The 144,179-nt window shown below is 44.0% G+C and overlaps 4 protein-coding genes and 1 long non-coding RNA gene across 5 annotated transcripts; 3 read left to right on the forward strand and 2 right to left on the reverse strand.

Moving 5' to 3' along the window:
- Window positions 1-2,255: 2,255 nt before the first annotated feature.
- kcnk6 (potassium channel, subfamily K, member 6) lies at window positions 2,256-12,694 on the forward strand. The gene is made up of 3 exons (XM_079272700.1): window positions 2,256-2,650; window positions 6,032-6,424; window positions 11,609-12,694. Exons 1-3 carry the CDS (start codon window positions 2,335-2,337, stop codon window positions 11,854-11,856), a joined length of 957 nt encoding a protein of 318 aa, XP_079128826.1. The 5' UTR covers window positions 2,256-2,334; the 3' UTR covers window positions 11,857-12,694.
- Window positions 12,695-14,577: 1,883 nt separating this feature from the next.
- Window positions 14,578-16,423, reverse strand: sertad3 (SERTA domain containing 3). The gene is made up of 2 exons (XM_079271292.1): window positions 16,293-16,423; window positions 14,578-15,480 (listed from the first exon to the last, which is right to left on the reverse strand). Exon 2 carries the CDS (start codon window positions 15,471-15,473, stop codon window positions 14,706-14,708), a length of 768 nt encoding a protein of 255 aa, XP_079127418.1. The 5' UTR covers window positions 15,474-15,480; window positions 16,293-16,423; the 3' UTR covers window positions 14,578-14,705.
- Window positions 16,424-18,975: 2,552 nt separating this feature from the next.
- blvrb (biliverdin reductase B) lies at window positions 18,976-23,086 on the reverse strand. Its single transcript, XM_079272701.1, has 5 exons — window positions 22,959-23,086; window positions 21,719-21,880; window positions 20,391-20,480; window positions 20,169-20,300; window positions 18,976-19,796 (listed from the first exon to the last, which is right to left on the reverse strand). Exons 1-5 carry the CDS (start codon window positions 23,050-23,052, stop codon window positions 19,642-19,644), a joined length of 633 nt encoding a protein of 210 aa, XP_079128827.1. The 5' UTR covers window positions 23,053-23,086; the 3' UTR covers window positions 18,976-19,641.
- On the forward strand, window positions 21,892-23,092 carry LOC306780354. The gene is made up of 3 exons (XR_013772150.1): window positions 21,892-22,138; window positions 22,280-22,467; window positions 22,965-23,092. It is a non-coding gene; the product is annotated as an uncharacterized lncRNA (long non-coding RNA).
- A 2,159-nt stretch (window positions 23,093-25,251) lies between these two features.
- On the forward strand, window positions 25,252-105,475 carry sptbn4b (spectrin, beta, non-erythrocytic 4b). Its single transcript, XM_079272546.1, has 43 exons — window positions 25,252-25,373; window positions 33,385-33,542; window positions 33,843-33,994; window positions 34,148-34,321; window positions 37,526-37,617; window positions 37,755-37,835; window positions 37,969-38,084; window positions 38,266-38,378; window positions 38,962-39,149; window positions 39,578-39,695; window positions 39,899-40,057; window positions 40,777-41,079; window positions 41,198-41,348; window positions 42,611-42,747; window positions 47,071-47,220; window positions 48,322-48,690; window positions 48,815-49,029; window positions 49,151-49,288; window positions 54,658-54,898; window positions 55,114-55,272; window positions 56,119-56,249; window positions 56,353-56,578; window positions 61,036-61,238; window positions 62,544-62,634; window positions 67,411-67,557; window positions 88,714-88,977; window positions 89,648-89,872; window positions 90,071-90,160; window positions 90,437-90,715; window positions 90,819-90,949; window positions 91,974-92,178; window positions 92,372-92,617; window positions 94,452-94,586; window positions 94,930-95,174; window positions 95,573-95,711; window positions 95,987-96,071; window positions 96,928-97,124; window positions 97,370-98,382; window positions 98,701-98,761; window positions 99,823-100,079; window positions 104,043-104,213; window positions 104,659-104,701; window positions 104,851-105,475. Exons 2-43 carry the CDS (start codon window positions 33,398-33,400, stop codon window positions 105,148-105,150), a joined length of 8,085 nt encoding a protein of 2,694 aa, XP_079128672.1. The 5' UTR covers window positions 25,252-25,373; window positions 33,385-33,397; the 3' UTR covers window positions 105,151-105,475.
- The last annotated feature ends 38,704 nt before the right edge of the window (window positions 105,476-144,179 follow it).

Consider the following 144,179-nt stretch of genomic DNA (forward strand, 5'->3'; position numbering starts at 1 on the left):
TCATGATGAACATCATGGGAGCTCTGCACTGACCCAGACTGACCAGGGTTCCTTAATAAGGTCAATTTGAGGCTCAGTGACAGAAGAAACTCTGGCACACACTGGGACTTAACATACTTAACATACATACACATAAACGTCCCACATATATACCTATCTGCATCTCAAACAAAGACAGAGGCCCGGAGTCACACATCTCCTTTCTTGTTTTGGATGATGGCCGAGAAAATAAGAGCCTCATTCAAATATGAAAATAATGTAAAATGAGATTCGTATTTTGGTAAATTAACCCGATATAACCTACATAACCTGCTAATGGATATAAGAGTAAGGAAATGCGTCTCGTCCTGGTTATCTTCGGCCAAAAGAAGAAAAGGCAAGATCCTCATCATTTGGGGGAATATTGTGAAAGAGATCTTGATCAGTTGAAGGATTATTTTTTATTTCTGTAGGATCGAAAATGTCTTTAAAACAGGTGAGATGAGACTCTACAGCCCCAAATTTAGTTTTTCATGGACTGGTCAATTTTGAGATTTGGCGCTCATTTGCTTCCATAACATGTCGTCTTTCGAAAGAAAACATCCAAAATACACATTTAGGTGTTTATTTCCCTGCTTTGTCTATTTGCATCTGTAGATTTCTTCTTAATTTTACCAAAAGTTTCCTTATGACAATGCCTAATTTATATATTTAAATATACATTTCAGAAAACTTGTAATACAAGAAAGTACCTGTCTTAATGTAATTAATAGATTAGGGACGTTTCATGGTGAAATCTATTCGTTGTTTTTTTCATCCTATTCACCTGAAATGTCTTGCAAAATGTATGTAATTGAACAAAACATATCTTTAAATGCCGTTTTGTTCATATATCATTCATAGCCTGACTTTCAAAATATTTTATCAAAAATTGATTCAACTTCAAGACCACTGTAGGCTGTAGTTTGTGCTTGTTGTCAAGTTGTAGTGCATTATACTGAGGTGCTTCTAATGTTGTGTCCACCCTATTTATATAGACTGAGTATAGGAAACTCCTCAGTACTACACAATACCAGTTCAACATCACCTTCCTCCAAAATAATGGTCACGTTCGATCAACATCACTTGGAAACTGCAATATGTTATCTCGGTGGACCCAATAAACTAACAATTTAGCCTCAACAAGTGTGTGAATATCCAGGCCTTCATTCCAGCTAGTTTGAGAAGTATATTTTTAGATACCTCAAAAGTTTTCATCATCAATTATTTTGGGGTAACACAAAGCCATGTGTGTCTCAGAACGTCGGCATCTGATTTACCCACCAAGTGTTCTATTTAAAGATTCACCTCCTTTTCTCAGAGACAGACCACCGGGCAATGGATGGCGGCCTCTCCTCTCCTCTCAATCATCCTGTGAAGGAAACAAAACAAAACATTTCTCCATAAGGACGTGTTTTTATGCCTCCATGCCGACAAGAAATGGAGAGCTTTGTCTTATACTACGTATGCAGACAGCAATGGCAAACTAAACTGACATAACAACTAAAACCTTTCAAACTGCAATGTTGTCATCATCTGACAGTATGTCTTTTTTCAGATAAAACAGATTATAAACTACTTTTAGATTTGTATGTATGTATGTAATCTAAATGTTAGTAAAATGGTTGTCTCAGCCTGTTATTGCCCAATGAAAATATAAGTCTTCTAAACAACACACGTCTGAGGGAAACCTTTCGAACTGAATAAAATATCCCAGTATATTTCTATATGTAATGTGATTAAAATACGTATAGTTACACTCACTTATTATTGCCCAATTGTTAAGTGAACGCATGAATATTAATTCAAAATGAATATATTTCTAAGTTAAGACAATGTGGTTCTTTTTCATTTTGACCAACTTCCTAAAAACTAGTACATGTAACAAACGTCCTTTGTTATGCTGAAAAACCGTCTTTAATTTAAGCCTTATCCACTAACCCCACATGTTGCCCCATTCACCTTAAAGTAAGTTTTGTCAAACAACTTACAACTTTAATAAAGTTGATCTTGGCTGTATTCTGATTGAGAACGTACAGACACAGTCCTGAGTGACAGTGTGATGATGCCTGCATTTAGCAGACTTTTTCCAGGATGCAGGACTTCCAGGACTCCGAGCTGACCACACCCCGGCTGTGTCTCCGGTGGGAGGAGGAGGCGTTAAACAGGAGGGGTTAACGTTTAATTGGGACAGCCCCCAACAAATAAGATCAGTTCCCACACAGAGAGGAAAGAAGGAGAGGAGAGCAGTCACAGACGGAGGCCCCGGTGAGCACCTCCACGCATGTTAATCCCGGAATCAAACACAAACAAGACATGCATTCCGTAGGTAGGTCGTGGCTGCTGGTTACCGGCTTCGTGCTGTTCTATATCATCTACCTGCTATTCGGAGCGCTCGTTTTCTCCAGCATCGAGCGGCCGGTGGAGGACAAGATGCGCGAGGACGTGGAAGCCCTGAAGCACGAGTTCCTGAACCAGAGCTGCGTCAACGCCGCGTCGCTCGAGCGCTTTCTGCTCAAAGTGCTGACGGCCAACAAGTACGGCGTCTCCGTCCTCAAGAACTCCTCCGCCGCCTCGAACTGGGACCTGGCGTCCTCCATGTTCTTCGCCAACACTCTGGTCACCACCGTCGGTGAGTTGTTTGGACACAAACTATAAAGAAACTCTCTCAAAAAGTTTGGTTGTTTTAAGAAAAGTCACTCGGTGGCGTTTTATCCGCAAAACAAATGAATACACGACTTAAATGAATGATGTTCCAATATAATATAACGCATTATAGTGACGCAATGCCATACAGTCTGAACGAAACACCAGTCCAGTACAGCGACTTTTACTTTTGGGAGATAAAACTCCACAAACGTCGAATTCCGGTAATGCCGGTCTTTTAATTTCCTTTGCCACGTGTCATGGATGTGACAGACGAGTTGTAGCTGAGGGACTTTCTAAGATCAAAACACGGACGGGTACTTCAGAAACTCTCCTCAACCCGAGGGAAAATAGGTTTCCTCTTTACTTATACACGAAGACACTGTTTACTGTTTAATCAAACGTGGAAAACTCATTTATTTCTCCCGATCAGAGGAAATGTCCAGGTTGTATTGTGGAATTTATAGGAGGTCAGATGATTATAATTGTCCTTGCCGGTTAACCAGAATACTGCAGGGTCTGCTTCAATGTCACTCAGTGGTCTGAACACCCCACAGTGCATGTATAGATGCCTGGACTCCAGAGGAAGTAAAGGGTGCAGGTGGGCTGTCACACATGGAAAGGTTTTTGTGGGCTCAGCTGGGGTCACCTACAGCAGTAATGTCGCATTGTCCCTGAACTCGTCACACACCTGCAGGGCCACCTACTTATACTGCCACATCATCAGTTTGTTTGTTGAGCTCCAGAAGAAAAGAAGTGACATGCTTTACAAGATCACATCAAAGCCTGAAGCAGTTTAATCCGTTACTCCAGCATTCTACAATATCCCAAAGAAGCCCAGGATATGTATCTCTTAATCCCATCTCATTGTTTAGCACGTGCAGCTATGCAACTGGTAGAAGAGCTGTCTGCACACTTCGACTCATGCAGAGTACACTTTATCAAGCATGCAAAGCTTGACAGTCCTGCAGAGGAATGATTATTTTTACTCATCACTTTCTGTTTGCTCACCTGGCGCACTACTCGCATCAGTTGTAAAATGTCTGCCTGTGGCTTTCTGAAGTCTGAGACAATAAACCCGACTGTCGCCGGGGTTTTTTCTCGACTCGGGGCTCGGAGGCTTAGAATTTGTGACGCGACAGCAGTCTTTACAAGCAGTAGAGTGTGAAAGTTGTGGGTGTTTATCCAGGCAAGGCGAGCATAGTGAAAGATGATATCAAGTTGCACCATGGGACATGTTCTCCCAAGACGCCTAACATTGAAAGTCCCATACTAAGTCCCCTTTTGTGTGGTTGAGTTCATTAGTACGTAACCTGGTGCCACTTTAAAAACCAACCCGCCATGGAATCTGGTCTTTGGCTTCCAAACCTTAATGCGTAGTAATACTGTTTGCCTGCGACAACCACTGTCTGCAGTCATCCAGCTGAAGGCCTGAGGCTCCAGTGGGATGGTCCAAAGATGACAAGTTTATTCATTTAGAAAGAATTGCTTATCTGTTTTGGAAACCTTTTTTTATTTTACTAAGTTAAACAGGACTTTCATTGTCAAGTTTATATTTCCAAATGTTATCCATACAACATAGGTTCTCCCATTCTGTGACCCTGATTAAGTGTCTTAAAGCTCCACCCTGCTTCACGTTTCACTACACACTAACTTGTGGGAAACACCCAGGGCAGCAACCCAGGGCAGCAACAGAGGCACTAACTTTACCTTCTCCTTGCAGAATTTCCCAGCTGGTCTGATTATTCAGATGATGTTATGACAAAAAAATACTTTCTTTTGTCGTCTTAAATGTCAGAATGAACCGATTCTCTGTGACCTTAAGTCAACGCGTTTCCTGTTGAAACAGGATGTTGGGGCAAAACATAGTGACTCAGGGAAGGCCTGCCAGAGCAGCATGTTTGAAAAGTTAGAAACGGTTGTTTTTTTCTTCATGTCATAACATTGCTTTAAGTTGAGGTTTTAATTTAATGTTAGACTTGCAATATTAGTCTGGTAAAGTAGAAACAGTAATTCAGTAAAATAATGCTCTCTCACTCACTCACTCACTCAGAATTTACATGAAAAAATAGATTAAAAAACATATTTCTGAAGTTATTTAACAGACAGAATTTATAGTTTTAGAAATGATTGGACCTTGTTTGTTTTAATAAATGCTGTCATTATAATAGTCAGCATTCAGAGCCCGGTGAGACATGACTTGCAATTTGCCTGCGAAGTTTTGCGAACGCCACACGGAGAAGCTCCTGGAGCCGTTTTATTGCAAGCTTCTCTGCTATATAGGCAAAGTACCATGAAAACACTCCGTCACATTCCCAGGCACGCTGACACTCACATGGGGACATGCAAACTCATGCATGAAGCGGAACATAAATGACGTTTGTGTTCAGGGGAAATGAGTTTGCTCGATGTGTTTCTTTCACAATGCTGCATGAGTTTCTTTCTGTGACACTTCCTTACTTGTCATGTTAAACATGTTGATGTTTGGTTGGCAAGAGAAAGAACACAAGCAGTCAGATGATCGCACAGGTTGTAAAACCAGAAGTGAGCGGTGAAGTGTGCTCTGCTCACCACTACAATATGGACAGTAAGTTAAAGTGGAACGAGAAGGTTCTGCTTAATCAGTGTGTGAAGTTTAATGTGGACAGACTGGGAAGTCGTTTCAACTTTTAATTGTTTGAAACTGAGTTTGTGTACAGTCTGTCTGATCATTTCAGGGGTGGGACACCAAACAAGAACGGCTACAACAAGACATTACAAAATCACTACAGCGAGACACAAAACGACTACGAGACATTACAAAATCACTACAGCGAGACACAAAACGACTACGGGACATTACAAAATCACTACAAAAAGAGGCAGAGCGGCTACAAAGACACACAGGACGGCTACCAGTTACTGTGACAAACCAGGTGAAAGCTTTGCGAGCAGAGGAGCAGCGACAGAAGTTGCTCCCCAACAATCAAATGTATTTACACTGTGTTTAAAGTTATTTGTTTTGTGAGTTGGAGGCCTCTGAAATGGTTGCTTTAAGCCGACTGCTCTCCACACATCTAGACTGAACTTTATGTACTTAAGTCTTTAAAAGGCTAATCACGCCCACTGAGCTAACAAAAGTTAAACACTTCATGTTATGGTCTATTTTACCTTATCGTGTGTGTGTGTGTGTGTGTGTGTGTAATTTTTTATTTTTTATTTTTTGGTTGCCAATGCCAGGAAATAAAGGATGAAAGTCTGTGGGGATGCTCAGGGATTTAATAATAGTAAATGTATATGTTCAGGTAGTAGCTGATGTGTCACCACTTTAACGGTCCCCTTTTTTTGTGCCCCCCTCATCCTCCTCCATACCTGTCCTCTTCTCCAGGTTACGGTCACACCACTCCCCTGTCTGACACTGGAAAGGCCTTCTCCATCCTCTACGCCCTGATAGGAGTCCCCTTCACCATGCTGGTGCTCACCGCCTGCGTCCAGAGGATCACGCACCCTCTGGTCCTCGCCCCCGTCGGCCTCCTGCAGCGCTGCGGCGTGCAGCCTCGGCCGGCCACCACCGTCCACTTCGTGCTGCTGCTGGTCCTGGTGGTGCTGTGCTTCTTCTTGACGCCGGCGGCCATCTTCAGCTCGATAGAGCCGTCCTGGTCCTTCTTGGACGGCATCTACTTCTGCTTCATCTCGCTGTGCACCATCGGACTGGGCGACTTCGTTCCGGGGACGCAGCCCCGGCAGAAGTACAGGTCGCTGTACCAGGTCTCCGTCATGGGTGAGTGCAGTTGTCAAGTCCCTCGTATAGATCACAAAAGCGTTTGTCCTGTCGTGTAGCCAAACTTTATTTGTTATGACTAAGTAGAATAACGTCAGACTAAAACATCCACATTGTTGGCGTCTAGAGTCATGTTTGTCCTTTTTAAAGTTTAGATACTAAATCTTTCACACTGTACCCTCGTACTACCGGAGTCTGTTTACTTCAAGTGTGTCTTTATTCGCATCTTCGCCGGCATGTTTTCGGGTTGACCGTCTGGCCGTCCCATTCTCCAACACAATATCTCAAATTCGGCCCACCTGGACTCAAAGATGAACTCATCAGATATTGGTGGTCAAAGGTCACTGTGACCTCACAAAACATGTAAACTTGATGATGAAGTGATGACATTTTTGACTCCACTGGTTGGCGGAAGCGTACAGCTGTGAGATGGTGATTCTAGTTGTATTTTAAACTTGTTTTTTCTGATCACACCGGGGTACAGAGGGTTGTCCTTCAACCAGAAGATCGGCAGTTTGATCCCCGGCTCCTCCAGTCCATTTTGAGAACGCTTGACCCCCAAACTTCCTCCTGTAGGCTGCGGCGTATGAATGGGCGACTGACATGTAGTGTTTGGTGTAGTTTCTACAGTCGTGGTGCCAGGCTCACACACTTCCTCTTCTTAAGGCTCGGTCATCTTCAGTGCGTGTTTGATAAGAAGGTGTTGTCTCATCAAGATCCGGCACACGATGACTCACAGACTAGTGCACAGTTTACTGAGCAAACAAACACGTTTCAAATGCCCTTACATTAATGCAGATGAATTAGTACTCTCACATGAAGTTTACCTGACATGTGGAAACATACTGACGAATGCCAGATGTTGCTCACCGTCGCCACCCTCCCAGTTATGATCAGCACACACTTGGTTGTCAGCAGTGGCGGCTGGTGGAAAATGTTCTAGGTAGGGCCATCTTATCAATTTCAGCAAACATCCCAGTATGATTTAATGCAAAAAAAATTAAGTATCAAACGCACATTATTACTTGGCAGTTAAATATTTAACATGTATTCCAACACGAAAACAATCCGTGAATAACACTTATATAATACAATATAACATGTTTATTTATTGAGATGCCCCTATGGACCTTGTTATAGGAGGTAAAGATCAGGAGAAGTAAACATGAAGTGTAATTATGAATACTGATGTTAAATTAAGCGATGATGAGTTTTCACTGTTAATTTAACATCTCTGTTACATGTTGATGCCTCCATGACCAAGTTAAGCAGATGAGACTGTGGACAACTATGTAGAAGAATAGATGTTCACTTTGTCTAATATGTAGCTTGACAGAGTTCTCATGTGTGTCCTGGTGTTCTCATGTTTCCTTACCTCCTCATCCCTCACTCCCTACCCTGGTGTTCTCATGTTTCCTTACCTCCTCACTCCTGTAACTGTCCGTGCTGGATCCGTCCCCGTTTTAAAAAGCTAAATGAATGATTAGCATGACGTCATCCAGGCAGCCAAACCTGTCTGGTGTACAGCTGGTACAGAAGCTTCGCATGTACTGCTTCCCTTTCCCGCGAGTCTGCTGTCTGATTGTGAGGTCAGGCTGATCTGATATCAGCTCTTTAGCTGCAGAATCTCCGCCAAAGTTCTCCTCTCAAACGGGTCTTGGAGGAGGAGTGCTCGCGCGGGCGCCAGTAGAGACTTCTCCTGACGAGAACGCGCAGCGAGGGGGGCCTGATCGTTCTGGCCCACAGCTGAATCTATTTGAGGGCGCTGATTGGCTAAATTGTATGTCACTCATTTATATCTTGAATCAGCAATTGGCTAAACTGCTTCATAGACCCGCCTCTTTTGGGCCAAAACGATCAGCCCCCCAAGCTGCGCGTTCTCAGAGTGTCGTGCACACAGACAGAGAGCACGAGCAGAGAGCACACAGGCGGAGAGGACGAGCAGGAAAAGCATATATTTTGCGCAGATATCATATTTTACACACATTACTGGGTACATTCCATAGTTCAAAAACACAAATATTGACAATTTGTACAATTTATGATTATTATAATTTTATTTTATTTGTTTGTGTGGCTCATGGTGGGGCCATGCCCCATGGCCCTCTATTGACCAGCCGCCACTGGTTGTCAGTTATAAGTTGTGTGATATCTTATACACAGATCTACTCAGCAGCTGTGGATCGTCTTATTGATCACAGGGTTGTGAGTTTGAAACCGCAGCGCCTCGTGTCGAAGTGGCAGCGGCGCCGTGATTTTATGATGGCGAGACTGATTCAATAAGTTTATTATGGCCACAACCATGCGCACAATGTGGTGAAGTTTAACTCATCAGCTAAGCAAACACCCAGGAGCTAACATGATCTTAACTGACCCATCTGTAACCTGAACACACAGATCAGCAATACAAATTTAGCTTTTTATGGCGCAAGAAGCAACATTTAGATTTTTCTGGATGAAATCTAAATCTTGCAGTCGGGTTGGTTCATTAGAACCAACCACGTGTTTCTGTTTCTACTCTCTAAAAACATCCCGTCATTTAAAAGCCAGTTTTCAACAGTCCGTTATTGTTGTTCACTTCAATGATTTCTAAGAATATTAAAAAGCCACTGCACTTGCGGGTACGTTGAAATGAGAACTAACTGGGCCCTCATTGGGTCCTGTGAGGGTCACACAGAGCTGCTACATGCCTGCAGGTCTGACCCAGCAGCATGGTGGCCTCCAGAGACACAGAGCCAGAGGTGACAGCCTCAGCTCTCTCTGCTGCAAAGATTTCCTCGTCTTCCACTTTGGACAGAAAAGATGAGGCAGCATTTGTTTCGGTCAGCAAGGAAGGCAGGTCTTTTTCAAACGGCATAAACATGACAGGAAGAACATTGAAGGAGTCACGACATATTTCCCCTCTGAGGGGAGAAGCTGACCGTGCATGCAGTCTTCATTCTCACCTCCGATGTGAGAAGTAGCACCTCTCGCTGCTTCTCTTTTCACGGTAGAGGGGTCGAGAAGTGGCTTCAGAAGTGAAACTGCTCTCGGGGTCTGTTGGCTACCTGGAAAATGTAAGTAGGCTACACTTATGTGCGGATCAGTGTCAGTCCACCGACTCTGTGGAGTTTTAATGGAACTGAAATGATCTCTGAAGCGTCAGTGGCGTTTGAGTTTTTTTGTTTTTGTTTTTTCTTCAGCACAGTTCAATGCTAGCAACAGAATAAGTGTCCGGATGAAAGGCTTGGGACAGGAAAACGTTCAGTGTGGAAACCACTTGTGCACATTCACAATGACCCCATTGAGATGTTATCTGTAGATGTTGTTCTTGAGAAAAGGTTCTACTGGATCCCAGTTGTTGTTTTAGAGTGAGCCCTCACTGTCACATGGTGGTTTTCTTGTTGTTCAGCCTCTGTGCCGGGTGTTTGCTCTTTAATTGAATTGGGGTTGGAATGACATTTTTGACCAAAAGTAGCCACGCTGTTGTTTTTCTCCTCTGTGGTCTCAGTCAGAGCTCTACAGGGAATACCCAACAAACGCATTCAGGACAACCCATTGAGATGAATGCGGTCTTTTGTAGTGATTTGACTAACTAAACAAAACTCCACCATGAAATGCCTTCTTACTGAGACTGTTGATTTAGGACATGGACATTTAGTTTGACTGAGCATCGTTCAGCTGATAAACACCTTTGCCTTGGAGTGAGGGGGATTTTAATGGTCAGAGGGACCCGGGTGGACATGCACTGGAAGTTGCTTTTCCTCCTCGGTTATTCCCTTCACTTGAGTTTGGAAGGAGGCCCGGCAGTTCACACGGAGCAGCCGTGTTGTTTCCTCGTCCCCCAGGCTGCATTGTATAATAACGATGTAGGTCGAGTCGCATTAACCCACGAGGTCCCTTGCAGGTTTCTGAGGGAGGACTAGAGAGAGACTGCAAGATGTGGCCTGACGTCTCTTATACAGAAAGGATTCCCTTATGAGCAGCCGTCACTTTGGCAACTTTGACAGAGGAGGCAGTGGAGGTCTCTAATCTTATATCGTTATTGTGACGTTGGGCCATGCAAAGCCCCAAACACGTGGAGACTCCCTCAACATATTGGCCGCGCAAAGTTATTTTTCGACGATGGCACGGAATTGTCAGTATTGCTGAAGAGCAAATATTTTGAGGCGGTAGTTTGGACAGTCAAAGTCCTTTAAGCCATCATGTTCTGATTGCTTCACAGGTGGAAAATAATGCAAGAGCAGCATAAGATGACAAGCTGGCAGGTTTCATACTGTCTGGTTCATTAAAGGAGATGATGAGGTGCTATTATCTGTGCTTCCTAAAGTCCGAACGGTAGACCGAAGCTAATGCCATGTTTCCCTGTGACTTCCCCTGCACAGCTTACAGTACACTGTGAAGTTGCTGAGCTGAGGCCTCTGTAATCCTATACTGTTTTTCCTGAAGAGTTGTCATACGGCTGTAGTGAGAGACCGTTGTCCAGGACCTGAGCTGTGTGGGTATGTGGGGCAGTAGAGGACCGCGTTGGAGAATCGGCGCAGGAATAACAATCCTGGATTAGATTGTGTCCTCTCCTTTGCCTCCCACTCGAGGACCCTTTTTGTCCTCTCGGGTGAGACTGGATTTACTGAAATAGACTTCGCTGTCCAAGCTCCTGTGTGAGACTTTGACATAAATTCCTCGGCTCCTAACTGGCCACATTTTCCGAGTTTGCGTAGTCATGGGACAATGGCACAGTTTGACATGGTAGTTTCCTGGTATTCTTTATAAATGTTTGTTTTTATTGGGACAATCGTAGAGAAAAGACACTATCATTTCATATCGGGTTTGCTTATATTTTACATTAAAAGGGGCCCAAGCTTTGTCACTGGACTCCTGTGGTTGAGGCCTTCACATCAGTGTGGTGGTGCCCTGAAGCCTGCCCTGATCTACGTTGTACACACACTGGCACATGCTGCTTATACCTTGAAACAGCAGCTCTGTGGAAAATACCACATGTCCCAACGTAACTAATTTAGACTAAACGCATTCGACACGTAGAGTCCAACTGGTGAAGCTCTAAGATAGGATCAGATCACCCCCCCCCCCCCACACACACACACCACCTGATGCGTCCAATATTTCCTTCAGGTAAAGACTCTTTGGCAAAAAAAATGGCTTGTTCTGTTGAATGAATGACCGCCTGTCTCTCTGCCCTCCAAGTCTACCTGTTCATGGGCCTGATGATGATGTTCCTCCTGCTGCGCACCATCCACATAATGGCCGACCTGCACGGCCTGACCACCTTCCTGCAGCTGCCGCACTGCGAGGATTCCGACCTGGAAGACCGCAAGCCCATCGTGGAGGACGGACCCGAGGCTCAGACGCCCCCTTCCCCGACGGAGAAAGAAGCCCGCAAGCCCCTGAAGCCGGGATCGCAGCCCTCGTACAACACCATCAACACCGGCTGAGCTGGGGGGTGGGTGGGTAGAGAGAGAGAGGGAAGACGCTCTACCTCTGACGTCCAGACCGGTTGGCTGAATCTGAATTCTTGTCTTTATTTGTTCATTTTGTCTTCTTCAGTCTCCCCGTGAAAACGACCCAGGTCCTTTTTATATTTCACGTCTGCACATCATGGGGAAAGCACTGATACACTATGGACCAGACCGGCCGCTCGTATGTAGAGCCACGGTTGTCCTCAAACACTTTAATGCGCCTTCAGAAGCATGAATGATCACAACTGCAGCGACATGACACAAGAATCTGTAAAAGCTTTGGATGGCGGCGTCAGAGTGAGGTCGTATGTGGACCTCCGCTGAGCATTTTAAACACGGGTGATGTTAGCTGGAACGTGTCTGGAACTTGTCTGATGGGCTTTCCTACAGAAACCTCAGACCAGCACTGGGTTTGCCTCAGGACACGGGCTGCGCTCCTTTTACAGTGCTGCCCCCTAGTGTTACTACATGTTACTACACCTCCAGAAGAGGGTCAAAGGGTTGGAACAGAGGGATGGAGGAAGAGACAAAACATTTGAATGACTGTTAATAAGGGTTTCATTGTGGTGAGTGAGGAAGTGATTAATTTCAATGGAAAAAGCTCATGTTGTCAAGCACGGCATGTTATGTGTGATTTAGAGATCGTGAACACTTGAAATGCACTTTAACGTTCACATCAGTAGTTATACCATCTTAAGTTGTAGTTGAATGAGTCGCTTGTTATGTCCTGATACTGTAAACAGAAGTCTGTTCGTGTTTGTAGTTTAGTCATGTCAGTTTTGATTGTTTAACTGTAAATTAAAATAACTTTTCCCAGTAATAGTAGTATTATGTCATGTTTGTTCTCGTAAGCATGGCATCCTTCGTTTTGAGAATTTCATATGCAAATGCTGAGCCAGCAAATGTTCCGTGTGTTGTGATGATATCTGCCTCCAAAGAGTCTGAGCATGGCCGTCCCCAAATTAGAACGTCTGAAGTGTTTCACGCGGTAGCAGGTCGGCCTGAACCCTTTCCGTCTGTTATGTAATGCTCTTTCACTTTCATGGTTCTCTAAATGCACTGCTGCTGTTCTTCTGGGTAATAAATGAAACTCTGCATTGTAATGAGTTATAATGAAAAACATATTTGGCCATGACTTAATTTTCACATTTTTATTAAGAAACTTCAGTATAAATAAAGACTAAACAGTGTCCAGGCATTCTGCCCTCAAACAACCATGTAAATAAAATAACTGCAGAGACAGTATTGGTATACCATTAGAGAACTTTCAAACATGGTATGACATTACATCTTAACAAATATATGCCATTCATAAATATAGTGAGACTGCAGTCCAGCTATTCACAAAGGACCATTGCATAGAAAGCAACTCTGCTTCACAGACCGTGGATCAGTAAGAACCAAAACCTGACAAACGGGCATCATGTGCTTCCTTTGCTGCACATGTCGGCCATGTTTCAATGCTGGACCAACATGTATAGCTGGTTACGTCAGTTTCCTTAAGTGTTTTTTCTTTTAAACAAACATTAACGGGGACACGTAACAGGACTCCACTTTATGGGTTCGGAAGGAATAATTTGAGCAGCAGTATTAACACTGCTAACGAATAAAAGACTAACGACGCAAGCCAGACAAGAAATGCATATTAACAAAAGTGCAATAATTCCAAAACCAGACATAACATGCGGACCCCACTAGAACGAGCGGACCTACTGATGAGTGAGCAGCTGCTCACAGCACCATGTGGACGCTAAGCACCCACCAGGACTGATCACAAACATCACATCGGTACAGCAGTAGCTGTCCCGTAGTGACTAGCTAATGTACAGTGACTCTGTACTATCTCATTAAAAACCCACGAGAACTGTTACCGCTCAACACATTGCAGAACAGCTGTTTCCTGAACTACAGCTGCACTGAGGGAAACATTTCGGACTAAACTAATTTGTTTCACTCTTCTCGGCCTTCAGATGGGACGTGGCTTAACCTGGTTGAGTGGCATTAAGAGTTGTGTGCTTTCAAATATTACTGTTTAATAATACAGGATACATTAGTGACATGGCATCGTACTGTACCGCCAACTACTAGTTACTGATTAACTAATGATAAACTGATTAAATTGGAAGAAAATACCGGTTCTTGTGGATTTTTTTTTTTCAGACTAAAAAAGCACCTTCCTGGTGCTCCTGTTTGAAATCATGACCCGATCTCTTAACACCTGATCTCATGTTCTAACTCGCTGATAAATATGAGGTTAAAAGATTTCTTCACAGAAGTTTGACTTATATTAGTCTTTCAAACAGCCAATTCATGTTCTAGCAGAACTCAGGTTAACATTTTCCACTTGTTTTAAGTGATGCATCGCCCAACTTTCAGTTTTACTTCATGGATCAACATTCATACATAACTGGTTGTTTTTTTTCTTTTCTTACTCCAGATAAACTGGGATGTTCAATGTGAACACAGGATTACTTGAAGCTGTGGGGCCTTTGATGCATTTTAGGGCCACGCTGCAGCAGATTAACGTCTCATGAATCCTGTTTTCTAATCACACCTCCCTTCCCTTGTTCCAATTAGCTGAGTCACATGAAACTAGTAAAATGCTTCTCAACAGTTCATTATGCTCTGACTCATCGCCATTAAAAAAAGAAACTGCCTTATCTGGTTTCCTACACATAGTTTTCACAGTGACCTCCATTTTTGCTGGAGAAACAAACTGCACGTGGCACAAAAAGTCCCACGTCCTCGATTCTGACTGGAGATTGAAGGTGAAGAAGTGGACGAGGAAGACAATGGGCTGAATGAGAAGAACGAAGGCAGACACTTCAGATCCTGGTTGAAGCGATGTGAGGGGAGGAGGAGAAAGCGGGCAGATACTGGTAAAAGTCCTCCCCAGCCTGGTATCCACCTCCACTGCCTCTGAGCCCGAGCACACCCATGTCCCTCTCCAGCAGGGAGGTGTCTATATCCTGGAACAGATCGCTAGACTCTACCTGCTGCTCCCAGCTTCCCGAATAACCTCTGACTCCCTGTTTCACCCACGCCACGCCTCCATCGCAGGGGCCCGACAGGTTCTCCAAGGACCTGAGAGGCGTCCGGGGAGCTGCCTGCGGGCTCCCGTCGATAATGGAGTCTAGCGCAGTGAGGATGGAGGAGATGGCGGCTGAGAGGGAGTAATCGGAATCCGTGGACATCGATCCCCAGTCCTCATCTTCGTCTCTAACAGACAGAGGGACATTTGATGCAGAGTGAGCTGAGTGGCTGTCAGAAAACATCAGTGCAGAGTGATGTCTTGCTGCAGTGCCTGCGGTGAAAATACCCTCCTGGAGGGCAGATGGAGAGCCACAAGGCGGTGGTGACACCTCCATGTCTACAGAGGGCGCCACACCATCCTCTAGGCTGATCAGCCGCAGCGTGTTTGCTATGAGGACTGACCGCCGCAGGCTGGGTTCAGGCAGCACCTGGCCGCACTGGTACTTGTTCAGGGAGACCGAGAAGACGAACTGCCGCTGGCTCTCCCAGACGGGGCTGCTGCGGTCGGAGACCTCCACGTTCTCCGGGGTGTGTTTGCGCTTCTGCCCTTTAATGATCATCTTTGAACTGAGGAGGAAGCAGTAGACCATTAAGTTGACTTCTATTGCTGCTTTAAAATCATCTCGAGTTAACATTTTTAAAAATACTACAGGAGAATATATAAAGATCGAAATGCTCATGAGACAAGAAACACATAATTTAGATAGTCTGCGCTGAATCATAAAATAATCAATAGTAAATTAATCAATAGAAATATAATATATTAAACATTAAACGTCACTTTGGCTCTGACAGCCTGTGATAAACATTTGTCATATTCTTCACTTATGGCCTTTAATCAGTAATAAATATATAATATAAAAGTAGCAGCCATAGACTGAGTCAGTAGATAGATACTCTTAACAGTTCACATGTTTATACATTAAAATACATCAGCAACAACCATATTAAATTAATAAGGTACCATCACCGGTGTGTTTAAATGGTTTTGCTGATTTTTTGTTTGTTCAAATCTGGCCGAGTGACTATTTAACTGATTGTTTAGTTTGAATTTACGCATAGGGCTGAAAACACGAAATCAAATAACCATGAAATTGATAATATAGTTCATTCAGCGATGCTTTCTGTGAAAACGAATGCTGACTAGCTCAGTTAGCGTTAGCTAAACTTAAATGTGTGTTGGGGGTTGTGACGTTAGGAGGGAAACGGAGACCTCGACAGATAATAACGTTATAACGTTAACTTATAACAATATAGCAACGTACTGGACCGACTGGAATCATCTCGATTGAAGACACGGAAACGATTAACGGAGTTAAAACACGAACGTGTTCAACTTTAAACATAAACTTTAAAGTTAGACTTCTTTAAGAACAGACCTGTTGAATGTCTTCTCGACTCTCCTCGGTACTCACTCGTTAATGGTGGTTGCCTCCTCTTCGAGCTAAAAAGTAAACATGTAACGTTTAACTGTAATTCCGAGGATTAAAAATAGATTTCAACTATTTATTTCAACTAACTGTTTTAAACTCTACACGCTCCAGCGGCTCGAGCGGACCGCCTCGGTCTTCTCCCGCCCGTGATTTGAGTTTCCTCCAAAAGTTTTACAGTTGGGGGCTGGATGTATCGAAAGGCATTATGGGTAGTGAAGTTTATGTACGTTTCACAATCTGGATAATATGATGTTACATATCACACTTTTAACTAAATTTATATGGCAAATATAATAATGAAATTACGATTCGTATAGTATGTAAACCTGTACATTCGTTCCCGTCCTGATTATTTTCCACAGACCGGATTGTCAAACTTGATAGTAATTTGCATCGTTCGAATTCCTGAAGCATTACGTCACCGACAGAGGAGGGATCGGCATCTGCATATTGGTTTTAAATACAAAGTACGGAAATGTGAGTGTAAAACATGAGTAATTACCAATTGCAGGTTCCGGTCAGTATGTCTTATTTCATGTTTAAATTACTGTAAGAAAATGTAGCATTTCTGAGAGGATATTAGGCTATTAGACCAATATTAAAGCAAATCAATCACGTTTTCACTGACGTCTCCAAATACACATAACGACAGAAGCAGAATCAGTCAAAAGGTCTAGATCCTGCACATGAAACGATAAATATTGGTTTTAAACTGTCGGTGATAAAAGTCGCAGCTGTCCGAATCTTATTTCAGACGCCGTGTCATTTACCTGAGAGAGCAGCGGTCGTCAGGGAAGAAAACGCTCAGTGGACGAAACTTCTGCTGAGAGAAACTAGCGACATGTCAAAGTTCACTGTTTCGAAGAACCGGTGAGTCAACTTTAAAACCAGCAGCTCCTCCTCTGCCTGCGTATTGGACGGCAGAGAAAAACATGTCGCCACAACTTCCTGTACTCTGTCAAAATAAAATTCAGCAAACATCTGCCGCACCTTTTGTGAAATAATATAATGTAACATTAGAATCATATTATGATATACTATAATACATTTTAATGTAATGAAGCATATAATGTAATGTGCTGTTAACATTAATATAATTATTATATGAATCATAATATAATATAATATTGTATTATATAACATGGAGTGTTGCTCCAACACACACCCAGTCCTGACATGTTTAATATCGAGAAATACTCAGCTTGAAACAATATAAATGTCCAACATGCTGTATTACACTATAATGTTGTACTATATTATTATTAGCACCTCATACTAGATATTATATCCCATACTATAGGCTACAATAATGTAATATATCATAGTATGTTAAGTTAATATGGTATGCTGTGTTGCTACATCATATATTATTTCTATTATGTTGCTATACTAATACAGATGACACTAAGTGTCATTATTTAATCACATTATGGTGTACGCTGTTTACATGAACAGACTTACTTAGTGTCTGTCTTTTATTGCTCTTATATAGTTGCTACTTTTACGTTTTTTTCTTATTCGGGTCATCTATACCTCTTATTATCCATTTGTTTTTACTTTGCTATTTATCTCTACTTACATCTGTCTTTGTGCTGCTACAACAATTGAATTTCTCCTCTGGGGATCAATGAAGTCACATTTTATCTTGTAGTCTTAGTACAAAAAGTACAGTTGCCTCCTTAAATTAGATCTACGTCTCCCTCGTTCAAAAGTCCAGAATATTTGAAAATACAAATATTTAGTAGTATTGGACAGAAGATATCCCCGACTTTAACGTTAAGTCCATTCTCACTGTATTAGTGTTTAAGTTTCCACATCACACTTGTGTAAATTGCATGTTGGACCAGCTGCGATGTCATAAATCCTTTGAGTGCTTGCACGTTTGAAACTCTGACTTTGGATGAACAAAGACAAAAATGAGAAAACAGTCATCTGGTGTCAAACTCTGTTTACCAGGGAGTAGCTGTATTTAACTGATATACCGAGCAATCATATATGTTAAAGTGGTAGCAACCTATAATAGGATACATCCTGACATGATCTCTGTCCTTTAAAAAAAACAAAATCCTGGTTTTATTCTGAAGGACAAAATTGCCTTTTTCCGGTATTATGCTACCTGCCCTTGGCCCACTTGACATATTTTCTGTCAGCGGGAGTTGCACAACAATCATGTGGAACGCATGCCACTCATCTGACTGCCCGGCTGTCCAGGGAGGACAGACTCACATGAGGTGAACTTCGGGAGTCAGTCAGTCAGTCAGTCAGTCAGTCAGTCAGTCAGGCAGAAAGAAACATTACTCAACAAAGGCATATTTATTAACACTGATCCAACCCAGTTAGATAAATGTACAGTTTGAACAGCTACAGCACAAACTGTCATCTATATATAGATTTACATCTGTGGACATGCATGCGTCCAATAGTATTTCATTGTTGTTAGCTGGAAAACAAATGAAAGGTACTCCTATTAATATAACTGCTGTAACAGAGGTTTATTGATGTCCTTTTCTTTCATTCTGGAATAACCTTTCATCACAGAGATTATTTTTCAAATAAGTGCTCATTTAACGTTTTGCTCTTCTGGCTCAATCTAATGAATTTAAGATTTTCGCTCACAGCCCCTTTGCAGGGATCTAATCTACCTCTGGTAGAGCTTTTTACCTGTAGTTTAAAACACAAGCAGCCATCTTTTAACCAATATTAACAAATCGGTACTTTGAGGATATATCCGAGGAGGCCTACACTATCCTATAATCTACTCTGTCACTCATATCCTCTTGTAGTTTTCACAAAGCGTAATGTAAACGATGTAGATGATAGAATGCTAATACACAGTTTATTACTACTATCCTGTTCGCTCCAGCAACAGACAGCCTGCAGCTCCGCTCATTCACACGACACTTTACTCTTTCAGCATGTTTTGCACGATAAAGTCTTTTATTTTTTAAACAGCTATTAAAAAAAAAAAAAGTACATCAGAGCGGCGACAGGAGGCATCACATGATCAAATGTTCAATGATGGCAATACGAAAAGACAAGAAAAGCCGTGAAGCAATGTTAAGAGCTAAAGCAGAAGCAGCAGTGTATCCTCGGTGCGGCTGGTGATAAAATCAGTATAAAAATACAGGGACACAGGGAAGCATTCGTGGCTTATCACAACACACTGGGAATTTGAATCTGCACATATATTACTCTTTTATTTTCAAAATTCTCAGCATAAACATGGATTCTCTCCTCAGAATGCTGATCTGGAAGAGATCTAAATCTCTTTCCTTGTCCGGACGATTGAGCCGGGTCATTTATACTCTCCCCACACTCCGACGGTCTTACCGTCCCACTCCGAGGTGGACAGACACTTGACGAAGAAGTGTCCCAGGTCGTGTTTAGAGATGGCTCTTCCTTTTAGCATGCCCTCCGCCACCATGTAGCTCTCAGTCAGAGGGAGGTCGTCTGGAGGGAGCGAGATAGAAACAAAAACCTAGATTTAAAAATGATGCTCTCTTTGTCTGCACTTGCAGAGTTTACAATTATGCCGTGCACAAAAAATGAACTAAAAAGGTTTGATTTAGATTTTTAATGTTATTGTTTAGCTGTGCTTTGGAGCAAATTCATGCATGTCTCGAGTAATTCCTTTTTAATTATTATTATTAAATGAAATGTAATTGTGTGTAGAACTTAAAAAAAAAGTTTTTAAAAAATCCATCCTCAAATGAATTGAATCAGATTGGCTGACTGCAGCACTTTTACAGCAGCAACAAGTTTTAAAAGTTGTCTTCCACTTTTTTTTGTTTTTAAATAAAGCTTCACTTTCTACTTCCTGACCAGCAATGTGAGGGGGCATGACGGCCACGTAGTCCAGCCCCGATGATTTCAGCACCTCGTGCATCCGTTCATGGTCCTCTGTCACAGGAAGCATACGGGGCGGGACTTTGGAGCGATCCCACAGCAGAAAGGCTGGGAGGGATACAAACACACTTATTCCTAATTGTCTTCACTGTACCGCTCATCTGAAGTTCATCACGTTCTGTAAACAGTGAGTCGTACCCGACATGCAGCCGACCACTTTGCAGATCCCACGAGCCTTCATGGCTTCAATGATGTTCTTCGTGCCTTCGGACATCATGGTGGTCGGGCCTGGCGAGCACAGGTCAGATCACAGGTCAGATCACAGGTCAGATCACAGGTCAGATCACAGGTCAGATCACAGGTCAGATCACAGATCAGATCACAGGTCAGATCACAGATCAGATCACAGGTCAGAACACAGGTCAGATCACAGGTCAGAACACAGGTCAGATCACAGGTCAGAACACAGGTCAGATCACAGGTCAGATCACAGGTCAGATCACAGGTCAGATCACAGGTCAGATCACAGGTCAGAACACAGGTCAGAACACAGGTCAGATCACAGGTCAGATCACAGGTCAGAACACAGGTCAGATCACAGGTCAGAACACAGGTCAGATCACAGGTCAGAACACAGGTCAGAACACAGGTCAGATCACAGGTCAGATCACAGGTCAGATCACAGGTCAGATCACAGGTCAGATCACAGACTCGTACCGACGTGGAGAGTCACTGAATATTCAAAAACTTGTACTTGAGTATAGTTTGAGACGCTGACATTCTTCCACATATTTGCTCCACTGGATTTCAGAGAGCTATTCTCATCAATACACAGTGAAGTGCATACAAGGAAACAGAAGATTAAAGACTTCAAATGTGTTCATTTTTAGTAAATGGATCAGAGCAACACTAACAGACCTTTTACAAGGTAATGCATGAATAATGAACTCTATTACCAGATTCTGCATTCCTGTGACAGCCGATGGGTTGCAAGACCGTCAATAATGTAGAAGTGAATGGAGGTGTTCTGTTGTTTAAATTTGAATCAAGGACTTTTACTTTAAATTGAGCATTTGCTATTCTTGTTTTCCTACTTTTGATTACTACGGTCCACCTTTTTTAATCGACTGTGTTTCAGATTGTGTCACACTGATACAATGACATAGGGCTGTGTGTGGTAAAGCTCGTATGGCGACCTCTAGTGAATATTTGCCACTATTACACCATTCAAAACTAGAATCCTTGTGTAAGGTGAACATGGTCAGTTGTGTAAGGATCGACATGAGCCTTAACAATGCAAAGAGACCTTCTAATCTAAGACAGAGGTGTGAACATGTGAGAAGAGCCGCAAGCATACAAAGTATACAAACTATATTGTACTTCAAATTAAAGCTTACTTTCAGAATAAAACATCTTTCAGAAAAGACAGGGAAACAATCAGTTTGTCTTTGCCTCGACAGGACATGTATTCTCTTGTGTTGTGATGTTGTGCCTACTGTAAGGAAGTTGATGTTGTGGTGACTTACTCAGGTTGTTCCTGGTGCCCAGGATGATGACAGCGGCGTCTTGGCCCTCCATGGTCTTCTTCACGTCCTCTTTGTTGAGCACATCTCCCACCACCACTCTGGCGGCCTTGTGGTCGGCGGGCAGCTTGGCGGGGTCCCGCAGCAGCACCGTCACGTTGTATCCTGATGGAGGAGACATGGGAACACACCAAACATCAACGCCGGGATGTTCTGAAACATCTAATACTTGTCATACAAAACTACATTTTGTCTGACTGATAGCCTGATGCCGTTTAGAGGTTTCTGTGGTTATGTTTTCTTAAATTCATATGATTTCTCCTTTACGTCTTGCAGGATCTCATGACGACTTCATCAAGCTCATGAAAGAGTGTCAGGAGAAGTGGACCAATGAGAATCACGACCATGGAGGAGCAGCCGGGGGTTAGTGACACGTCGACAACTGACCATTTCACCTGGTTGGCAGCCCTCATGCTGAAGCTGTCACTTTCAGCTGATTGGTTGGTGTGCAGTGACTGTCGCGTGTGTTGTAATCATAGAAAGTGTGGTGTTTAATTCCAACAGGACGGACATGATCACAACTTCTTCAAACCGGAGTTGGACTTAAACAGAAGCTCCTGTAACAACTTCACCCACTGCGTGAAGGAGATCCACCCTCTCTGTACCGGCGAGATAGTGAGCAGCTTCCGCTATCAGCTCTCTGTGACTCAGCAATATGCTGCTGACCGCGTAACGCCGAACATGACTCGACGGTTTGTTTTCTTTTGCTCCATGGTGAGGAGGGAGACAGGGAATGAAAATGCTGCTAAATGAAATGACATAATCATGTCATGTGACATACTGTGAGTGTGTCTGTAGTTTATGTTTGTCTGGAGTTTAATTCCGACTCCCAATGTGCGTTTAGAAATAAAGAATATATTCAAGTTTACATGTAATGAAGAAAATAGTTTAACCTCTTAAAATGTGTTAATGGTATTAAATCAGATTGCATTATCAGCGATCTGTAAAAGTGTACCTTTAAGTTTTAGTTTTTAGATTTAGTGGACACAATCCAAAATTCCCATAGTTTTGACCAAATACATTGATATGGATCCATGTAACAATAGTCCGACTGTACGGCAGAGTAAAGTTACTAAAGGGAGCCTTGTGGCCAATCAAGAGCCGCTGATACATCATATGTTGTATTCTGATCTATTATATTCTGATCTATTGTATTATGTTTTATTCTATTCTCACTCCTCACCTGCAGCCACCGCGAGCGGGAGGGTCGCCAGCCCGGTCATTCCCGTGGCTCCAAATATCGCGACGTTTTTGATGGAGTCCGACATCATTTGCATCAAGCGAGTTCCACAACACAGCGACAACAACAACTTGACCGGTTCAAACTGAGTCCGAGGTGGACTTTACTTTCAATTCAAAACAATCCCCATTGGACATGTGTAGAAACCGCCTCTGTCATGTGACAGACAAGAGGCGCTTCCGCTACTCAGACTCCTCCCACTCCACGAGATCGCTCTGACAGTCCTGCTCCAGTCTTACTGTTACTACTGTACAGTTATACAACAATTTAAAAACACACTGTTGCAAGTTAAAGTCCTGCATTCATAAGTGCCTAAAGTATCCCTTAAAGTATTGTCATCAAAACATAATGGCCCTTTTCAGAAGGGTATGTCATTGGACTATATGACATCACTTCAATGTTGCAGCTGGTAAAGGTGGGGCTTATGTCAAATACTTGTAAATTGAACTATAATTGAACTGTGCAATACTGTACATTTCAAGAGAAAATCATATTTAATTCTGATTTGTACTATTCTTGCATTTATATTTTACACACTTAATGGATCGCTTGTTTGCACAATGCTTGTTTGTGTTTTATGCATATATTTCTTATTTTTCATTCCATATATTGTGCTATATATTGTAGCATTATGTACACTATTTACATTTCACATGGACTTTTGTTTCCATTTTATTTTATTTGTGCTTATAAAATACTCAGACAAAGTACCTGAAAATGTTACTGCAGTAAATGACCGGTTACTTTCTACAGCTGCTCCCCAGTCGAGTCTACTTTGCAGATTTCAACTCCAGTCTCAGTATTACTTGTAAGTCATTAAAGGCTTTCTGACTCAAAGCAGGTCTTATTGAAAAGTTGGCAATTTGCTTGAATCTAAATATTAGATTCAAGTTCTGCCTCATCTTTCTCACATTAAATGCATTTGATTATATTGTCTATGGGCATCTAAATCATAAATACTGTAATACTTACACATAATTACTGCAAAGAAACCCTGTTAATCAAGTTTTAAAACTGTGAACATGTGTCCAGGCCTGGACATCATTGCTGAATGTTAAAGAGATGATTCACAGTGTGGCAGAGGGCTCTTCAGCAGCCAATGTTGAGAAAAGGTCAAAACTAATTCTTTGATGTACAAAGTTGTGCTTTTAATGTGGTGAATACAGGAGGCTGAGCTGCTTTTTTGCTTCTATTTGTATTTAAATCCTCTCCTCAGGGCTTCCAAATCAGACTCACTTTGAAAGTGAATTCAGGTGCACTTACAGCTCTTCTGCTTGTCTTTGTAGTGGAACAGGGGCGTTAAATCCTTCTGCACGAGTGTTTCTAATGTAGAAAAGAGGATTTATAACGTTCCAAGCTCATTATAGCTGATTCATGTCGAAGCAAACAACAACCGACCAGCGATTCCAGTATTCTGTGATGTTAGAACCGCAAGAAGAAGTTCATATCATCAGATGTCTTGATAGGAACAGATGTGTATGTTTAGGCCTATCACATGAATAATTCATAAGTCGCTAACGCACAGCTAAATACATTGGTGTAATTATGATCGATTTAATTATTTTCCAATTAAATGCAGCACAACAATTAGTATGTGGCCTGAGTTGCCCAAAAGATGCACTTGAGAAAAATGTTGTTTGCTTTGGACATTCGTCAGCGTTTAATCTACGTCTGACTAGCAGTTGGATCAAAGTGATTACAAACACAGTTAAATTGTACATTATTAAAACAACATCTTTTTCTTTTTTTAAAACCGTTTGAACCGCGTCTACCGCTGTAAAATGATTAAAGCACGGCCTCTTGTGGCTTCTTGCTCAAATTAGACACTGCCAGTCTCTCTCTCTCTCTCTCTCTCTCTCTCTCTCCCCCCCCCCCAGCTCCCTCTCTCTCTGCTCGCCGCACTAATGCTGATATTTCTCTCCAGCATCACCAGCGGAGAGGAAGAGGAGGAGGAGGAAAGGAGGAGGAGGAGGAGGAGGAGGAGGAGGAGGGAGAGGTTGTGTCAGGTGGAAACGTGGACCTCTATGGATATCATCATCACCCTCCACCGGCTCGCATCCTCAGCACCGACAGCATCTCCCGGTCCGCGGTCACCGCTGCAGGCACGCAGCGCCCTTTTTATGCGCCAAGTCATTCGGTGGAGCCTCTGCGGGCTGCTTGCTTCAGTAATTACCCGAAACAAACCGCTTCGTCCTTGTAATAATACGGACTAATCGAGGGAAGACCCAGCCGGAATAAAAGCGGAGCGTCAGATTCCTCCATTGATAAACCGCTCTCCTCATCGATTCAGCCAAACGGTGGTCTTGGGTATAAGAGGCGGACCAAAGCGATCCAAAAAGACTGACGCTGAAGCTGAAGGTAAGGCCGATAGAAGGACGAGAGGATGATTCCGTTCTCCACGGGATGTCGTTCTATTCCATCGCTCCCTGTGTGAGAGCAAGGATCGAGGTGCACGGTGTTTTTTCCCTCTTTTTGTTGTTGTTGCAGGGACGCTGGCCTGCAGTTTGGGTGCAGGGTACCGCAGTGAGGTTACATGTCTTTCTTACAACTACATGTGTTACATGATGCATGCCTGGAAAAGTTACGATGCCTCTCTGCCAGAGCTGCTCGTCTGTCATTTGAAAGGGTAAATGGGTCAAGAAGAAGCCGAATAGCGGCCTCGTGTACGGGCTTCGCAATGGTGTTGCATGTTACACCGGACCAGTTTAGATCAATGTGCATTAGAACCGACAACTTTCAATTGTAGATGGTTATGTTGGGTTCTGTGGCATTTTGGAAAACTGTACCCCCAATGCAAATAGCAACTTCCCAAGCGACACATCTCCACAGCAATCATATATATCCCTGCAGGAAAGTGTCTCTGTTCACTGTGTGGCCTGACATTCTGCCCTGTGGTATCAGTTATTCCCCTGATGTAGCTGCTTTATATATATATAAATATGTATATATGTATAGGGGGATGAATTGATTCAGATTATTCTTGTGCTTGTAGTGAGACCAGGCCAACAGCAGCAGCATAGCTCGCTGTAGCAACACAAGAAGAAGCAGATGCACTGTAGCCTGTCCACACTTAACGTGGTGAGTTGTGGTCGCATCTGCAGCGAGATGTGACCACTACCTCGCTGTGCATTGACACGATCTGGTGGCTGTTTTATTGTGGGCGCTATTTGCGGCAAAACATCTATGCTGGCTAAGTGGGGAGCTAATGCAGAGGTGTGCAGGCAGGTGTGGGTCAGCTGGCTGCCTTTGGTTTGTTGGTGCAAGGTGTGTGTGTGTGTGTGTGTGTGTGTGTGTGTGTGTGTGTGTGTGTGTGTGTGTGTGTGTGTGTGTGTGTGTGTGTGTGTGTGTGTGTGTGTGTGTGTGTGTGTGTGTGTGTGTGTGTGTGTGTGTGTGTGTGTGTGGTGTTGGAGGGAGGGTTAATAGCAATAAAAAGATTAAAACAGGCAAATGTTTCAATTTAAAGGCAGTCCCAGATGAGCAGTAGTCATTCATTTAATACAGTCATTTTATTAAATATGACAGCAAACCACCAGCTGTCCTGCTGGTAACTTTAGTGACATTAATAGAGCCAGTTTGATCCCCTCACTCTGCTATTCTTCTGTTGTTCTTTTTCTTGTAGTCTTATACATAATACATAACAGAAAAGTGCTTTTTGACCTTATTGTATTATGTGGAAGTTAAAATCCTGCGGTGTCAATGTTCAACTTGTGTAATACAGATGGTTTGGTCTGTGCTACCCAGTTTACCATACAGTCAATTTAGTACACTTTATGGTATTACATCTTGTTTAGTACCTCTATATAATACCAAAATAATCTGATATCCACATTGACCCCTTGTCCTTAAAAGTGTTATGAATCCCTTTATATTGCTACTGTATCATATGTTCGTACATCTGGATCTAGTGCTTAGAATTACAAATGTGTGTGTGTGTGTGTGTGTGTGTGTGTACATGTATATATATGGCACAGCTCTGTTACGGGATAGAGTTCTTTTTGACACCCTTCGCCCTGTGGTGTCTGGATGACAGACATGTCTGTCATCCAGACCTCTCTGCAGCCTCTCTGAGGCACTGAAGCCCTCTGCTGCTGCTCCGCTGTTCATCGGACCACAAGGTGACAGTTTTGAGTGAGACTGGAGGTCTTTCTCGCTGACTCAGGACTGGGCGTCGGCTGCTGCTCTCTCTCTCTCTCTCTCTCTCTCTCTCTCTCTCTCTCTCTCTCGCTCTCTCTCGCTCTCACAGATGTTGTTTCACTTTGCTGAGGTGAAGTGACTCGGTGCTGTTTGTACAGTGCGTATCGTGTGACGTCACGATGAAGCACCCGGTGCATTTGTGTGAGAGAGAGAGAGAGAGAGAGAGAGAGAGAGAGAGAGAGAGAGAGAGAGAGAGCGAGAGAGAGAGAGAGAGAGAGAGAGAGAGAGAGAGAGCGAGAGAAGAACAATCTAGGTTTCAGATGTTTTTGCAAAGTGAGATCATTCTGTAAAAAGTTATGGATAAGGTTAGGTTTGGGTCGGAATAATTGTTGAATTTAAGTTTGAGGTTGAATGTTTCATCGGGGTGCTCATGACCTCAGACTGAATACAAATGATGGCCCGAGGCTTCATCAAAATGTGTCTTTTTCAATCAGCAAAACATATTCACAGAAGAAACAAACTTCACCAATGCTCTGATACAATACAGCAGAGCAGAAAACCTACAGTCAGAGCAGTAACATAGAGGCACGGCAGAACTCTAAATAACAGTGTTCGGTGGTTTTACACGAGTATATCAACATCACTACACACGGCGGAGTAACACCCACCCTTAATAAGTACTATTCTCTTCACCATAACCGCCAGAAACTGGCTGTCGGTTTCGGTAAAAGTATCGCAGAGAAAAACAAACTATTACACATTTAAGATGTCATCTATCACAGTGTTTTGCTGCTGAGGCTGCACAGTATTCACTTGTTGTGGCCTGTTGTTGATCATCAGTCATCAAACGGATTAACAGGCCATGTTTTATACGCATATGACATGTTGTAATCTGTTTCTCAATACATTTACATCTGGAGAAGGAGGTTTCGTTAACTTTCCAAACTGAAATGAATTGATGCCCGATCTTTACATCAATCAATAGAAATCCTCCCACATGTCGATGGGCAGATGACATGTGTGTGTGTGTGTGTGTGTGTGTGTGTGTGTGTGTGTGTGCGTGTGTGTGTGTGTGTGTGTGTGTGTGTGTGTGTGGTAAAAAGGGTCTGGTCCCCATTAAGTGTTTAGAGACACAGAGCTGCTGCCTCTGACTGATTAACAGTGGCAGCTGTCTCTCTCTCTCTCTCTCTCTCTCTCTCTCTCTCTCTCTCTCTCTCTCTCTCTCCATCTTTTCGGGTGATATGCCCCACCGGCTCTTTCTTGCTCCTTCAATTTCTGTCCTTTTCCCTGATTCTCACTATTTCACCTCTCCTCTTCCACGTCAGCCTTTCTGGTTCTCTGTAACATCTCTCTTCTATAAAATCACTCCCTCTTGATTACGACCGCCTCTCTCACTCAAATCTAACCCAACCTCAAAAAGAGATGGACGGTCAGAAAGTATTCATGGGAACTTGATTGCCAGCTTAATCAATCAACTTACTTTTTAGGCTACGTGTCTGCTACACAGCTGTCATCATTATGTAAAAATCCACTGTATAGATACCCTCACCGACTAGTGGTTGCTTGCAGTCTAAATGAATCCTGTACAGTGTACACCATCTGTTTCAGTCTCAAGTTGGTGTTTGGTCAGTCGGTGACATCCAGTAGAATCCACCCTGATAATTGCTGGGCTAAGGAAACGTGACCTCTGGAGGAGGGAGGAAAGGTCACGAGGGGTTCCTAAAGAGGGGATCTGGGCCCACTTGTTTGCTGTTTGTTTACTCTTCAGAGGTTAGTACAAGATCAAAAGAATACAATGACACACGTGTAATTCTGGATCAAGTCACATTATTCTGCTGACTAATCAAACCACAGGCGTTTCTAAAACCTCAGATGGGCTGATGGTTGAATTCTTCTTCCAGTTCCTCGAGTGCATCTAGTAGGCAGTGCTTGACCTGGCGTGATGGGACCTCTGAGACGAAAACTATGCAAATTCGAACAAATATAACTCAATAAATAACAATCCAAAAGAAGCCAACAACCTCCTTTTTTTCAGCACCGTCCGGCACAAGCGTAAGCCGCTCCGGACCGGCAGCTTTCAGCCGCTGAACTCGCTAGTGCTGGCGACCGAGCTGCCTCACTGCAGCGTTCACGGGTTAGGTGCTTGTTTCAGCGGCGCCTGACGTTTGGCATCTCGTGTACCGGAAAGAGTATTGTCACTCTTTGGTAATAATGGGCGGCACCGTGCCAAATGCTAATAACCCAAAACACCAGTTGTGTCGGCCAGAGACGGGACTGGAGGTTAGGACACTGCAGGGACGGGTGGGAATAGAGGGACAGGGCGGGAGAAGAAGTGTGGAGGATAATAACAGGAGAGAGCACTGCAGGGGGGGTCTGCACTTTCATTACACCATTGGTGTTATGGTGATTTAGTGTGGTTACCAACGGCGACAGCATAGCTGGGGAGAGAGGGCAATAATAACACTGCGTGATTTAGAGGAGCAAGCACAACAACTGACAGTTCTGCACACACACACACAGGTTATATACACATACTATATCGCATATAATCGACTGAGTGGTAGATCAATTTTCAACTATGGCAAAGATGGCCGCTCTGAATATAGAACATTTCTTTTTCGATGCTGTCCTATAAAACGTGTTGAGGTTGGGTTTGGGTCGGTCCACCAGAATAAAAACAGGGATGCCTCAGAAGATCTGCATGGTGAAGAGCGAGGGACGAGAAGACGTCTCTGGTGCCCGTTATTGTTTTTACTTCTATGTCAATCAAACATCGTGGGAGGGACATGACAACTCGACGATCCTCCTCCTCATCTGTTTCACGGCTGCAACCAACAATTATTCATGAATTATTCTCTCGGTTAATGAAATATTTGTTTTGTTCTTTTTGAAGAAAAAATAAATAAAGTTACAGTTTCCCGGGTGACTTATTCAAATCGCTTGTTCTGTTTGATGAATAGACCAAAACCCAAATACGTTTTAGGTCAATAAACACCAGCAAATCCTGACATTAGAGAACCTTGAACCCTGGCTGGATGTTTGCTATTTATGCTTAAAAATGGTCGCTGATTCGTTTTGTTGCTCCAGTAAATGATGAATTGACATATCTATTCAGCCCGACTCTGTTTTCTCCTCACAAAGAGAAGGCCCGTTCTGCAAAGGATTGATTTTCAGTAAAAACGATATTCATCATTGTCATATTTTGTGTAGGTAAAAAGGCATGCGTTTGACTTCAATGTATGTGTGTGATTTTTCCACTGAGGTTTTACAATGAATGTGGGATCACACACACACACACACACACAGCGGTGATTCCTCCTCTTTCTTCCAGCTCCATGGAGAGATCAGAGAGGCTGCTGCTGTTGAAACATTTGATCCTTCAGTGTTGCAACAGTAGACTCATGTGTCCCGGACAGACTTAAACATATGAACCCTGTAACCCTGTGGAGTCCATCAGAACCAGAACCCGATCCCTCTCCAGTCTGGGAAAGCACAAAAAGATCCAGAAACATCTTTTATCTGATCCTGTGTTCGTGGTGTCGTTTCTCTTCTCTGCTGCAGATTTCGTGTTCGATTCGTCTGAGTTTACACAATATCAATACAACACAACTAATGCACCTCAGCCGCTTTAACCAACGCAGAGAATCTACTCCATCACTTGCGTTTTAGTGCAGCTTTGTGGTTTTAGGTGTTGATGACTGATCAACTTTCCATCCCGGCCGGCTGTGAGAGCAGCAGCATTACTCAGCACTTTGTTTTTGACGCTGCAGTCAGGTCGGATAACACTGTGTGTTTACAGCCTGTTTCGCAACCTTCATGGATGGGAATTTGCCTCCAGTGTGTTTGTGTGTGATGATAAATGAGGAAACACAACTCAAGAGGCGCACTTTACTGATTTTTACACAGGAAGCTGAGTTTACTCGTGACGAGGAATGAACCCATGTGAAGTTATCGGTTTATCTTCGTTTGGGATGTGCAGGATCCATTCTTTTTGACCAGGACGTCTCAGACTCCGCTCTTTCGAATTTGACCATTTATTTGGGGAATGTGTGTGTGATTGTCGCTCTTGCCTGGGGCCGGCTGATTCCTCAACAGCTGAGTCCGATTATTAGAAAAACAGTGACAACACACACACACACACACAAATATAAATTAGAGCAGCGTGACTCTGATTGATTGAGCGACAGCAGGTGGTTGAGGTTATGCGAGGATCACGGCAAGGAGAACAGAGTTGAACAGAATTGTTTTCCAGTGGGTTTAGGTTTGGTGACAGCAGCGAGGACTATTGTTGCAGTGGCGAGGGAGGGAGAGGCCAGGGGGGTGAGGGATGAGGGGGGAGACAAAGAGACTTACAGCAAAAAGGTTGAGTCAGAAAACGACCGAGGAATGAATCAATTAGTCATGAATCATAAACCTCCCTGGATACAATTTGTATTAATGCAAAACTGTAATGTAAGCACACAACATGCAGACACACATGTATTCCCCTCAGCAGCCTGGGAGAAGAGCACCAAATGTTGTATCTTGTGTCTTGTGGGCACGTGTGCTCTTCAGGAGAAACCAATGCATATATGTATGTGTGTAACACAAAGAGGAACGGGGCAGGAACAGGTTAAAACGAATGTAACAGTGTAACCGTCACCACCACTCGCATACGTGGCTATTTTTAGGATTCGAAACTCATAGTGGCTTGAAAAGTCTTTGAAATTGTCGTCGCTGTTAGAGAGCAGTGTCTGTAGTCAGCTTGAAATGCATGTGTGTTACAGTGGATTCTTATTCTGATGGGCTTTTACAGTGGGTGGAAAAAAAGGATCAAAACGTCCTCAGTCTTTCCTGCTGCCCATCTTTATGTTAATGTTTCATGAACGTCCCAAAACATGCCTGCATAACTTTAAAAAGAAATATGCAGATTGCGGTATAAAATGCTTTGTACATTGTTTTTAGTTTTTGACGACATACACTGACAGAGATTATAAATATGCAGGTTTTCTGTGAAATATCATGAAGAAAGTATAAAAAACTGCATAATGTCTGCATAAGAGCGAGAACGTGTCCTGTCACAGAGTTTGCTGATCTTTATGTACTCTGGATGTCCGGAGCTTGAAGCATATTGTTTACATATTCACAAAGGATCTTATCTTCACCACATGGCGTCATAGGATCTCTCTGTATTCACAAAGCTGCTGAGAGCAACCTTTAGTAAGGATCAAATTAAATTCATTTATAGAATGAATAGATTCATCAATATGAGTTTTTATCAGTCCTAAAGTTGGGACTGAGATTCCCTTCTTTTAGTTTTCTTCTCATCAGTTACTGTTGGACGGACTTTTAGCTTCAGGATGTGTTGTGAATACGTTCCCAGGAGAACATCTAGTGCTTTTTGTTAAGATTGGATGGAAATCAATTATTGATGTAAAATAAGACTGAAACTAATAAATATATGAAAGTTGAACTGATTCTTTCGTTATGATTTTGACGTCTTGAACATTTCCAGTTAAGTTCGGGAGCTATTTTTATCCTCCGGTTGTCAGCTGTCAGAGAGACGAGCCAGATCATCTTTACTCTCTGTCTCCCACCTTCTGAGGGATTTTATTTCCAGCGTATCTTTTGTAGAAAATAAAAGGACAGGTGCTGCATCTTTCATGAATGGGAAGGAAATGTTTTTCATGGACTCTACATGAATAGCAGTTGCTGTGAGCCGTGTCCTTTGTGCATTTTGAATTAAATCGGGAATATTGCAGCGAATGTTTCATATCTTTCCCCGTGAGAATCTCAATTTGTTTGGGTGAGCCTGTGTGGCTCAATAAAGGTCAAACGGTGTCAGTCAGAGTTTAATAATGAAGTGTGAGCTGCCTCTCCGCACTGCTGCCCTTTGCATGTATGAGTGTGTGTGTCTGTAGAGCATGTGTGTTAATATCTTAACATGAGGGCAAAGACATTCCTAGTTGACTAACACTTCTACAATTTTGTCGACAAATAGATCAGTTGATTTTAATTGGCAGATCTGTATAACTGAGTTTCTCCTTGATGAATAACACAAAAGCACCACTTTAAACCTTTTACATTTACCAGATATATGTTCATCATTTTTTTGGAAATGCAAAAAGCAAATGCAAAAAGCATAAAAACAACTAATCAACGAAAGAACTATTATTGGACTAAGACCAAAACAACTGTGAAGTGGACTAATCGACTAATGGACTCAGGTATCGTCCTGTATCTGTGTGTGCTGCAGGGCGTCGGGCGCGATGGCTAATGCCTCCACAGACCTGGACAACGCCGAAGCCCAGCGCCAGCTCAACAACAACAACCGACCAAGCAGCTCAGGATTCTGGGAGACGGAGTGCACCAGCTCCAAGCTGTTCGAGTGCTCCCGCATCAGGGCCCTGGCAGGTCAGAGGTCACGCACGTGCTAACTCACACACACACATACATCTGCATGGAGGCATGGTGTGTTAACCATTGGCTGTTTTGAATTTTAGTTTCTTTTTTCTGTTCAATAGTTTTATCAAGACTGATCTGTGGCTTGACTTTTAAATTAAAACGTATCAAATCAGGTACAGCATCTCACTAGATTAGGCTGTAAGCACAATATGTTTGAATGCTAATATAGCAAATTTTATTTCGGTGAATATTTGACTCCTAGCATTGTTCCTCCCTTCGATGTGACGCTGATTCATTCGTTTCCCTCAGACGAGCGAGATGCAGTGCAGAAGAAGACTTTTACCAAGTGGGTTAACTCCCATCTGGCCCGAGTGTCGTGTCGCATAGCGGACCTCTACAACGACCTGAGGGATGGATACATGCTCACCAGACTGCTGGAGGTCCTCAGTGGAGAGCTGCTGGTGAGAACACACATGCACATAACAGCAAATTACAAGGGGCTTCGTGTCTGTTTTGTAGTCTCTCGTCATTGATCTGTCTCAGCACGTGAAGTGTTAACTGTTAAAGGTGCTGTATGCGGTCTCTGTTTATAATCCCTGTGATTTCCCCCCCAGCCAAGGCCTACACGGGGTCGCATGCGGATCCACTGCCTGGAGAACGTGGACAAAGCCCTGCAGTTCCTTAAAGAACAGAGGGTTCACCTGGAAAATGTGGGTTCCCATGACATCGTGGATGGCAACCACCGTCTCACCCTGGGCCTTATGTGGACCATCATCCTACGCTTCCAGGTAAACACAAAGCCATATACAGCACCCGTGTCCTGTTAGGATTCTGACATGTTATCACAGCTCGTGATGTCACAGCTCGTGATGTCACAGCTCGTGATGTCGTGGTTATGTTTGAGAGACTTCTTATGGCCATGAGAAAAACACGATTTGGGGTTTTCTCTGATATCTGAAGTGTTATATATGACTTTTGGTACCAGTTTTCAATATAAACAGTGAGGAAGCTGTGATTTTAGTAACGGTTAAAATAAGATTTCTCGCTGGTTGATTTGGCAATATGCTGGCTGTGATGAAGATCTGTGATGCTGGCGTTCCAGTGCTCACTGAAGCACAAGGATGCTGTCATCGGCAGTGGCTTCATTTAGGACGAGCTGCCAGCGGTTCTGTTTTGGGGGGGGGGGGGGGGGGGGCTGGTCACAACTGCCGCATCATCAGTGTGCGACAGCGGTGTTTAGTGGCTAAAGCCTGAATGTCACTCAGGGCTTAGAGGCCTCGAAGGTACCAGTCACCTTCCAGTCTGCTCTTCAACAAGGACACACTCACTCACTCACACACACACACACACACACACACACACACGCACACACACACACACACACACACACACACACACACACACACACTACATCACATCTTAACTTGACATGCACATTGTATCACACATCCCACACACACACACGCACACACACACACACACACACGCACACACACACAGGTTTCCAGACAATAGCAGCAGTGATACAGGATCAGTTCCTGCCATGTAAGTACAGCAGAAGTCTCTTTTTTACGCTTCAGCGCTACAGCGTGGCTTTGGCACAAAATGCTTGTTTAGCATTATTCAGACCCTCCTGTAACATTCATGGTGCACCGCCGCCAAGCAGCTGTCTGCTGGGACTCAGTATTGTCATGCTAGGCCCGGCGACCGACCACAAAACACATTTAACTGCACCGCCAGCAGACAGTCTTAGTGTGTTCAGTGATCCTCTTCAAGATGTTCTGTGTGTGCAATATGAGCGGACTCGTAATTTCAGTGTAAATGTTGAAATGAATGTTGTATGACGTTCACTGTTTAAGCCTGTTTAAGTTCCTTGATTGCATAATTGATATGGAAGTGTGCGTGTCAGATCACAAAGCCGCACCTTATACAGACGTGTGTTGTAGTTCTTTTTTTTGTCCTTGATAACAACATCTTTTAAAACAGCTTTGTTCAAAGTCAAGTTTCAGTGTTTAATCTGAATGACATGTTAGGTCATCAGTTAAAGGTCCACTCCATCGTCGTTCTTTTCCGTTTTTTCCGAATGGGAAAGAAATCAAAATCAAATGTCAGTGTACGCTATATTTAGAATACTTTCACCTCTTTACCGTGCCGCCAGACAGCCCTTTATGGACCACTTTGTCTCTCCTCATCTCCACCTTTTTTTCCCCTTTCCTCCCTTCCTCTGTGGCGAAAGTGAGAGTTTGCTTTGTCCAGTCAGCAGGTACGGCCGAACCACTGCAGTAACTGCACGCAGGCGGAAAGAGTGAGCGAGACAGAAAGGGAGGGGGGGAGAGAGAGAGAGGGAGAGAGGGAGAGAGGGAGAGAGGGAGAGGGAGAGAGGGAGAGGGAGAGAGAGAGAGGGGGAGAGGGAGAGAGGGAGAGGGAGAGGGAGAGAGGGGAAAGAAGGGAGAGGATTGACAGGCAAAGGAAGAGGTAATCCTAAAGTATTTACAGAACCATTCACAAATAATAACGGGATGTTATTATTTGCAGTGACTTCAATTATAGTGTTATATATGTTTGACCGAATGTCCTTGTGTTGCAGTGTGTGTGTGTGTGTGTGTGTGTGTGTGTGTGTGTGTGTGTGTGAGAGCGTTTGCTTACCGAACACACTGCCGGCTCACTTGCTGTTTACAATGAGCCACACAGATGCAGCTTCACTGTATATTTGACCGGCTGTATAGATTGAGGTTCAAACTGAATGCAGATACTAATTTAGTCTTGGAGAGATGGTTCATGTGTAGATGTTGTGTGCTGGTTATTGGTGAGATGCTAGCAACATTTTAAACATGTCCTCTGGGTTTATCTGGCACAAGTCGACAGCAAAGAAAGAAGAGACGAGTTACAGCAGACACACTTCACACCATTACAGACAAACCATTGCAATCATGTTGAAGTTTGAATTCTGATAGTATTTTCAACTTACAGTTATTTGACTCCTGCTAGGACAGCAGCTAACTCATCATTTCTAATGATTATTCCACTGGTTATTTGTGGGATTTAATGATAATTCATTTGATATAGGGACTCACCGATCCAACTCTTCCAGTCCTGACACCTGATAGCTGTACCTGCGCTTAATTCAAATGTAAAATTCCGGAATATAATGGTTTCACATTGTGATATTGTCTCAGGATAAAGAGACGGATTAATGATTTTAGCATCATCACAAAACCTCATCTGGTCTCTATTTGTGTTCACGTGTAGTGTTCATCTTCTTGCCTGTGTGTTCATGCATAGGCATTGTGTTTGTGTGTGTGTGTGTGTGTGTGTGCTATACGTAAGGCTGCGTGTGTGCGTGCAGTGTTGACACGGGTAGCAGCTGAATCCAGCGTGTCACGTCCCCAATTACCTTCGATCATGTCACTGTGATGTCATTGGCTGAATGGCTGTCACTGTCACCTACCGTCAGGCGTCACAAAGGATCCACACTTCATTGCCCTGAGATCTCTCAGCTCTTCCTGCTCTTGTCTGTTTTTACTGATCAGCCTCGCTCACTGTGTGCGTTCCTTCAAGGTTTTAGGGATTCTGTTTCAGGAATACTGCTCTTGACAGAGTCTGAGTTGCCGCCTTGATCTCAGTTTTTTATTTTTATTTTGTTATTTATTTTTTTACAAGTGATTCAAATAGGGCTGGTTTTGCTCTCGTGGCTGCTGAGCCAATCAGAGCCTTTGTGGGCAGGATGCAAGCTGGTGACAAACTTTGTCGCAGTTAGACAAATCTTAGCAATGGTTGCTTTCCTTAAATTGAATCAAGGATCTTATCACGGCTTGTGGTCTTTTCTGAAGCTGCGTAGTTATTGCCATACAACAAAAAGACAAAACAAAAAAAAAAGATCTGACTCAGTCTTCATTAACGAACAGGTGAATACAGAAACAGAAAGCAGGGTCTGTGCCAGGAGGTCTCGTCCACGAGCACTGACCTGTTTGCTTCGCTGTGCTCTTGTTCAGATCCAGGTGATCAAAATAGAGACGGAGGACAACAGAGAAACTCGCTCTGCCAAGGATGCCCTGCTGCTCTGGTGCCAGATGAAGACCGCAGGGTGAGCAGTGGACTAACACAATACTCGAGACTGGAAGCTGCAATTGTGAATTTCATGACCGTTTATGTAAAAGTGCCAAGTCGGTATGTCAACGGCTTCAGTTTCAAGTTGTGAGAAAGGGATTTCTCCGTGTTTAGGTACCCTGAGGTCAACATCCAGAACTTCACCACCTGCTGGAGAGACGGCCTCGCCTTCAACGCCCTCATACACAGACACAGGTAGCTGCTTTTTTATTCTAACATGTTTCCATGACAGAGATAGAGTGGAGAGACGTGTAGTGGGTTTGGCGGATTTTAGGATTAGTGTCATATGAACATGACAAGTTCTGTTTCATCATCGTGCGCCCTCCAGGTCCGACCTGATAGAGTTCCACAAGCTGACGCGGTCCAATGCAACCCACAACCTCCAGCAAGCCTTCAACATCGCTGAGCAGCACCTGGGCCTCACCAAACTCCTGGACCCCGAGGGTGAGAACGTTCAACTGGTTTTGTCATCAGTCAGACACACATCACATGCAGCAATATCTGTATCAAAACCAAAATAGTGGCATAAAAGTCTTTTTTTTTTACTCATTGCGATACATGTGCTTCCACCTAAAGTCAAGCAGACCATAACCCCTCTGCTCTCCATCACCTACATCCGTCTCAGATGTGAACACAGAGAATCCAGACGAAAAGTCCATCATCACGTACGTGGTCTCCTACTACCACTACTTCTCCAAGATGAAGGCTCTTATTGTGGAGGGCAAGAGGGTCGGCAAGGTAACAAGTCGCACACACGTGGAGATACACACACACACACACACACACACACACACATAGACATTCAATATCAGGTGAAGGGCCAGCAGTGTTTGTTCGTTAAATCTCAATTAACAAATCATCAAAATGGACTTAAAGGTAAAATATGTAACTTTTTCTTATCAAAATGTCTTAAAACGACCAGATCTATGTTATTTTTTTGTTGTTGAATTATGTCCCTATATCTATACACCTGTATCATCTCAAATGTTTCAACAATTGTATTTGTTTTGGAGAGGATGAGGATTCATCTCTCCGTAGTAATAATAATCCTGAACGATGAACACTGAAGGAATCCTGAACAGGAGAAGATAACTGCAACTCCCATGATCCCACGCTACCTCATGATGTTACCACACCCTGTCTTTTGTTATTGTTTTGTTCGAAGGACGAGAAACCCTTCGTGGTAGAACATTACATGTTGTTAAGAGATAGAGAAATATATAAACACTATCATTCTCTTTCTCTCATTTCCTTCTTAACTCTGTGTCCCGATTCTTTGTCTCTGAATGTGCTCCCCCCCCCCCCCGTCTGTCTGACTCAGGTCCTAGACAACTGCGTTGAGGCGGAGAAGATCGTCAACCGCTACGAGGCTCTGGCTTCGGACCTGCTGGACTGGATAGAAAAGACCATCGCGGTCATCAGCAACCAGAAGTTTGCCAACTCGCTGACCGGAGTTCAGCAGCAGCTACAGGCCTTCACCACCTACTGCACCATCGAGAAGCCCAGCAAGTACGTGTTTGTGGAGTTCTGAAATGGCATCTTGATATTTAAGTGATTTTTTACATTGTAAATACAACTGGCAATGTGGTGTCCTACTCTGATTGCAGCTCCAAACGCATTTAAATGAATCTGTAAGTCAATACATTGAAAATGTACCAACTGCATCACCTTGAACTTGGAATTACAATGGACAATTCTCACTGTTGTGTTGTGACAGATAATAGACGAAACAATCGATTTATTAAGAAATAATCAACAGATAGGTGACATACTTCTCCGAATGGATTCGTTTTTTTCAGAAAATTGACAAGAGCCCTTGAAACCTTTCCATCATCCTCAAACTTTCATGTTTTTCTGGACCAAAGTTGACTGTCGAAAGAGAAGACGGCGTATTGTGAAGCTGGATGGCTGACTGTCGTTTTCTGTTCCTCGCTCAGGTTTCAGGAGAAGGGGAATCTCGAGGTCCTTCTGTTCACCATCCAAAGCAAGCTCAGAGCCAACAACCAGAAACCCTACGTGCCTCATGACGGGAAGCTCATCTCAGACATCAACAAGGTCGTACACATCCACCAGCTGTGTTGGTTTACTAAAATACACAGTATTTCAGCTTTTACTGAAGAGAAAACCTGCAGTCAAACCTAGTGTCCAAAGCTTTCACCTTACATTGGCCTGTTTAACCAGTTATATTCTACATGACCTTTATTTTTCTGTGATACTACCACTATTTAACTGTTTTATTTTTGTCATTTTCTGTCCAGGCCTGGGAGAGGCTAGAGAAGGCGGAACACGAGAGGGGCGTGGCTCTGCGCAAGGAGCTGATTCGTCAGGAGAAGCTGGAGCTGCTGGCTCAGTGCTTTGACCACAAAACCACAATGAGACAAGCCTGGCTCAATGAGAACCAGAGACTGGTATCGCAGGTAGGGCCCCCATGGCCTCTTCCAGTGAAGACTGAATGATAAATAAGCAAAAGGGTTCGACTGCATCGGGGGAAAAGATGACCTGCTAAATTTCGGGGGGTTTTCAGTTCCCTTTCTAAATTATATTTAATGTATTATGCCCACTATTTTTCCCTTTTGCACGGATGCAAAGTCAAATATTGCAGATGATTAGTGACATAATAATAAATAACAGATCAATTTGAAACTTGACGTGTGAGCTGCATAGTTCCTCTCAAAAATGTGTGTTTTCTTATTATTGTCCCCTCACATGGACGTTTGTGCAGAACCATTTATGTGAAGAGTTGGACGCTCTGCTTCAGGGGCTTTTCTATTATACTCAGTGCTCAGAGTGCCTTGGAGACATCTTTTAAGTTTAACTTTAAAATATTTGCATATTAATGGAATCTGGATGTTTTACTGAGATTATAATTAATATTTGCATGATATAACTTGGACTAGCACATGTATTACATCAGTCTAAATTACATAGTAGGCCTGCAACAGAGAACATTCTTCCATTCAGATGAATTCCTGTGAAATCAACCTGCGTTTGATTTCATGTGAAGTCTTGTACTACTGTGTGCAAGTTAATTTGTCTTCCTTCACATTCTCTTTTCACCTCCACCCCCTTTGTCTCCCCACTTTCTTTGAGCATCTCACACCGTTTTCTTTCGAATTGTTCTTCTCTTCGCCTACAGGACAATTTTGGCTACGACCTACCAGCAGTCGAGGCGGCCATGAAGAAACACGAGGCCATCGAGGCGGACATCGCCTCGTACGAAGAGCGAATCGGCGTGGTGGTGGAACTCGGGGCGGAGATAGAGGCAGAAGGATACTACGACATCCGGCGTATCCTGGCACGGAAGGAGAACATCCTGGGCCAGTGGAGTCTGCTGAAGGAGCTGGTGGCTGGGAGGAGGACCCGGCTGGAGAAGAACCTGGCCCTGCAGAAGACGTTCCAGGACATGGTCTACATGATCGACTGGATGGAGGACACACAGGTAATGCAGGCTGTGTGAGAGAGAGAGAGAATGAGAAAGAAGTCGAAATTAAACGAGTAAAAAATAAAGACATCCTGATGCATTATAACATCACACATGTTCCCTGTCGTCGTCTCAGGTCCAGCTTCTGTCCAAGGACTTTGGGAAGCATCTCCTGGAGGTGGACGACCTGCTGCAGAAACACAGTCTGCAGGAAGCAGACATTGCAGTGCAGGCCGAGCGGGTTGAGACGCTCAACACCTCTGCTCTCAAATTCACCACGATAGAAGGTATACACACACACACACACACACATATCTGTCTGCAGCTTCATATAGAAGTAAGTCTGAACAAAGTTTCAGGGGTTTTCGTTAGCATCGCCTGTAATGAGGGCATGAATAGAAATGCAGTTTTTAATTGGTCTGGTTGGAATCAACTTAAGGGAATGATCTGAGGTGAAACTGTCTTGTTGTACTGAGAGTTCCGGTTTGTAAACAGTGTCATAAGTATTCAACCATTTGACCACCATCGACTAATTCTCTATTGATTAACCTGTTTATTTGTTGACGATTTATTGAAACAATCATTTGAATAATTAATATTTGAATTAATTAAAGTTTATTCTATTTTGACAAACTGTAGGCTATGTCGTTTTATAATGCTGAACACTTTCGACAGCAGCAGGCAGATGAATACATCTAGCAGCTCCAAGGACAAAAGCTTTTGAGAATATTGATGTCGATGCATTTCCAGCGTTGACGTCATCGGTTCGGTCATCGGTCTAATTTGACTGCAGGATGCAGGATACTAATTGAATTGAAAAAGTGTTTGTAGTGTTTTTGTTATTTATAAATTTTTTGTTTATTTAATGTGTTAATTAATAGGCGGTTAATCAGAACGTTTAGAAAAGCAGTTATTAGATTTGATGCACATTTTGGTACAGAAGCCTTATGTGTTGATAAGAGCTACAGCATGTGCACAGTAACTAGAGATGCACCGTTACTTTAACTGATGCTGATATCGGTCCGATACTGACTCACTTGTATCGGGTATGAGGGACAATATGCAGATCTGGTATCGGATGCCATTATTTTAGAATAAACTAATTCAGTGCATTTAGATCTATGTATTTATTAGTTACATTTAGTTTTACAAAGTTAGGAAAGCAATATTTAAGTCAGACCTTAGGCCTTACTCATAGAAGGAATGATCCCACTCACGTCCACACTGTGAGGCATACAGCTCATTAAATGAACTCTGGTCATTATCGGCGGAAGCCTGCAGGTATCGGTTCAGGACTGAAAAAGGCTGATTGGTGCATCGACAATATCAACAACTAAGTTGAACCTTTGGTACAAAATATAAGATTTGTTCCTCAGTCTACTGAAATGGACCAGGATTGATTTCATTCAGTCTTGTGAAGATGTATTTGACGTTGAGTCAGTAACGTGATCCTCTCAGCAGTCCAGCTCAGAGAACACGACTCTGTAATGAGTGAATGTATCCATTTGGGGATTTTCACGGTCATTTACCTCATTTCATTGTTTCCCAGGTTACCAACCGTGCGACCCACAGGTGATCTGTAACCGTGTCAACCACGTCTCTACCTGTCTGGAGGAGCTGAAACAACTGGCAGATAAAAGGCGCGATGAGCTGGAGGAGTCGAGACAACTGTGGGCCTTCTTTCAGGTAGAGCGACGGGATAATGCCGCGGTGATTACTCTGAGCAAGTTAAGGGGGCCAGTAAACCCCATCTGAAGCTGTTGGATGCTTCAAACAGTTGCGGAAAACTCTTTCATGCGATCATTCTTTTCACCAAAATGTCTGTCTATTTTCGTGTGCACAAACGAGTGCAACACCATGAACGCCCTCCAGTAGAGACTGAAAATGTGCACCGGTATCCCCGTATTCAAACCATCACTGCGTCTCCTCTCTCAATGTGACTGCACATCACTCCACCTTCAAGTGTCAAACAACTGAAGACATTTGAAGGGGGGCATCAGTCTTTGTGTTTGGAATTCCAAATGAATTCATCTTCATCATGTCAAACCTGCTTTAAGGTTTTCTATGCATTGTTTTTGAGGGAAATCCTTCTCACTCTACCTTTAATTTATTAATTTATTTCTTTTGGACAGTACCTGGAGGCCTTTCGGAGAGCTTTCGACCACCCTACATACTCTCAGGATGCTGTTCAGAACCTCCTCCGCCTCCGTCAGGGCTCTGCTAGCGCCGCTGAACATTCCATCGACTTTCGCATCCTGGCCGCAGAGTCCGGTTGGGAGGAGAGGGCGCTACAGGGGGTTTTTCTCAGCAGCCTGTCGGAGGAATTAAGGAACAGGCTTGCTGTTCTGGAGGAGGCGAAGACGCTGGAAGACCTGATCACTCTCACCATCCGACTGGATACTCGGATGCAGGAACGTCGGAGAGCAAGTAACAACAGGTTCCCGGCTCCGGTTCGTCAGCCAATAACCACTTCCGGTCACTGGGTCCCAGCTCCCCCTCGCCACCGCAGCCCAGGCCACCAGCACTAGCCTGCTCCGGCACCTTCTCCCGAGGATCGGGATGAACCCATGCAGTTGGGACGGTTCCATCTGTCTCAGGGAGAGAGGGAGCGACGAATCCGTTCAGGAGCCTGCCTCTACTGCGGCGAGCCGGGTCACCGTATCCCTGTCTGTCCGGTGCGACCAAAAGAGAGGGCTCGCCAGTAGGAGTCGGAGTACTGGCGAGCGACTCCACCCGACTTCCCCGTTCCAAGTCCCGTCTCACACAACCAGCTAAGTTATGCCTGCCGTCCGGTGCTCTACCAGTCTTGGCCCTCATTCACTCTGGAGCAGAACAGAGTTTCTTGGACTCCTCCTTGGCCTTCGCTCATGGGATTCCCTTGGAGGAGTTGGAATGCCCTCTTCAGGCGACCGCCCTGGATGGAAGTCGTTTGACCAATGTCACGCACCGGACTTACCCTGTTACCCTGCTTGTATCAGGAAACCATCAACACGAGATCTGTTTTTACATCTTCTCTACGCCCCTGACACCTCTGGTTCTGGACCATCCTTGGCTCCGGGACCACAACCCACAGATAGACTGGGCAGGAAACAGAATCATCGGGTGTAGCCCTAGATGTCTTTCGAGGTGCCTCAAGTCCGCCATTCCCCGGCAGACCTCTTCTCTCCACACCCCTACAACTGGAACTGATCTCACCTCGGTCCCCTTGGAGTATGCAGATCTCGGCGAGGCATTCAACAAGGAACGAGCCCTTTCCCTGCCACCCCACCGACCCTACAATTGCGCCATTGAACTATTCCCCGGCGCCACCCTGCCCTCCAGCCGACTATATAACCTTTCCCGACCGGAACGCGAGGCAATGGAGACCTATATCACAGACTCCCTCGCTGCTGGAATTATCCGCCCATCATCCTCCCCGGTGGGAGCGGGGTTTTTCTTCGTGGCCAAGAAGGACAAGAGTCTCCGTCCTTGCATCGACTACCGAGGGTTAAACCAGATCACCACCCGGAACAAGTATCCGCTACCTCTACTAGACTCTGCTTTTGAGTCCCTACCCGGAGCCACGATTTTCACCAAGCTAGACCTCCGCAATTCCTACCACTTGGTTCGGATACGGGAGGGGGACGAGTGGAAGACCGCTTTCAACACTCCCCTGGGACATTTCGAGTACCTGGTCATGCCATTCGGACTTACAAATGCACCAGCCGTTTTCCAGGCTTTGGTGAATGACATGCTCAGGGATTTTCTCAACCAGTTTGTGTTTGTCTACATCGACGACATTCTGATTTACTCCTCGAACCTACAAGAACATTGCCACCATGTCCGTCAGGTCCTTCAGCGCTTACTGGAGAACCAACTCTTCATCGAGGCCGAGAAGTGTGAATTCCATGTCACCTCCGTACAGTTTTTTGGTTTCATCATTGAAGAGGGTCAGATTCGCAAGGTTAAGGCGGTCACCGAGTGGCTGGTCCCCTCTAACCGGAAGAAGCTCCAACAGTTCCTTGGGTTTGCAAACTTCTACCGCCGCTTCATTCGGAACTACAGTCAGACGGCGGCACCCCTAACCAGACTCACCTCCCCTTCTACCCAGCCAAGAGGTCGAGATTTCCATCCCGTCTGTCCAAATCAACCAGCGCCGATGCAGAAGAGTCTGGAGAGAGACTCGTGCCGCCCTACTTCGTTCTTCCGAACAAAACAAGCGTCTGGCTGATCGCCGCCACACACCCGCCCCCACCTATCTTCCCGGCCAACAGGTCTGGCTTTTCACCAAGGACATACCCCTACGCACTGAATCCAAGAAGCTCTCTCCCAGATTCATTGGCCCGTTCCCCATTGTCTCCGTTATCAACCCGGTCAAGCTCAAGCTCCCGCAATCCATGAGGATCCACCCTGTTTTTCCATGTGTCTCTGCTCAAGCCCGTTCACTCCAGTCCTCTGAACCCTCCGGCCGAACCCCCTCCACCCCCCCGACTCATCGAAGGCGGTCCGGTTTACACGGTCAACCGTCTCCTGGATGTCCGCCGACGAGGTAGGGGTTACCAATACCTCGTGGATTGGGTGGGGTATGGTGTGGAGGAACGATGCTGGGTTCCTCGCTCCCGGATTATGGGTCCAGAGCTACTCCGCACATACCATCGCCTGCACCCCATTAAGCCTGGCGGTTCGCCGGGAGGCTCCTGTTGAGGGGGGGTACTGTGAGGATTTATGTCTAACTCGGCTGTATTTCCCTCAGTAGTGTCCTCCTAAGAGTCCCGGCCACTGCCGCGCCTCTCTCCGTAGGCACAGCTGTGCCTCATCTCCGGTGATCGCCTCCAGCTGAAATAAATACTCCTGTCACTCTCATCCCAGTTGTCAGTCCGTCCATTTACCTACCTGGTATTCCGACCCGTGAGTAGTCCATTTGTTCACTCTCTGAAGATCCGCTACTAACGTTGCCTCTCGCTTTTCCGACCTGCCTGCCGTACAGTGTCGAGCCTCGGGTTTTCACCTGTACGACGAAGCCTTCCAGTTCGTTCCTCGGAGATCAACTGTTTAGTCTTGGCGTTCCTGTGTCGAGCCTCGGGTGTCACACAGACGATCCAGCCTGCCTGCCAGCCGCGGACGCGGACCGGCCACTTCCCGGCTAAGATCCGAGCAGAGCGCGAGGACGCGCCTCCGTATTGACGTTTGACAGTTTTCCTGTCGGCTTCGTCTGCCGCTCCGCAGGATTAGCCACTTTCCGGCTTGGAACCGGGCGGAGGCGTGGTGACTCCTATTGACTTTGTCCATTTCCTGTTTTTTCCCTTGACTGAGAGAAATAAACAAACCTTGGTTTTGAAATATAACTTTGCTGTCTGAGTCTGCATTTGGGTCCGTGAAACACCCCACATCATAACACAAAATAAATAACTCTAACTCTAATAACTCTAACTCTAACAGCAAAATACTGTAGTAATAATGACTATGCTGTGGTTTTGGTTCCTTTTGCACAAGAACAGAATATTCTGCAGTGAGGACCTGTGTTTGTGTTTTACAGCATATCTGTACTACAGTATTAACACAGATTATAATCCCATTAGTTATTTTTAACTAATGTGTGGAATGTGTGTCTAAGCTGTCCGTCACTCACACAGAGGTGATGAACGAGTTATGAGTGTTAGTGAGATAGCTTTCAGAACGAACTATGAAAGTAATGAGCGTATAATGAGAATAGCAGATTTCTTTGTCCAAAGAGTCATTGGTTCACACTGTTTAATCACTAATTACATCACATTACTGATTCATGTGGCTGATTCCCCTTCTGCCTTTTTGGGAGGCTCTCAGAATCCGACTGGGATCCGTGTCAGACGGCATTACAGGGAGGACGGGTCCTTATTATATAGTTTTTCATTATCTGTTTTTGTTGTCTTATCTTGCTTTTTTCTTTTTCCCACTCTTCCCTTTTATGTTTTCATTGATCATATCTTCTTTTTTTTTAAAGAATATTTTCGTTGTTGGAATGTTAAACTGTACATCTTGTCCTCCTGTTAGGAGCTGGAGGAGTCGGAGGCCTGGATCAGGGAGAAGAGCTCCATCCTGGGAGCTCAGGGTTACGGGACGGACCTGAGCAGTGTGCTGAAGTTACTACAAAAACACAAGAACCTGGCTGGAGAGCTGCTGGCTCACCGGTCGCTGCTGCAGGTCTGTATGTGTGTCTGTGTGTCAGAATGAGCACCTGGAGGACCCACAGTACCTGGAGTTTCAGTTCTGAACTTGATGTACTTCAGTGAATCCATTCATTTATAAACTGCTTTTGAGCTCACCTACCAAAAAAACAACAACTTAAAGGGATATTTTGGATGTTTTGAAGTGGGGTTGTGAGTGGTATTTCGCCATAGTCTACAGTAGATGGGGGTCGACACGCCCACAGTTTGGAGAAACAGACTGCCAGACGGGGGGTCGGGGGCAGCAGCAAAATGTATTTTAGACACCTAAAAAAGGCCCACCTAAACAACAAAGTGTACGCTATATTGAGAATATTTCCACCACTTTACCTTTAGCTTATTCCAAAGGTGAGCTGAAGCCGTTACATCCATCAATGCTCTCTTTAAAGCCGCCAGAATCCATTGGAAAAAAAACAAACAATTGTATTTGCTTTGCAGAACACGCTGGTCTACCGCTGCCGCCATTGATTAGTTTGTTTGTGTTATTGTGTGACTTTGCTTTACGTGTCTGATTCTCCAAACTCCAAACATCTACTATAGGTAATACACTGACTATAGACGAGTACCTCATGCAACCCTTCAAAAGCCACTTCAAAACATCCAAACGATCCCTTTTAACTTACTGAAACAGTACAAATACAGTTGTTATATCACCTCTGCACTTTTTTAGTACATTTTCATTCCTAGAATCTGACTGGTTCACAGTTTGAGTATTGTATTTATTTCATGTGAAACACACACATTGCCGTTTGAATATAATATTGTTGGCCATCTGTTAAGAAGCAGGATAATGTCGAAGACCAAATACAACAATGTTGACTCCAGTTAAAGATCAACACGAGTAAAGCATCCAGAGAGGACGATGTTCCTGCATGTGGCGGCTGGTATTTCAGATTTAGATAAAATCACGTTGATTATGATGTCCGTAATGTTGGATTATGTACACGTGTCAACATGTATCAATTTGAAGACAGTGTTGAAGAACCTGCTTATGAGAAGACCCACCTTACTGCATGCGGTGTGAAAAATAATGAGCAGTAACCGTGTTATTCCTCCATCCTATCCTACGCTCCTCCAGAACACCATGAAGCGAGGGAAGCAGATCCTGAGTGACAAGAGCTTTGGCACGGCGGGCATCCAGGAGCGCATCATGGAGGTGAAGGGCGAGTGGAAGAGGCTGGAGGACCAGGCCGCGCAGCGTCTCGGCCACCTGCAGGAGGCGCTCAACTTTTTCCAGTTCTCCACGGAGACGGACGACCTGGTGGCGTGGCTGCAGGACGCCTACCGCCTGGTCTCCAGCGAAGACTTTGGACACGACGAGTACTCCACCCAGTCCCTTCTGAAGAAGCACTGGGGGGTCAGCGAGGCCGTTGACAAACATCGTATGCATGTGGTGGCGCTGCGCAAACACATGGTGGTGCTGCCTCTGCAGTACCGTGAACAGGAGGTGAGCGGGGGAAAGGACGTGTCACTTTTTTCATGTAAAGTATTTTGTGTGTCCCTCTACAATCTTTTCTTTTACCCTTCTTTGTCCCCTCTGCTGTCTTCTCCCCCTCTCCTCTCCTCTGCAGGAGGTGCAGGTGCGCATGGGAGAGGTGGAGCAGCTGTACACCGAGGTGGCCGAGGTGGCGGTGCTCAGACAGCAGTGGCTTCACGACGCCCTCGCCGTCTACCGCATGTTCAGCGAGGTCAACGCCTGCGAGCTGTGGATTGACGAGAAGGAGCAGTGGCTGGACAAGATGGAGATCCCAGAGAGACTGGAGGACGTGGAGATGGTGGCGCACAGGTGAGGCGGGGCAGGTGGAAGGTTTGGCTGCTGGGGCAGCAAATGGAAGCTCAGCTGGGTTGAAAAGAACTCTTAACCCACTAACATGTCCTGTTGTATCCCACAATGCCCTTTGTTGTAGGTTTGAGAGCCTGGACCAGGAGATGAACAGCCTGATGGGAAGGATCCTGGATGTTAACCAGATTGTTCAGCAGCTCCTGGATGGAGGTCATCCGTCCTCTACTGAGGTCAGAGGTTGTCAGGATCACCTCAACTCACGGTACGGAAACCAAACTGACTTGTTCTTCTCCTAACATTAACGTTTATTCTATAACGCTTTTCCAATGAACGTAGCTAGCAGTGCTTGCTCCAAAATTTGCTAAGTTTAACAAGAAAGTTGGTAACACTCCCGTCAGGCCTCCCTCTAAAGCCACGCCCTCCAAAACATCGTACTGAACGTAAACAACAAACATGGCTATTGTTAGTCCTGTGGAAGACTCTAGTGACGCGCACGGAAGGCCGGTACGTAGACCAGGCTGCAATCTCCGGTTCTGAAAAGTGAAGCCAATGTGGAAGTGCCTTAAACTTGCATTCTTTCTAATGGAAGTCAGGGGCCGACTCCTCTGGTTGGAAAAAGAAGTCTTATTGTGTAGAAGTCTATGAGAAAATGACTCTACTTCTCTCTTGATTTGTTCCCTCAGTAAACATTGTAAACATGAGTTTATGTCTCAATCTCTAGTTTCAAGTCTTCTTCAATACGGCATGATGCTCATTTCGTAAATGATGATCCATTTAATGTCAAACAGACCATAAAGCAGAGTATGCTTTAGGGCGGGGCTACTGTGATTGACAGGTTGCTATCGCTACCAAAGCCGTACAAAACGTCTCTACGTCACTCTTCCGCAATCAAATACGGTCACTTCTGTTCACTGGTTGACAAATAACAACGATGGCCATGGCCGTAATCCAAGATGGTGACGGCCAAGACGCCAAACTCGAGGTGGTTGACATCACGACGACAACGTCCATTTCTTCTATAGTCGATGAGGTGAACAGGCAGGTCGCTGCTCACTGTCCTGCAACAGCCACATACATTGGAATTTGTTGTTCTTTTTGTTTGTCAGCACATTTGATTCATTGATTGATTGCTTCAGAATTTCAACATTCATACTAACCCAATTTTTTTTTCTAAAAACATTACTCACCCTAATTATAATATGCCTGTTACAAATCCTGCTATCAGGATACGTGTATTTGTAAAGCACCTTTCAAACACAGAGGAGGCACAGAAATACATCAGATCATCATTTAAACACAATGCAGAGGAAGATAAAACCTGGAAAAGTCAAATGAAATGAAATACATATCAATATGACAGTAATTTGAATTATTAAAGTTAAATATTTCATTATTGTATTGGTTGTATTATTAACTAATCATAGTACAGCAAATACTGTTATGATGCAAATGTCAACAAAACGTTACACTGCAATACTAAGCTACAACCTCTAACCCGATACAGACAGCAGCATAATAATATGCATTAAAACACTAATACTAATCCGCTGGCTGTGTCTGTGCTCGCTCACTGACACAGATGTTGAAATGACTCGGGCACTGCGTGGAACTACCAAGCAGAGACTTTTGCCATCAGATCAGTAATAACAGAAACCTTTATCTCAGTCATGATTGTTAATCGATGGATGTTGGATCTGAACTTCCAGAATCCATATCTAATATTTCCAAGACAGCCTTTTTATTTCCAGTAGATCAGATGACTGTAGTGCACTTTTTGCTGGACTGGCATAGCAGGTGTATGAACAAAAACAAAAGGTTTGAACACATCACTCCTGTTTCAACTTCTCGTCACTGGCTCTCAGTAAAACAAAGAATTCAATTATATTATATTTAGTGGTTTAGCTCTTTTTTAGCTCTATTTGTTGAATTGTGACCCTTTACTGAAGTTCCCAGAAAAGAAGAGGATAAAAGATAAAAGTATCAAAAACGACTTTAATAGCTACTGGATATCCCTCCGACTTCACCCCACGATCATAGCGTTCCAAAAACAGACAAAAGCAAAATAGTTACACAATAGCTTTGATTTTCTTCAGTATGTAGTTTTATTTTATTTTTGTATCATGTTTCTTTCCTTTATACTCTTCCATCTCACATCATGCAGTTTAGAGAGGGTCCAAATCCTTTGATCGCTTATCTCCATCGTATAGACTTCGTTGATCGTGTCCTTCCATTTGCTTTGCTGTGGCGCCTCTGGTTTCAGACATTTTTGTTTGTTATCTGTTTAAGTGCCGCTGCTCTAGAATTCTGCATCTGCAACTTGACTTATTTGCGGTTAATGCTGCATTGGCTTCCTGTGTTGTTGACATGCTCACTGAATGCACACCGGACAGATTCCTTAGAGCAGGGGTCTCATACTCATTTTCACTCCGGGCCACATCAGCATCACGGTCGGCCTCAAAGGGCCGGTTGTAAATGTAAGACTGTGTAAATGTAACTACTCCTAACATATTGGTAAATAACTGTCTCTGCATTTGATTATTGTTTATTCAAGTGTAACAATATTGTACATGCAGTTATATAAATGTAAAAATATATTTAAGCACATTTCTGTCATTATAACTTAAATCCTTTTAAATTATGGTTAAGAAACACACATTACTCTATCAAAGATCAAACTATTCAAGAAAATAGCAAAGACAAATATCAAACAAGTTATTACAATAACTTTGTTCAAAGCTTAAAATCCTTTCAAGGGTGCGTTTGCACAATCCCACATGAAGTATTTCATGTGTTTTTAAAGCCACGTTTGAAGTAGTCTTCAATGTACTCACAATACATTTCCATTTCAAATGTACAGTAACCAGCCAAAGAGCTGCTTCTGTGTTTAAGTACCTCATCATTATGACTTTCTATCATAGTTATGACTTTCTATCTCATAACTTCGACTTTCTATCTCATAATTTCGACGATGGGGATATTTTTATTATCAAGTCTAACTTAACTGGCGGATTCGCGGGCCACATAAAATGACGTGGCGGGCCGGATTCGGCCCGCGGGCCGGGAGTTTGAGACCCCTGCCTTAGAGCATCAAGTCAGGGTCTCCTCACTCGACCTCAAGCTAATTCTAAATCAGCTTCTGGTGCCTTCAATCATTAGTCATACTCTCTACCACACAAACAACAACAACAACAGCGTCTTCTTTTAAAAAAAGATTGTATTTCTGTTTGTCTGCAAGCCTGTAAGTTTAAAGTGTGTGGTTAACGGCTTAAAGTTGTATTTTAAAATGAATAATAAAAATGACATCCTATTATTTCAGTCTTATCTTGAATTTTTTTATCATGTTTTTATGTATGTAATACCTTCTAACCATGTTTTTTTCATAGATGATCTTTGCCTATTTCTAGTTTTTCATTTGAAGCATATTGTTTATAGACCTCTATATAAATAGACCTGATTGATTGATGCCACTGAAACACTTACAGAGAAGAGAGTATATGGTGAAGGACAAGATTCCACAGATTAAAGTCTTCCAAACTTCTATTTCATAATGTTAACATCTATAATGTGCAGTATGTGGAAAGCAGCCTCTCTTGTATGGCTGTTACTCCGGGGAGGGGGGAGGAGAGGGAGGCTGACTGACAAGAAAAGAAGACGTGAGGGAGAGAGATTGCGTAGGGTTGTGTACCTATTCAGGGGAATTCATACTCTCGAAATTCTTTTGGTTTGCAAGGTCATTTTTTTGTGTGTAATTGCCTTTTTGACAATTGAGTATGAGTTCAGTGGCTGAGATGTGAATGTAAAATAGCATAACTTCTAACTGTCTGCTGCACCAGTGTCTCTGTCTCTCTCTCTCCCTCGCACCGTCATTCACGCTGACATCCAGCCGGGTCGGCCCTGCGACCGGAGTGGCTGTTTTATCCGTCTCGGCCACATTCACTGAGCACCGTTCTGCCAGCAGAGCCCATGGCGGCCGGGTGTCTACGAGTCTCGTGACCTTGGCTCGTGGCGTTTGTCTCGAGGCGACCATCTGTGCTGCCTCAGTCAAGACGAGGCCAGCCAAGAGTAAAAGACAAACAAATAAAATAAAGCACAAATCTCACTTTCTGGTATTAGTCGTTCAAATTCTGTTTCAGTTTCAGGGCCATGACTGCGTAATGTCTTTGCTGCGCTTTAGACATGAACACTGTGTACATTATTGGGGTTATTGTGTGTAAATTCACAATGTAACACCAGTAACTATATTTCCCATTAGTTGAATATTTTCACCCCGTAGAGCACATAGTCATTTATCTACTTCAGGATAGTCACTTTTCCTTCTTCGTCTTCACATTTTCTACCTTGAATATGAACAGTTTTACTAATTTTGGGCGTCTTAGTACAGTAATATTACAATATTAATACTATTCAAATTTTATAATTCGTATTTTTCCCTCAAATCAACATTTATGTAAACATACACTCATGGTTATCCTTTATTTCATATATGAATACATACAACTAATCCTTCTGTGTGTACAGTTTGGGTAAGCTTATTCACCACTGCTTCCCTGTAGACACACACACACACACATGTCAAGTTTAATTTTAGTGAAGCAGCAACCCCCGTCACACACACACACACCCCAACCATCAGCACCAACGCGTTGCATCTTTAAGGCGACTGTAGCAGCTCTGAGGTCAGTGTCACCGAGCTGATTTCCTGGCTGCCCGCAGAGCGCTCTGTCTGCCTCTCGGTGACTCTGCCATTACAGTCACAAGGGTCTGCCTCGGTGCATGTGTGTGTGTGTGTCTTGGCTGAATAGGTTGTGTACTGAGACCTGCTGGTCTGGAGCGGAATCAGGAGAACATATTGTATGACGATATGGTCAGCGGACAGGGCCCGGCAGAGAGCAAACCCAATCCACCGTCTCTCAGGAATCATATCAGCTCAACATGGAAATGAGTCTTTTACTGATTCTGCAGCTTGGCTCTTCTCAAAGTCACGATTCATATTTCATGTTAAAGATTTTTAGCTTTTTTATAACAGAAACCAAAAAACAAGAGTTTTCATATAAGCGCCAGATCTAACAATACAAGATGCCTCTGGTTTAAAACCAAATCAGTCTAATATTTTTCAGCTGATGCAGTATTTCTGCAGTAGATCTTGTGACCTGGAACGATGGAGCGCTGGAACAATACGCCTGGTAGTCTTACAGTTCATCCTTTTTCAAACCTTATTAGTGTAAGAGGCCAGGAAGAAAATAAATCCTGCCTTACCCCTCTGAACACAAAGCAGTTTCGGTGAAATTTTTAATGAAACATGTAGAATAAAGTGTTTTTGATGAAATATCACATTAGTTAAGCTTTTGAAAGATAGAAATGTGGCGATAATGTCGTTTTTTGAAGAAAACATGCTTTTCAATCCGGTCGGTGGGTTTTGGGGTTTGGAGGACTTAAACGATCCAAACTGGCCCTGGGTTCTGAAAACATTCTTATTGAAAATTGGAGGGTGAATGTACAAGCTTAAAACAAATCTCTTTTGGAATGAAAAAGAATGACATCCTGTCGGTGTAAAATGTAAAAATCTTCACTGTCGCACATTTCTCCCTCACGGTACCACATTCTCACTCTATGCTTGTCCGTCCATACCAGGTGGAACAGCATCGTGGAGCTGGTGGAGCAGAAAAAAGATCAGCTGGACTGCATGCTACGCCTGCAGAACTACCTGCTGGAGTGTGCCGAGATCAAGTCCCAGATCCAGGACAAGAGAAAAGCCATCGACGCCACTCAGTACATGGGCAGCGACCTGGGGGGAGTAATGGCTCTGCAGAGACGCCTCTCCACCATGGAGGGAGCCCTGTCTGTCCTGGAGCCCAAACTACTGCATCTACAGGTCGGGAATTATGGGGGAAATACATTGACTATACGAGCGGTAAAAGAAGACATTCATTTAGGTTTCCACTGTGATTTTTAGATAATTTACATTAGAAAAACTGCTCTTTTTTGAGTCTTGTTAGCCTTAATGGCTAACTGTTAGTGTTAACCTTGTAACCTGTTCATTTTCCCATGCTGCAATCACCACAATGCCCTCTCTGTTTGGTGATGTAGGAGGAGGCGGAGCACATGGCCACCGCCCATCCTGGTCGGGCCATGGACGTTCTCGTGCCGTTTGATGGCATCAGCGTGGAGTGGGAGGAGCTGAAACGCACCCTGCAGGGCTGCGAGGACTCGCTGATGGTGGCCAGCACGCTGCAGAGCTTCATACAGGTACACAGAGACGCTCATACGTCACTCTGATCCTTCTGAATAGGGACTGACTCTGCATCTCTCTCCATCCCATTGATACTGCCGTGTGGCTGACTTTACCAATTAATCACATTTTTTAAAACAAATGAGCTCAACAATGTGAAATCACGTTGTTGCTTTGAGTTAGTCATTGTTATGAGACAAGACAATATCTCAGCACTTGTTCCAGGAATAAGTTCATCACTGGTATTGATCAGTAACCCAGGCAGACACAGAAAGCTCTGGTCATTTTGTGCTGTTGAGCAATAGAAACCACCTCTGCCTCTGTGCCTCTGTAACGGCTGAGAAACTTCCCAGAAGAGGTGCAGGAGACGATTCTGTCAGCCATGGCTGATAGAGTTGCATGGGAGTCCAGATTTCTAGATCCACAACAACAGACATGGAGAAATATGCGATGGAGAAATTGATTTTAGGAAGTAAATTTGACAACAAACAAGCACAAATTCGCAATAGCTTCAACCTCACAAACAGTTGACTTCTACGCCTCATAGATGGAGAGTTGCAATGGATGGGTGGATGGGATGGGATTGATTGGATGGATGGATGATGCGATTGGATGGATGGTGGGAAGGGATTGGATGGCTGGACGGATAGTATGATGGTATGATGAATGGATAGATGGTGGATGGGATGGGATGGAATGGAATTGGATTTTTTAGATGGATGTCATTATTACACACAGAAAACCACTCGTATGGTGATGATGTGATGAAGTATATTTTGTCCGTCCGCACAAACTTTAGTGCTGCAGACCAAGAATGGAATTGATTCAATGTAGTAAGTCATGTTCCTCTCCCCGACTGTCAGGACCTGGACTCTTTCCTCACCTGGTTGGTCCAGACGCAGACGGCCGCCGCCTCAGACCAGCTTCCCAACAACCTGGAAGAGGCGGAGAAACTCATCAACAAACACGCGGCCCTGAAGGAGGAGATCGGACGGTGGGTCGCCGGGGCAATCAAAGGCTCATGCATGACTTTTTTAACACATCTTCCTTCTTAACCATGACATCATGTGTCACGGTCTCTGTCGTTTTCCGTGCAGGTACGAAGAGGACTATGAGCGCCTGCAGGCCATGAACGAGCTGCTGGAGTCCGAGGAGGCTCCCCTCCCTCAGGCCGCCCTGCAGCAGTGGCTCCAGAAGCTCGATGTCGGCTGGAACAAACTCCTGGAGATGTGGGAGAGCCGGAGAGAAGTCCTGGTCCAGGCTCACATCTTCCACCTCTTCCTGCGAGATGTCAAACAGGCCGAATCCTTCCTCAACAACCAGGTGAGACAAGCAAACACCGAGCAAGTGTTGGGAGTTTACGAGGAGCGTCTCTCCAGACAGCTCAGTCCAAAACCTCTGGTTCAAAAATGAAATATCTCGAAAACTTTTGGATGGATTGCTCTGAAGTCATCCAGCCGTGAAATATGACCAACGCCAGGTGACGTGAAAAAGCCATCCATCGTCCTGCATGACTTTACTCTTTGTTGTTACCTGGCTTTGTATGTAATTAACTCATTAGCAAAGCTTCTAGTGAATCTTAAACAGCAACATTTTCTTGCAATATTAGAGAAGTTAAATTACGCTTGACAGCCAACTGATGTGTGCAACATGCAGTATGATGTGCTTTTATGTTGCTGTATTCACATTGCACCTTTTAGGTGAAGTTTCTCTTTTATTTGGTGGAGTGAGCCATCTCACTTCTTTTCCATATCGGTTGAGAGTTGCACATGTGCAGTAGCGATCGGAGAGTGTAACGTTAGACATAGCGAACAAAATATCTGCAATTTGTCAATATTTGACAGGAAAATCTGTCAAACTAGACGATAAGAGAAACTTCTATGGTATTTATTGTCTGTAGGGTTTAACCTGAGAGCGAAGCCATACAACAGTTATAGCAATCATATCACATCCATACAGGGTTAGTAGTATAGTGTGCACACACGCACACGCAGCTGTGTCAGCCGATATTTAAGTTCAGGTATCGGTATCGGGAAGGAAAAATTATATCGGAGTATCTCTATTTTTTTCTAATCTTAAATGTCACAGGCAGAGCTGCCTTCGACGTGTATGTGTGTGTGTGTGTGCGCGCCTGTGTGCCTGTGTGCTGGCCGGAACGTCCCTCTTGGCTTGATAAAATATATAAATGTATTTACCAGGGACCAGCTCTCCTCATCAGCCCGGGGGTTTGATTCAGAGAGAGCAGCATTTCTTCTTGAACACGTATTAAAGATGTCTGCCTCTCTGTTGTTTCTTCCTCAGTTTCATTTTACTTTCTCTGCGTCCAGAGGCCACATAGTACATCTGTAATGATGTGGGTCGTTTGAGTAGTTTTTCTTACATTTTTTAATATTTAGGGATTGATGGAACAAAATTAAAGTTTTTCACAATTATTTAATAAACAAATTGATTCATCTTTCAGTCTAATATATATGACAGAAAATAGTGAAACACGTACCCACACAATTTAACAGAAAAATCACAAAAGTGATCCTGACTAAGAATTGACATCCGATTGGTCAAGTCTTGCCTACAGTCGACTGATCGTCAAATTATGTGGTGTGTTTCTTTTGCTCATCGCAGTCTGTTTAAGCTTCATGTGGAAAAGTAGTAAGAACAACAAAACTATTTGCTGAGATACATGTGACAAGCGCTGAGGTTGTGTTTCACAATCATGGACAGCGGGATATCTATGTATTACTTGATGAGAGAGTGCAGTCGCTTTGCTGCTTGCTCTTGCCTCTGCTTGCCTCTGCTTGCCTCTGCTTGCATTTTCTTGCTTCAATTTGCCAGATATATCACATATATCACTCTTCAACGTTTGAGTGAAGACAAATCCAGAAAGTCGTCGAGCTATTTGGATTGTTAGCTAATGCTAACTAGCAGCTAAGTTAAAGCTAAGTAGCAGCAAGATGCCTCCCTTCTCCACGGACGACTACTACAAATTCCTACAGAAGATTGCAGTCTTGGAAACAAAAATCCACCGACTAGAAGTAAACGTGGCGGTAAATGGACTGTGTGGGAATGATACCACTCTACCATGGACTCAAAACACTGGACAAATGCAAGCTAAGACACAGCTAACTAGCACAACCAGGCCTACCAAGAAACAGGAGGAGAGAGCAGATAATGAATCTTCAAATGGTAGTCCTCCCTGGAACTCTCTCGGTGCAAAGCCGAAGAGAAAATATGTGGGAGGACGACTAACAGGCAGAGCCCAGCGCCCTGAGATTTGTGATGCGACTGACTGGCCTGCACTAGCACACGGGCAGAACTCCTCCTCAACCCCTGCACCCAGACGGACAAAGCCAAGGACAGCTAAGAAAAGTAAAACCTGCAAAACACCTCCACAACAACCAAGCCTACAACTTCAAAACCGATTTGCTCCATTGTCGCAGGATCCTAAATCTCCATCTGATGACCTGGATAAGCAGCTAGCTCCTCAAAGCGGGGTAAGAACTGAGAGTAAATGTGAGAGTAAAAGGCCGCAGGCAAAGCTAATGACTGGGCCTGAGACTCTGATTGTTGGTGACTATGCTGTAAAAGATGTCAGAAAACTGTGCAGCAAGAACACCAAAATACTCTGCTTTCCGAAAGATATGGTCTCTGACATGAGAGACAAAATCCTGGACATCGTGGCTGACTATCCCACAGCGAAAAACATCATCGTGCATACAGGAAGCTGTGATATTGTGAAACAACAGTCTGAAGTTCTGAAGCGAGACTTTATTGATCTGTTAAACACAGTCAGCTCTGTCAAGGCTGAGGTGTTTATCAGTGGCCCTCTCCCACCAGTCAGAGGAGGAGATGAAGGATTCAGCAGGCTGTTTGCACTGAACAGATGGCTGTCAACTGCATGTGCTGACCATTCAGTACATTTTATCAACAATTTCTACCTTTTCTGGGAGCGCAGACATCTTTTTACAGCGCATGGATTTTGCCTGAACAAGTCAGGGGTAAAACTGTTTACCTCGAACCTGTTTTCCTCCCTGCGTCACTCGTCTGTCCCTACTGCCAAGGACAAGATACAAGAGGAGTCTAAACAAGAGATAACCACACAGCATCGCCATGGAGACCTTACGGGAAGGATGCCCTCGCCTAACGACAGTCAAAAGGAGGAGTCTCCAACTCATCATCAGGGACCGCCTCCGATCTCCCACTTTCCCCACCCTTCCTAGACGAGGAGTCTTTACCTCCCTCCCCAGCACCTACTTCCACCCCCAAAATTCCATCCAGGTCCCTTTCCTCTCTCACACTCTCCCCATCCTCCCCCCACCTGGAGTTCACTGACCACATGAAAGAGCTGGTCATTGCTGGGACCAAACACACACCTCTTCACACTCCTCGACAGTTCCACAACCGTCCTCTGTCTCCCCTACATGATGGAGGAAATAATTGATATCTTCTGGGTCCAGGCTACAAGGCTAATGATACCAATGACTCTCTCCAGGAAAAGTCGGGGGCCCTGTATGCAGCTAGCCGCTTCAATTCCTGTCCTGCAAGTTTATAGAAAAAGAAAGGTGAGGCTGCGAAGAAACAATAGTAAACATGCTAACTTATCAAACTTAACATACATTCCTCGTCAGCCTGTCCAAATAAATTGGGCAAAGAAAGCTTTAACCACATTAAACTGAGCTTTATTAAATGTCAGGTCTCTGTCAGGAAAAACATTTTTCATCAATGATTTTATTGTTAGGCACAAACTGGACATTTTGTTTTTAACTGAAACTTGGTTAAATCAAGATACTACTGGACTACTGTAACGGTGTGTTTACAGGTCTCTGTAAAAAGTCCGTCAGAAAGCTGCAGCTCGAGTCCTCACTAAGACCAGGAGGGTGGATCACATCACTCCAGTTCTGAGGTCTTTGCACTGGCTTCCTGTCCAACAAAGAATTGACTTTAAAATCCTGCTGTTGGTTTACAAAGCACTGAATGGTTTAGGGCCAAAATACATCTCTGATCTGCTGCTACCTTATGAACCATCCCGACCCCTTAGGTCGTCTGGGACCGGTTTACTTTCTGTTCCCAGAGTCAGAACTAAACATGGAGAAGCAGCGTTCAGTTTTTCTGCTCCACGTATCTGGAACAAAGTCCCAGAAAGCTGCAGGTCTGCTGAGACCCTCAGCTCATTTAAATCAAGATTGAAGACTTTTCTGTTTGCTGCTGCCTTTAATTGAACCACATTCAATTGATATATTAATCAATTTCCTGCATTTCTGCATTTTACGACTGCATTTTATTTCTTACACTGTTTTTTAATTGTTTTTGAAATCTCCTTTTCTTTTGCCTTATGTTTTGATGCTTTTAATGGTTTCATGTGAAGCACTTTGAATTACCTTGTTGTTGAAATGTGCTATACAAATAAACTTGCCTTGCCTATTAATCAGACATTCAACTCCCCCTTACAGCCTGAATGGAATGATCCGTTGTTTCATTGCTGCATTTCTCCGCCACTGCGATGATTCGACTGTGACTGATTAATGGATCATCAAATTAGTTGACAATATTTTTTTATTTTTGATCAACTGACAGAGTAAAGAGTAAAACTGGTTGTTGCTCATATGATTTTTTAGAAATCATTAAATATCAGCTTAAATTTCAAGAAGCACTCTCATCCATTCTCTGCTCTTCAGATATTTATTTTATTTTATTGAGGTCTCTTTACTTTTCTACATTCCCTGACTTCACTTAGTCAGCTCTTAAACCAGGAAACCCCCTCACTGTTACGTCTTTATTTCCAGGAGTCGGCCCTCGCCCACGTGGAGCTGCCCACCACGGTGGAAACGGTGGAGGCCGCCATAAAGAAACACAAGGACTTCACCACCACCATGGAGCTGAACCTACACCGGATCAAAGCTGTGATCGAGGCTGGAGAGAGTCTGATCAGCCAGAGTAACATCTACTCGGACCGCATCAAGGAACGCATCGACACCCTCGCCAACAGGTACCAGATGCTGACATAACAAGCTTTATGAATGGAATGACTTGGATTAGACTGATTTAAGGACAAATATCTGAAGTAGAAGACGATATCTGTTGAATATGGTCATTTTTATTTCATTATGAAGCATTGAAAGCTATCAAAAGAGCTTCAAAATGGTGAATTCACACATTTACAATTCAGTTATAACTATATTATATATATCTATACATGTTACAACTGATTTAGGAAGTGTGAGCATGCAGCAATTATGAGTTAAAGCACAATTAAATAAAAAAATATACAGTTATAGGATATCAGAGAAAAGCCTTTTTGTATACAGTGATGTATTATGTTTGTGAATATTGTTTTTAAAGAAAATACAGATCCTTAAGTAGTCGCTAGCTTGTAAACCCTAAGTAGTTTTTTTTTCCGCTAGCTTGTAAACCCTAAGTAGTTTTTTTTTCTTGAATAAATCTCCATTTAAGATGAAATGATGCCAAAAGTTCCAGGTTTCTTCATGCTAGTTCTGTGAGCACTAACTGCAGCTCCAAACACTTCAGCTGATTTCAAAGCACAAAGAAGCAAGCAGCTGTCAGGACACAATGCAACGATAAAAAAAAAAAAAAGCACAATAGCAGCTGAAGCATTCGAAAGGAGAGAGACCCTTAAGAATAAATGAAACAAAGCTAAGAGAGAAAAACACAAAGCTCGGTCTGTTTAGTCCACAACCGACACCTGACCATGAAATCTGTGTGATAGCTGAGGTAGTGGTGGTGTGTGTGTGTGTGTGTGTGTGTGTGTTGGGTGGGGGTTGGGATGCTTTTTGTGTGTGTGTGTGTGTGTGTGTGCGCGCGCGTGTGTGTGTGTGTGTGTGTGTGTGTGTGTGTGTGTGTGTGTGTGCATGTGTCCAACAATAGCAACGTAAGGAACCATATGGTTTTTAGATTTAATTTACATGAATTATCTGGTTGGACATTAATTTTTCTCCCATGGGGACAAATAAATGAGCACAGTGCAAGGCAGTTATGTTAAAGTGTTACATTCTGTTTCTGTAGTAAACCATTTCACGATTATTATGCTGATTAAGGTGCTTTTTCTTTCATTCAAATGATAACTGCTCTTGTTTGCTACAAATGCAATTATTATTCCTCCATCGCCAAGCTTTTAAAATGTTTGTTTGTCGGGAATTTTAGTCAGATGACGGTCAGACAATGAGTTTGGATTGTCAAAAGACAAACAAAGATAGATACAGTCATGCTATAGTTCTGTCCACTTTTAGTTATTTATTATACTTGGAACTGAACTTCCCGTCCCTCACTCCTTCAGGGGGAACCAGAACAGAGAGCTGGCCCAGCAGTGGCTGGAGAAGCTCAACGACCAGTGGGAACTGCAGAGGTTCCTTCAGGACTGTCATGAGGTAGGAGGCCAATAGACTGCGTGTACTGGTTGTACTCACTGGCGAGGAATTGTATTAAATTGGTTTGAGAGTGTTTTCACAGGGAAAAAAGGAAAACCATCTCTTTGTTCCTTTTTGTCACGATAGCCAACTTCACATGTTGGCAGCCTCTAGTGGCAGCACGAGAAATTTCTATTTCAAAGGTTTTGATCACTTTTACCAATGTTTACGATTTCTTGGCAATTACCATGAATGAATGTGTGAATATAAGCCAAACATATGGGGTTTGAATTAACTGTCCCATGTTTTTAAGTGGAAATGTAAACAATAAGATTTTACCATTTTGTCATTTATCACCATGTGTGATTTCTTAATGTTGTGATTCAAGAATAAAGTCAAAATGTCAAGAATAAAATGGACATTTCAGTATATGTCCAAACACTAGGTGTTTGATTTATTCTCAAACGTTTGACATTCTCGACATTTCAGCTTTATTCTTGACATTTTTATTCTTGTAAATAAATGAAGTGTTTGCATTGCAAACACTTCATTTATTTACTAGTCTTTTAGCAGTTTGTCGTAAAATGATGGTCTGGATCGGTAAATCTGATAATGAGCATTTATAGCAATACAAAGTAATAAAACCTCTTTTCACTCAGAGCTACACTTTGACAGCAGAACCATACAAACTACTTCACTGACATGCAAAACCATGTCAGCACACAGTATGTTCAGCATCACATATTTAATCCTGATTCCTTGTGTTGGAATCTTGCATTGATGTGGTCCTCACACATCATGCGTGTCCTGCAGTATCTTGCTCTCTCGCCCTGTGGAGTCACGGGCTTCTTTCTGAGCCAAAACCTGGTTTAGTTTCAGCAACTTTCTCTCTTTGGCTCTGCTGAATAATTCAGCTGCACATTTCCTCATCACTAATTCAAAAGAGGAAGAGTGTATCCCACTGTGTGTACATACATGTACGTGTGTAGTTGTGTGTGTGTGTGTGTGTGTGTCAGCTATACATCTATCTGTCTGCTGGTGGTGTGCGTGTCTGTAGAAATACAGTATGCATGAGGAGACTTCCCCGGCATGTGTGTGTGTGTGTGTGTGTGTGTGTGTGTGTGTGTGTGTGTGTGTGTGTGTGCAGCTGACTGTGGGCGAGTGACACTGCGTCAGTCCGTAGGACCCTGAGCTCTCAGCTGCCAGGGTGTGTTCTTGTGCTCGGTCCATGCTGCATCCTCATGTTTCCTGCCTCACGCCGCTGCTTTCCATTCACTCGCCAACACGTTTACTCCGAGCGAGTACGATCGGATATTCTTGCTGTACACGAACCGGTCACGTCCGCAGTTTATGCTCTTTGGTCTTAGAGGTTGATTTCGAGCCTCGTGGTTTGTTTGTACAAACTTGTGTCTTTTCAGTGGGTGTCAGAATATCGATCTATTCCAGCAGAGATAGGTTGACCATGAGGGCAAGAGGTGCTGCAGGAAGTCATCAGTATTTCTGTTGCACTAACAAGGTTCATCTTATTTAGTGGTACAGACTTTAAGGGTCGAGCTACACCAGAGTTACTGTAGCTGTAATACACTCTCTGCTCTTTTAGACATATTTCTTGGGTTTATTATGCGTCATGCTATCGGGTCGTCTGTCCTTCCGTCGGATCAAACGTCCACCTGGACCCACGGACGAACTGATCAGAATTGGTGGTCAAAGGTCACCTCACAAAAACACTTTCCCCCCCATAACTGATGAATTCATATGCTAATCATGGCAAGTTGATGACATTTTGGACAGATACGAATATAAACTGTGATTCGACTGGTTGGCAACCGTGAGGTGGTAATTCTAGTGATAAATGATGTATTCATGTTTGTATTTGGTTCAGTTATTTGCAGATGACACCAGCAGTACACCAAGACATTCACACGTGTTCTCAATTGTCTTGGTCGTTGGACATTTGTGTAACTAATCCCTTTTCAACTCGTCTCTCCCTCTTTATCTACAGTACACCTCCATAACTGAGTTCACCTCTTCAGGACCCTTTAGTCCTGAAGAGGCTCTCTGTCGCCATGTTGAGAGTCGTTGAGAGGCAATCGCAATGCTCCCAATCTGTGATCTTGCACCATCAACATCTGTTTCTAAAATATCTTCCTGCAGTATATCTGGAGTGGAGTAGCATTTGTCCTGGAATCATTCGGTCACTTAATACAATGTTTTTTTACGCTCAAAATCTGTGTGATGACGTGTTCTGTAAGCTGTTCTAGAGAAACACTAAACTAGATGTTTAGGACATGCAGGAATACCTTGGAAAAGCCTCAAGTACGAATATTATTAACTTCCACTGAACTTAACAGAAACCTTCTTGCTTTCCCCATATATTATGCTAATTGTTTTTATATGCTATACAGCTTCATATTAGTAATCAGTGCATCTTGAAATCCTGTATGTGTCACACTTATTCAAAACGTATTCAGAAAATGCTCTACTTTACTGCAAAATAATCCGAGTGGGTTTCTAGTAGTTCTGTAAGTAATTCTTCTTTTTTATTGACCCATCAAAGGTTAAGTCGATCAAATGTCAGAAGTCCACCATTTTTTCCCAGAAGCCAGTGCAACCTCTTTAAATTATTTGTGTCCAACAGAATCCAAGACCGGTAGCTCAAATACACTAAGTGGGTGGAGTCTGATGACGTGATGATGAGGCCATCAATCCTCCTCTCTCCCTCCTCCCCCTCTTCTTTTCTGTCCCTTTCTTCCCTCTACGTCAGACAAACTTCTCCTTACCCCCCTCGCCTCATTCATCCTCATTCATTTTGTGCCCTCCCCAACACACTTCTTATTCTCACCTCCTCCTCTTCCCTCATTCAATTAATTTAGTCTCAAGGGGTTCATAAGGCAGTGACCCTCCATGACCCCTGCGGTCATGGGACCTGTAGGTGTGCATGTGAGAGCCCGTGTGTTCATGCACAATCAGGAGCACACACTCCTGTTTGCCTGTGTGTGTGTGTGTGTGTGTGTGTGTGTGTGTGTGTGTGTGTGTGTGTGTGTGTGTGTGTGTGTGTGTGTGTGTGTGTGTGTGAATGCGTGAGGCGTCTTTGATCATGTTAGCCGGCGTGTCCTGACTCGTGCGTGATATAGCTCCAGGAAGATGAAGACAAACAGAGGAGGGGTGTTGGACGTAAATCCAACACCATGTATCAAGCTAACACATCATTCAGGACGAATCCCTGCTCTGTCCAATCCTCTACTACCTGTCCGTCTCTTCCCACTATCATCCCGCATTTTTTCTGTCTCCTTTCCTCTGTCCAACCTCTCTCTCTCTCTCTCTCTCTCTCTCTCTCTCTCTCTCTCTCTCTCTCTCTCTCTCTCTCTCTCTCTCTCTGCTTTACGACTGCAGCAGTCAGGCAAGCTGGAGACGGAGAGTAGAGCTGCCTGGGACTGCTGCAGCGAGGCAGGGGAGGGGCGCCCATGCACTGGCTCGGTTGCCTGCCATTGTGTTGGGGGAGGATGATTTTTTTTTTCTTCTTCTCTCCTCTCAGTCCTCCTCCTTCTTGCCCTCTCACTCGTCACCGGTCCGCCCCTCCTCTCTCTCTCGCTCTCTCTCTCTCTCTCTCTCTCTCTCTCTCTCTCTCTCTCTCTCTCTCTCTCTCTCTCTCTCTCTCTCTCGCTCTCTCTCTCTCTCTCCTCGTTGAGCGTTCAGCGAATCCTCAACAACATAGGGAGGAGAGGTAGAGAGGGAGAGGGAGGGAGGGAGAAAGGGGGGGAGCGCAGCCTCAGTTTGAAGTCTCCAGTCTGTCTCCTCAGCCTCTAGTATTGTTGTTGTTATTTACCCTCCCGCTTGGCAATTTCCTCTCCGCACACCTTTTCGCGCGGCCGTCTCGTGCTCAGCTCTCCAAACGGCGTCTCTCTTTCTCTCTCTCTTTCTCTCTCTCTCTCTCTACAGCTCTCTCTACAGCTCTCTTTTCTCCTGTCCTCCCTCTATCTCTCTCTTCCTCTCTCTCTCGCCATCTGGGTCTGCGGGTGTCTGTGCGTGTGTGTGGCGGCAGACCGGTGAGGATGCGGACGCTGACGGCTCCCTGCAGCCGCCACGATCCCGCTGACTCGTTCGCGTTACGCGCTCCACGGCTGGGTTAGGAGAGAGGGCCGGGGGGTGCAGGTGTGAGGTCGCCGGTGACGGAGAGGCGAGGGCGCCGATGCTGACCTGAGTATTTCGGCTGATGCGGTCAGCGCAGGCGTGAAGTGATCTCACCGTGCGTTTGTCCACATTTGCCTCTCTGATGAACAGTAGATGTGTAGTAGTATGTGTGTGTGTGTGTGTGTGTGTGGGAGGGGCTGTTTACTGTGCAGGTGTGTGTGGTTGCTTTGTGTACATGTGAATTCTCGCCGCCATGCTTGCTGGTACACTTGTGTCTTTAAATATTCACTCTGTGTGTTTGACCATGTGTTTCCTGCTGCATGTGTCGCCGGTGTGTTTATCTAGAACACACTTGACCCTGTTTATCTTTAGCTTCCACAAGTTAAAGAAGCTCATGGAAATGTACATGTGCGTATTATGATAATGTAGTGTAAGTGTGTGTGTGTTATGCAACCGAGCGTACAGTATGATCCTCTATGAAGTGGACACAATTTCAGCATGTTAGTGTGTGGGAGGGCGTTTTCGTGCATCAGAATCTTTTTAAAATAAGCAGGAACAGTTATTTACAGTATGTATGCCCATCCAGTATTGACACCTCTCTCTCTCTCTCTCTCTCTCTCTCTCTCTCTCTCTCTCTCTCTCTCTCTCTCTCTCTCTCTCGTCCAGCTGGGCGACTGGGTGTGTGAGAAGATGCTGATGGCGAAGGACAGCAGCCGAGACGAGACCCAGAAGCTTCATAAGAAATGGCTGAAGCACCAGGCCTTCATGGCCGAGTTGGCCCAGAACAAGGAATGGCTGGACAAAATTGAAAAGGTGAGTGCTGCTGTGAGTGCTGCTGCGAGTGCTGCTGGTTCCCCTGAACGGCGCGGATACAGTTTTGGGACTTTGTTTTTCTTCTTTTGCTTGGAAGTATACTCTGTCGTTGAGTGAGTTTCATGCGCCTTGGCTGCTTGGAACAGGATACAATGTCTCTCTGCAATGTGGAATAATGTTTGTGTGTGTTCTTTTATGTGGTATTTGTTTTATTGATGATAAGCAGCAGAGGATTTCATGATCTGTGCTCTTCTCATATATGTTGCCTCTATTGCCTTTTTGTTGCTGCAGTATGTCTGTTTGGTGGACATTGTCAATATTTTCCAGACTGTTCCCCTCGACACAATGAGTTACTTTGGAGTTCTTTTGACACATTGCAATTTGTGCATCGATAATGTGGCATATTTGTCATATATGTTGCGTTGAACAGTCATGTATCAAAGTGCTGGACACCAGGCCAGATGAAAAACAGACTGTAATCATCAAGTGTTTACATTCTTTTGTCTTCCTTCATTAGGGCATGTAGACTCTGAGTCTAGCTTACTGTGCTAATTGTTAGCAGAGAAAGCAATGTTGGTGAAGTATGTTAAGTCTGTGTCCTGATGAGATCTGTTTCATATTAGGGAGATTCATACGGCACGTCAGCCTCTTGTGTAAAGCTGCAGTTGAGGCGGACGTAATCGGGTTAGCCTCGTGTTTCCCCACAGCTGCACGCACGTCCAGGTTTGGCCGGTCTGGCTTTTTGGGCTGTTGGGTTCACACCTCCGGACTGACTGCTGTGACGTGAATGTAACTCGTCACTGATCTGTGATCCTGTTTTAAGCTAAGTCGCTCACGGTGTGGTCGGTGTGCGTGCCTCTGTGAGTGGCGATAATTGAATGATGATTGAATGCTGCAGATGACCTGAGATGCGATGTCGCTGTCTGTGTTGACGGCACATTTCTGCATCTCTCCAGTTCAATCGCTTGGCCTGAAATTGTCAGAGGCCTTTTGCACCTCGTCAAATGTAACGACCCCCAGAAAAAATACGGGGGTGCTCCGATCACGAATTATGTGGCACGCAGGGTCTGTTTGAAGCCTTCTGTGTATCATGTAGCATTATTTATTTGTTTAACTATTTGTGAACGGATGGACAACTGTTTGTTTATTGGCAGGCAGCATGTGCAACATATTCCTCTCTCTCATAGAGACACAACTCCGCTGCAGCCATTTTAGCAGCACATAGAGAAATAGTCTTGCGTGTTTGTGATCAAGAATTGTGTGCGTACATCAGAACTCAATTTTAGGCACAAGGTAGAGGAAATAAGATAAAAGATTGTACAATTCCCACATGTTCAGTCTTTGTCCAGGCAGGGTTCACTCCCATATATGGCCTCCTGAGTTTTTTGACAGTTGCTGGCTAGCATTCAGCTGTCTCACTGTGCATGTTGTCACCCTTTAGGGCAGGGGTGTCCAAACTTTTTTCACTGAGGGCCACATACAGAAAAATATACCAAGGGCTGGGCCACTCAGGTCCGATCGCCTCACCCCTAGTGTGTTAAAGTGAGCAAAATCAATCAAATTTGGTTCCCAATGTGCTTTTGTTCAGATTTAACAGAGATGTTTGCTCACGTATGTTGAGCCGAACAGACTCATTATTCAAATAGAAGGGAGTTGAGAACAGCTCGATGTCTTTCTCAATGAGAGAAACATATTGAAAGCCATGGCAGCTGGTGGAACATGTTCTAGATAGGGCTGTGCCACATCCAATCAATTTCAGCAAACATCCCAGTATGATTTAATGCTAAATAAATGAAGGTATCAAACACGTATTGCTACTTTGCAGTTAAATATTTAACATTTATTCCAACATGAAAAAAAGCAGAAAATAACACTTTGACAAACACGTCAGGACATCTTATTTACAGCTGGTAGCTTCGCATGTACTGCTTCCCTTTCCTGCTAGTCTGCTGTCTGATTGTGAGGTCAGGTTGATCTGATATCAGCACTGCAGGTTCTCCTCAAAGTTCTCCTCTCAAACGGGTCTTGGAGGAGTAGTGCTCGCGCTGGAGCTCGCGCCCGCCTGTAGAGACTCGTCCGGACGGGAACGCGCAGCTTGGGGCAGAACCCCAAATGATCGTCAACTCCCCGAATCGATTCTGCCCCAAGCTGAATCTATTTGAGGGCGCTGATTGGCTAAATTGTATGTCACACATTTATATCTTTAATCAGCAATTGGCTAAACTGCTTCACTGCTCTTTTGGGCAGTTTCTCCAGCGCTGCTGAGACGTGCACACGCAGAGAGGACATGCAGGAAAAGCATATATTTACCGCAGATATCATATTTTACACATATTACTGGGTGATTCCATATTTCAAAAACACAAATATTGACAAATTGTATCGTTTATTATTGTTATTATTATTCATTTTATTTGTTGTGGCTCAAGGTGGGGCGGCGCCCTATCGCCCTCTATTGACCAGCCGCCACTAAGCACTGACTGAGTTCTGTCATGAGAGACGTTATCACGGACACGTATTTCCCCCTTTTAGCAGAAAGGTTGGCCTTTGGAAAAGCACATTTGACTTCGGACTGCGTGGGGAAGTGTGCAACATTGAAGTTGCGTAGAGTGCCCTCGTGCTCGAATTATGTTGACAGTTTTCACAACCGTGTTCATCACATCGCCGAGCTGGACTGTCTGAGCACAGAGGGCTTGTTGGTGGGTGATACGCTGCATTTTAACAGCCTCACCTCCGCTCTCTTGCGCTCGCCTTTCATAGCTGGAGCCCTATCTGTTATAACTCCACACAGCTTGTCCCATCTTGTCAATTGCATCTGACACCGCTTCAAACATGTCCTTACCTGTTGTTGTGCTCTTTAGACTCCTAAAATCAAGCAGCTCCGAATGCAGAAATGATCGTCAACTCCCCGCAAACAAATTAACAGCTGTGCGGTGTCTGTGGAAAGTAATGTTTCTTTGATTGCTCTTATTTTGTGGAGAAGCTGCCTTGTTCAACACAGTATCTCCACCTAGTGGTGAAACTAAGAAGTACAATACAGTCAAGCGCAAGTTTCAAGTGTGGGCCATATTACATTATATTTTTAGAAGTTGCTGCGAGCCAATTAAAAATGGACCGCGGGCCGTACTTGGCCCGCGGGCCGTAGTTTGGACACCCCTGCTTTAGGGTATTCAGAACTTGAAACTGAGTGGCTGCTGAGGAAGTTCTGATAGGACACATGGATGATGACGAGCCCATATGGGCTGTTGTTGACGATCAAACCTGTGAATGCGTGATATAAACAAATCTTGAGAGTGCATCTGTTCTGAAGAATGAATTCTAATTTCTGAACTGTATTTCGAGTGAAGAAACCTCAAACTGAAACCAGATTCATTGTCAAAAACATTCGAGCTGTTGCTCCTACGTGATACATGACATATTGCTGTGCTCGGTGTGTTTCAGTCAACAGAAGGTGTAGTAGTACTTTGCTACGGTGCACACAGTTGACTCGATCCTCTGCAGTCTGGGCCGGGCTGAAACTGAACTCCCCTGGTGGGAGCAGAGTTAATGGAGCCATGGCCCAGCACTGCGTTATGTGTCCATCTGTGCACGTACGTGAAGACTTCCTCTGACACGGTCCAAGCTACAGTTCAACTCCTTAGTCAGTGAATGGATCAGTTGAGGGGCAGATAATGATGAGAACTTCTTAAAGTTGAGAATGTTCTGTTGTTCCTCTCCTAACATCAAAGTGTACTGATTTTCTTCAGACTTTGGACTGTTGCTCAGACAAAAAATAGCAGTTTGGATACAAGAAATGGCGATGGTTGATTTTGTTTTTCAGCATTTCCTGATGTTTTCCAGGATAATGGAAATAGCTGTGAGTTACAGCTCCAGTTCAGACACGTGTGGTACCTGGTTAGTTACAAAAGACGGTGAAGTAATAGTCCAGTGAAGGACTTTAATAGTCCCTAAATCAAAAATATATATATACGACATTTCAGCTCTCACTGGCCAGTGCATAGATGTTGCTTGAGCCATGAAATGCATGTGTGTCCAGTGAATGTGTGCACCAAACATCCACCCCAAAATAATGTGACGGTATATCCGTCTTAGGTACTAAAATATCCCTTTTCAAAAGAAAACACCTTCCTGTTTTTTTAGGGGGGGGGGGGGGGTTCTTTCGGTGAAAATGTTCCCGTACAGTCATAACAGAAAAGCTTCAAATAAGGTAGTGAACTCGAGGTATTACATCGCTCTGTCCTTGTCCAATCGGCTCGCCGATCACTCACCTTATGGCTGATGGTTACGTATATAGTTGAACAGCGTCATACTGGACTGTACTCTGCTCATTGTTTTTAACGACTGTTGCTGAGAACCCAGTTGTTTCCCTCTGTTTCTTCTTCTAGAGTGGGCATTGTGAGGTAGGTGTGTGTGTGTGTGTGTGTGTGTGTGTGTGTGTGTGCGTGTGTGCATGTTCATGACGTGGGCATATGATGTGAGAAAAATTGGCTGATGGTTAATGATATACAGCGGTATATAATGCAGAGAGAGCGGCGCTGCAGGGCCTGAGAGCGCCGAGCTGTTTCCCATTATAGATTCATGGGTCATGTGCTGATCTGAGGGCAGATTTGGGTCACGGGAAAACGCTTACTGGAGGAAAGAGTGACACAGACAGAGGAGACCAAACGATAGCCTGTTTCAAATGCAAATGTGTGGTAAAAAGATGATCATTTACAAGGCGCTTTGTCGGTTTAAGTAAAAGGGATTTTGCTTGTTAAAACTGGTATAAATACATTATTTGCACGCAGGTTGTAAATAATAGACATGATTACTTTGGACAACATTTGGCTTTGTTCATCTGAAATGTGGTCTGTAGAAGATGTGTGCACCTGGACCTCTAGAATTATTAAATCTGCTGCCGCTCTGATGTATAACGGGGTTCATTGTGGGTTTTTTACGCCCACGAGCTAAAGTATCAGAATATTGCTTTGTGCATTTCTTTGTTTTCATCTTCAGATGAAAGTATGTAATTTGGGTTACAAAAAACCTGTGACATCCTACTCAACACTTACACTACTCAAACAACACTGACATCTTAAACTGCTCTCCTTTCTTTATGGAATTTTCCTATATTCCTATATTTATACTGCAACGAGTCCAACTGGTCTTTGCAACAAAATAAAGGTGTGAAGAGTGTGGAGACTTCTGTTGCAGGATGAGTCTCCTTCGCATCCCAACCAACATCTAATCAAAACACACTCAAAATCTGAGTCAAACGTACAGAATTTGACCAAACTGTGTAATAGATGGTCACGTTAGCATGTTATTCATACTTAATAAGCCACTACATGTACCTGAATGATATGATGAAAATTACTCTATGATCATATTTCACCTCAGACTGATTCAGAAGTGCTGGTGAAGATGAAGGGTGAAGACGCAAAGACACAAGTTTGTGTGTTTTTGAGGACCAATTTTAGGCGTTGACATTGAGGACAGTGGGAACATTTCAAAATGCTGCACAATATGCATTGAAGTAAAAAACTGAATGATTAATCTATCACGCAATTAATTAATTCATCTATTAATTATTCTATTAAACAAATCAAACATTGACCTGAACACAAAAGGCACCAATAAAAAAAAGAACTGTTTAAAAATGAAAGAGTGTACAAACAATCCCTCAGTAAAAAGACAGAAATATTGTGTGTGTGTATATATATATATATATATACAAATTTCCCTGTTATAAGAGCTGTTTACAGATCAAGATTTGTTTTTTTTATTATGATGAACATATTTAGGTTTAGGTTATGTTTAATGTCCGGCAGTGGATAATATGATGCCAGTATCACCAGTATGGCGGTACAGACGTGTCCTCTACTGGTCTCATGCTCTTGAGTAGCAGACTGTAGTGACACCAGGCCGTCTAGCTCTTGGCAGGTGGACTGGGTTTTGCTTCTGAAGTCGTACGTGGCTTCCATCTTCACCCCGTTGCTGAGCAACTTCAACCTTTTTTTTGCCAGAAAACATCCAATGGATTTGGCATGTTGTCGTTGCAGTACTGATAAGAAGCCGGAGTCCTGATATTTTTTTTTTTTTTAAGTATAAATAATAAAACTTTATAAACAAACATGACGTAACATTTTTGTTTTATTTTGGTTGATTGTGGTGCTGTTCACTGGTACCTGGTACTTCCTGTCCAAACACTCTGCTCCTCGTGTCCTGCTTGTGTCTCTCTTGTGTCCTCTGAGAGTCTCCAGTCTATTTATGTAATTGAGTCAGAACCATGAAGGACTCTGCAAAGCACATTGTCTGTTTTTTAGGTTAGCGTCAGCGATCTGTGTGTGTGTGTGTGTGTGTGTGTGTGTGTGTGTGTGTGTATCTGCAGGGTTCCCACGTGTCCTGGAAACCTGGAAAAAAACTGTTGCAAAAAATGACCCATGTTGAAATCTTGTGTTGTCCTGGAAATTATATTCTATTTTCCCTGCAGCTGACATGAACTGCTTGTCTGTCAGATCCATCAGAGGTCCCCAGAACAGATAACACGGCCATCTGGAAAGGCTAAGTAGTGTTCGGGATCAAATGGTCATTTTCAGACCAGAATATTTGAAATAAGTTGCTCATGGTTATGTTGTGTAAATGCTGTGAATGCTGTAAATGCCCCCCCCCCCCCCGCCCCAACCAAAAAAAGGATGCATTTTTGTGCTGTGTCAGTTCCTGTTGTGACGTCCACTCTTCCTGTGCTTGTGCTGGTTGCCAGGCAACAACTGTCCAATCCCCATCTCCTCGTCTTCCCACCTCTCATTGTGCAGCTCATGTGTGAAGGTTGCTCTCTCTCTCGCTCTGTCTCTCTCTCTGTCTCTCTCCTCTCTCCTCTCTCTCTCTCTCTCTCTCTCTCTCTGTCTCTCTCTCTGTCTCTCTCCTCTGTGTCTCTCTGTCTCTCTCTCTCTCTGTCTCTCTCCTCTCTCTCTGTCTCTCTCCTCTCTCTCTCTCTCTCTGGGGACAGGAAACATGTCAAGGTTGAACAGGAAGTGATGTCAGACATACCGGGAGTGCTGAGATTCAGTACAGTCGGTGTTAATGTCGTGAAGTATAGAGGGCTGAATCTAATAAGCTGAGGTTTGCAGTGCTCTTCGTGTGTAATGCATTGATTCATTGATAACGCTGCTGTTGTGTCGCTGCAGGATGGCTGGGCTTCCTTTACGGGCCAGATAGATAAATATGATTTAATGTGGAACATATCTATAATGTGAAACTATGACAAGGGAGTGAAGAAATGAATGATCTGTGTGAAAACATTTGAAATAAAATGACGAAAGACGAATCTCCAGAAGTACTTTTGTTGAGCCATTTGTGCAAGTTTCTCAACCAATAATGCTATTTAGAGGCTATTGTGGCAGCCGGAGGGGCAACCTCAGAGGAGAAGTGGTAGAGGGACGATATTGCCGGACATGGAGGCGGAGCCCCATGTCAGGGAGTGGAAAAGAGCGCCAAACCACCATCAGCCCAAACAAGCAACACCTGAGGAGGAGAGCCGAGGGAGCGACCACACCCTATCGGAGGAGGAGGAGGGGACTATAAAAGGGCCCCGGACACAGGAAACGAGGAGAGAGTAGGAGTGGAAAGAGACGGAGACACAGCAAACGCATTGGAGACAACTGGCTTACCCCTTGATCACCCTGGAACGTCTGACTACCCGCCCGGCTCCCGACCCCTGCCTGTACGACTACCCTGCTCCTGCCCGCGCCCTGGACCGTATGAGGAATACCCGTTGTGCACCGAACCGTGGAAGTGAACCCCGACCATCCCTCTGGAAAGCGGACAGTGTATTGTTGAGTGTCTATCCTACCTCTATCCACTCTCTATCTTCAGTAAAAACCTCACTTGCACCATTTATCTACCGACTGGTTGTGTTGATTGGTCCGTGTTGTCGTGAAACCCCCTTGCCACCCCGGGGGCTGTCACAATTTGGTGGAGAATGTGGGCACAGTCCGGTTCTGGCAACACTGACCGATAGACCGACCAACCCAGTAAGCATGGCCACCCCGGTGCCATTTCAAGAGCTGCTAGCGGGGCTAATCGCTAGCAACCAGGAAACCCAAAAACGCCACGAACAAGCCATGCAAGTACAAATGCAAATCCTCCAAGCACAGCAGCAACAACAATACCAACAGCAGGTACACATGGAGCAGTATATGGCGGTACAAACCGAACGCGCGGAGGCGATGCAAAGCGACATCAAGGGCATGTTACAGACACAACAGGAGCAACGTACCGTGGAGAAAGCCAACCCAGCGCGCTTCCTTCTCAAGCAGACGGCAGCTGACGATGTGGAAATATTTTTTCAGATATTCCAGACAACGGCACTCCGGGAAAAATGGCCAGAAGAGCACTGGGCTGAGTTGATAGCCCCCTTTTTGATCAACGAAACGCAAGTAACGTATCAGGACTTAGAGCGCGCTGGAAAAGTTGACTTCCGGGTGTTGAAAGCGGAAGCGTTACAGCGATGCGGGGTCACGCTGGTACTAAAGGCACAACGATTTCATGAATGGACATATGACACCTCCCTTTCTCCGCGAGCCCAGATGCATGAGATCAAGAGGATTACGACGGCCTGGCTGCACGCAGAGCCCACCGAGGTGTCGCCCACCGATCGTGTCGTCATGGACAAATTCCTCAGATCCCTCCCGTATGAGGCAAAAAAATTGGCCGGCCAGAGAAACCCCCGCAACCTCGAGGAACTGGTAGAGATCATGGAGGGTTACCACGCAGCACAAGCGTTAGTGCGTGGGGGAAGAAACCCGAAAGTGGAGGGGTCCACCCGCAAAGAAAAGATGAGAACGGAGGAAACTACCTATGTGTCTCCCTCCTTTCCCCCAGGCTTTCCCCGACGTCGGCCGGCGGGTGGACCGGAAGAGAGGAGGTGCTACCACTGCGGCGAGATCGGGCACATCGCCTGGGAATGTCCTCACCGCCAGGACGCACCCATGGCCACGGCCAGTGAGGGGAGTCGCCCATGCGGACTGATTACCGGATGCTGGGCCACTCACGAGGACCTCATGCCCCTCACCCCGGTCAAAGTAAACGGCCGCGACGCCTCCGCGATGGTGGATTCCGGGAGCGCGATTACCTTGGTGAGACCTACGTTTGCTCAGTACCCGCTCCTAACCGGCACCCGAGCGGTCACGTGCATCCATGGGGAGACCCGCGAATACCCCACCACCGCCCTCGAAATATACACGACGAGGGGTAGATACGTCGGCACTGCAGGAGTAGTGGAAGGACTCCCCGTAGAGGTGCTGGTCGGCCGAGACCTGCCCGTGTTCCAGGAGCTGTGGCGCAGCCTGGTGGTGAAACCAGGTACGACCCCTCACCGAAAGTCCAAGAAGAAAGCCATCTGTGGGCTGGGGGAGGAGATCTCCACCGATCCCCTATCGGAAGGAGTCGCCAGTGCCGTGGCCCGGGCGTTGGTGGAGGCCACCCAACCCAACCCCGAGGACGTATATGCCACAGCCGTCGAGAACGACGGACCCTCCAGCCCCAGTGAGCCCGAAGGAGAGGCGCCACCCATCCCCGAGGAGGCAGATACCCCCTCCCTCGAAGAAGAGGAGCTGGCCGGGCTGTTCCCCCAGGACCCGGAGGAGCCCATCTTACCCGGGCCCCTCACAGGGAGGTTTGGGACGGCCCAGTTGGAGGACCCCAACCTAGCCCACGCCCTTCGGCAGGTGGCCGCCGTAGACGGACGACCACTGGACGGGGTAAGAGACCTCCCTCCCACACATTTCTCCATTTATAACGGGCTCCTCTACCAGGTAGTAATAAAGGACGGGGCCCCCCTCAGGTTGTTACTGGTACCACGTCCTTTCATACCCTCTGTCCTCCAGTTAGCCCACTCCCATATCTTAGGTGCCCATCTAGGAGTGGAGAAAACCCTGGAAAGGGTGAGGGCCAGGTTCCACTGGCCCGGAATAAAAAAAGCCGTGGAGGATTACTGCCGGAGCTGCCCCGAATGTCAACAAGTGGCCCCACAACCCCATCACAGAAACCCGCTGGTGCCCCTGCCGATCATCACCGTCCCCTTCAGCAGGATCGGGATGGACCTAGTGGGGCCCCTACCCAAGACCCACCGGGGACACAGGTACATCCTGGTGATAGTGGATTACGCCACCCGGTATCCCGAAGCCATTCCCCTACGCTCTATGGCCACCAAGGGCATTGCAAGGGAGCTGGTGATGTTGTTTTCCAGGGTCGGAATACCGGAGGAGATTCTCACCGACCAAGGAACCCCGTTCATGTCTAGGATCATGAAGGATCTGTGTGGCATGCTGAAGGTGACCCAACTGAGGACGTCGGTGTATCACCCCCAAACGGACGGACTAGTAGAACGATTCAACCAGACACTGAAGAAAATGTTGAAAAAAACCATGGACCAGGACGGGAAGAATTGGGACCAACTGCTACCCTTCCTGATGTTCTCCATCAGAGAGGTACCCCAGGCATCTACCGGATTCTCGCCCTTCGAGCTCCTGTACGGTCGACGACCCCGGGGGCTACTCGACCTGGCCAAAGAAGCCTGGGAACACCAACCCTCCCCCTACCGCACCATGGTGGACCACGTCGAGGAGATGAGGGTGAGGATGGCATCCCTCTGGCCCATCGTCCGAGAACACATGGCCGAGGCACAGGCGGCCCAAGCCCGCGTGTACAACCGGGGAACCCAACCCCGAGTGTTTAACCCAGGGGATCGGGTGTTGGTCCTGGTACCCACGGCGGAATGTAAGTTTCTAGCCCGATGGAGGGGGCCGTATGAAGTAATGGAGAAATTGGGGCCGGTAAACTACCGAGTCCGGCAACCAGGTCGGAGGCACCCGACGAAGGTTTATCATGTGAACCTGCTCAAGAAATGGGTGCGTAGGGATGCCATGCTCTGTTTCTCTCTCTCTACCCTCCCAGGAAAAACGGAGCCAGTCGAGGTACCCGTGGGAGAAGAGTTGACCCCCCGGCAGAAGCAGGACGTCCGGGAAATGGTGGATCGGTTCCGGGACGTGTTCTCCCCGGACCCCGGATACACCACACTGGTGCAACACCGGATAATCACCGAGCCCGGGAAGAAGGTGAAGCTAAGGCCGTACCGCATCCCCGAAGCCCGCCGGGGGGCGATAGAGAGGGAGGTACAGAGTATGCTGGAGGCCGACATCATCGAACCCTCGACGAGCGAGTGGTGCAGCCCTATAGTGTTGGTTCCGAAACCCGATGGCTCGGTCAGGTTCTGCAATGACTTTAGGCAGCTCAACGCCATCTCAAAATTCGATGCCTACCCGATGCCCCGGGTGGACGAGATGATAGAGCGCATCGGGAGGGCCAGATACATCACCACCCTCGACTTGACTAAAGGCTACTGGCAAGTGGCAGTAGCCCCCGAAGACAGGGAAAAAACGGCCTTCACTACGCCCATGGGACTGTACCACTATAAGAGGCTGCCGTTCGGTCTCCACGGAGCCCCCCCACGTACCAGAGACTGATGGACCAGGTACTACGTCCCCATCGAGAATACGCGGCAGCCTATCTGGACGACATCGTCGTGCACGGGGAGGAATGGGGGGCTCACCTCCAGAGACTGGAAGCCGTCCTGAAAGCTCTGCGAGGGGCGGGGCTGACAGCCAACCCCAAGAAATGTCGCCTCGGCCTCCGGGAAGCTGACTACCTGGGGTACACCATCGGCCGCGGCTGCGTCAAGCCCCAGGTAGGGAAAGTCGAGGCGATCCGGGAATGGCCCCGCCCCCGCACAAAGAAACAGGTACGAGCATTCATTGGGCTAGCTAGCTACTATCGACGGTTTGTTCCCCAGTTCTCTGCTCTTGCAGCACCCCTGACGGACCTAACAAAAAACCGGCTGCCAGATCGGATCGTATGGACGGCAGAGACCGAGGACGCCTTCGAGAAGCTGAAGGAAGTACTCTGTTCTGAACCAGTGCTGGTGACCCCGGACTTTACGCAACCATTGGTGGTACAGACAGATGCCTCCGAGACCGGGGTGGGTGCCGTCCTGTCCCAGCTGAGGGATGGAGAGGAGCACCCGATCACATACGTAAGCAGAAAATTATTACCGAGAGAAACGAGATACGCCACGGTCGAGAAGGAATGTTTGGCCATCAAATGGGCTCTGGGGGAGTTGAAATATTATCTGCTGGGACGACACTTTACCCTGGTCACGGACCACGCCCCCCTGGTATGGATGTCCCGTTCAAAAGACAATAACGCCCGGGTCACACGCTGGTTTTTATCCCTTCAACCATATGCTTTCTCTGTTGTCCACAGATCCGGGGCCGCTCATGGAAACGCGGACGCCCTGTCTAGACGGGACGCCCTAGGTTCCTGGAGCAGTCCTCCCCCCAGGTCGGATTTAAGGGGGGGGGTATGTGGCAGCCGGAGGGGCAACCTCAGAGGAGAAGTGGTAGAGGGACGATATTGCCGGACATGGAGGCGGAGCCCCATGTCAGGGAGTGGAAAAGAGCGCCAAACCACCATCAGCCCAAACAAGCAACACCTGAGGAGGAGAGCCGAGGGAGCGACCACACCCTATCGGAGGAGGAGGAGGGGACTATAAAAGGGCCCCGGACACAGGAAACGAGGAGAGAGTAGGAGTGGAAAGAGACGGAGACACAGCAAACGCATTGGAGACAACTGGCTTACCCCTTGATCACCCTGGAACGTCTGACTACCCGCCCGGCTCCCGACCCCTGCCTGTACGACTACCCTGCTCCTGCCCGCGCCCTGGACCGTATGAGGAATACCCGTTGTGCACCGAACCGTGGAAGTGAACCCCGACCATCCCTCTGGAAAGCGGACAGTGTATTGTTGAGTGTCTATCCTACCTCTATCCACTCTCTATCTTCAGTAAAAACCTCACTTGCACCATTTATCTACCGACTGGTTGTGTTGATTGGTCCGTGTTGTCGTGAAACCCCCTTGCCACCCCGGGGGCTGTCACACTATTTAGAGTCCAATTTTACATTACAGTCATTTAGCAGACGCTTTTATCCAAAGCGACTTACAATTCAGATCCTATCACACTGTAGGCACAATTTTGGGGTTAAGTGTCTTGCCCCAGGACACATCGTCATGCGACTAGCGGAGCCGGGAATCCAACCTCTGATTGAAGCACGGCCCTGCTCTCCACTTAGCCACAGTCGCCCCTCGAGTGAAATAGACCATAAAGCTGAGCGTGCTAACTGTGATTGACAGCGTCTCTGTCACTCCTCCACATTCCAAATGTGGTAACTTCAGTTCATCGGTTGCAAAACAAAAAACAGCATGGCGACGGCTGTAATCCAAGATGGCGACGGCGAAATCGCCGAACTCGAGGCTTCATAAGAGCAGTCCACCAACCAATGGGTGACGTCACGATGACTGCGTCCACTTCTTATAAACAGTCTATGTTCAGAAGACGAGTTGCCTGTAAAGACGTGCTTCGTCATTCTGTAATGCAGCTCTGCTGTGATTTAGACCAAACAGAAGCTGCTGGCTATGACGGGCGATTTCGCCTCAGTTGCAGCAGATTGTGTTTGTTTGTGTAACACGAGCGTGTGGGGGAGTGTGTGAGTACACACCGAACACGGCTTCCCCCCTACGCAGTTCCTCGCCTGAATCCAATGGGCTTTTTTTACCGATCCCAATCCCCCCCCCCCTTTTCTTTTTCTTTTTTTTATTAAACACGTGTTTGTTGAAAAACAAAACGAAATAGAGATAATTGGCGTACTTACTAACAGTGGGCAGAAGATTGGCCTGAAGGTGATGCCATGTGTTTTCCTAAATCCTTTATCCTCTGCGCAGTGGGCATTCATGGACATCTAAGCCTCTGCATTGTCAGACTTGGCTCAACTTTCAACCGCTTCAGCTTTTACAAAGCCTCTGCGGGGCTTTAAGCAGACGCGCTAACGTTAGCGGTTCCTTCAAAACACAGCTAACTTCAGTTTGAGCACGTTACTGTTGGATGTCGGAGCATTACAGGCTTTCTGACATTTTAAATGTTAATGCTAAAAGTTACCATGCACATATGTTATGGTCAGCATCTTGACATTTAGCATGTCAGCCTCATGTTAGCCTCATGTTAGCCTCATGTTAGCCTCATGTTAGCCTCATGTTAGCCTCATGTTTCCATGCCCCGCTAGCGTGTATCTGAGGCTGATCGACGGTGTTCTGTCATGAACTGGAGTTTCGGACAGCGTTGGTCATCTTTTCACTAAATGAGTTGGCATAACCTAAATTACGCATGCACATTAGTGCCTCACTTCAGAAAGCCCTGTGTGCATTAAGCCTTGACATGTTGCATTTGTGCTGTCTCTGCAATATATGGGAAAGTGTGTGCGTGAATGAGGGTGTGTGTGTGTGTGTGTGTGTGTGTGTGTGTGTGCGGGTCTGGAGGTACGTGTGCATGCGGCGAGAAGATCAATGGAGCTGTGATGATACCAGCACTCTCACTGAGCGCAAATGTTTAACTGAGACGTTGTATTTGTATGCACGATCGATCCATTCCAGTTTTATTTAGATGGCAGCACGTCCATGAAGCATTCACGCCAGCAAAGCATAAAGAGCTGGACTGAACCGAGACAGAGAAAGCTAGAAGTGTTCCTCTGATATAAAAACAGATTTCAGGGCTGCAGTAGCAACTTAAGAAACGATCTAGATGCTGAGATATGATTTACATGATTGCATTGTAGCCATATTTTCATGGACAGTGGTATTCAGGGTGTTTGAGATTCTACTGCAGTAGATTCAGTGGTGAATCCTAAACCCGCCCACACACAGCTGAAGGGTCCACTCTGCTGCTCTCTGTTCGACATTATATTCCCCATATTGTTTTACATTATATTGGCTATTCTAGTCATAGCTACATTTAAATGGGTGCTGCTTCACTTCTTGCTAAAACTGGAGCGTGCAGTATTTTCCGTCCATTGAAACAAGCGAACAAACAAAAGCTACGGCAACCGCAGCCGGTCGTCATCTACTTCCTGATTCTGACCTCAATGTGTCTCGCAGTGATATCATACGCAAGCTTCCTGCGCCTGAGCTGCAACCCTGCTGTTCACAAACAGAGCTCCACTTTCACTAGCCCCAAGAAAAGTAATTATAGTCTGTTCATTCTAGTAAGATTTCAAAGGAACTACGGTTTTAACAGTAAACCGTAAACATGATTTCTGCAAGAGGGTCGTGGTTCGACAACTGATTCAATTCTTATTATTGTAGTTGAACTTTAAGTTTATATCAGTTAGGAAAGTGCAGTGAAATGAAATGAATCCCAACAGTGTTTTGTCCTTTACCTCCCAAATACTGGAGCACTCTGGGCTGTCTGATGCTCTCAGTAAAATATACCCCAAAAAAAAGACATACTCAGGGCGGCTGAAAAAGACAAAAAGGGTTCAGTCCTTCTCCAGTCAAAGTGATGCTTTTACAGCAGCGCGGAGGAGAGGAGGGCACTTTTTTTAGGCAGACGGGTGCTCACAGGGCTCGCCTCCCGGCTCTAGATGGGCACCTTCTGGGAAATATGTCCTCTCACAGTGTGTGTGTTTGTAGTAAGTGCATATCTCTAACCTCCACTCTGTTAGCCAGAGCAGGCTGCCCGTATGATGCCTTTTTTTATTTGTATACCTCAGTTCTGCCGTAACAACATGAGATAACATGAGCAGTGATGAATTTCACAGAATATCCCCGGTACAAAGATGCAGTTGGGCAACATGTTCTCAGTTCATGCTGTGTTTGCTGAGCAATTTTATTGTTCCTTCCCTTTAACATCATAACCAATAATACATATTATGAGTGAAACATGATGATTTCCAGGTGATCTTTTCTTTAGCTGTATCCCAGAACCATACGACATACAAATTATACCACAGACAATAAATACTATGTAGCAATCACTATAGTTTCTTGTTAGTTTATTGTTAGTTTGTCAAAAAAGACCATGCTATCCTATTTTATACTAACATGGAATAATGCAATACGTGTGTTGTCCGCTGTCAATCAAACTGCCACTTTGGAATGTCAATTCTGTTTCTTTTGGAAATTGCAATTTCGTGTGCACACTTCAAATATTTTGTGTGCATTCTGTTTGCTTTGAATATAAATTTGAGTAAACGCACTGCGTGCTGCTTTGACTTAGTATATATATATAGTATGGACAGCTATTGCTGCTACTATTGCGTGCATCACTTCCTGTTTCCTAGAGGATTTCCCCCGAGGAAAGAGATATGCACTCCTGAGTTCTCCACTGCGAGCAGAATATAGTTTGAAAATGTCACCAATAATCCGTTTTTAAAAGCCAAAGTTGCATCCTGGAAGTTTCTGAGGTTTTTCGCTGTTTGGTCGGACGAGCAGATTTCTTTTTCACACTCAGAGTAAATATTGACACTATAGCTGCAGTGGCCTGAGCGTGACAGACACTGTGACCAGCCAGAGTGTCAGCGGTGACGCTCAGGAGCAGATGTCTGCTGTAATATACAGACCAGACAGCAGAATAAGGACGGCCCATCTGTTACTGTCAGCAGCAGCGGTGTGTCAGGCGTCCTCGCTCCCTGAACCGTCTTCAATCACAGGAGAGTAGCTCTTCCTTATTAGTATGATTACTAAAGGACGGTAGTGTTGCATTGGTACAAGATAGGGTTTTAGACGACTACTTCCTGTCTTTTTTTCAAGAATTTCTTTTTTTTCATGAATTTTCGCCTTCATAGGACAGTTGATGGTGTAGAGGCGGACAGGAAATGAGGGGCGAGAGGGGAATGACTTGCAACAAAGTTCTGACCACGTTAGACGGGGTGACATTAAATGGGTACTCCAATGACTACCATGAAGTGGGGCAATTTACAAGATACAGAATAAAAAAGAATGGTCAAAATCAATACAGAGATACCCTGAGTTTAAGTCCAGCTCCAAAAAACACCTTTTAATTCCCATAATGCAACTTGGTAGCGCTGTAATCACCAATGTCTTTCAAACTCCTCGTCCCCAGTGTGTAACGCAGGCTAGTAAAGATGAATATGTCTCCGAGCTCAAGCCAAGATCACTTTGATGACAGGAGAGAAGACAAAACTGTATTTACAGCAAACAAACTGATCTTCCCGTCTGAAGTCAGTCAAATGCTTCTTAAAGGTGCAATGTGTCATTTCTGGCCACATTCTCAGAACAAGTTGGGGGCAGCGTTTCACCTCTACTTCTGTGTCCATACAATGTCAATTTACACTCATCAGTTATGAAGAAAAATGTAAAAAAGCCTGCTACTAACTAACAGCAGGCAAGAATACGCAACATTCAGCCAAACTGCTGAAACTCCTGAGAGAGGGTCATAATAACACTATCATATAACGCTGTCTTATCATCTTCAGGCGTCGGCCTCTAGTTTACGTTAGCCGTCCGTGTGTTTACTGTGACACTAACCGGGGGCTATACGGTCCGTGTACGTTTTCATAGTTTGTTGATTGGATTAAATCCAAAGAGGCAGGAACCTGAAACACCTCCCTGCCACCAGGAACTACTTCACTTGGAGAAGAGCAGGTTGACCCTTTTTACACATTGCACCTTTAAACTGTCCAAAGAAAACTTAGCACTCAGCATGGATTTTTCCCTCACACGGCTTTGGATCAGGTTACCTGACGGATCTCTGCCGACACTGTTTAGCGTGAGCAGTGGAACATCGTGATCCTCTTTGAACTGCAGGGCTGAGTGTGTGCGAGGGCGGAGTAGCAGCTCTGAGTCGGTGGGTGAAGCTGCTCGAAGCCCACGCAGCCCGCCCACTCACCACAGAGGACGGCACGTATCAGCAGCATGCAGGGAAACGCTACACCAGAGCGAACGCTGACGTAACGCACCAGCGCTGGGAATGAGAGGACAATGGGTGGTGTAGTGTAGCCTACTGTACAGCTTTTAATTCCTCTCTATGAGTCCGTGAGATGCAGCTTCTTCTTCTTCTACTTCTTTTTCTTCTTCACTTGTACTTGGCTTTAAACCCATAGTGGTTGTATTTTTATCTTTTTCATTGTAACCTTTTTTAAATGTAGGAAATAGGATTTCACGTCTCGTCATTTATGCAATAGAAATATATTTTCCATATATGGAGATCTGGTACTTTACCATGCATTTAGTAATACATTTGCAAGACATTGTGGAATATATTAAACGTGGTATTTGCAAAATATCTGACATTGGATAATATAATTATTGGCACTTTTTTACCACTATGTTGTCAAATGAATTACCATATATGCTGTTTTCCACATGTGTTACACACAGTAACTTACCATCAGAAAAACATATCATGTTTCATTGTTTGACACACTCTTGAACAGTACAACAAACTAAAATGCCCTTTCTTGCTAAATATATTTCAAGATAAATTCTGATATACTTTCATAAATGCTGATATATTTTGTAGTATCTGACATCCACCTATGATGACTCAGCATGCTTTTATCATACTCACATTAACACCTTGCAGCTACTGTGGCGTAACCAGAGACATCCGTATTAACCATTCTCACACAGCCGGTCCGGGGGTTTGGACCGGAAACCTCTTCATCATCTCAGTGCCGTCCCAGTTTCCAGTCATCCAGCCGCTCTGTGTGCCTGTAGGTTTGATCATAACCTGAGTGAATCAGGCGGCAGCATGTTGTACTCCGTGGATGATGATGAGTGAGGTCGATGTCTGTGGTTTTGAGTGAAACATCTCAAACAACTGTTTTGGTGGAATGCCAATACGATTTGGTGCACATTTAAGACCCCCCATCAGGATCAACTCAAATCACTCTGGTGATCCTCTGAAATTCATCCATCAGGCCAGAGGAGTTATTAACGTGAATCCTGTTTTCACATGTACTGGCAGTAGCAGCCATATTGTAAAATGAATCTATTGTCTTTTAAAAAGGGGGGATGAATATAGAGACACTGAAGGAATTACAGCTTTGTAATAGTTACTGTATATGTGTGTGTGTATCTACAAATATGTATATGTATTTATATTTTTTCTTTGTTTCCTTCTTGTTTCCTGTGACTCTTCTTTTCGCTTCAACATATGCACATACAAACACACAGTCAGCAAAATACGAATTACAATTGGATGGGGGAAGGATTCCACTGTGGGAGAGGCAAGATGCAGAAAAAAAAGGAAGGGAGCAGGTGTACATAAGGGTGTGTGTGTGTGTGTGTGTGTGTGTGTGTGTGTGTGTGTGTGTGTGTGTGTGTGTGTGTGTGTGTGTGTGTGTGTGTGTGTGTGTGTGTGTGTGTGTGTGTGTGTGTGTGTGTGTGTGTCTAAAGGGGGTTCAGAACAAGATGAGGTTCAAAAGGGAGCAGAAATATGAAAAAGAGAGGACGGAGAGAGAGAAGGGGAGTGTGTGGTAATTTATGAGCCATTTCAATACGACGATGTTTAATCTCTTAACACACACACACACACACACATCCCAGCCCAGTTCCACTGTGTCTGCACATAATTACCCCTACATAAGATCCAGTGAATATTTGTGGATTTGCTGAAACAGAGAAAAGAGACCCAGATTCTGGATTAATGGCTCCTTATGAAGAATTAGAGGACCAGAAAATATTCACATTTGAGAAGCTCACACCAACTTATGAATCACTTATGATTAGTAGATGATTAAAATTGACGGCAAATCATTTCCTTATGAATTAATCAAATAATCGTTGCAGCAATAATGTCAGTGCCTCATTTTCAGTGTCATGGGGTCAACTGACTACTTTGTTAAAATTGGAAATCGTTTTTACAATAATTAGTTGTTTTCAAATGGGAAGACTTGTACCGACTGCATCATTGTTAAATGTTTGTGTTTTCTGATGTCAATCACACATTGTGATCACAGATTGTTGACATTTTATTCACACAAAAGATTGTAAATACACAAATCATCACCTTAACTGATAGTGAAATTGATAATTTGCTGCAGTCTTTGAAAATGTTTCAAATTGATCTCTGGTATATTTTCCATGTATTATTTTGTTCTTTGATTGTACTAACCCTGCGTTCCTGCTCATCAGAATATACATTGTTCCTTTTCACTTCCGTCTCTTGGACACCACAGCTTAAGAAACTCACCTGATAGAAGCTTTAGTCTCATGCTATCAGATCAGACGATGTGATTAGATGTTGGATTATCATTTGGCACACATTTGCATAGTGATGAGGAAAAAGTGATTAACATGAAACTGATTCATGCTTAAAGATTATGAGTTTATGTTCCTACTTCCCAGGTGCTCTGTGGAGACACAGACTCACTGATTGAGATTGGTAGCGACCTTATCATCATAACAGGTCATGTTGAATATTGCACAGTGATTATGGCGTGACATTCGGTAGTTGTAAGTGCATCTTGTGTACCTGAAGTGTTGTATGTACTATTGACTTGTTTTTAAGGCTTCAGCTACAATCAACACTAAATGCAACCATGAGAAATATGCATAAACCTATGGGTTTCCAACCTGAGCTGGTCAGTTTATCATTTGGTGGTATTACTAATTATTGAGGCAAAAGAACAACATTCATGTTGAACTTCGCTAAAGCTGCGAGGAATATGAAATGTCACGTTCATTGCCTGTAATCTGTCTGCCGGGAACAGCCTCATGGGAGCAATATTTGACAGGTTTTCATTGTACAAACAACTGAAATTCATTGAAGCGTGCCATTTTGAGTTTGTAAAAATTCTATTAAGTTTAGATGGATTTCATATTTTGTTGGCATTCAGAGGCTGTGGGTGTGATGTTTGCAATAGCCAAGCATTGTTCGACATAGTATTAAAGTCAATGATCACTCAAAAATAAAAGATTTCTGTATTTTTACATCAGCATTTCAAACATTGTGCAATGTGCATCCAGGTCAGTACAGTCGGCTGTAGGTGGAACAGTCCTACATGCTCAACGTGCTCATTTTAAGAACAACGAATGGATGTGAATGGCAATGACATGGAGTGTTAAAAGAGCTTTGAGAGGTCGAAGGACTAGAAAAGCGTTATACAAGTACAAGTCCGTTCACCATTTAATTATCGGCCTGTTTGTGATTGGGATTGAACCCTAATCTGTATGTCATGATCACTTTTAATGGTCCCCTGTTGAAACATGACAAGTCTGACCTTTGTCTTACCGCTCTTCCGTTTGTCCCTCATCCCGTCCATCCAGGAGGGCCAGCAGCTGATCCATGAGAAGCCGGAGCTCAGCGCGGTGGTCCGGAGGAAGCTGGAGGAGATCAGGGAGTGCTGGCAGGATCTGGAGAGCACCACCCAGGCCAAGGCCCGCCAGCTCTTTGAGGCCAACAAGGCCGACCTGCTGGTGCAGAGCTACGAAAGCCTGGACCAGAGACTGGGCCAACTGGAGGGTCAGCTAGCCTATGTGGACCAGGGCCAGGACCTCACCACTGTCAACAAGCAGCTGAAGAAACTACATGTACGTAGGATTTAAAAAACACAAATAACCAGAAACCCTCTGGTTCAAATCGTGTCTCTGAAAGATCTCTTCAAAGGCTGCATAAGCAGAGTGTTGATCAGTTCAGATACGTAATGATTTGACCTCTTTAGTGGTTTTTTTGCTTGATTCATTATCAGAGGAGGCCTAGAAGCTTAGCATTTATTTTTAAAAAGCAACACAAATTACGAAAAGGTTTATATTCTACCTGTTCAACAGAAGAATATGTGTCTGTTCCCCAGCTCGAGGCTTCTTTACACAGCAAACAGCAGGCAGGTGTGACCTGGGCTGGTTCACAGATTCATCCTTTCATTCCTTCATCATTTCACCGGACATGTCTCACTCTCCTCTCCCACAGCATTCTGCTTACAGCTTCCTTTAACAGGCCACCATTAGCACTGCTTTATCTCATCATCATAACTCCAAACCACACTCCCCTGGCCAGCATCCGTCCTGGCCAGGGGTACAGTCAACTTCACCACGCTTCATGTCTATCAGTTAGTCTTTCGCTCCACTGGGTTATTTTTAGTCTCATCTTCGCTCTCATGTCCATCTTTTATGAAATAATGACATCAACTCATTCTCTTTTCCCTCCATCCGTTTTGATAACTTTCACTCTCCTCCTCCTCCTCCTCCTCCTCCTCCCCTGTAGACCATGGAGAACCAGATGGAGATGTGGTATAAGGAGGTGGGGCAGCTCCAGGTGCAGGTGGCCTCCATCCCACAGCAGACACAGATCAAGGAGACGGTTGCCGGCCGCCAAGCCGTCGTGGAGGCCAGGATGGTGCGTCTGATCGAGCCGCTGAAGGAGAGACGACGCATCCTGCTGGCGTCGAAGGAAGTTCACCAAGTCGGACGAGACCTGGAGGATGAGATCGTGAGTTTGACCGTCGTTCCCGAGCACACACACGATCTTAAACACGATCCTAAAATGAATGTTCAACCCTGTTGGAGTCCAAAAAAATAATTTGGATTCCTCTACATCTTAACGAGATACACGGATTCACCCACGGTAAGTGGGGTGCACATGTGCACAGAGTGCTGACTGCTGCGTGTCTTATTGTCTCGGTTGTAGTTGTGGGTCCAGGAGCGCCTCCCATGGGCCATGTCTCAGGAGCACGGCTCCTCTCTGCAGGCAGTCCAGCAGCTCATGAAGAAGAACCAGGTAAGAAAAGCAGAATAGCCCTCCATACCCGCTCACCCACCTTATCATGTACTGTAGATATTTTCAAAATCACAAATATGCCTCAGATCAGGATCATCTACAATCTGTACAACATACGACATCCTCCGTGGACCCTCGCATCGTATAAGGAGAAACCTGAGGGAGAGCAACAGAGGAGGGGATCCCTCTCCCAGGATGGCCAGAAGTGCAATCGATCAGTCAAAGTCAAAGCAGTCACCTCCTCTTTCCTGTCATTGCCCCGTGTCTCTCTTCCAGACCCTTCAGAGGGAGCTGCAGGGCCACAGGAGCAGGATCGACGACGTCCTGGAGAGGGCGGGGATCATCGCCACCATACGCAGCCCGGAGGCCGACTGCGTCCGGGCGGGCCTGGACCAGCTGGCCCAGCTGTGGGCTCTGCTCTGGGTCGAGACCGAGAGGAGGCAGCTGATCCTGGACGCCATGTACCAGGCCCAGCAGTACTACTTCGACACGGCCGAGGTGGAGGCCTGGCTGAGCGAGCAGGAGCTGCACATGATGAACGAGGAGAAGGGGAAAGTGCGTGTGCATAAAGATGTCATTCCAACTACCCTGATTGCGGCGTGTGTTATTGTTGAAGTGAGACTCCTTCCTTGTGTGTGTCTTGTCTTACTCCCAACAGGACGAGCCGAGCACACTGCAGCTGCTGAAGAAACACTTGATCCTGGAACAGACCATCGAGGACTACGCCGAGACCGTCGGCCTGCTGTCACAGCAGTGTCGACAGCTGCTGGAGATGGGCCATCCAGACTGGTGAGCATGGAAACACACACACACACACACACACAATCCAACAGAGATTTTATGTCACCACAAAACACATGACAGGAATGCTCTTAATTTTCTGCATTATGACCACAATAGAAAGTGTTGGATTTCAGAAATGAGTTGCCAAATTCAACCATTACAACTCCGGGATCTTTCCAAATTCTTTTTCAGTTCAACTTGCTGGTTATTTTTGACATTTTGAGGACAAATGTGGTCAATCTCAAAGTACAGTTATTTTGCACGTATCATTGTTCAGGAGTGATGTGATGTCTTGACTAATCCTGACTTGACAATAACTTAATTACTGTATTAAAGAAATGCTCACTGGACTGCAGGCATTGTTTGTTTTCTTGTCTTTTTTTCTTGCAATTCATTAGTACCAATTTCAGCTTTTGAAAATGAAAGATGTTGGCAAAGTTCTTCCACAAAAAAGACTTAACAGTCATTTATACTGCAATGAATATGATCTAAAAGCATGCAGACATGGTCAGGAGTTACTGTTTACACCAACATTTCAGAAAAGGGAAGAAATGTGATACAATTGACTCCAACTGCCGAATTATTGTCTGATTAGGAGAGTGGTTTGAGTATTTCAAAAATAACTGCAGATCTCCTTGACAGTCTCTGAAGTTGACAGAGAATTGTGCAAAACAAAAAAAACATCGAGTTTCAGAAGGAATGTTGTGGATGAAAACACTTCTTTCAATAGAAGGAATGGCCGGACGGGTCCACGCTGACAGGACGGTGGCAGTAACTCAAATAACCGGGCGTTACAATGTGCAGCGGGCACGGACTCACTGAAACCGCACAGTAGAAGGAACATTGTCTGGATTTCTGCTACAACATGCAGACAGTTCAGTCGGTTTAGGGTTTCTTACTGAGTATTACATCATTGTGAAACTTATAACGGGGCCACTTAGTGGAGACTGTATGTCATGATCTGAAAAGCGTCTCCGATTTGTTTTGTTTTGCCCTGACCTGATACACTATCACCTCTCGTTTTCCGCAGCGACCAGATCAGCAAGCGCCAGTCTCAGATCGACCGTCTGTACGTGTCTCTGAAGGACCTGGTGGAGGAGAGGAAGAGCCGCCTGGAGCAGCAGTACTGGCTCTACCAGCTCAACAGGGAGGTGGACGAGCTGGAGCAGTGGATCGCTCAGAGGGAGGTGGTCGCCAGCTCGCCGGAACTGGGTCAAGACTACGAGCATGTCACCGTAAGTGTGTCGACAGACGGCGCCTGCGGATTAATAATAGATTGAAGAAACACTTTTTATAAAGTCGAAATCCAAGAATTTATAGCAGCTAATATATTTGTGGATAACCAACTCACCTAAGAGCAGAAGCAGAATTTACTCCCTCCTTACCTTTCCTGTCTCTCTCTTACCTCCTCCCCCGACACACCTCCAGGTCCTGCAGGAGAAGTTCACAGAGTTCGCGTCAGAGACGGGCAGCGTGGGGCAGGAGCGGGTGACGGCCGTCAACCAGATGGTGGACGAGCTCATCGACTACGGCCACTCGGAGGCCGCTACCATCGCCGAGTGGAAGGACGGGGTGAACGAGGCCTGGGCCGACCTGCTGGAGCTCATGGAGACCCGGGCGCAGATGCTCGCCGCCTCACACCAGCTGCACAAGTTCTTCTCCGACTGCAGAGAGGTGAGGGCGAAACAAAACACAGATATGACGTGGTGCTTTTTACAGTGTAGGGCAATAATAATAATAATAATAATAATAATAACTTTCATTTATATAGCGCCTTTCAGGGGACCCAAGGCCGCTTTACAAGAGTAACAGTTAGACAAAAACAGTTTAGACAAACAGTCAGAAAAACAGAACAAGTAAACTAGGGGCCGAAAGCCTTGGCGAACAGATGGGACTTGAGGGCCCTTTTGAAGGCGTCCAGAGTGGAGATGTTGCGGATCACCGCAGGGAGAGAGTTCCAGAGGGTGGGGGCTGCCACACTGAAAGCTCTGTCCCCGAAGGTTCGCAGTTTGGTGCGGGTGGTGGCAAGCAGGCCAGAGTCTGAAGACCGCAGGTTCCGGGGAGGGGCATGTGGGCGGAGGAGGTCCGATAGGTACTGGGGGGCATGGGCATGGAGGGACTTGTAGGTGAGGAGGAGGATCTTGTATGAGATGCGGGACTTGACCGGGAGCCAGTGGAGGTTGATGAGGGTGGGGGTGATGTGCTGCCAGGGCTTTGTGTGCGTGAGAACCCTGGCGGCAGAGTTTTGTACGTACTGGAGCCTGTCCAGGGTTTTGTTGGGTACCCCGAACAGGACACCATTGCAGTAGTCCAAGCGGGAGGTGATAAATGCATGGACCAGGGTTTCAGCAACAGACTCCGAGAGTGACGGTCGGAGTCTGGCAATGTTCCGGAGATGAAAAAAGGCAGTTTTGGTGACGGACTTGATGTGGGACTTGAAGGAAAGGGTGGAGTCCAGGATGACACCCAGGTTGCGGACTTCAGGAGATGGGGAGATGGAGCAGCCGTCAACCTCGAGGATGAAGTCACCCACCTTCCGGAGCAGCGCCTTGGGTGCCACAACCATGAGCTCTGTCTTCTTGGTGTTGAGTTTGAGGAGATTTGATGACATCCAGGTTTTTATTTCATGCAGACAGTTGACAAGGGACTGAGGGGGGAACTGGGAGGATGGAGTGGTACTGAGATAGATTTGAGTGTCATCAGCATAGCAGTGGAAGTTCAGTCCATGATGGCGGATGATCTTGCCGAGGGGGAGCATGTAGATGGTGAAGAGGAGGGGGCCAAGCACAGAGCCTTGGGGCACGCCATGATTGACTGGGGCTAGGGGGGAAATAGAGCCGTTGATGGAAACAAAATGTTCCCTGTTATGGAGGTAGGATGAAAACCAGGAGAGGGCGGTGCCAGTGACCCCTAGAAGGTCAGATAGGCGGTTGAGGAGGATGGTATGGGAGACAGTGTCAAATGCTGCAGAGAGGTCCAGGAGGATGAGGATGCTGAGGCGGCCAGAGTCAGCAGCAATGAGGAGATCGTTGATGATCTTAATGAGGGCGGTCTCCGGGCAATACAATGTGGTGCAATTATTCCACCTTATTGATCTCTGAGGGGTTATCCTATGCATCACAACATGTACACTACACAGTCCATAGTCAGGGTCATTATTGTAAGGATCAGATTTCTTTAGAACAAACTGTTTAATGTCTTCATACATCTTAAATTCTAGCATTTTCCAGTTTGTCCATTTTTACGACGATGCAATATGACAAGAAACCAACAGACATTTTATCAGGAGTTCATTTTTGTATATTTTTGTCATCGATTTTATAGATTTATGGCCATTCCTTAACCCACAGAGGAGAGTACACTTGTTCATAGGCAGTTAAACTTCTTAATCGCAGACGGTCATTTCTCACTTGTCCTCTCATACCACACAGACATTGTCTAAAACGCAGACCACACACTGTGTACGCGGAACACTTCTGTACCGCTTCCTGTTCTTCTTCTTCTTCAGGTGTTGGCCCAGATCGAGGACAAGCACCGACGGCTGCCGGAGGTCCGGGCTCGTCAGGGCAGCACCGCCAACACCAACACCCTGCAGAGACTCCTGCAGAGCTTCGAGCAGGACATTCAGCTGCTCGTCACGCAAGTACAGCAGCACTCGCATGAACATACAACATGTAAAACCGTCTTACTCTGCATTTCATTTTGCTTGATCTAGTCTCTGTCATGCACCTGCGGAAAACAAAAAAAGAGTGTTTTTACATTTGACTGTAGAACGAAATGAAATCACAGCTGCTCCTCGTCAGCTCCAGTGACACAGCCTGCACCATTCGGCCCTGACTAAACACAGCAGTCACAGCAGCTGTGTTTAGTGCGTCATTTGGAGAAAAAAAACAGTCTTTCTATTTTAAAAGAAATGCCGTTTCTTCCTCGCTCGGGCTTCAGCATCTTCCTAAAATCCGCTCCCCCCCCCCCCCCCACTCTGCCAGGTGCGTCAGCTGCAGGAGAGCGCGGCCCAGCTGAGGACGGTGTACGCCGGCGAGAAGGCTGAAGCCATCGCGTGCCGCGAGCACGAAGTGATGCAGTTGTGGAAAGAGCTGCTGACGTCCTGCGAGGAGTGTCGGGTGCAGATCACCACCGAGACGGACAAGCTGAGGTTCTTCAGCATGGTCCGAGATCAGATCATGTGGATGGAATCGATCATCTGTCAGATAGGGACAGGAGAGAAGCCCAGGTATCTGCACTACAGCAGGTTATAACATACTGTATATACTTTCGGAGCAATGGGATCCAGCTGGCGGTAGGACGGCTTTGAACGCTGCGGCTCACGTTGCTGCAGTTTCAGTGTTTGGTTTGTCCGTTCTGGGCTACCGTAGAAACATGGCGAACTCTGTGAAGAAGACCCGCTATGTAGATATGAAGGGCTGATTCTCAGCTAACAAAAACAGATTCGTAGTTTCAGGTATTTAAACATTAATAAAAACGTAGTTCTGCTAATAAGCTCCATAATTGCGACACACTTTAGACGAAAGATCTGATTAAAGGTTCCTCTGAGCAACACACCAGTTCAAAACCAAGCAGGTGTTTTTGTGTCCCGATGAGCTGAGTCTCTGCTCTCTGTGGGTCCTGCAGGGACGTGTCCTCAGTGGAGGTGCTGATGAATTACCACCAGAGTCTGCAGAGCGAAATGGAGGCTCGCAGCCGGAGCACCCTGGAGTGTATCGAGATGGGCAAAACTCTGCTGGCTGCTCGAAACCCAGCAGCTGAAGAGGTGAGACCAGGAGACACGAAAATGATTATGAACCTCAGTTAATAATCTACAATGGACACTGGAGCAGTGCATTATTATTATATATATATCATTTAGATGTTTTATATACATATTATACTTATATTTCCATTTTAAGACAAACAGACAAGACAGGAAGTCACACATGAACTGCAAAAAAAACCTACAAAAACACAACTGAACTCAAACTAAAAACCAGGCCCACACTCTCACCGCTGTGATGTTGTGATTCTGATCTCGCTGATTTTGATTCTCAGATCAAGGAGCGGCTGGACAAGGTGGTGTCTAAGCAATATGAGCTGTCTGAGAAGTGGGACAATCACTGGGATTTCCTACAGCAATGTGAGCCACACACACATGCACAAACACACACACACACACAGGACTGTAGTCAAGGCCAACTTAATCGAGTCCAAGTCTAGTGCAGGACCAGGTCCAGTCGAGTGTGAATCAAGACCCAGTCCAAAGGCCGGGTCCAGAGAAAATCAAGTTCTGTTCAAAGCAATAGGCAGTCATAGTGCTGTGGTCTCCAAAAACAAACAACCATCAACACCAACTTGAACATTTTGAGTTTTCCCTTTTTCTTCCTGGGATATAGTCTATATGTGTAGTGTACAAGTGCGGGATTGGCTTTGTTTTGTATATGTTTATTATCATATGCATTAGTTCATTATGGCGCGAGAGAGAGAGAGAGAGAGAGAGAGAGAGAGAGAGAGAGAGAGAGAGAGAGAGAGAGAGAGAGAGAGAGAGAGAGAGAGTGAGAGACCAGCGTGGGTTGAATGCACATCGGCAGGTTCGCGTCTGGTGTATGAAATGTCTGCATCACCGCTGAAATGCATTTTTATAAACTATGATAATCTAGTCACATCTCTCATCCTTGCAGTTCTTGCACGTTGCTGCTGAGTGCATATAGAGGAAACACTGTGCTGGTAGAATCAGCCAACTGGTCTCAAATCAGCAGCCAGGAACAACTTGGCCAGTACTCAATAGCCTCGCCGGAGACCAAGACAAATTAGAGTCCGACACACACTCACACGCACTCAGACACACACCTGCTGTCTTTCATAAACATGAATGTTCACACAGAGATACACATATAAAGTAGAAATACACATATAATGTTTCGAGGGAAGAATGTAAAATCGAAGTTTCTTCACTTGCTTGTGGGTATCATTTCTCCCCCCTCTCCTCCCCTCAGTGTTGGAGGTTCACCAGTTTGCCCAGGAGGCGGTGGTGGCCGAGGCGTGGCTGACCGCTCAGGAGCCGCTCATCAGCAGCAACGAGCTGGGCGCTAGTGTAGACGAGGTGGAGCAGCTGATCCGTCGACACGAAGCCTTCCGCAAAGCCGCCGCCACCTGGGAGGAGCGATTCAGCTCACTGCGGCGGCTCACCACGGTAATATCATCATCATCATCATCCTCACCATCGTCATTGTGTGAAGACATCAACAGTAAGAGGGCGTTCTTAGGGCTTAGTTGTGCGATCCATAATACTATAATTGTTTGCTAAAAGCTTCGGATTTCCAATATGGGGAGCGATGTTTCTATAAAGTGTTCAGCATCATTCACTCATGTCAAAACCCTCAGTGACGCTTTGTCTAAAAGTTAGATTTTAAAGTTTGTTCCGTTTTCTTTCCGCAGGTAGAAAAGTTGAAAGCGGAGCAAAGCAAACTACCGCCGACCCCTCTGCTGGGCCGCAAAGTCTTCCTGGACCCTCAAGATGCCTTGCCCAGTGCGTCCAACCTCCCCCGTCTCCCCATCTCCCCCGTCATGAGACAGACCATCTACGAGCAGAACGAAGCCTCGCCGTCGCCCGTCACGCCCACACCCTCTCCCTCGTCCGTGGCTCGTCGGCTGGGGTCGACGGTCGCCAACTACACCCCTGTGATGAACGGCTCCAGCTACCGCCAGACGCTGGAGGCGCGGCACGGCGCCATCGTGGGCATGGGGCTGGGCCAGCCCGCGCCTTCCTCCATCGCCTCGGTCGCCACGGCGGCCATGCTGGTTTCGGCCAACCAGGCGCGAGAGAGCGTCGGCACGTCGAGAGACCAAGCGACCAAGCCGATGAGTCACCTCCATCCAGCGCAGGCGGCGAGGACGCTGGAGGCGAAATCGTCCCCGTATCTGCGGCAAGCCAAAATCAAACACTTGGACGACGCGGTGACGCCGCTGATCGTGGCCAGCCGGCTGGAGAAAGCGAGGGAGAGGGAGAGAGACATGATGATGGGGGAGATAGGGACGGAGAGAGCGGAGGTGGCTGTGATGGCCGAGGTGGTGCTCCAGGAGCCTCCGAGCAGGGAGCGCCTGCACAGCGAGCCCACCAGAGGGCCGCGGGGGTCCAGGACCGACCCGCTGGGCCAGGCTGAGCCCCAGGTCCAGACCCATGGCCACCACAGGGAGCACAAGATAGAGCGGCAGCTGTCCAGCGAGCAGCTGATCCAGGCACGCAGGGACGAGCTGCCTCAGGAGGTGTGGAGGGAACAGGCCGAGAGGCGGGAGAGACGGACGCTGGAGAGGCAAACGTCCAGCGAGCACGAGGGCCAGGGGGGCCACGAGGGCCGGCGGAGAGAGAGAGACCGACACCGGCTGGACAGACAGGAATCCAGTGAGCATGACACCGGGAAAGAGCACTCAGACAGACGCTCAGCAGGAGGGTGAGGCTTTGAGTGTACTGAGGTGTCTTTTAGGTCATGCTGTGTTATGCAGCACACAGTGTGCTTGTCTGTTCTCAGGGGACACCAGGAGCTGGATATACAGCATATGAGTGGAAGTTTTGTTAAAGAGATGTTCCTCATTCATTTTTTGGAGTTGGAATTCATTTCCACTTTAAAAATATCTGTCATAAAATAAAGACAACTGTGTGACATTACAGTTGGATAATCGAGCAGGAAAGCAAAGCAAGACAAACATTATTAAGTGTTTTATGGAATCTACTTGATGTGATTCTCTAATTTGCATTTCTTTTTCGACAGAGAAAAGAGATCCACCATGGCCGAGATCGTAGAGCAGCTGCAAGAAAGAGAAGCAGCACAGGTCTGTAGATCTATGTGCTGTGCATTTCATCCAAGTTCAATGTGTGCAACAACTCACAGTGGTTTCTTTGTTGCATGTTGTAGCTCATCTGGGTGTTTTTTTTTAACACGGGACAAGACAAAAAAACAAAACATACCGACTGTCCCACCACGAAATGACAGTTCTTTCCAGGTTTTGGTTTAGAATTTGTTTTTCCACGACACTTCTTTGTGAGGGTGCCACTTGAATATCTCACATGCTCTCCTACATTGGCGTGAGAAACTCTCATCTCAGAAAATAAACAGTGCCCAACATCTCTTAGCACAGCAGCTGGATTCTGACGATGATGAAAGCCTGATTTTTCTGGATCTCGAGACCGCATCTTGTGATCCAGAAAAGTCTGGCTTTGTCAGCCTTCAAGTAACACGCTTGTGTCCGGCCCACCAGTGTTCGAACCAATCAGCGTCCTGTTAGGAGCTGCTGGCAGCTACGGGCACGGTTTAGGTGTGTGTGAGACGACACGGCGAGGGTGACTGTTTGTTCAAAGAAACAATGGCGGCTCCTGAAGAGGGTTAGCATAGATGCTATGATAGCATCAGTTAAATCAAAACCGGAGTATATTTTTTCATTGAAAGAAGAACAAAGAACGCCACTAAAGGTGTACAATGCTCTTCTCCCTACTGGCTTCAGCTAGAGTTTGATTGACAGACGATTCATCCAATCACCCGCCGAGTATTCTTTTTTTTTGAAAGGGCCTGACCCTTTTGCAAACAATTTCTAATGACTGCTTATCAGATCACAATGTCTTCACACACCTCAAGAGCAGATGTCGTCTTTTCAGGCAGCGGGTTGGTCACATACAGTATCGTGTGAATTGGATGCTACTGGGAGATAAGTCAGTCGGGTTACTGGTCAGAGTGATCCGTAATAACCCGCCAGCAGGAATCACAGGGAGACAAACATGCTTTAGATGATGAAAATGTAAAAGAGATGTACCGACACGAAAGGCCAAAGAAGACTCAATTACTTTTAAAACATGAATCAAATCTTTACTGGCTCCATCCCCCCTCCCCCACCTCCAGGCCCGTGGCGAGGTGCCCCGCCTGCCCAACGGGGTACCGGAGAAGCCTTCCCGTCTCGACCGACCCCGAGCTCGGGACAGGCCCAAACCACGGCGTCGGCCGCGACCCAAAGAGGCGGGAGAGACTACGCGGCGGTCCAGGTCCGCTCCGGCCCAGAGCAGCCCGGCGCTCCCCCAGCTGCCCGCACACACCGCGCACCACGAGGGCTTCCTTTTCCGCAAGCTGGACATCGAGACCCTGAAGAAGAGCACCAATAGGTGGGTGTTCAGGGTCATAATCATGAGCGTAACGTCTGGACTAGCAGATGATAGAAGTAGCAGAGAGGGAGGATGGACACTGATGTCATGATTATCAGGCTTTAGGGTTTCTGATCAATTAATTATCAATGATTTACCAAAAAAGATCAATTCACATATTGTCAAGTAAGTTCACATTAAATGATACCAACAGGTTTTTACATTCCACAGTCGACCGTTGTTGTTTTTTAGATGTTATTTGAGACTCATGTTGACTGTGGCAGACGTCGCATCTCCGTCGTCTGTTTCTCATGACATCACTGCCCTCTCCCTTTATTGATTAGGCAATGGCGACAGGGGCATGACTCAAGCATGCTAAGCTAACAGGCTAACACACTCGGCTGACGCCCCCCCCCCCGCGTCTGACACGTTAAACAGATGCATGACTCCCACGGGCGCCGATGACACACGAGGCCTCATTGGTTGGTCCCACCGCGAGGGTCAACAACACGATATGAGCAGCACTCACTCAGCTAAGCTTTGGATTCCTCAGCAGACACACTGTGTCTTTAGAAGCATGCATACATTAAGGTTTACTCACGTTTACACTCAAGGGATGCTACGACGCTGTCGTGTTTGACCCATTTCGTTCACTAGATAACACACAAGAAACAATTCTACATTCTGCAAAGTGGAAGTAAGAGGTCAGTTCTATCTGCTTCCAAAGAATTTTTACATCCTCAAATTTGTGGCACATCTTACTGTTCCCTGTAATTGATAATAATATACAAAGAGTTCACAAGTCATGTGATACAACGGAAAGATTTATCAGTGAAGAAGTAGATATGAATCACTGTTTGTTTGGCCTTCAATCTCTAACCAGGTAAAAATAGAAAGAGATATTTTTTTTTCCAAAACATAGTAAGAGCTGTATGAATGGCTGTCAGTTGATAATTAATACTAACAATAATCCTATTAATTATAAATAAGTACAATTTTCTAAAACATTTTAATTAATTAATTTCCTTCACAGACATAAAAAATGCAGTGTTGCCCAAAAATGAATGATTTAATTTAATGAATTAACTAAAAGAGAAATAAATAAAGACTAAAACCAGCGCATATTAATAAACAACAGGGACAAAGTTGTAAAAGCTACATTAAAGTCATGTTAATGCGCTGGAGCTTCTGAATATTTAATGTGTGTCATCTCTGATCACCAGGATCAGAACGTGAAGACAACAGTTACATGAGTCAAAGCGGCATCCAGCAGAAATGTCACTGCATGTGAAAACACCTTGCATGATGCTTAACGATGCCTCCTGGTCTAACACGAGCCCACAGAATAAAGCACAACAGAGATGGCTGGCTGGCAGACTGGCTGGTGAATGTCGTGGGAGTGGCGGTTGACGGAGCCTCCTGCGATAGCGTACACTGCCTTGTGCCCAGTCGCTTAGCCTCCAAACACACACACACACACACACACACTCACTACATGGCCTCCATAGATGACCGCCCTGCTTCCTCCAGAGAGACACCAACGGCAACGTCTGTCTCTGCACTGCCCTCTAGTGGCTGGGCTGACCACGCACAGCTAAACGCTCATCTCCCCCCCCCCCCTTCCAGCTGTGGATGAGTCCCACTCACTGCCCACTCAAGGCAGTGGATGAATGTCTCGTATATGTACATGCCCTGTAATGTACATGGCAAGGTAACGCATAATCCTGAATGGCTTCAATCTGGACAAGTGTGAATCTCCAAACGGCTCCTCGTATTGTATGCTCACTTTTTGCTTTGTGTTCAACTTTGATTGGAGGAGTAGATCTGTGGGGAAGGGGGCGGGCCCTCAGTCTATTTTCCTCCAATCAATACAGAGAAAGAGAGGATACAGTTGGTCTGAGAGGAAGGATTGAGGTTCAACCTGTCTCTGTTACATAGCTACACGACAAGGCACTGAGTATGTTCATGTGCACATTAATATTCTGGTATTATTCAGGATGAGCGTTCCTATGAAGAGGCTACGGTGCATGTGAACGGTGTGTGTACTCTGTATGGTACCCTGATGAACTGAATGACAAACTGACCGCATATCATAGTATTCAAAAGGTCAGTTTCTAGTTTCACGTTTAGGTTTTGCATCACTTTTGGCTTCATTGCTCAGTTAATTAACGGGTTACTGAGGGTTTCTGTCCATATTCTGAGATGTTAATCTCATTGATTGGTCAATCTCTGACTGTAACATGTAGTTCTATCTGGCTATATCAAGTACAACAAGTAATACCTTGTGCATAAACACTCTGGTACAAGTAAAAGTCCTGCTCTCAGAATGTTACTTCAGTAAAAGTACATAAGTCTTAGCATAAAAATATACTTCAAAGTAAAAGTACTCATTATGTCATATTATGCCTGTCTGTGGTCACAGCGCCATCTAAGACGACCTTTTTTTTTTTTTTTTTACAACCTGTCACAACAGTCACGACAGACATCCGGTAAGAAGGGTCGTCGTGGAACACCTGGAAAATAATGGTTGACAAAAACAAAATGTTTCCTCTCGGTCAGCTTGATCTTCAGAGCGTTCCACCGTAAAATGAGGTTAAAGCTCGAGAGAAAGTAATGTGGTGAAGTCAAGCCACTATTACCGAAGTCAAGAACAGCATTTGCTGTCTTTATTAGAATTATGTGAAAGTAAATCGAAAATGAAGAAAAAATGTATCTTATTCTTTTATTTTCTTTATCTTTAACATTTTACCATAATAGATGGTTTCACTTCCTGTTTACATCTCTGTATAAATTTACTAGATTGCTGTTTACATTCAGTTTCACTTAAAACGTCTGCACAGATGACCACCACAGATATATATTATTTTATATTCTATAAGCCATGGCTGAATGGCATCGTGTTTTTTCAAGTTGAATCTCTTCAGATTTGGCACAAACGTCCACTTGCACTCGAAGATGAACTGATAAGATTCTGGAGGTCAAAGGTCACTGTGACCTCGCGTCCGTCCCATTCTCGTTCAACGAGATATCTCGGAACGACCTGAGGGAATTTCTTACAATATGGCACAGACGTCCACCTGTACTCAGGGATGGTGGTCAAAGGTCACTTTGGCCTCATGAAATACATTTTTGGCCACTTATGACAATTTCACAGAAATGTCTAAAAGAATAACAACTGCAACGCAGTAATTGTCGTTGCTTCTTCACTTAGATTTTATATTTATGAGCATTATTGGAGGAACCCTGAGATCTTAGATTCTCATTACTTCTCTAATGGCTGTGCAGACGGCAATAAAGAACCTGAACACATGAAACTAGTGCTAACATCATTCATGTAGACACAGTATCACATGCACCGTCGGTCTTCTCCAGCCTAAGTTCTCTCTCTGTTGTTACAAAGAGGTATTTGAAATCGGGATATGAAGCTGCACGCAGACAGCTTGCTCTGAATAATACCTATAATTGGGCGTAAGCTTATTAATGGGAATGCCGTGTGCATGTAGACACGCTCAAAGAGGCAAAAGCAGCATGACTCGTGAGTTTTAAGTTGCGTTTGCAGCCAAAATGCCATTTAACCAAACTCTCCCCTCTTCTCTCCTCTCTTCCTCGGTGCTACTGGCTGCTCCTCTCGTCTCCTCCAAGGTAAGTCATATATGAGCCCCGCGCACAGAGACACAAACTGAACGTAGCCTCCCCCCCATCCCTCCATCCTCCGTCCGTCTGTCCGTCCGTCCGTCCGTCTGTGTTTGTTCAGCAGTGTGTTTCCTCCTCCCTTCTTGGCGCCGGTCCATCCCGCCCACCTACCTGTCTGCTCTGGTCAGGTGAGTGAGGTGTTAGCTTAGCGAGAGCGACTCCGCAGCTCTTCCTGACTCCTCCCGTCTCCACCTCCCCGACCACCACCTTTCCCGTGCTCCTTCCCCCCCCTGCTTCTCCTCCGCTACTCCCCCACCCCCCCCTCACCCCTCCCGCCTTCCCACACCACAGCAGGTCATGGGTCAACCTGTACTGCGTGCTGAACAAAGGGGAGATGGGCTTCTACAAGGACGCCAAGAACACCGCCACGCCCTACAACAGCGAGCCGCTGCTCAACCTCTCCCACTGCCACTGCGACGTCACCAACGGCTACAAGAAGAAGAAGAACGTCTTCACGCTCAAGTGAGAGGCTGTTTTCATTCTCGCGTTTACTCTGCTGAAATTTTTAAAAAGCTATGTTTTTTAGACTTGAATACACTTGAATACACTTTAGTTACGAGTAACAGTGCTAAATCTCTGGGTCTCGGTTTGATATCGGTCAGTGCAAATCCCGTCCAACAACACGCTTGGAGTGGTTTTAAGGAACACTCGTGCAGACTGAAAGGCGACTCGTGGATTGGGAAGTGTTGGTGATGCTTCAAATATCTGTAGTTTCATTTGATACAATTTATACGGTGGTGCTGCTTTAAGTTAATGCGACACACTTTACCCATTTCACCCATCCTAAGCATCTCAGGTACCGTGGGCTGCTGTGAAGCGTCCAGTGAGCAACTCGTGCTTCAGTGTCTCACCAAACATGTTGTGCACTACACTGTTCCTCAGTTTATCTTCTCTCCTCTTATTGCAGAACGAAGGACGGCAGTGAGTTTTTGTTTCACGCGAAAGATGAGGTGAGACATTTTTAATGTTTCTATTTACATCTCAAAATAGCAGTGGCTTTATTTGATCACATGATGTAAAAAAAACAATGTAATCGCTGAAACTCCTGAAGTGATGTGAGGAGCAGTCAGCTGAACTTGATCCCTCTCTTCCTTCGCAGGACGACCTCAAGGTGTGGGTGACCAACATCACTGCCAGCATCACGGAGCACGAGGACATCGCCAAATGGGGTCAGCCCCAACCAACTACCTCATCCACCGACGAGGGCACGCGGCGCGACGGCAGCAAGGCGGACATCCAGTCAGAGCGGGGCGGCGAGCGCTCGGACCGCGCCGATCGGATCGAGAAAGCGGAGAAAGAGAAAGACAAGGAGAAGGAGAGGGGCGAGCGGTCGGAGAGGTCGGAACGGGGAGGGAAGTCGGACGCGAAGCGCTCGGAGAAGTCCGGTAAGAAAAAGTGAGCCGGGTGACGGAATCGGTCGGGATTGAATCGTACGAACTCCGGATATGGGGGCAGGGCCGTAGACTGGTAGTGAACGCCCCACCCCCCCGCCCTTCTCTCCGCCTCCAACACTGTCAACACAGCGGTCGAGTTTGGATGGGAAGTGACACGCAGGACAGAGGGACTGACCCAGGCTTTACTCATAGGACGGACAGGACAGAGCAGGAGCAGGAGACAGCGATCTCTCTCTAACGCTCTCCTCCTTCTTCTTCTTCTTCTTCTTCTGTGTCTCTGTGAGAACACACAGAGTCACTGACGCTCCGCCCACGCCCCCTCTGGTGGCTGTTTCGAAGAACTGCGAGAGAGAGTTTCGCGCTGCTGACCCCCCCCCCCCCCCTTTGCCTCCGGGGGCGGAGTTAACGCGCGACAGAGTGACGGGACGAGCGTCACGTTAACGTGAAGGCTGTTTCTGATTGCCGGTATCGTGCGATGCGACGTCGCTCATTCTGTTCCATGTCTGTTTGTTTTTCTATGAGATGAGCTGTAACCATCTGTATTTCTCGTCCGTCTGTCCTATCTACTGTATCTATCTGTCTGTCTGTAAGTCGAGACAGCCTACACTATGTCTTATTACTCCTCTGAAAGAGAATGAAAATCATGCCAAAATGTTTGACAGACATACAAACGATTTCCTCCACTTTGTCCCATCCGTCTGGAAGGTCTGGCTGTGGGGGAAAAAACACAAAGCGGAGGTGACTCTGGTTTTACTTTGACACCAAACAGCCCTGGAACCACGTTCACCGGACGAGTCAACACTGACAAACGGCGACAGTGATTCTAGTGAACAGATGATTTAAGACAAGAGAAGAGTAGATGGCCGAGGCGATGAACTTCAGAACAATCGGGGAAAAAGCAGAAAAATGTGTCATAGAAATACATCCAAAGGCTTGAAATCCTTTGGACTTACCTTAAAATGTTAAAAAAGATCTGCCTGACAGAGAAGCTTCCCGTCATTTATATAGCATTGATTTTGGATTTGAGAGATTTCTGCAGGACAGATGAGTCACAAGGTGTTTAACCTGTTCAGCATAAAATCACTCCACGATACGGTCACGGCAGAAACTTCGGCTCTCAAGACTCATTTATTTAAAAACAACACATGTACAGTTCTTGGATCAGTGATCAGAAAGAGAACAAACGAATGTAATGGTAGACTCTGGCTCCCAGGGGCCTCATTCGTTTTAACTCTTTCTTTTTTTCAACACACAAAATTCATATTTCGGGAAGCTGTAGAGGCCAAGATTTCGTTTTCGATGCCTCAAAGGCAATTTGGTGGAGTTCAGTGTAACCTGCTGATTTTAGCATCAGGATCAGCTCTCCATTCATTTCACGTTTGGCTTTGGTCATAAGCACAAAATCTGCGGCTGGCATGTTTTTAATGAATGAGGCCTCATCTACTCTTTATTCTCTTATAACATCAAACTACTCGTTGGATATTTTCTTTGATTTATTCACACAAATCGGGTGCATCCTTCTTTTTTTCTTTACAGAATTAAAAATATGTAGTTTTTCTACGTGCAGTGGGATTGTGTGTGTGTGTGTGTGTGTGTGTACCGCTGCTCTCTGCTCCCAGGGTCTCCATAGCTCTCAGGTTATTTATGTTGGTGTGTTCTTACCGTGTGCTTCGCGCGTTCATATGCTCGTCCCCTCCGACGCCACCTTAGTCTTCCAGACACGTCCAATCCATAACACACACACACACACACACACACACACACACACACACACACACACACACACACACACACACAGAATAATATAACTCAGCAGGTTCAAATGTTAAAGGTTATAAATAGTGTAAAAGGTCATCAAACTGTCCAGGTTCAACATCCCATCAGTGAAGACGGGAATGAGTGAATGAGTGAATGAGTGAATGAACTGACACGGCGTCGAGAGGATATCAGACACACCAAATATTTAGAAAAGTCTAGAAGTTGTGAGACTGCATGTTCTGCTTAAAAGGAGAAATCATTCGGTTTGCATTAAACTCACCACGAAGCCATAAACGACAAAGAAGAATGCTCAGAGGAGTACGTAACAGTAAATGCAGCTGGGGAGTTTTTGGGACGCACGAGCCGTGGTGGCTGATGGGTAATCTAAAGTTACTGGTGGGAGCATCCTGGGCGGACGGCATTTCAAATTCTTTCTTTTTTTTATTAACCTTTCAAATAGGAATGCTGTTTCGATATCACTGCTAAACCGTGTTGATTTTTTTTATTCTTTTAGTTAAAGTCCAGTTGAAATCGCTGCTGCAGCATACTCGCATACATGCTCTGTAAGTCACGTTCTCCTTTGAAAGAAATAAAAAATTTGAAAACCAAAATGGAGAAATATGAATGTCATATTTTTGGTTTCGCGATGACGAATGGTATTTGCATTTAATTTAGTTTTCCGTCTTCCTCCGTGATGTCTATTACTCTTAAATACCACCACGAACAAGTACTGGAGCTCAGTCTGCCTTTTTCCACCTTTCTTCAGATAATAGAAAAACTATCGACAATGACTTTAAAATGAAAACTGACTTTATTACTGATTATTTATTGTGTTTTTCAGTGTGATTTCAGTTGGACTTTAAACTTAAAAGTTGACACTCCTCTCTGAGCAACCTGTAGAGCCCAACTATTCCACTCAGAATTTGTTCAGATATTTTGGTTGTGAGAGTTTTACTTTTTTTCTTCTTTTTTTTAGGGTGTAGGCTACGTTATTTCATTTCAGTATTTTAAATTCTAAAAACATGTCTTGAGAACTTTAACTCTTCTTTGATCCTGTTTTGATTCCAGCACCCTTTGTGCATCTAAATGAGGTGTGAATGCCAGATCAATGCAATCGTTTCACATGCATGTCGGACACAACAGAGTCAGAAGAGGTGATGTTTTGAGCGCGCGAATCTTCCACGTGTGCAGCCACGCGGCAGTGCTCCGCTGTCGGATTATGCCTCTAACAGCGTAATGAACACTTTGTTATTGCAGATGCACACGGGACCCAAAACACGCAGGGTACAGATATCAGTGCAACCGTTCTACACAGAAGACACAACCACACAGGTTCAGCTTTGCTTCAGAACGGTTTGGATGGTACCCTGCCCGTCCGCGCTGTTCTGTTCACTCCAAACCTCAGTCTGTCGGCCGGGATGAAATGACGAATAAAATACCTTTTGGTTTATCATTCATGTGTTTAGTCAGCGTTTTTCTTTTTTCATCTGGAAATGAATTTAAAACGTAGAGTTCAGTTTGGATGCAGCTCTGTGTTTGCTGCTGCTCTCTGGAAACAGATAACAGAGAATATTAAACCAGAAATAAGAACATGCAGTTAGTCGCTGGCGGTTTGATAGAAGGTTGAAATCTTTACTTCTGCTTCAGCAGAAGGGAAACAGTCATTCAGCTGCTAACGTGAAACACCGTTTCAGTCTTTGTCGCATCTTGTGCACCAAAACCACACAGCAGTATGCAGTCAGTGATGAGGATTTCAGAAGTGTTTGTACCAGAATGAGTATTGTTAATGATGATGATGATGATGATGATGATGCCCATGGTAGCAATGCACTGAAACTTTATGCAACTTTTTCTTTGCACTAGGGACGCCGGCCTGTTGCAGAGTTGATGGTCAGTGGTGTTTGGGGCTCCAGCGGAGGGACGTCACAGCCACAAAGTTATAGAATCATCTCGCGAGGCAGAAGAAAGTTTTATTTGAAGCCGTTTTCAGGATCAGTTTGTAAAAAAAAAAAAAAATCCGCCAATTCATCCACAGGCAATTCATCAACAACAATTTTGATAATCGATTCACTGTTCCGAGTAATTTTTTGAAGCAAAAACTTGTTTGGTTTGACCCTCTTTGAAGATTTGACGCTTTTCTTTCTGTTTTTATAACATAATAAGCTGAATATCTTTATGGTCAGCTGCTCAGACAAAACATGACGATACAAGACGACACCTTGAGCTCCATGGAAATTGGGATGGGATTTTTTTATCTTGTTTGCTAATGCTTTATAGACTCAACGGTTTAATTGAGTTGAATTCATGCGTTATGTCAAACTTCAGTTCTGTAAAGAACAGCTATAAAAATCAACCGTCACATTCTACAGACAGCATGTGTTGATATAGGTTGAACTCGCCCATCTTCTGTTTACGTGTTGCATATCACACTCGTCATTCGTCACACACCGCCTGGAATTTATAACATACAAAACACCTTTGAATAGGGCTCAGACTACAGCGACCACAATCAACCTTCAGTTTCTAAGTATAATTCATTGTTTTTTTTTATCTAGCATTACATTTGTATATGTTTCTGAGGACAATCAGGGCTGGCAAATCGAACCACTCAGTGGACACATGGATCTTTTATTTGGAGGTTCTCTTATAAAATAATCCTCCGCCACATTAGATAACACCTCTCTCACACACACACACACACACACACACACCCCTCATGTGCTCCCTGCAGATGTAAACAAACAGAGATATTTCTAAATGTTACTCCAGAGGACGTTCTGAGATCAAATTGAATGGTGAATATTTCCTGCCATGTTTCTCTCTTCCCAGGACCCCAGAGCACCACTGTCTATCTGCCCTCAGCCCGTCTGTCTCTCTGTATGCCTGCCTACAGCAGCCTGATGATGTATAAATGTATGGGATCATCAGTATTTTCTGTAAAAAAAAACTAACAAACAGGAGAACAAGTTTATGTATAGGGACACTGGGAAAACTGCCCCTTGTCTTTGATACGTTTAACTTTTTTTCAGGATGTTATGAAGTGAGATTGAGGATGCACCGGGTTGAAAACACCTCCTCCACACACACAGACACACACGCACACACACACACAACAGGACAAAGAGGTTGCATGAATGACATAGTCTCTTATTATGGTACTGCTGTGCATGTCTTTCAAGCCCCATCCCTCCACTATGCAATCACTGTAACATACCGGGGGAACACAAGCTACCAACGCGAGTCGAGGGTGAGTGAATGAACCGATAACAGTGTGTAAAATGATCAGAACCAACTGGGAATCATTTGCTCTGTACAGCCGTTTCTTTGAATTGATAAATACAAATTGTGATATTAAAAAGTTCATGTTTGTGTGTGTGTTTTTGTGAAGCAGATAAGTGAGGTCTGAGGGTCTTGAAGGGTCCTTAGTGTGCTTCATGGAGGGCTACAAAGGACCAGCTCTGTTAGTTATGTTAAAAAAAAATAGCCCACTTCAAAGTCAGCAAGTATACATTTTGGAAATTACCTGCGAGTCGAGAAAATACATTTTCATGTTTCATTTTTTTTTTCTTCTCCACACTGTTATTATCAGAGGTGGAATGTATAACTATGTGCATTTACTCAAGTGCAGTACAATTTTGAGGTACTTTACTTGAGTATTTATTCAATTTTATACAATTTTTATACATTTTGGAGACAAATGTACTTTTTGTTTCTCCAGCTCATTTATGTAACTACAGAATAGTTCAGAATATTAAAACAAAATATAAATCAAATTAACTATTAACATAAAATAGATTAAGCTAACCAGCCGTATGCAATGTGATTAAAACTAGTCCTGACTTTATCATCTGCAACATTAAAGTACACATGATTATATCACTAATTCTGTAATATAATATAGAATCTGGAATGTGCCATACAACATTAAATATTTTATAGGTTCCTTGTTTTTGATGCTTTTAAATATAATGTATATGTTTATTCAATGAAATACGTTATTCACATTAACAAGGGACACATAATACAGAAAATAGAAAGAATTGAGTTAAAATATTAATCCTTTACAGCAATTTGAGCCATAAAAAGTATATTTAAAAACTGATTTAGTTAGTAAAGTTTGGATTCATTTTTTTTGTGATAAAGAAAAGAATAAAAAATATTCATTAAGACAGACTGAAAAAAGACAGGAGAAAAGATGCAATGTTTATCACATACCCTTTTAATATATTTATTTAGATATTTTTCATAGTTCTAAATTAATGTACGTGTTTGTTCTTAAGTGTACACATTTGTTACATTTTTAAAAACGTGTTGTCATGAGTTGTCCTGTGCTCGCTGTACTGTTTTTGTTCTAAAATAAAACTGGTTAGAATGTAGACTAGAAAAACCTACTTTGGGGTAATTTAGAAATGACTGAATATGACACAAACGTCCTGCTCTGGAAGTTGTTTTTAACTTTTAATAACTTTTTGGTTTTACATATTTTGAAATGACAACAACCTAAATTCTCTATCTTTTTTTTTTTACAAACACTTTAGATTATAATCCAATGTTAGACATTTACTTAAACTCTTAAACTTTTATTTGTATAGCCCAATATCACAAATGTCCTTGGACATATTAAAATTACATAAAACAGTCAATCCAACTTTAAGATTTATATAGTTGTATATCCCTGGGATGGTGGAGATTTTGAGAAAGCATGTACACAGTGAACTCAGAACCTAGAAAATGCAGATTGAAATGGTACTGCTTAACACTCTTCAACAATCAACCGACAACAAATTTAAACTTCTTCCACAATGCTCGCTCAGAACAGCTGTGTTTTCAGACTTTTATCGAAGGTTTTATTTCCTTTTTTTAATGAAATATTGCATATCTTCTTCATCTAAAAGCTCTTTAAATTAACCAATCTCAGAGGGATTTATTTTTATTATTTAACTGCTCAAGTTCATTTCCACACTACGGCTATTTCCTGTGATGAGGTGTCACACGTAAGCAACTACATGCTAAACAGGTTGGGAACGACACATACAAAGCCTATAGTTTTCAATGTCTGTACTCCACCACATTTAAAATCTACACTTGGACCTATGCCACTTACTTTAAACCTTTAAATAAGATAATGGTTTGAGTTATGTCACTAAGATATAACACAAAATTTAGGATTGTCTTCAGGGGAAAATATTGATCCGTTTCTAGGTAAGTAGCTTTTAGATGGCTTGTTATTTATGTCATCTGACTTTCAAGATGTGAAAGAAAGGCAGAATAGTTGAGATTGTTCACACATGAATGCTTACATTTGGTTACATTGCTATTTGCTGTGTCATTGAAAATACAATCATTAAATAACAGTGTATTTATAAGCAACTTATATCGTTTAAAATAATGTCAGCAGGGTCTGTTGGCCCTTGGGCATTTTCACATGATCAAATCTGGCCCTCTTTGAAAAAGGTTTGGACACCCCTGGTTTAGAGAAAACAAATACATGAGAGACTTGGTGTGCACGTCAGGTAACACCCCACCTTTAGCTATTAGACAGGTGATGTAGGTGCTGTTTCAGTGAATGTTGATACAAATCCAAATCCATTGATAAGATGCATTCACTAATAAATGTTTTAGCTAAAATGATTAGAGTATTTGACAGCCTTGATAAATCTGTGCCCTTGAGGACTTTTTAGTGTTTATTCAATGAAATAGTGTTTCAACTCGTCCAGGCCCCGGGCCCGGCCCGCCGCCCGGTCTGCATTGCACCCGACCCCGATGCTTGTCCCTGAGGCTGGTGGGTCCACAGGGTGGCTGCTCCATGTTGTTTCTTCGAGCTGAGCCCCATGGGCGAGGGCCCGGCCGCCGCTGACGAGCTCCCTTCCTGGGTCTGGCTCCGGGAGGGTGCCCCGGTTTCCCTGGTCCGGGCGAGGTGGCTGAAGTCTGTGGGCTGCTATTTATAATGTTTGAACCGCTCTTAGTCTGGGCTCTCCCCTGAGACCTGTTTGCCTTGGGAGACCCTACCAGGGTCCCCGCACAACATATAGCTCCCAGGATCACTGAGCCACGCAAACTCCTCCACCACGTTAAGGTGGCGGTTCACGGAGGAGTATCAGTGTGTGCCTATGTGTGTGTCTGTGTGTGTGTGTGTGTGTGTGTGTGTGTGTGTCTGTGTGTGTGTGTGTGTGCGGGGGGGAGGGGGGGGGGGGATAGGGTAGAAGTGTGTAGATAGGGTATAAGTGTGTGTGTGTGTGTAGACAGGGTAGAAGTGGGGATAGGATAGAAGTGGGGATGGGTGAAGAGAAGAGAAAGGATGTTGATTCACTCTTTTCTACTTCCTCTCTCTCTTCTCCATCAATTTCTTTTCTTTCTTTTGCCTTTTCACTTCCTCCTTTTCTCTTTCCTCATTGTCCTTCTTCTCCTTCTGTCTTTTCAATTCCTCCTTTTCTCTCTTCTCGTTCTCATTCTTCTCCCTCTCTTTCTCCTCTTTCCTGGCCTTCATCAGGATCTTTTCGACCTCTTTCATGGCCTTCTTCTCCTCCTTCTTAAACTGCGCCTTCTCTTTGTCAGTTTGTTGGGCGAGCTCTTGAAGGCGGAGGTTATGTACCTGGAGGTCAGCGCTTTGCTGTTTCAGGAGATTGATCTCTTCCTGCTTTTGGTTGCGCCACTCCTCCTCCTCCATCTCTCTGCTCTGTCTCTGCAGCTCCTGCTCTCTCTGGAAGCTCTCCTCCTTTGCAGCAAACTCGCATCTCATCCGATCTTCCAGAGCCGTGAGTTTTATTTTCCACTCCGCCTCGGTCCGGATGAGATCGCTGTCTTTCCGCGTGGTGGAGCTCTCCTGGTCCAGGAAGGTCTGCTTCACCTTCTTGTCGAAGTTCTCTTCCTGGGTTTTGAGCGCAGTCACAGTCTCTTGCTCTCTTACAATCATCTTTAAATCCAAGTCCATCACATTCTTTTTATTCATGCCAAATATGACATGATGTGCCCTGGTCAAACAGTTCTTCCTGAAGGTGTTGTTCTCCTCTGTCACAGACTCAACAACCTGTTTGAACTTGGCACTCCACTGGAAGTTGATGGACTGGATCTCATTCTGCTTTTCAAGCAGACTTTGATGCAGACAATTGATAATTGTGTCCTTCTCTGTGTTCTTGTCCGCCTGTGCCATCTTCCTCAGCTCTCTCTCTGACCTGAGAGCCTTCATCATTTTCTCTCTCTCGAGCTCCCAACTGAGCTCCTTGGCGGCAATCTGCTGCTTCAAGGCAGCATTTTCTGAAGCCAGCTGGTTGTCTGGTTTCTTGTCCGCCCGTGCCATCTTCCTCAGCTCTCTCTCTGACCTGAGAGCCTTCATTATCTTCTGTTTTTCCAGCTCGAAACTGAGCTGTTTGGCAGCGATCTCCTCCTTCAAGGCAGCCATTTCTGACGCCAACTGGTTGTCTGGTCTTTGAACGTCCATTTGAGCTGTTCTCAGGTCCTGCATATTTAGACAATGGTAATGCTCAATTGTTGTTTCAGTACTTGCCTGTACTAGCTGTTGTAGTTTGAGTAGTTATGGCTCTGTTTGCACAAGAGGTCTCTCTGGATGGATGTCCGATGATAACTAGTTAAGTCTCCCAGAGGATTTCAGGGTATACCTCCTCTTACATCAAAGGAACATTCCGTGACATCACAGAATGTTCCTTTGATGTACCTCCTCTTACATCAAAGGAACATTCCGTGACATCACAAAAGAACATTCATTCTGACAAACATTCCGTGATATCACCAGGATTCATTCTGACAAACCATGATGTCATCAAATGTTCTAGAATGTCAATGACTGCAATGTTCCAAATTGTGGTCACATGACTACACTTGGTCACATGACTTCTCCAGACTAAAAAACCTGCAAAATAGAATTACAAAAAGGGTTGCTTAGTTACAGAAAATATATTGTATTGTTTGTCTTCCTCTATAATCTTCCTCTATAACTTTTCAAACTTAATGACAACGCTGCAGGCCATTTCTCTCTCATACACACACACACACACACACACACACACACATCAAATCTGCTTCAAAATGAACACTTACAAATCAAAGTTTACTAGATTATGGGTCAATAAATGTGGTCAACACACGTCTCTCACTCTGTTCACTAATTAATTGAGATAAAAAATAAAGAATAAATAAATAAAATAAATTTCTTCAGTAGCTTTGGAGAAGGATCAGCAGACAGTTATTATGGTTGTGATTATCTGCTCTCTAAAATAGTATTTCAGCAATTAAGGTGATTAGACAAATCGAGAACAATGAGAATCAATAATGATTACGCAACGTTTTGGGGTAAATCACTCGTCTTGGAAGCTTTATCATACTGTTGGAGAAATACATCACATCATGCAGAGTGACAGAAAGCCATTCTGTTGCCGAGAAGAGAATGGCAATGATTTCAGGTCACAGTGAGGTCATGAGGGGGTCGAGATAATGTATCATCCTACGGATGGTCATCTTTCATCTCAAGGCTCCAGGTAAAGTTGACTTCTGCTCTGAAGTCACACTGCCATCATAACAAGCTTTTAAACTGAGCGTGAAGGTTCATTTTTAACAAAAACAATTGTAGCTCAAGGTAGCTTTACTGGCTTTCTCCCGGGCATTAAACCGCATCTCACCGTCGTAATCAGCTCATTAAGTTTGCTCAGTTTGCATCATGTGGCTGCAATACGACATGTCGGTCACATGATAACAGGTGGTCGTATATAGGGGGAGAATGTAACCTTCTGTCTCCTCCGCTTCCCCTCGGCACTTGGTACTAGTCTTATTACTCCTCTGAAAGAGAATGAAAATCATGCCAAAATGTTTGACAGACATACAAACGATTTCCTCCACTTTGTCCCATCCGTCTGGAAGGTCTGGCTGTGGGGGAAAAAACACAAAGCGGAGGTGACTCTGGTTTTACTTTGACACCAAACAGCCCTGGAACCACGTTCACCGGACGAGTCAACACTGACAAACGGCGACAGTGATTCTAGTGAACAGATGATTTAAGACAAGAGAAGAGTAGATGGCCGAGGCGATGAACTTCAGAACAATCGGGGAAAAAGCAGAAAAATGTGTCATAGAAATACATCCAAAGGCTTGAAATCCTTTGGACTTACCTTAAAATGTTAAAAAAGATCTGCCTGACAGAGAAGCTTCCCGTCATTTATATAGCATTGATTTTGGATTTGAGAGATTTCTGCAGGACAGATGAGTCACAAGGTGTTTAACCTGTTCAGCATAAAATCACTCCACGATACGGTCACGGCAGAAACTTCGGCTCTCAAGACTCATTTATTTAAAAACAACACATGTACAGTTCTTGGATCAGTGATCAGAAAGAGAACAAACGAATGTAATGGTAGACTCTGGCTCCCAGGGGCCTCATTCGTTTTAACTCTTTCTTTTTTTCAACACACAAAATTCATATTTCGGGAAGCTGTAGAGGCCAAGATTTCGTTTTCGATGCCTCAAAGGCAATTTGGTGGAGTTCAGTGTAACCTGCTGATTTTAGCATCAGGATCAGCTCTCCATTCATTTCACGTTTGGCTTTGGTCATAAGCACAAAATCTGCGGCTGGCATGTTTTTAATGAATGAGGCCTCATCTACTCTTTATTCTCTTATAACATCAAACTACTCGTTGGATATTTTCTTTGATTTATTCACACAAATCGGGTGCATCCTTCTTTTTTTCTTTACAGAATTAAAAATATGTAGTTTTTCTACGTGCAGTGGGATTGTGTGTGTGTGTGTGTGTGTGTGTACCGCTGCTCTCTGCTCCCAGGGTCTCCATAGCTCTCAGGTTATTTATGTTGGTGTGTTCTTACCGTGTGCTTCGCGCGTTCATATGCTCGTCCCCTCCGACGCCACCTTAGTCTTCCAGACACGTCCAATCCATAACACACACACACACACACACACACACACACACACACACACACACACACACACACACACACACACACACAGAATAATATAACTCAGCAGGTTCAAATGTTAAAGGTTATAAATAGTGTAAAAGGTCATCAAACTGTCCAGGTTCAACATCCCATCAGTGAAGACGGGAATGAGTGAATGAGTGAATGAGTGAATGAACTGACACGGCGTCGAGAGGATATCAGACACACCAAATATTTAGAAAAGTCTAGAAGTTGTGAGACTGCATGTTCTGCTTAAAAGGAGAAATCATTCGGTTTGCATTAAACTCACCACGAAGCCATAAACGACAAAGAAGAATGCTCAGAGGAGTACGTAACAGTAAATGCAGCTGGGGAGTTTTTGGGACGCACGAGCCGTGGTGGCTGATGGGTAATCTAAAGTTACTGGTGGGAGCATCCTGGGCGGACGGCATTTCAAATTCTTTCTTTTTTTTATTAACCTTTCAAATAGGAATGCTGTTTCGATATCACTGCTAAACCGTGTTGATTTTTTTTATTCTTTTAGTTAAAGTCCAGTTGAAATCGCTGCTGCAGCATACTCGCATACATGCTCTGTAAGTCACGTTCTCCTTTGAAAGAAATAAAAAATTTGAAAACCAAAATGGAGAAATATGAATGTCATATTTTTGGTTTCGCGATGACGAATGGTATTTGCATTTAATTTAGTTTTCCGTCTTCCTCCGTGATGTCTATTACTCTTAAATACCACCACGAACAAGTACTGGAGCTCAGTCTGCCTTTTTCCACCTTTCTTCAGATAATAGAAAAACTATCGACAATGACTTTAAAATGAAAACTGACTTTATTACTGATTATTTATTGTGTTTTTCAGTGTGATTTCAGTTGGACTTTAAACTTAAAAGTTGACACTCCTCTCTGAGCAACCTGTAGAGCCCAACTATTCCACTCAGAATTTGTTCAGATATTTTGGTTGTGAGAGTTTTACTTTTTTTCTTCTTTTTTTTAGGGTGTAGGCTACGTTATTTCATTTCAGTATTTTAAATTCTAAAAACATGTCTTGAGAACTTTAACTCTTCTTTGATCCTGTTTTGATTCCAGCACCCTTTGTGCATCTAAATTAGGTGTGAATGCCAGATCAATGCAATCGTTTCACATGCATGTCGGACACAACAGAGTCAGAAGAGGTGATGTTTTGAGCGCGCGAATCTTCCACGTGTGCAGCCACGCGGCAGTGCTCCGCTGTCGGATTATGCCTCTAACAGCGTAATGAACACTTTGTTATTGCAGATGCACACGGGACCCAAAACACGCAGGGTACAGATATCAGTGCAACCGTTCTACACAGAAGACACAACCACACAGGTTCAGCTTTGCTTCAGAACGGTTTGGATGGTACCCTGCCCGTCCGCGCTGTTCTGTTCACTCCAAACCTCAGTCTGTCGGCCGGGATGAAATGACGAATAAAATACCTTTTGGTTTATCATTCATGTGTTTAGTCAGCGTTTTTCTTTTTTCATCTGGAAATGAATTTAAAACGTAGAGTTCAGTTTGGATGCAGCTCTGTGTTTGCTGCTGCTCTCTGGAAACAGATAACAGAGAATATTAAACCAGAAATAAGAACATGCAGTTAGTCGCTGGCGGTTTGATAGAAGGTTGAAATCTTTACTTCTGCTTCAGCAGAAGGGAAACAGTCATTCAGCTGCTAACGTGAAACACCGTTTCAGTCTTTGTCGCATCTTGTGCACCAAAACCACACAGCAGTATGCAGTCAGTGATGAGGATTTCAGAAGTGTTTGTACCAGAATGAGTATTGTTAATGATGATGATGATGATGATGATGATGATGCCCATGGTAGCAATGCACTGAAACTTTATGCAACTTTTTCTTTGCACTAGGGACGCCGGCCTGTTGCAGAGTTGATGGTCAGTGGTGTTTGGGGCTCCAGCGGAGGGACGTCACAGCCACAAAGTTATAGAATCATCTCGCGAGGCAGAAGAAAGTTTTATTTGAAGCCGTTTTCAGGATCAGTTTGTAAAAAAAAAAAAAAATCCGCCAATTCATCCACAGGCAATTCATCAACAACAATTTTGATAATCGATTCACTGTTCCGAGTAATTTTTTGAAGCAAAAACTTGTTTGGTTTGACCCTCTTTGAAGATTTGACGCTTTTCTTTCTGTTTTTATAACATAATAAGCTGAATATCTTTATGGTCAGCTGCTCAGACAAAACATGACGATACAAGACGACACCTTGAGCTCCATGGAAATTGGGATGGGATTTTTTTATCTTGTTTGCTAATGCTTTATAGACTCAACGGTTTAATTGAGTTGAATTCATGCGTTATGTCAAACTTCAGTTCTGTAAAGAACAGCTATAAAAATCAACCGTCACATTCTACAGACAGCATGTGTTGATATAGGTTGAACTCGCCCATCTTCTGTTTACGTGTTGCATATCACACTCGTCATTCGTCACACACCGCCTGGAATTTATAACATACAAAACACCTTTGAATAGGGCTCAGACTACAGCGACCACAATCAACCTTCAGTTTCTAAGTATAATTCATTGTTTTTTTTTATCTAGCATTACATTTGTATATGTTTCTGAGGACAATCAGGGCTGGCAAATCGAACCACTCAGTGGACACATGGATCTTTTATTTGGAGGTTCTCTTATAAAATAATCCTCCGCCACATTAGATAACACCTCTCTCACACACACACACACACACACACACACCCCTCATGTGCTCCCTGCAGATGTAAACAAACAGAGATATTTCTAAATGTTACTCCAGAGGACGTTCTGAGATCAAATTGAATGGTGAATATTTCCTGCCATGTTTCTCTCTTCCCAGGACCCCAGAGCACCACTGTCTATCTGCCCTCAGCCCGTCTGTCTCTCTGTATGCCTGCCTACAGCAGCCTGATGATGTATAAATGTATGGGATCATCAGTATTTTCTGTAAAAAAAAACTAACAAACAGGAGAACAAGTTTATGTATAGGGACACTGGGAAAACTGCCCCTTGTCTTTGATACGTTTAACTTTTTTTCAGGATGTTATGAAGTGAGATTGAGGATGCACCGGGTTGAAAACACCTCCTCCACACACACAGACACACACGCACACACACACACAACAGGACAAAGAGGTTGCATGAATGACATAGTCTCTTATTATGGTACTGCTGTGCATGTCTTTCAAGCCCCATCCCTCCACTATGCAATCACTGTAACATACCGGGGGAACACAAGCTACCAACGCGAGTCGAGGGTGAGTGAATGAACCGATAACAGTGTGTAAAATGATCAGAACCAACTGGGAATCATTTGCTCTGTACAGCCGTTTCTTTGAATTGATAAATACAAATTGTGATATTAAAAAGTTCATGTTTGTGTGTGTGTTTTTGTGAAGCAGATAAGTGAGGTCTGAGGGTCTTGAAGGGTCCTTAGTGTGCTTCATGGAGGGCTACAAAGGACCAGCTCTGTTAGTTATGTTAAAAAAAAATAGCCCACTTCAAAGTCAGCAAGTATACATTTTGGAAATTACCTGCGAGTCGAGAAAATACATTTTCATGTTTCATTTTTTTTTTCTTCTCCACACTGTTATTATCAGAGGTGGAATGTATAACTATGTGCATTTACTCAAGTGCAGTACAATTTTGAGGTACTTTACTTGAGTATTTATTCAATTTTATACAATTTTTATACATTTTGGAGACAAATGTACTTTTTGTTTCTCCAGCTCATTTATGTAACTACAGAATAGTTCAGAATATTAAAACAAAATATAAATCAAATTAACTATTAACATAAAATAGATTAAGCTAACCAGCCGTATGCAATGTGATTAAAACTAGTCCTGACTTTATCATCTGCAACATTAAAGTACACATGATTATATCACTAATTCTGTAATATAATATAGAATCTGGAATGTGCCATACAACATTAAATATTTTATAGGTTCCTTGTTTTTGATGCTTTTAAATATAATGTATATGTTTATTCAATGAAATACGTTATTCACATTAACAAGGGACACATAATACAGAAAATAGAAAGAATTGAGTTAAAATATTAATCCTTTACAGCAATTTGAGCCATAAAAAGTATATTTAAAAACTGATTTAGTTAGTAAAGTTTGGATTCATTTTTTTTGTGATAAAGAAAAGAATAAAAAATATTCATTAAGACAGACTGAAAAAAGACAGGAGAAAAGATGCAATGTTTATCACATACCCTTTTAATATATTTATTTAGATATTTTTCATAGTTCTAAATTAATGTACGTGTTTGTTCTTAAGTGTACACATTTGTTACATTTTTAAAAACGTGTTGTCATGAGTTGTCCTGTGCTCGCTGTACTGTTTTTGTTCTAAAATAAAACTGGTTAGAATGTAGACTAGAAAAACCTACTTTGGGGTAATTTAGAAATGACTGAATATGACACAAACGTCCTGCTCTGGAAGTTGTTTTTAACTTTTAATAACTTTTTGGTTTTACATATTTTGAAATGACAACAACCTAAATTCTCTATCTTTTTTTTTTTACAAACACTTTAGATTATAATCCAATGTTAGACATTTACTTAAACTCTTAAACTTTTATTTGTATAGCCCAATATCACAAATGTCCTTGGACATATTAAAATTACATAAAACAGTCAATCCAACTTTAAGATTTATATAGTTGTATATCCCTGGGATGGTGGAGATTTTGAGAAAGCATGTACACAGTGAACTCAGAACCTAGAAAATGCAGATTGAAATGGTACTGCTTAACACTCTTCAACAATCAACCGACAACAAATTTAAACTTCTTCCACAATGCTCGCTCAGAACAGCTGTGTTTTCAGACTTTTATCGAAGGTTTTATTTCCTTTTTTTAATGAAATATTGCATATCTTCTTCATCTAAAAGCTCTTTAAATTAACCAATCTCAGAGGGATTTATTTTTATTATTTAACTGCTCAAGTTCATTTCCACACTACGGCTATTTCCTGTGATGAGGTGTCACACGTAAGCAACTACATGCTAAACAGGTTGGGAACGACACATACAAAGCCTATAGTTTTCAATGTCTGTACTCCACCACATTTAAAATCTACACTTGGACCTATGCCACTTACTTTAAACCTTTAAATAAGATAATGGTTTGAGTTATGTCACTAAGATATAACACAAAATTTAGGATTGTCTTCAGGGGAAAATATTGATCCGTTTCTAGGTAAGTAGCTTTTAGATGGCTTGTTATTTATGTCATCTGACTTTCAAGATGTGAAAGAAAGGCAGAATAGTTGAGATTGTTCACACATGAATGCTTACATTTGGTTACATTGCTATTTGCTGTGTCATTGAAAATACAATCATTAAATAACAGTGTATTTATAAGCAACTTATATCGTTTAAAATAATGTCAGCAGGGTCTGTTGGCCCTTGGGCATTTTCACATGATCAAATCTGGCCCTCTTTGAAAAAGGTTTGGACACCCCTGGTTTAGAGAAAACAAATACATGAGAGACTTGGTGTGCACGTCAGGTAACACCCCACCTTTAGCTATTAGACAGGTGATGTAGGTGCTGTTTCAGTGAATGTTGATACAAATCCAAATCCATTGATAAGATGCATTCACTAATAAATGTTTTAGCTAAAATGATTAGAGTATTTGACAGCCTTGATAAATCTGTGCCCTTGAGGACTTTTTAGTGTTTATTCAATGAAATAGTGTTTCAACTCGTCCAGGCCCCGGGCCCGGCCCGCCGCCCGGTCTGCATTGCACCCGACCCCGATGCTTGTCCCTGAGGCTGGTGGGTCCACAGGGTGGCTGCTCCATGTTGTTTCTTCGAGCTGAGCCCCATGGGCGAGGGCCCGGCCGCCGCTGACGAGCTCCCTTCCTGGGTCTGGCTCCGGGAGGGTGCCCCGGTTTCCCTGGTCCGGGCGAGGTGGCTGAAGTCTGTGGGCTGCTATTTATAATGTTTGAACCGCTCTTAGTCTGGGCTCTCCCCTGAGACCTGTTTGCCTTGGGAGACCCTACCAGGGTCCCCGCACAACATATAGCTCCCAGGATCACTGAGCCACGCAAACTCCTCCACCACGTTAAGGTGGCGGTTCACGGAGGAGTATCAGTGTGTGCCTATGTGTGTGTCTGTGTGTGTGTGTGTGTGTGTGTGTGCGGGGGGGAGGGGGGGGGGGGGATAGGGTAGAAGTGTGTAGATAGGGTATAAGTGTGTGTGTGTGTGTAGACAGGGTAGAAGTGGGGATAGGATAGAAGTGGGGATGGGTGAAGAGAAGAGAAAGGATGTTGATTCACTCTTTTCTACTTCCTCTCTCTCTTCTCCATCAATTTCTTTTCTTTCTTTTGCCTTTTCACTTCCTCCTTTTCTCTTTCCTCATTGTCCTTCTTCTCCTTCTGTCTTTTCAATTCCTCCTTTTCTCTCTTCTCGTTCTCATTCTTCTCCCTCTCTTTCTCCTCTTTCCTGGCCTTCATCAGGATCTTTTCGACCTCTTTCATGGCCTTCTTCTCCTCCTTCTTAAACTGCGCCTTCTCTTTGTCAGTTTGTTGGGCGAGCTCTTGAAGGCGGAGGTTATGTACCTGGAGGTCAGCGCTTTGCTGTTTCAGGAGATTGATCTCTTCCTGCTTTTGGTTGCGCCACTCCTCCTCCTCCATCTCTCTGCTCTGTCTCTGCAGCTCCTGCTCTCTCTGGAAGCTCTCCTCCTTTGCAGCAAACTCGCATCTCATCCGATCTTCCAGAGCCGTGAGTTTTATTTTCCACTCCGCCTCGGTCCGGATGAGATCGCTGTCTTTCCGCGTGGTGGAGCTCTCCTGGTCCAGGAAGGTCTGCTTCACCTTCTTGTCGAAGTTCTCTTCCTGGGTTTTGAGCGCAGTCACAGTCTCTTGCTCTCTTACAATCATCTTTAAATCCAAGTCCATCACATTCTTTTTATTCATGCCAAATATGACATGATGTGCCCTGGTCAAACAGTTCTTCCTGAAGGTGTTGTTCTCCTCTGTCACAGACTCAACAACCTGTTTGAACTTGGCACTCCACTGGAAGTTGATGGACTGGATCTCATTCTGCTTTTCAAGCAGACTTTGATGCAGACAATTGATAATTGTGTCCTTCTCTGTGTTCTTGTCCGCCTGTGCCATCTTCCTCAGCTCTCTCTCTGACCTGAGAGCCTTCATCATTTTCTCTCTCTCGAGCTCCCAACTGAGCTCCTTGGCGGCAATCTGCTGCTTCAAGGCAGCATTTTCTGAAGCCAGCTGGTTGTCTGGTTTCTTGTCCGCCCGTGCCATCTTCCTCAGCTCTCTCTCTGACCTGAGAGCCTTCATTATCTTCTGTTTTTCCAGCTCGAAACTGAGCTGTTTGGCAGCGATCTCCTCCTTCAAGGCAGCCATTTCTGACGCCAACTGGTTGTCTGGTCTTTGAACGTCCATTTGAGCTGTTCTCAGGTCCTGCATATTTAGACAATGGTAATGCTCAATTGTTGTTTCAGTACTTGCCTGTACTAGCTGTTGTAGTTTGAGTAGTTATGGCTCTGTTTGCACAAGAGGTCTCTCTGGATGGATGTCCGATGATAACTAGTTAAGTCTCCCAGAGGATTTCAGGGTATACCTCCTCTTACATCAAAGGAACATTCCGTGACATCACAGAATGTTCCTTTGATGTACCTCCTCTTACATCAAAGGAACATTCCGTGACATCACAAAAGAACATTCATTCTGACAAACATTCCGTGATATCACCAGGATTCATTCTGACAAACCATGATGTCATCAAATGTTCTAGAATGTCAATGACTGCAATGTTCCAAATTGTGGTCACATGACTACACTTGGTCACATGACTTCTCCAGACTAAAAAACCTGCAAAATAGAATTACAAAAAGGGTTGCTTAGTTACAGAAAATATATTGTATTGTTTGTCTTCCTCTATAATCTTCCTCTATAACTTTTCAAACTTAATGACAACGCTGCAGGCCATTTCTCTCTCATACACACACACACACACACACACACACACACATCAAATCTGCTTCAAAATGAACACTTACAAATCAAAGTTTACTAGATTATGGGTCAATAAATGTGGTCAACACACGTCTCTCACTCTGTTCACTAATTAATTGAGATAAAAAATAAAGAATAAATAAATAAAATAAATTTCTTCAGTAGCTTTGGAGAAGGATCAGCAGACAGTTATTATGGTTGTGATTATCTGCTCTCTAAAATAGTATTTCAGCAATTAAGGTGATTAGACAAATCGAGAACAATGAGAATCAATAATGATTACGCAACGTTTTGGGGTAAATCACTCGTCTTGGAAGCTTTATCATACTGTTGGAGAAATACATCACATCATGCAGAGTGACAGAAAGCCATTCTGTTGCCGAGAAGAGAATGGCAATGATTTCAGGTCACAGTGAGGTCATGAGGGGGTCGAGATAATGTATCATCCTACGGATGGTCATCTTTCATCTCAAGGCTCCAGGTAAAGTTGACTTCTGCTCTGAAGTCACACTGCCATCATAACAAGCTTTTAAACTGAGCGTGAAGGTTCATTTTTAACAAAAACAATTGTAGCTCAAGGTAGCTTTACTGGCTTTCTCCCGGGCATTAAACCGCATCTCACCGTCGTAATCAGCTCATTAAGTTTGCTCAGTTTGCATCATGTGGCTGCAATACGACATGTCGGTCACATGATAACAGGTGGTCGTATATAGGGGGAGAATGTAACCTTCTGTCTCCTCCGCTTCCCCTCGGCACTTGGTACTAGTCTTATTACTCCTCTGAAAGAGAATGAAAATCATGCCAAAATGTTTGACAGACATACAAACGATTTCCTCCACTTTGTCCCATCCGTCTGGAAGGTCTGGCTGTGGGGGAAAAAACACAAAGCGGAGGTGACTCTGGTTTTACTTTGACACCAAACAGCCCTGGAACCACGTTCACCGGACGAGTCAACACTGACAAACGGCGACAGTGATTCTAGTGAACAGATGATTTAAGACAAGAGAAGAGTAGATGGCCGAGGCGATGAACTTCAGAACAATCGGGGAAAAAGCAGAAAAATGTGTCATAGAAATACATCCAAAGGCTTGAAATCCTTTGGACTTACCTTAAAATGTTAAAAAAGATCTGCCTGACAGAGAAGCTTCCCGTCATTTATATAGCATTGATTTTGGATTTGAGAGATTTCTGCAGGACAGATGAGTCACAAGGTGTTTAACCTGTTCAGCATAAAATCACTCCACGATACGGTCACGGCAGAAACTTCGGCTCTCAAGACTCATTTATTTAAAAACAACACATGTACAGTTCTTGGATCAGTGATCAGAAAGAGAACAAACGAATGTAATGGTAGACTCTGGCTCCCAGGGGCCTCATTCGTTTTAACTCTTTCTTTTTTTCAACACACAAAATTCATATTTCGGGAAGCTGTAGAGGCCAAGATTTCGTTTTCGATGCCTCAAAGGCAATTTGGTGGAGTTCAGTGTAACCTGCTGATTTTAGCATCAGGATCAGCTCTCCATTCATTTCACGTTTGGCTTTGGTCATAAGCACAAAATCTGCGGCTGGCATGTTTTTAATGAATGAGGCCTCATCTACTCTTTATTCTCTTATAACATCAAACTACTCGTTGGATATTTTCTTTGATTTATTCACACAAATCGGGTGCATCCTTCTTTTTTTCTTTACAGAATTAAAAATATGTAGTTTTTCTACGTGCAGTGGGATTGTGTGTGTGTGTGTGTGTGTGTGTACCGCTGCTCTCTGCTCCCAGGGTCTCCATAGCTCTCAGGTTATTTATGTTGGTGTGTTCTTACCGTGTGCTTCGCGCGTTCATATGCTCGTCCCCTCCGACGCCACCTTAGTCTTCCAGACACGTCCAATCCATAACACACACACACACACACACACACACACACACACACACACACACACACACACACACACACACACACACAGAATAATATAACTCAGCAGGTTCAAATGTTAAAGGTTATAAATAGTGTAAAAGGTCATCAAACTGTCCAGGTTCAACATCCCATCAGTGAAGACGGGAATGAGTGAATGAGTGAATGAGTGAATGAACTGACACGGCGTCGAGAGGATATCAGACACACCAAATATTTAGAAAAGTCTAGAAGTTGTGAGACTGCATGTTCTGCTTAAAAGGAGAAATCATTCGGTTTGCATTAAACTCACCACGAAGCCATAAACGACAAAGAAGAATGCTCAGAGGAGTACGTAACAGTAAATGCAGCTGGGGAGTTTTTGGGACGCACGAGCCGTGGTGGCTGATGGGTAATCTAAAGTTACTGGTGGGAGCATCCTGGGCGGACGGCATTTCAAATTCTTTCTTTTTTTTATTAACCTTTCAAATAGGAATGCTGTTTCGATATCACTGCTAAACCGTGTTGATTTTTTTTATTCTTTTAGTTAAAGTCCAGTTGAAATCGCTGCTGCAGCATACTCGCATACATGCTCTGTAAGTCACGTTCTCCTTTGAAAGAAATAAAAAATTTGAAAACCAAAATGGAGAAATATGAATGTCATATTTTTGGTTTCGCGATGACGAATGGTATTTGCATTTAATTTAGTTTTCCGTCTTCCTCCGTGATGTCTATTACTCTTAAATACCACCACGAACAAGTACTGGAGCTCAGTCTGCCTTTTTCCACCTTTCTTCAGATAATAGAAAAACTATCGACAATGACTTTAAAATGAAAACTGACTTTATTACTGATTATTTATTGTGTTTTTCAGTGTGATTTCAGTTGGACTTTAAACTTAAAAGTTGACACTCCTCTCTGAGCAACCTGTAGAGCCCAACTATTCCACTCAGAATTTGTTCAGATATTTTGGTTGTGAGAGTTTTACTTTTTTTCTTCTTTTTTTTAGGGTGTAGGCTACGTTATTTCATTTCAGTATTTTAAATTCTAAAAACATGTCTTGAGAACTTTAACTCTTCTTTGATCCTGTTTTGATTCCAGCACCCTTTGTGCATCTAAATTAGGTGTGAATGCCAGATCAATGCAATCGTTTCACATGCATGTCGGACACAACAGAGTCAGAAGAGGTGATGTTTTGAGCGCGCGAATCTTCCACGTGTGCAGCCACGCGGCAGTGCTCCGCTGTCGGATTATGCCTCTAACAGCGTAATGAACACTTTGTTATTGCAGATGCACACGGGACCCAAAACACGCAGGGTACAGATATCAGTGCAACCGTTCTACACAGAAGACACAACCACACAGGTTCAGCTTTGCTTCAGAACGGTTTGGATGGTACCCTGCCCGTCCGCGCTGTTCTGTTCACTCCAAACCTCAGTCTGTCGGCGGGATGAAATGACGAATAAAATACCTTTTGGTTTATCATTCATGTGTTTAGTCAGCGTTTTTCTTTTTTCATCTGGAAATGAATTTAAAACGTAGAGTTCAGTTTGGATGCAGCTCTGTGTTTGCTGCTGCTCTCTGGAAACAGATAACAGAGAATATTAAACCAGAAATAAGAACATGCAGTTAGTCGCTGGCGGTTTGATAGAAGGTTGAAATCTTTACTTCTGCTTCAGCAGAAGGGAAACAGTCATTCAGCTGCTAACGTGAAACACCGTTTCAGTCTTTGTCGCATCTTGTGCACCAAAACCACACAGCAGTATGCAGTCAGTGATGAGGATTTCAGAAGTGTTTGTACCAGAATGAGTATTGTTAATGATGATGATGATGATGATGATGATGCCCATGGTAGCAATGCACTGAAACTTTATGCAACTTTTTCTTTGCACTAGGGACGCCGGCCTGTTGCAGAGTTGATGGTCAGTGGTGTTTGGGGCTCCAGCGGAGGGACGTCACAGCCACAAAGTTATAGAATCATCTCGCGAGGCAGAAGAAAGTTTTATTTGAAGCCGTTTTCAGGATCAGTTTGTAAAAAAAAAAAAAAATCCGCCAATTCATCCACAGGCAATTCATCAACAACAATTTTGATAATCGATTCACTGTTCCGAGTAATTTTTTGAAGCAAAAACTTGTTTGGTTTGACCCTCTTTGAAGATTTGACGCTTTTCTTTCTGTTTTTATAACATAATAAGCTGAATATCTTTATGGTCAGCTGCTCAGACAAAACATGACGATACAAGACGACACCTTGAGCTCCATGGAAATTGGGATGGGATTTTTTTATCTTGTTTGCTAATGCTTTATAGACTCAACGGTTTAATTGAGTTGAATTCATGCGTTATGTCAAACTTCAGTTCTGTAAAGAACAGCTATAAAAATCAACCGTCACATTCTACAGACAGCATGTGTTGATATAGGTTGAACTCGCCCATCTTCTGTTTACGTGTTGCATATCACACTCGTCATTCGTCACACACCGCCTGGAATTTATAACATACAAAACACCTTTGAATAGGGCTCAGACTACAGCGACCACAATCAACCTTCAGTTTCTAAGTATAATTCATTGTTTTTTTTTATCTAGCATTACATTTGTATATGTTTCTGAGGACAATCAGGGCTGGCAAATCGAACCACTCAGTGGACACATGGATCTTTTATTTGGAGGTTCTCTTATAAAATAATCCTCCGCCACATTAGATAACACCTCTCTCACACACACACACACACACACACACACACCCCTCATGTGCTCCCTGCAGATGTAAACAAACAGAGATATTTCTAAATGTTACTCCAGAGGACGTTCTGAGATCAAATTGAATGGTGAATATTTCCTGCCATGTTTCTCTCTTCCCAGGACCCCAGAGCACCACTGTCTATCTGCCCTCAGCCCGTCTGTCTCTCTGTATGCCTGCCTACAGCAGCCTGATGAAGTATAAATGTATGGGATCATCAGTATTTTCTGTAAAAAAAAACTAACAAACAGGAGAACAAGTTTATGTATAGGGACACTGGGAAAACTGCCCCTTGTCTTTGATACGTTTAACTTTTTTTCAGGATGTTATGAAGTGAGATTGAGGATGCACCGGGTTGAAAACACCTCCTCCACACACACAGACACACACGCACACACACACACAACAGGACAAAGAGGTTGCATGAATGACATAGTCTCTTATTATGGTACTGCTGTGCATGTCTTTCAAGCCCCATCCCTCCACTATGCAATCACTGTAACATACCGGGGGAACACAAGCTACCAACGCGAGTCGAGGGTGAGTGAATGAACCGATAACAGTGTGTAAAATGATCAGAACCAACTGGGAATCATTTGCTCTGTACAGCCGTTTCTTTGAATTGATAAATACAAATTGTGATATTAAAAAGTTCATGTTTGTGTGTGTGTTTTTGTGAAGCAGATAAGTGAGGTCTGAGGGTCTTGAAGGGTCCTTAGTGTGCTTCATGGAGGGCTACAAAGGACCAGCTCTGTTAGTTATGTTAAAAAAAAATAGCCCACTTCAAAGTCAGCAAGTATACATTTTGGAAATTACCTGCGAGTCGAGAAAATACATTTTCATGTTTCATTTTTTTTTTCTTCTCCACACTGTTATTATCAGAGGTGGAATGTATAACTATGTGCATTTACTCAAGTGCAGTACAATTTTGAGGTACTTTACTTGAGTATTTATTCAATTTTATACAATTTTTATACATTTTGGAGACAAATGTACTTTTTGTTTCTCCAGCTCATTTATGTAACTACAGAATAGTTCAGAATATTAAAACAAAATATAAATCAAATTAACTATTAACATAAAATAGATTAAGCTAACCAGCCGTATGCAATGTGATTAAAACTAGTCCTGACTTTATCATCTGCAACATTAAAGTACACATGATTATATCACTAATTCTGTAATATAATATAGAATCTGGAATGTGCCATACAACATTAAATATTTTATAGGTTCCTTGTTTTTGATGCTTTTAAATATAATGTATATGTTTATTCAATGAAATACGTTATTCACATTAACAAGGGACACATAATACAGAAAATAGAAAGAATTGAGTTAAAATATTAATCCTTTACAGCAATTTGAGCCATAAAAAGTATATTTAAAAACTGATTTAGTTAGTAAAGTTTGGATTCATTTTTTTTGTGATAAAGAAAAGAATAAAAAATATTCATTAAGACAGACTGAAAAAAGACAGGAGAAAAGATGCAATGTTTATCACATACCCTTTTAATATATTTATTTAGATATTTTTCATAGTTCTAAATTAATGTACGTGTTTGTTCTTAAGTGTACACATTTGTTACATTTTTAAAAACGTGTTGTCATGAGTTGTCCTGTGCTCGCTGTACTGTTTTTGTTCTAAAATAAAACTGGTTAGAATGTAGACTAGAAAAACCTACTTTGGGATAATTTAGAAATGACTGAATATGACACAAACGTCCTGCTCTGGAAGTTGTTTTTAACTTTTAATAACTTTTTGGTTTTACATATTTTGAAATGACAACAACCTAAATTCTCTATCTTTTTTTTTTTACAAACACTTTAGATTATAATCCAATGTTAGACATTTACTTAAACTCTTAAACTTTTATTTGTATAGCCCAATATCACAAATGTCCTTGGACATATTAAAATTACATAAAACAGTCAATCCAACTTTAAGATTTATATAGTTGTATATCCCTGGGATGGTGGAGATTTTGAGAAAGCATGTACACAGTGAACTCAGAACCTAGAAAATGCAGATTGAAATGGTACTGCTTAACACTCTTCAACAATCAACCGACAACAAATTTAAACTTCTTCCACAATGCTCGCTCAGAACAGCTGTGTTTTCAGACTTTTATCGAAGGTTTTATTTCCTTTTTTTAATGAAATATTGCATATCTTCTTCATCTAAAAGCTCTTTAAATTAACCAATCTCAGAGGGATTTATTTTTATTATTTAACTGCTCAAGTTCATTTCCACACTACGGCTATTTCCTGTGATGAGGTGTCACACGTAAGCAACTACATGCTAAACAGGTTGGGAACGACACATACAAAGCCTATAGTTTTCAATGTCTGTACTCCACCACATTTAAAATCTACACTTGGACCTATGCCACTTACTTTAAACCTTTAAATAAGATAATGGTTTGAGTTATGTCACTAAGATATAACACAAAATTTAGGATTGTCTTCAGGGGAAAATATTGATCCGTTTCTAGGTAAGTAGCTTTTAGATGGCTTGTTATTTATGTCATCTGACTTTCAAGATGTGAAAGAAAGGCAGAATAGTTGAGATTGTTCACACATGAATGCTTACATTTGGTTACATTGCTATTTGCTGTGTCATTGAAAATACAATCATTAAATAACAGTGTATTTATAAGCAACTTATATCGTTTAAAATAATGTCAGCAGGGTCTGTTGGCCCTTGGGCATTTTCACATGATCAAATCTGGCCCTCTTTGAAAAAGGTTTGGACACCCCTGGTTTAGAGAAAACAAATACATGAGAGACTTGGTGTGCACGTCAGGTAACACCCCACCTTTAGCTATTAGACAGGTGATGTAGGTGCTGTTTCAGTGAATGTTGATACAAATCCAAATCCATTGATAAGATGCATTCACTAATAAATGTTTTAGCTAAAATGAGAAGAGTATTTGACAGCCTTGATAAATCTGTGCCCTTGAGGACTTTTTAGTGTTTATTCAATGAAATAGTGTTTCAACTCGTCCAGGCCCCGGGCCCGGCCCGCCGCCCGGTCTGCATTGCACCCGACCCCGATGCTTGTCCCTGAGGCTGGTGGGTCCACAGGGTGGCTGCTCCATGTTGTTTCTTCGAGCTGAGCCCCATGGGCGAGGGCCCGGCCGCCGCTGACGAGCTCCCTTCCTGGGTCTGGCTCCGGGAGGGTGCCCCGGTTTCCCTGGTCCGGGCGAGGTGGCTGAAGTCTGTGGGCTGCTATTTATAATGTTTGAACCGCTCTTAGTCTGGGCTCTCCCCTGAGACCTGTTTGCCTTGGGAGACCCTACCAGGGTCCCCGCACAACATATAGCTCCCAGGATCACTGAGCCACGCAAACTCCTCCACCACGTTAAGGTGGCGGTTCACGGAGGAGTATCAGTGTGTGCCTATGTGTGTGTCTGTGTGTGTGTGTGTGTGTGTGTGTGCGGGGGGGAGGGGGGGGGGGGGGATAGGGTAGAAGTGTGTAGATAGGGTATAAGTGTGTGTGTGTGTGTAGACAGGGTAGAAGTGGGGATAGGATAGAAGTGGGGATGGGTGAAGAGAAGAGAAAGGATGTTGATTCACTCTTTTCTACTTCCTCTCTCTCTTCTCCATCAATTTCTTTTCTTTCTTTTGCCTTTTCACTTCCTCCTTTTCTCTTTCCTCATTGTCCTTCTTCTCCTTCTGTCTTTTCAATTCCTCCTTTTCTCTCTTCTCGTTCTCATTCTTCTCCCTCTCTTTCTCCTCTTTCCTGGCCTTCATCAGGATCTTTTCGACCTCTTTCATGGCCTTCTTCTCCTCCTTCTTAAACTGCGCCTTCTCTTTGTCAGTTTGTTGGGCGAGCTCTTGAAGGCGGAGGTTATGTACCTGGAGGTCAGCGCTTTGCTGTTTCAGGAGAGTGATCTCTTCCTGCTTTTGGTTGCGCCACTCCTCCTCCTCCATCTCTCTGCTCTGTCTCTGCAGCTCCTGCTCTCTCTGGAAGCTCTCCTCCTTTGCAGCAAACTCGCATCTCATCCGATCTTCCAGAGCCGTGAGTTTTATTTTCCACTCCGCCTCGGTCCGGATGAGATCGCTGTCTTTCCGCGTGGTGGAGCTCTCCTGGTCCAGGAAGGTCTGCTTCACCTTCTTGTCGAAGTTCTCTTCCTGGGTTTTGAGCGCAGTCACAGTCTCTTGCTCTCTTACAATCATCTTTAAATCCAAGTCCATCACATTCTTTTTATTCATGCCAAATATGACATGATGTGCCCTGGTCAAACAGTTCTTCCTGAAGGTGTTGTTCTCCTCTGTCACAGACTCAACAACCTGTTTGAACTTGGCACTCCACTGGAAGTTGATGGACTGGATCTCATTCTGCTTTTCAAGCAGACTTTGATGCAGACAATTGATAATTGTGTCCTTCTCTGTGTTCTTGTCCGCCTGTGCCATCTTCCTCAGCTCTCTCTCTGACCTGAGAGCCTTCATCATTTTCTCTCTCTCGAGCTCCCAACTGAGCTCCTTGGCGGCAATCTGCTGCTTCAAGGCAGCATTTTCTGAAGCCAGCTGGTTGTCTGGTTTCTTGTCCGCCCGTGCCATCTTCCTCAGCTCTCTCTCTGACCTGAGAGCCTTCATTATCTTCTGTTTTTCCAGCTCGAAACTGAGCTGTTTGGCAGCGATCTCCTCCTTCAAGGCAGCCATTTCTGACGCCAACTGGTTGTCTGGTCTTTGAACGTCCATTTGAGCTGTTCTCAGGTCCTGCATATTTAGACAATGGTAATGCTCAATTGTTGTTTCAGTACTTGCCTGTACTAGCTGTTGTAGTTTGAGTAGTTATGGCTCTGTTTGCACAAGAGGTCTCTCTGGATGGATGTCCGATGATAACTAGTTAAGTCTCCCAGAGGATTTCAGGGTATACCTCCTCTTACATCAAAGGAACATTCCGTGACATCACAGAATGTTCCTTTGATGTACCTCCTCTTACATCAAAGGAACATTCCGTGACATCACAAAAGAACATTCATTCTGACAAACATTCCGTGATATCACCAGGATTCATTCTGACAAACCATGATGTCATCAAATGTTCTAGAATGTCAATGACTGCAATGTTCCAAATTGTGGTCACATGACTACACTTGGTCACATGACTTCTCCAGACTAAAAAACCTGCAAAATAGAATTACAAAAAGGGTTGCTTAGTTACAGAAAATATATTGTATTGTTTGTCTTCCTCTATAATCTTCCTCTATAACTTTTCAAACTTAATGACAACGCTGCAGGCCATTTCTCTCTCATACACACACACACACACACACACACACATCAAATCTGCTTCAAAATGAACACTTACAAATCAAAGTTTACTAGATTATGGGTCAATAAATGTGGTCAACACACGTCTCTCACTCTGTTCACTAATTAATTGAGATAAAAAATAAAGAATAAATAAATAAAATAAATTTCTTCAGTAGCTTTGGAGAAGGATCAGCAGACAGTTATTATGGTTGTGATTATCTGCTCTCTAAAATAGTATTTCAGCAATTAAGGTGATTAGACAAATCGAGAACAATGAGAATCAATAATGATTACGCAACGTTTTGGGGTAAATCACTCGTCTTGGAAGCTTTATCATACTGTTGGAGAAATACATCACATCATGCAGAGTGACAGAAAGCCATTCTGTTGCCGAGAAGAGAATGGCAATGATTTCAGGTCACAGTGAGGTCATGAGGGGGTCGAGATAATGTATCATCCTACGGATGGTCATCTTTCATCTCAAGGCTCCAGGTAAAGTTGACTTCTGCTCTGAGGTCACACTGCCATCATAACAAGCTTTTAAACTGAGCGTGAAGGTTCTTTTTTAACAGAAACAATTGTAGCTCAAGGTAGCTTTACTGGCTTTCTCCCGGGCATTAAACCGCATCTCACCGTCGTAATCAGCTCATTAAGTTTGCTCAGTTTGCATCATGTGGCTGCAATACGACATGTCGGTCACATGATAACAGGTGGTCGTATATAGGGGGAGAATGTAACCTTCTGTCTCCTCCGCTTCCCCTCGGCACTTGGTACTACAGGCAGTGGTGTATAGTAACGAAGTAGAAATACTTCGTTACTGTACTTAAGTAGTTTTTTTTGGGTTTCTGTAATTTACTTTACTACTTATATTTCTGTTGACTTTTACTTTTACTTCACTACATTTTACAAATGAAAACTGATACTTTTACTCCGATACATTTCCCCTGAAACCTTCGTTACTCGCTACAAAATCAAATCTATCTTTAGAAACAAAATGAATCATGAGACCAGCGTCGGAGACTGTGGTGGAACACAGACTGCAAGCAAGCAGCTTTGGTGAATCAGTGGTCCTAGCTTGCAAGTTAAATCATTGGTTAAACACGTTAATGCACTATAGAGTGGTCTCGCCGACGTCACGATCTCCTTAGTTACGAGGTCTGTCCGCCATGTTGGAGTACATACAGATCCTACATGGCGGCGAGTAAACAAGGAAGTGCGGCGAAAATACCATACTTTGAATCACTGGATAGTGCATCAAAGGTTCGCTACCTGGCCAAATTGAAGGTTATTGGTCATTTGGATCCCTATACGATGAGTGCAGATCGTTTCAGTGCCGATCCTACTTATCTTCCATCGGTAAACTACGTCAATATCTACACGTATCTCGTGAACACCCCCAGTCCTTACACAAGTAGAATATGGGATGTGTAGTTCTATAAAATGGTATAGAATTTGCAGGGTTGAGAAGTCCGGCAGTCCAGTATAATATCTCACTTTTTCATCATTATTTTCGAAAAATTCTGAATCAAACATGGATCGTTCATCGGAAAGTTCCTTTTTCAAATTCAGATTTTCCGAGAGTAGGCGCCGCATCTCAGCTTGCATTGCTGCAATCGTGGCCCCACCGAGGTCTGTCTGGTTGTCTTGGTTATTCTTATCCTCGTCCTCATCCTCTGCTGCTGGTGGGCTGTCATATGCATGATCCGACGTTAAACTCATATCAAGCAATGCTGAGGCTGCATCTCTGTGTTTCGCCTGTTGTACACGCTCGACGGTCTCTGGTACCGACTGCTGTCACGGGCCGATGAAGCTTCGGTAACCTTCTCATGTCCAAGTTTTAGAGACGGAGACCAGTCTGGATTATCGGCATCTTGGAGAGTAGAGGGTTTACCTGAAACAGTTTGTAATAAACATTGAAATACAAGTTTACCGAAGTAGTCTTATCGGATTAATTTATATTTCCTTTCTTAAATACTGTTCACAAACGAATTAGTAAATAAAATCACTGACCACTTATAAAGTGATCCGCACATACTCTAGTGTACGCCAAATTCCATTCCTTTATATCTCGAGAGATGCGTGACAGCCATTTCTCGCGACGTTGCTTGGATAGCTCCTTCGTGTCATTTCCTTGATGTGTAATGACCGCTGGCAAACGAAAGAATGATTTCTTGTCTATCAGCTCTGCTGCCACAACCAAAGACAGCACAAATGTTCACCATGATCGATAGGTTATGCGACTCAGCCGTGCATGCCAGTGGCTTTGTGTGTACTCCAACATGGCCGACAGCTAAAACTGTGACGTCACACGAGACCACTCTATATCAATGCATGAAATAATGCAACAAGCTGTAGATGAACAACAAACGTGTTTTGTAGACCCAGACAGGCAGAACCTCACTGCACCGACTGTCTCCTAAAAATTACGTTCCCCCAAAACTAAAATGCATTCTCAATTACTAATAATAATAATTACTAGTAATCAGGGAGAAAATACGTTTTTAGTCAAACGTAATTGAGAATGCATTTTAGTTTTGGGGGAACGTAATTTTTAGGAGACAGGACTGCACCATTAGAGCACCAAAAAGCTATGTTCCAGTTAGCAAATAAGCTACCAATGCAGCTTCTGGGGTTACCTACACAAGTACAGTGTATACAAACCTTTTTAGACTTGAATACTTGAATACACTTTAGTTACCAGTAACAGTGCTAAATCTCTGGGTCTCGGTTTGATATCGGTCAGTGCAAATCCCGTCCAACAACACGCTTGGAGTGGTTTTAAGGAACACTCGTGCAGACTGAAAGGCGACTCGTGGATTGGGAAGTGTTGGTGATGCTTCAAATATCTGTAGTTTCATTTGATACAATTTATACGGTGGTGCTGCTTTAAGTTAATGCGACACACTTTACCCATTTCACCCATCCTAAGCATCTCAGGTACCGTGGGCTGCTGTGAAGCGTCCAGTGAGCAACTCGTGCTTCAGTGTCTCACCAAACATGTTGTGCACTACACTGTTCCTCAGTTTATCTTCTCTCCTCTTATTGCAGAACGAAGGACGGCAGTGAGTTTTTGTTTCACGCGAAAGATGAGGTGAGACATTTTTAATGTTTCTATTTACATCTCAAAATAGCAGTGGCTTTATTTGATCACATGATGTAAAAAAAACAATGTAATCGCTGAAACTCCTGAAGTGATGTGAGGAGCAGTCAGCTGAACTTGATCCCTCTCTTCCTTCGCAGGACGACCTCAAGGTGTGGGTGACCAACATCACCGCCAGCATCACGGAGCACGAGGACATCGCCAAATGGGGTCAGCCCCAACCAACTACCTCATCCACCGACGAGGGCACGCGGCGCGACGGCAGCAAGGCGGACATCCAGTCAGAGCGGGGCGGCGAGCGCTCGGACCGCGCCGATCGGATCGAGAAAGCGGAGAAAGAGAAAGACAAGGAGAAGGAGAGGGGCGAGCGGTCGGAGAGGTCGGAACGGGGAGGGAAGTCGGACGCGAAGCGCTCGGAGAAGTCCGGTAAGAAAAAGTGAGCCGGGTGACGGAATCGGTCGGGATTGAATCGTACGAACTCCGGATATGGGGGCAGGGCCGTAGACTGGTAGTGAACGCCCCACCCCCCCGCCCTTCTCTCCGCTTTGCCTCCGGGGGCGGAGTTAACGCGCGACAGAGTGACGGGACGAGCGTCACGTTAACGTGAAGGCTGTTTCTGATTGCCGGTATCGTGCGATGCGACGTCGCTCATTCAGTTCCATGTCTGTTTGTTTTTCTATGAGATGAGCTGTAACCATCTGTATTTCTCGTCCGTCTGTCCTATCTACTGTATCTATCTGTCTGTCTGTAAGTCGAGACAGCCTACACTATGTCTTATTACTCCTCTGAAAGAGAATGAAAATCATGCCAAAATGTTTGACAGACATACAAACGATTTCCTCCACTTTGTCCCATCCGTCTGGAAGGTCTGGCTGTGGGGGAAAAAACACAAAGCGGAGGTGACTCTGGTTTTACTTTGACACCAAACAGCCCTGGAACCACGTTCACCGGACGAGTCAACACTGACAAACGGCGACAGTGATTCTAGTGAACAGATGATTTAAGACAAGAGAAGAGTAGATGGCCGAGGCGATGAACTTCAGAACAATCGGGGAAAAAGCAGAAAAATGTGTCATAGAAATACATCCAAAGGCTTGAAATCCTTTGGACTTACCTTAAAATGTTAAAAAAGATCTGCCTGACAGAGAAGCTTCCCGTCATTTATATAGCATTGATTTTGGATTTGAGAGATTTCTGCAGGACAGATGAGTCACAAGGTGTTTAACCTGTTCAGCATAAAATCACTCCACGATACGGTCACGGCAGAAACTTCGGCTCTCAAGACTCATTTATTTAAAAACAACACATGTACAGTTCTTGGATCAGTGATCAGAAAGAGAACAAACGAATGTAATGGTAGACTCTGGCTCCCAGGGGCCTCATTCGTTTTAACTCTTTCTTTTTTTCAACACACAAAATTCATATTTCGGGAAGCTGTAGAGGCCAAGATTTCGTTTTCGATGCCTCAAAGGCAATTTGGTGGAGTTCAGTGTAACCTGCTGATTTTAGCATCAGGATCAGCTCTCCATTCATTTCACGTTTGGCTTTGGTCATAAGCACAAAATCTGCGGCTGGCATGTTTTTAATGAATGAGGCCTCATCTACTCTTTATTCTCTTATAACATCAAACTACTCGTTGGATATTTTCTTTGATTTATTCACACAAATCGGGTGCATCCTTCTTTTTTTCTTTACAGAATTAAAAATATGTAGTTTTTCTACGTGCAGTGAGATTGTGTGTGTGTGTGTGTGTGTGTGTGTGTGTGTGTGTGTGTGTGTGTGTGTGTGTGTACCGCTGCTCTCTGCTCCCAGGGTCTCCATAGCTCTCAGGTTATTTATGTTGGTGTGTTCTTACCGTGTGCTTCGCGCGTTCATATGCTCGTCCCCTCCGACGCCACCTTAGTCTTCCAGACACGTCCAATCCATAACACACACACACACACACACACACACACACACACACACACACACACACACACACACACACACACACACAGAATAATATAACTCAGCAGGTTCAAATGTTAAAGGTTATAAATAGTGTAAAAGGTCATCAAACTGTCCAGGTTCAACATCCCATCAGTGAAGACGGGAATGAGTGAATGAGTGAATGAGTGAATGAACTGACACGGCGTCGAGAGGATATCAGACACACCAAATATTTAGAAAAGTCTAGAAGTTGTGAGACTGCATGTTCTGCTTAAAAGGAGAAATCATTCGGTTTGCATTAAACTCACCACGAAGCCATAAACGACAAAGAAGAATGCTCAGAGGAGTACGTAACAGTAAATGCAGCTGGGGAGTTTTTGGGACGCACGAGCCGTGGTGGCTGATGGGTAATCTAAAGTTACTGGTGGGAGCATCCTGGGCGGACGGCATTTCAAATTCTTTCTTTTTTTTATTAACCTTTCAAATAGGAATGCTGTTTCGATATCACTGCTAAACCGTGTTGATTTTTTAAATTCTTTTAGTTAAAGTCCAGTTGAAATCGCTGCTGCAGCATACTCGCATACATGCTCTGTAAGTCACGTTCTCCTTTGAAAGAAATAAAAAATTTGAAAACCAAAATGGAGAAATATGAATGTCATATTTTTGGTTTCGCGATGACGAATGGTATTTGCATTTAATTTAGTTTTCCGTCTTCCTCCGTGATGTCTATTACTCTTAAATACCACCACGAACAAGTACTGGAGCTCAGTCTGCCTTTTTCCACCTTTCTTCAGATAATAGAAAAACTATCGACAATGACTTTAAAATGAAAACTGACTTTATTACTGATTATTTATTGTGTTTTTCAGTGTGATTTCAGTTGGACTTTAAACTTAAAAGTTGACACTCCTCTCTGAGCAACCTGTAGAGCCCAACTATTCCACTCAGAATTTGTTCAGATATTTTGGTTGTGAGAGTTTTACTTTTTTTCTTCTTTTTTTTAGGGTGTAGGCTACGTTATTTCATTTCAGTATTTTAAATTCTAAAAACATGTCTTGAGAACTTTAACTCTTCTTTGATCCTGTTTTGATTCCAGCACCCTTTGTGCATCTAAATTAGGTGTGAATGCCAGATCAATGCAATCGTTTCACATGCATGTCGGACACAACAGAGTCAGAAGAGGTGATGTTTTGAGCGCGCGAATCTTCCACGTGTGCAGCCACGCGGCAGTGCTCCGCTGTCGGATTATGCCTCTAACAGCGTAATGAACACTTTGTTATTGCAGATGCACACGGGACCCAAAACACGCAGGGTACAGATATCAGTGCAACCGTTCTACACAGAAGACACAACCACACAGGTTCAGCTTTGCTTCAGAACGGTTTGGATGGTACCCTGCCCGTCCGCGCTGTTCTGTTCACTCCAAACCTCAGTCTGTCGGCCGGGATGAAATGACGAATAAAATACCTTTTGGTTTATCATTCATGTGTTTAGTCAGCGTTTTTCTTTTTTCATCTGGAAATGAATTTAAAACGTAGAGTTCAGTTTGGATGCAGCTCTGTGTTTGCTGCTGCTCTCTGGAAACAGATAACAGAGAATATTAAACCAGAAATAAGAACATGCAGTTAGTCGCTGGCGGTTTGATAGAAGGTTGAAATCTTTACTTCTGCTTCAGCAGAAGGGAAACAGTCATTCAGCTGCTAACGTGAAACACCGTTTCAGTCTTTGTCGCATCTTGTGCACCAAAACCACACAGCAGTATGCAGTCAGTGATGAGGATTTCAGAAGTGTTTGTACCAGAATGAGTATTGTTAATGATGATGATGATGATGATGATGATGCCCATGGTAGCAATGCACTGAAACTTTATGCAACTTTTTCTTTGCACTAGGGACGCCGGCCTGTTGCAGAGTTGATGGTCAGTGGTGTTTGGGGCTCCAGCGGAGGGACGTCACAGCCACAAAGTTATAGAATCATCTCGCGAGGCAGAAGAAAGTTTTATTTGAAGCCGTTTTCAGGATCAGTTTGTAAAAAAAAAAAAAAATCCGCCAATTCATCCACAGGCAATTCATCAACAACAATTTTGATAATCGATTCACTGTTCCGAGTAATTTTTTGAAGCAAAAACTTGTTTGGTTTGACCCTCTTTGAAGATTTGACGCTTTTCTTTCTGTTTTTATAACATAATAAGCTGAATATCTTTATGGTCAGCTGCTCAGACAAAACATGACGATACAAGACGACACCTTGAGCTCCATGGAAATTGGGATGGGATTTTTTTATCTTGTTTGCTAATGCTTTATAGACTCAACGGTTTAATTGAGTTGAATTCATGCGTTATGTCAAACTTCAGTTCTGTAAAGAACAGCTATAAAAATCAACCGTCACATTCTACAGACAGCATGTGTTGATATAGGTTGAACTCGCCCATCTTCTGTTTACGTGTTGCATATCACACTCGTCATTCGTCACACACCGCCTGGAATTTATAACATACAAAACACCTTTGAATAGGGCTCAGACTACAGCGACCACAATCAACCTTCAGTTTCTAAGTATAATTCATTGTTTTTTTTTATCTAGCATTACATTTGTATATGTTTCTGAGGACAATCAGGGCTGGCAAATCGAACCACTCAGTGGACACATGGATCTTTTATTTGGAGGTTCTCTTATAAAATAATCCTCCGCCACATTAGATAACACCTCTCTCACACACACACACACACACACACACCCCTCATGTGCTCCCTGCAGATGTAAACAAACAGAGATATTTCTAAATGTTACTCCAGAGGACGTTCTGAGATCAAATTGAATGGTGAATATTTCCTGCCATGTTTCTCTCTTCCCAGGACCCCAGAGCACCACTGTCTATCTGCCCTCAGCCCGTCTGTCTCTCTGTATGCCTGCCTACAGCAGCCTGATGAAGTATAAATGTATGGGATCATCAGTATTTTCTGTAAAAAAAAACTAACAAACAGGAGAACAAGTTTATGTATAGGGACACTGGGAAAACTGCCCCTTGTCTTTGATACGTTTAACTTTTTTTCAGGATGTTATGAAGTGAGATTGAGGATGCACCGGGTTGAAAACACCTCCTCCACACACACAGACACACACGCACACACACACACAACAGGACAAAGAGGTTGCATGAATGACATAGTCTCTTATTATGGTACTGCTGTGCATGTCTTTCAAGCCCCATCCCTCCACTATGCAATCACTGTAACATACCGGGGGAATACAAGCTACCAACGCGAGTCGAGGGTGAGTGAATGAACCGATAACAGTGTGTAAAATGATCAGAACCAACTGGGAATCATTTGCTCTGTACAGCCGTTTCTTTGAATTGATAAATACAAATTGTGATATTAAAAAGTTCATGTTTGTGTGTGTGTTTTTGTGAAGCAGATAAGTGAGGTCTGAGGGTCTTGAAGGGTCCTTAGTGTGCTTCATGGAGGGCTACAAAGGACCAGCTCTGTTAGTTATGTTAAAAAAAAATAGCCCACTTCAAAGTCAGCAAGTATACATTTTGGAAATTACCTGCGAGTCGAGAAAATACATTTTCATGTTTCATTTTTTTTTTCTTCTCCACACTGTTATTATCAGAGGTGGAATGTATAACTATGTGCATTTACTCAAGTGCAGTACAATTTTGAGGTACTTTACTTGAGTATTTATTCAATTTTATACAATTTTTATACATTTTGGAGACAAATGTACTTTTTGTTTCTCCAGCTCATTTATGTAACTACAGAATAGTTCAGAATATTAAAACAAAATATAAATCAAATTAACTATTAACATAAAATAGATTAAGCTAACCAGCCGTATGCAATGTGATTAAAACTAGTCCTGACTTTATCATCTGCAACATTAAAGTACACATGATTATATCACTAATTCTGTAATATAATATAGAATCTGGAATGTGCCATACAACATTAAATATTTTATAGGTTCCTTGTTTTTGATGCTTTTAAATATAATGTATATGTTTATTCAATGAAATACGTTATTCACATTAACAAGGGACACATAATACAGAAAATAGAAAGAATTGAGTTAAAATATTAATCCTTTACAGCAATTTGAGCCATAAAAAGTATATTTAAAAACTGATTTAGTTAGTAAAGTTTGGATTCATTTTTTTTGTGATAAAGAAAAGAATAAAAAATATTCATTAAGACAGACTGAAAAAAGACAGGAGAAAAGATGCAATGTTTATCACATACCCTTTTAATATATTTATTTAGATATTTTTCATAGTTCTAAATTAATGTAGTGTTTGTTCTTAAGTGTACACATTTGTTACATTTTTAAAAACGTGTTGTCATGAGTTGTCCTGTGCTCGCTGTACTGTTTTTGTTCTAAAATAAAACTGGTTAGAATGTAGACTAGAAAAACCTACTTTGGGATAATTTAGAAAT

Source organism: Melanostigma gelatinosum (assembly GCF_949748355.1).
Source record: "Melanostigma gelatinosum genome assembly, chromosome: 7".
Classification (NCBI taxonomy): Eukaryota; Metazoa; Chordata; class Actinopteri; order Perciformes; family Zoarcidae; genus Melanostigma; species Melanostigma gelatinosum.

Bases quoted from the DNA above. Each gene is read 5' to 3' on its own strand.
- sertad3 (XM_079271292.1), bottom strand. From the start codon at position 15,473: ATGATCATTAAAGGGCAGAAGCGCAAACACACCCCGGAGAACGTGGAG.
- kcnk6 (XM_079272700.1), top strand. From the start codon at position 2,335: ATGCATTCCGTAGGTAGGTCGTGGCTGCTGGTTACCGGCTTCGTGCTG. The intron at 2,651-6,031 runs GTGAGTTGTTTG...CCTCTTCTCCAG, and splicing joins CACTCTGGTCACCACCGTCG to GTTACGGTCACACCACTCCC. The intron at 6,425-11,608 runs GTGAGTGCAGTT...CTGCCCTCCAAG, and splicing joins GTACCAGGTCTCCGTCATGG to TCTACCTGTTCATGGGCCTG.
- sptbn4b (XM_079272546.1), top strand. From the start codon at position 33,398: ATGGCTAATGCCTCCACAGACCTGGACAACGCCGAAGCCCAGCGCCAG. The intron at 56,250-56,352 runs GTGGGTCGCCGG...TTTTCCGTGCAG, and splicing joins CTGAAGGAGGAGATCGGACG to GTACGAAGAGGACTATGAGC. The intron at 104,214-104,658 runs GTGAGAGGCTGT...CTCTTATTGCAG, and splicing joins AAGAACGTCTTCACGCTCAA to AACGAAGGACGGCAGTGAGT.
- blvrb (XM_079272701.1), bottom strand. From the start codon at position 23,052: ATGCAAATGATGTCGGACTCCATCAAAAACGTCGCGATATTTGGAGCC. The intron at 21,881-22,958 runs GTGAGGAGTGAG...CTCCTCCATCAG, and splicing joins CCCGCTCGCGGTGGCTGCAG to GATACAACGTGACGGTGCTG. The intron at 20,301-20,390 runs GTACGACTCACT...TATCCCTCCCAG, and splicing joins AGTGGTCGGCTGCATGTCGG to CCTTTCTGCTGTGGGATCGC.